This window comes from Pan troglodytes, chromosome 19, assembly GCF_028858775.2.
Source record: "Pan troglodytes isolate AG18354 chromosome 19, NHGRI_mPanTro3-v2.0_pri, whole genome shotgun sequence".
Classification (NCBI taxonomy): Eukaryota; Metazoa; Chordata; class Mammalia; order Primates; family Hominidae; genus Pan; species Pan troglodytes.
The window spans coordinates 26,716,612-26,834,770 of NC_072417.2; the positions used below are offsets into that span (position 1 = coordinate 26,716,612).

Here is a 118,159-nt window from a genome sequence, read left to right on the forward strand (position 1 = left end):
ACTAATGATCAGGGAAATGCAAATCGAAATCACAATGCGATACGACCTTGCTCCTGCAAGAATGGCCATAATCAAAAAAATAAAAAAAACAATAGATGTTGGAGTGGATGTGGTGATCAGGGGACACTTCTACACGGCTGGTGGGAACGTAAACTAGTACAGCCACTATGGAAAACAGTGTGGAGATTCCTTAAAGAACTAAAAGTAGAACTATCATTTGATCCAACAATCCCACTACTGGGTATCTACTCAGAGGAAAAGAAGTCATTATGCTAAAAAGATACTTGCACACACACATTTGTAGCAGCACAATTCACAATTGCAAAATCACAGAACCAACCCAAATGCCCATCCATCAGTGAGTGGATAAAGAAACTGTGGGCTGGGCACAGTGGCTCACACCTGTAATCCCAGCACTTTGGGAGGCCAAGGCGGGTGGATCACCTGAGGTCAGGAGTTCAAGACCAGCCTGGCCAACATGGCAAAACACCTTCTTTACTAAAAATACAAAAATTAGCCGGGCATGGTGGTGGCACCTGTAATCCCAGCTACTCGGGAAGCTGAGGCAGGAGAATCTCTTGAACCTGGGAGGTGGAGGTTGCAGTGAGCCGAGATGGTGCCACTGCACTCCAGCCTGGGTTACAAGAGTGAAGCTCTATCTCAAAAAAAAAAAAAAAAAAAAAAAGAAACTGTGGTACATATATATGATGAAATACTACTCAGCCATAAAAAGGATGAATTAATGGCACTTGTAGTGACCTGGATGAGATTGGAGACTATTATTCTAAGTGAAGTAACTCAGGAATGGAAAACCAAACATCATATATTGTCACTGATATGTGGGAGCTAAGCTATGAGGATGCAAAGGCATAAGAATGATACAATGGACTTTGGGGACTTCGGGGGAAGGGAGCGGGTGAGGGATAAAAGACTACAAATAGGATGCAGTGTATACTGCTTGGCTGATGGGTGCACCAAAATCTCACAAATCACCACCAAATAACTTACTCACGTAACCCACCTGTGCCCCAATACTTATGGAAAAAAACCCCACCACTTATGGAAAAAATACCACCTGTACCCCAATAACTTACGGAAAAAAAACCTAAACTTTTTTTTTATAAGTAACATCACAGATGCTTACATCTTCACATGCTTTTAAGTATTATTTGTACTCAGTGTAAGGCTATTATCATTTTTCATACATAAAGTTTTTTTTAGCTGCATAACAATGCAATTTGTAATCCATTCAAGTAAATTCAGCCCCAAAGTTGTCGCTTCCCAGCATTAAGTCCTGCGCCCACCCCTCTTCTAAGATTTTCTAAAACTTGTATTTCAGGGGAAAAAAGTGTAGCTGAAGGGAATGCATATTTGATGCATATTTGGCTACACGATTTCTGTTTATTGCATTTTGCTTCCTATTTTATGTCTAAATCCTATTATTTTCATTTAAAATCTTAATAATGGCTCATTTCCAGTATGTCAATTTCAAAGACTTAAGGTTTTGCTACTAGTATCAGCCATTTGTTTTCCCACTAATTGGGATTTTTTTTTTTTTTTAAAGAGGTTATTTATACTCTTTTAGAGCTTGTCCCATGGTCCTTCTGGTTTCCCTCTACCACTTGGGAGGGATGACTCCTGGCCACACCCTCATTGGTTGACTTGTTTTCCAGCTCTACTGGAAATCTCTGGGATTTGGGATATACAGTCAGAATGTTTCTGTCAACGACAGACCACATATACGGGCGGTGGTCCCACAAGATTATAATGATGCTGAAAATTCCTATTCTCTAGTGATGTGGAAGTGGTTATAATGTCGTAGTGCAATGCATTACCTTTTCTATGTTTAGATACACAAATATTATCGTGTTAATAATAGTTGCCTATGATACTCAGTACAGCAACATGCTGTACAGGTTTGTAGCCAAGTGCTATAGGCTGTGCTATACAGTCTAGGTGTGTAGTAGGCTCTACCATCTAGGTTTGTGTGAGTTCACCCTATAATGTTTCCACAGTGAAGAAATCTCTTAACGACGCATTTCTCAGGACGCACCCTGTCTTAAATGATGCATATGTTACAAACTAGCGTAACTATTTTTTTCTTTTTTGAGACAAAGTGTCACTCTTGTTGCTCAGGCTGGAGTGCAATGGTGCAATCTTGGCTCACGGAAACCTCCGCCTCCCGGGTTCAAGCAATTCTCCTGCCTCAGCCTCCTGAGTAGCTGGGATTACAGGCATATGCCACCATGCCCAGCTAATTTTATATTTTTAGTAGAGACCGGGTTTCTCCATGTTGTTCATGCTGGTCTCGAACTCCTGACCTCAGGTGATCCGCCTGCCTTGGCCTCCCAAAGTACAGGGATTACAGGCGTGAGCCACTGCACCCGGCCTAGTTTAACTTTTTAAAGTGCATTTTCTTGTCGTCACTGCCATAGTATTTAAATCTTTTCCTTTGCTGGAACACAAAGACCTTCAGTAATTTTCTTTTCACCACAATTTCTCATCCAGTAACTAAGCCCCTTCTTGCCCTCTCCTTAGGCCTAGCACTGACGGGGCAATGACACCATTGTTCTCACCGGGGGCCATGATGAAGTGAAAAGAGAATGGGCCTAGCAGACATGAGACTGAATCGAGCCTTTGCCAGTTCACTAACTGTCAATCAGAAAATGTACAAATGTACTTCACTCTAGTTTTCTCATCTGTACATTGAGGCAATGAGTAACCACCTCATAAGTGGTAAGGGTTAGATAGGAAAGAACACAGTAGAATGCCTAGCACACCTAAGTACTCAATCAATGTTAGTTCTGGACCTTTCATTTGAATACTGCTTGAGCTCTGTGCCCAATCTCCCTTTCCTGGATCCAATAAGATTTTTCTTTGTTAGTGGTTTCTTTCTAGATACTTCCTTGGCCAGAACTATAGATCCCCTGTCTTTCACTAACTCTTGTTGATCTATGGTTCTCATTCAAGTTTGTGTAGAACACCCAGAGATTTCAGAGGCATTGTTTACTCCTGATGAACAGGGAACATTGCGTGTCCAGGAACCAGCACACTGCCTGAGTTATGGGGGATATTCAGAAAGCATGCTGAACCAATAAATGAATGAACAAATGAATGAATAGCTGATTCTGACTAGTCAACCAAAACTTAATTAGTGCCATTGCTTCCGGATGTTATTGCTTCTCAAGGGAGTATGCAATGTGAAAGAAGAAAGAAAAAAAGGCGCCTCTCAATCGTCAAATATCAGTAGATGCATTGGTTTTATTAACTGATATTTTCTCTTCAAAGGAAAGGCTGATTGAGTCTTGCACAGGCGAAAGATCCACTGGGTCCCATTGGTTCTCTGTGTCTCCTGCTACACAAATTACTGACGGAAAGATTTGAGCCTTCATTGTGACCACATCCACAGAGACCATAGTCCAGAGAGAGCAACTGGGGCCTGAATCAACTGCTGGTGTTTGTTGAGCAGAAACAATGAGTCTCTGACTTCCCACCAACAGCTAACCTGATATCAAAGAGCCAAGAGGCATCTCAGATTTGTCAACATTGCTTTAATGAGCTGAGGAACTTCTCATGGTAAACTCAGCAGCTGAGTAACAGGATGATGGCACCACAACAGGTAGATAATCAAGGCAGGAGGTCAAAGCACTGGAGCCAACACCCACCCAGGATGGGGTATAAAAGGGTTGGGAGGAGAGGCGGCTTCAGTCTCAGTGGCTCAGCCTTCCCAGCTGATCTGAAACTCCTGTGCAGCCTCAGCCCTACACCATGACCTCCTTCTACAGCACCTCCTCATGCCCTCTGGGTTGCACCATGGCTCCTGGAGCAAGAAATGTCTCTGTCTCTCCTATCGATGTTGGGTGCCAGCCCGGGGCAGAGGCCAATGCTGCCTCCATGTGCCTCTTGGCCAACGTGGCACACGCCAACAGAGTCCGTGTGGGGTCGACTCCCCTGGGCCGCCCCAGCCTCTGTCTGCCCCCAACCTGTCACACTGCTTGTCCCTTGCCAGGGACCTGTCACATTCCCGGCAACATCGGAATCTGTGGGGCCTACGGCAAAAACACCCTGAATGGCCATGAGAAGGAGACCATGCAGTTCCTGAATGACCGCCTGGCCAACTACCTGGAGAAGGTGCGCCAGCTGGAGCAGGAGAATGCAGAGCTGGAGACCACACTCCTCGAGAGGAGCAAGTGCCACGAGTCCACCGTGTGCCCTGACTACCAGTCCTACTTCCGTACAATCGAGGAGCTCCAGCAGAAGGTGAGGTGTGGGATCGCCTGGGCATGCTGGGTCTGAGAAGGCAGAAGCCTTCGCAGGAGGAATCTGCATAAGGTCCAGAGAACTTTGGGTTCTTGGTTTCTCTTGGACATGAGCGTAAATACCACATGTGGAGTGGGAGCTTAGAGTATGGTGCTTTGTGTGTGAACCGTCTTTCCATTTTCCTCAGATCTTGTGCAGCAAGGCTGAGAATGCCAGGCTGATTGTACAAATTGACAACGCGAAGCTGGCTGCCGATGACTTTAGGATCAAGTAAGTCAGGATGAGGAGGGTCAGTGTGACTTCTCTCCTGCTGTATTTCCAAGGGCCCGCCCCATTACTCAGTCTTATATTGTAGGTGTTCAAAAACAGTTTTTGACTAGAAGAATATTTCTCTCCACACCTTAAATTAGCCTGTTGCTAGAAATGGTCATTATATAGGAGGAAAGAGAATATAAGCATTGAAAGAAAAAGAAGGGCTGTAGTCTAGATTGGTTAGAACCTATGTCACTTTCTCCCATATCTAGAAGATAAGAGGATTTTGCTTTTCAATCAGAAGTAAAATTGAGTCATCACAAAAATAAACTGTCAATGCATAGGTTGTTGCTAGACTCACTGACTCTTGGCCAAATCCATCAGCTGGAGGAATTGTCATTGAAGCTCCTTGGTAGCTAGAGTTGTGCTTGAATGAAGGGGAAAAGCAAGAAAACAATGAGAAATAATGAATCCAAGAGGAAAAGCAGCAAACTGAAGGTCCAGAGGCTTATTTTTAGCCATTCTTTTTCCTGGCCAAATGATTCCTATTATGGCAGAATAAATGCTGCATCTGAAGTCAGAACACTTAGGATGAGTCCATGCATTTACTATTAACTGGGCATGGAATTCTGAACAACTCGTGTTTTGTTTCTGAGCCTCAGTCTTCCATCTGGTCAATGGGCATAATGTCCTGACTACAAACTGTGTCGCTGCACGGTTGAGAATAGTGTATACTGCCCACGTGAACAAATGAGGATCCAAGGTGGTGTGGGAGGTAGGAAGCCAGGGCAGCTGAGAGGGGCTCTTGGGGCATTCTTTTTGACCCTGTACCTCCTGTGACGGAAGGCTGGAGAGTGAGCGCTCCCTGCGCCAGCTGGTGGAGGCGGACAAGTGCGGGACGCAGAAGCTCCTGGATGACGCGACCCTGGCCAAGGCCGACCTGGAGGCCCAGCAGGAGTCCCTGAAGGAGGAGCACCTCTCCCTCAAGAGCAACCACGAGCAGGTGTGGCCCTGGCTGCTCAGACTCCTGGAGAGGGCGCTGGGCAGACAGGGGAGCTCCCCGGCCCTGGGGCTCTCAGAGCATTGCCTGGGCTCAGCTGGCCTAAGGATGCAGGGCTGAGGTGGGTCTGAGGGTCCAGAGGGCCTCTGCGGAAAGTGCAGACTTGCCTTGGGCATGAGGAAGGTGTCCAGGTGGGCTCTCCCAAATGCACTCTGGGCAAGACTTTCCCATTTGCTTATGTGTGGGACTCCCCTCCTACTGCTTGCCAGGGACGGAGTCCTGGTGCTGTCTGCTCCATCAAAGGCCGTTTCCTCACGCAGGCTGTCTATCGCTTCCTCATTTCTGCAGGAAGTAAAGATTCTGAGGAGTCAGCTGGGGGAGAAGTTCCGGATCGAGCTGGACATTGAGCCCACCATTGACCTGAACAGGGTGTTGGGGGAGATGCGGGCTCAGTACGAGGCCATGGTGGAGACCAACCGCCAGGATGTGGAACAGTGGTTCCAAGCCCAGGTGAGCGGCGGTTACAGAGCCAGGGAGTACCTGGCCTCCATCTAGGCAGGGAGGTGACTGTGTTTCTCTGTGCTCCAGTCTGAAGGCATCAGCCTGCAGGCCATGTCCTGCTCCGAGGAGCTGCAGTGCTGCCAGTCGGAGATCCTGGAGCTGAGATGCACGGTGAATGCCCTGGAGGTGGAGCGCCAAGCTCAGCACACCTTGGTACGTGTCCTTCACCCTCACTGCACTGCAAATGCCCCGTGCCATGTCCTGGTAGTAGCATCTCTTAAAGTCTCACAAATCAGTTACTTCAACATTAAGTCAAGATCTGGGGTCCTCTATACCCGATGGAGACGTCTTGCTGTCAAGTTCAGTGTGACCCAGGGAAATGGTTTCTTCAGAAAATCAGGTCCACTTCCTTTACAACACAGTGCGGAAGTTCAGGCACTCACTCCACAAGATTTTACGAGGTGCCTGCTTTTTGTCAAGCACTGGGGATACAGGGATGAACACGACAGTTCCTTAAGTTAGATTTGTGTGTATGAGAGAGAAGTCATGGTCATGTTGACAGTTATTTCTCCAGAGCTCTGAGAATGTCCTATGACATTTTGGAATTTGCCCTATGTGTGATGAGTTTGGTCATGATTTTCACTGCTGAGTTTTGGGGCACCTGGATCTCTTACCCCATTATTTCCCATTACAGAAGGATTGTCTGCAGAACTCCCTGTGTGAAGCCGAGGACCGCTATGGCACAGAGCTGGCCCAGATGCAGAGCCTCATTAGCAACTTGGAAGAGCAGTTGTCCGAGATCCGGGCCGACCTGGAGCGGCAGAACCAGGAGTATCAGGTGCTGCTGGACGTGAAGGCCCGGTTGGAGAACGAGATTGCCACATACCGGAACCTTCTGGAGAGCGAGGACTGCAAGTACGTGTGATTTGGGCAATTCCTAAGCCACACACATGACTGTCAGGCAATTCCTCAGAGGTAATGGAAGTGCTTGCAGAAGATATCATCCTAACAAACAAGCCTTCCTGTGCTCTCTTGCTCAGTGACTCATTAACCTCTCCTGGTCTGTGCAGACTGGATTATTGAGAAAATGTTCTCTAAATGATAGCCAGGTCCCTAAGCCAAGTCTTCCCCAAGGATTCCTGGATGTAGAAAGACACAGATGAGAGAACTGTTGGTATAGATTCTCTGGTCTGTGTGCCTTGTTTGTGGCAGGCCCAGCCTTCACCCTGATCTTACCCTTGTCCATCAATCACTGAGACATCTTTTTAATGTAACTTTTCTTTCTCTCCCTGCAGACTCCCCTGCAATCCCTGTTCCACGCCTGCCTCCTGTACTTCTTGTCCAAGCTGTGGCCCTGTCACTGGTGGGTCTCCCTCTGGCTATGGAGCCAGCACGGGGAGATGATTCTGAAGGCCCGAGTTAGGAGATTGAGGCTGGTTGCACTGGGGTCAGGAGTGCCCTCACCTTGCTCAGTCTTCCTTCAAGACCAGACTCACTGAGGCATTTTCCCTAAATCAACCGGTAGCAGATACTTCCAAGGAGTGGCTCCCTGCCTATGCCTCTAAGCTGTATTTTTTGTTGTTGCTAAAATGTTGTAATTATCTTCCATGAAAGCAATTATTTTTCCCGGTGTCTCTTCTTGGTTCTTTTGGTTCTATTCTAGTGTTTCAGAATCTCCAAAAATGTAACTGGGTTCCCTGCATTAAGTGGTCAATAAACCTCCTTCCTGCACCAAGTGCTGTCCCCCCGGTGTTGGTTGTATGTGAGATGTCGGAGAGTCCTGGTCGTCAGGTCCTGTGTCCTCACTGGCTCTGACATCTTGCTTCCAGGAGCTCCCTGGGGTGCTCTGGGGCCTCTGGATGAAGGTCCCTTCCTGATGTTGGATGTGTATTCACCTTTCCCAGGGATCCCTATAGACTGGTGGAAGGAAGTGATGCCAGTTGCCAAGTTTGAATTCTTTCAGAACAGCTCAGAGCTAACATGTCCCTACCTTGTTTCTGGCATCTTCAGCCTCTTGTTATTTTGTCCAAGAGCAAAATCACATCACTTAGCATTCTAATCTCGTCAAAGGAAGGTCGTGTTGAGAATTGCCTGAGCCAAGTTGCCAAGTTTTTCCTCTCACTCCAGTTGGCCCCTTTCATGGAGCCATGAAATTCTCGCCCACTCTCCCAAATGCAGAGGCCCAGATTGGGCACTGGAGACTGGGGTCTTGGTCCTGGGGCACTTCTAGGCTTTAGTTTTCTCTAGAGAGATGCTGCCACTGATGTTTCTGTTGTCTATTCTGCTGCTGTCTTGGAGGTGCTGGCCATGAGGGTTGCCGCTGCATCAGAGCACTCCAAGTCCCTGCCTGCCTCTCGGATGTGGCTTTGGCACTGGCCAAGGTGGTTCACAGCCAGATGCAGTTATAAGCAGGTGGAGGAGCAGCCCAGAGAGGCTGCTGCCTCCCACGCCATGCTAGTCAGTTTACGGCAAGCACCAAGTGTGTCCAGAAGAATGAAACTCTTGGGTCTCAGCTTGTCCATGTGCCCTGGTGCAAAGAGCAATGAAAAACTGGTCCTTCTTCATGGTGGCATAGTGTGGTGGAGGTGGATCTTCTCTAGGGTCAGGGAAACTTGGGTTCAAATCCCACCTTGGTGACTCTGAAGTGGGATTTGAACCCACCTTGCTGAGTGAAGTTGGCCAGGTCACTGCATTTTCTTGAGACCTATTCCTTGTTTGTGGAAGTAGGATAGTTGTATTTCCCTGTCACTGTGGTTGAGGGGTAATGCATCTAACGTTCCTGGCATCTAGAAGGTGTTCAGTGGATATTGGTTTATTGGGGCTCTCTAGGAACCAGCAGGTACAATCTCTTCCTCCCAGAGAGAAAAAGGAGCTGAAGAGATAGTAGCAGAACCCACTCTCAGCATCGGGGCCCTAGATTCTACGTTGGTGGCTGGAAAGTTTGGCCATATTCCTTGTTCGTGTACATGCAATAATAAAAGCCATATTCTGTTGTCATTAGGCCTGTTTCTCACTCCAGGTAGCCTAACTGAATCCAAAAAAGCATTCGTTGGGCTGTCAGAGGACAAGACTGTTTGGTGGGCTCTTCTAATGAGGAACCCACAAGAGTCATGTTTTAAGAAGTGGCCATGACCCTCCCTGACCCTCAGTGTGATGGGGTTGTGGAGATCCGACCTGTCCCCACCTTTCTTGGCCAGGTCACACCCTTAACAAGCTCTACCTATGAGGTCCCATGGCTAGGTGTGACAGGAGGTGCCACTCAGGTACATAGAAAATGAAGGCTAGAGGCTGGCAGGTGGGTAACCAGTGCAGTCAGGACACCTGGACCCTGGGGTTTTACTTACATTCGTTATCCTAGCCTGAGAGCTTAGGGCTCCCTCTGGTACCAAATCCCAGACATCTTTTCTTGCAAGTGATTCTCCCGCCTGGACATTCTGTGCCTGTCCCTGGCCTCTCTGCCTCACATACTCTCACCGACTGGATGGATATAGCCCTGAATGTGGCACAATAGGCTTTGCTTTGGCCACAATAATTGCAACCAGGTGTCTCTTATTTTCCTTCTCCTGAGGCTTCTGCTCCCTTGGCTGGTGGCCACATCTGGTTCTGAGCCACCTAGTGCTTAGCCCGTCCCTCTTCAGTTCACCAATCCTGCACTGCCTGTGGGCTGATGTGTGATATTTCTTCCCAGCCTTCACGTGGTAACATCAGTTGCGGCTCATGAGGCCCATGCACTTATGTATTTTTTGACACCAAATGCCATTTCTCACAAATTCCAGCAAAGTGGAAAGGAGAAAGGGTAAACAGCTACAGGCTGCTGGGGTGGACACTGCAGTCACAGAGAGAGCTCTGGGGAAGGACCCACTCCTGCTCCCACCACTGTCTACACTGGGAAGCCAAGAAGATTGAAGTGAATTTCTGGACTTTCCTGAACAGGAGCATTTTTTATTTGGATAGTTTTTTTGTAGACGATGATATGTGATACCTAAGGCTGATGGTGTGTGCCCCACCCTCCCTTCCTTCCCCCCAGCATCTTCTCTTTGTCTTCCTGACCAAGAACAAAATCAATTTCATCTGTTCTCATGGCCACTTATAATCTTCATGAGCTCAGCTTGAAGCTCATGAAGTTCTCAGCCTGTTTAAATTAAACCATTTTTAATGTATCTTTTTTCTACCTAATTCAGTGTTTCATAACCATGCCTTCCCACTTAATGAATATAAAGATATCTTGCCTTCTCACTTAATGTTTTAACTTTCAAAAATGTAAATACCAAACTCGTATCATGACTAAAAGACAGCTCATTTCAAATACAGGTTATGCTTGTTTTCAAATGACACTTCCTCTAACTAAAATAGCTTCCCTACCATCTGTTTTAGATATTCCAAACATCACCTCCCCACTGGGGCTAGGGGGTGATACACAGACTCTCCCAGTTAGAATCACTGTTCCTATTCAAGTATGAGCCCCTGGGCTAAGCTTACCTGCTTTACCTGCCTGCCAGGTGTAATACGTTTTAGCTTCTGAGGAGGAGGGTTTCTCAGTGACCCAGGCTGCTCTGCCCTGGCCCCAGGCCTTTGCCTGTGACCCCCTAGTGGCCAGTCCCAGGTAGCTATATTTCACACTTATCCTCTCCAAACTTGAATGCAGCTTCTCCCGCTCTAGCCAGCTCTTTCCTTTGACTTCTCAGCTCCCTTGAAGCACACAATTGTCCTAGGAACTTGGGGGTGACCTTGGGGCCACTTTCGGTTTCTCTTCCTCCTTTGACCCCATATACAGTAATTCTCCCTGTCTTGTAGAGTCCTTCTGCAGCATCTATGTCCTCTGTGCCTTCCTTTACTTCAGCACTGCTGGTGGCTGGGTTTGGGTTCCATCACATCCTGCCTGGATTCTTGTAAGAGCCTCCTCCTGCTCTCTTCTGTGCCAGGTTTGTTCTGCACACACCACCAGCCCTTCACTCTTTTGTGTTCTATTTATTGAGTAAATATTATGTACAAGGCACTGTATTGCATGCTAGAGAGCATATGAAATGAAGATGGAGTGTTCCCACTCCAGGGTGCACACTGGGCAGTGGTAAAAGGAAAATGGGGCCGGGCGCAGTGGTTCACGCGTGTAATCCTAGCACTTTGGGAGGCCGAGGCAGGTGGATCATCTGAGGTCAGGAGTTTGAGACCAGCCTGACCAACATGGTGAAACCTCGTCTCTACTAAAAATACAAAATCAGCCAAGCATGGTGGCATGTGCCTGTAATCCCAACTACGCCAGAGGCGGAGGCAGGAGAATCACTTGAACCTGGGAGGCGGAGGTTGTAGTGAGCTGAGATCACGCCACTGCACTCCAGCCTGGGTGACAGAGCGAGACTCCGTCTAAAACAATAACAACAACAAAAACAAAACAAAAACAAACAAAAAAGAAAATGAAATGTCAGGGCTTTCTAAATTTATTATGCCGAAGTGAAAAATTAAGCCTTGGAAACTGGGTCATGCGATATAGCTGTTTTTCTTCTCTCCTGCAAAGACAGTTGCTTCCTGACTTGTGTGTTGACATGTTGCATAGTAACCAGACTCCCTTGTCTGTATTCAAACTTAGAGTAAATGACATTGGAGAAGGAGGCCCTTGTGACTGCTACCTTTTTACAATAGAATGTTAAGCAACCCCATGAGAGTGTAATCGATAGCAGTCAATCAGATCTTACATCTGTACACTAGCCTTTGTGTGGAAAATGTCGTAATTCTGTTCAGCACCTCTATTTTTGGCTATATAAGTGATCTTCATTTTCCCCCTGCACTGGGAGTACTGATTGCCATTCTTTGGTGTTCGTGTGTCCCCAGAAGATGGCTCTCACATGCCATGCTTGAAAAAACTCTTTTAACCAGATCCTGAGCCTTTTGATTATTTTGGGTTGACAGGCACTGGATTAATTTTCTAAAATTTCTCCTTTGATTCTCTCTTTCATCTGCTCAAAAACCTCCAGAGGACTCTGTTCTGTTTCTAGCTCTTCAGGCAAGTTGTGTGGCTCAGAGCAGGAACTTCATAGCTATTTGTTGAATAAATCCAGTTGGACAGCTGGCGTCTAGGAGTGTTGGCCTTGTGTTCAGTCTAGACTCCACTATCTGGCCCTTTCTGGGTCACTGGGCAGAGCAGAAAGAACTTGGGCTTCAGGGTCAGGCAGACCTGGGCTGACATTTCAAGGCCTATACTTTTCATTCCAACTTGGTGAGTTCAGACAACATCCCTAACTGCTCTGAGCTTTGTTTTCTTTACTCTACAGTGGGATACTTGTAACTGCTTTGTAGTGTGGTTATAAGGATGAAAAGACACAACTATATGGGAAGCATATGGTATAATACTTGGTGGCACATAGTAGGTGGTCAAATAATAACACAGTAGGCGGCACATAGTAGATGTCTATCTAATTTGCGTATATAGATTTGTGAATGTGTGAGAGAGAATTAAGTAAAATATTGTATACCAAGTGCCAAGCTTGGTTCCCTTCACATAATAGATGTCAATAGATATTACTTCATGTGACTTTTATCTGTCCTTTACGAACATTGTTTTTCGCGTGGACTGGCCTCTTCCCCACAGGCATAAGCAACACAGTGTGCATATTTTCCTTTTTGTCTCTCCTCTGTCCTTCATCCTAGATATCCTCCTAAAACAAACCTCAGCAAAGAAGAGCGAACTAGGAAAACAAACAGAACTTGCTTATTACATTGGAGAAAACTGCATGCTAACTGATTTGAAGTACAGTAATCCAAACACTGGCTCCTCTTGAATTCATCAAATCCTGTTTTGTGACCTGGTGCTTCATTCACCTAGGATGAAGTCACCACAAAACTTGTCTATTGCTATGGAGCAGTGATTCCGTCTTCCAAGGGTGGTCCCCAGACCAGCAGCATCAGTGTCATGTGGGAACTTGTTAGAAATGCAGACTCCCTGGCCTGACCCCAGACTGCTTGAATCAGAAACTGTGGTGTGGGGCCTGAAAACCTGCATTTTTTTTGCAAGCCCTCTGGGTGATTCTGATGCTGGTTAAAGTTTGACAACCACTGGTGGAGATGTTATGAAAATAGAAGCAGACAATATTTTTAGCATAGAGGAGTACAAACTTCACTCTTACAGGCTTTAGAAATGCAATTTGGCTCTTTGGGTTGACATTTTGTGTCATTCAAACTCATTTCTTTGGGGGTCCAGTACTTGGGACAGGCCTGTTGTTGGCTGTTGCATTTCTGAAGTTGTACCCAGTTCTCTTGAGCCCACTTCTGCTTCTGAGTGTTTTCTTGTGTTCATCCTCTTTTTTTTTGTCACCCAGGCTGGAGCACAGTGGCTCGATCTCGGCTCACTGCAACCTCCACCGCCCAGGTTCAAGCAATTCTCCTGCCTCAACCTCCCGAGTATCTGGGACTACAGGCGTGTGCCACCACACCCAGCTAATTTTTGTATTTTTAGTAGAGATGGGGTTTCACCATGTTGGCCAGGATAGTCTCGATCCTTGATCTCGTGATCCGCTTGCCTCGGCTTCCCAAAGTGCTAGGATTACAGGCGCGAGCCACTGCGTCTGGCCTGTTCATCCTCTTTTTCTGGAAAACTGTCTCCCATCTTTCCTGCCCATCCAAGTCTTCCCAATCTTAAGTTCCAGACAAAGTGTCTTTGATGGCCCCTCTATATCTCTGAGCCCCAGTCACTTCTCCCTCCACTGAGTTACGTGACCTCTTTTTCTGCTCTCAGCTTTTTGAGGGTGGAAATTTCTCCTTTTCATCTCTGCATCCCCCATCCCCTTGAGAAGGGCTTTGGTATAACAGGAGTTCAGGAATATCAGACATTTAGAGTAAGTCACCAGGACAAGGCAAACCATGCCTTGGAGAATATCACCCACATCTGTATAGAGTTACAGAGAAGGGTCCCCATGCGTCTCATTGACTGTATATGGGACCAACTGGTGGCTGGCTGGTTGTCATGGCTGAATAGCCAGTGGCTCCAGCATGGTTTACACAAAAGTCCTGGGCAAGAAGGTTTTCTGGCCATCTACTGGCAGCCTTTCAATCTAAACTAATCAGAAATCCCACTGTACAGCCCGCACTTAAGAGTGATAGTAACTGTTACATCATGGAGCATGTCCAGGGAAACATTCCTGGGATGGCAAGGGGACATTGAACCATGCTGAATGCAGAACCAGGAGTAAGAAATCTCACATCTGCCACAAAGAGCTGAGAATATGGCAGAATGATTAGATTTATCCTGTATGGGACACCATGGGGGAGAACTGGAGAGTAAATGAACTAAAGGGCCAACTCTCTGATTTACTTGCCAATGTATTACTAGCCTCCAGCTCAGCCCCTGGTTGGCACAGAGTAGGTACTTCATAGCTATTTGTTGAATGAATGAATGAATGACCCAATAAAAGCTATAGGGAGAGGTAACACGAAGGTAGATTTGTGAAGACTTTCTAAAAATTCTCTATAATGTGAGTGCCTTAAGGCTGAGCTAGCTGCTGTTAATTTTCTGGATACCAGTGTCTTGCACAAAGCCTGGGAAGCTGTTTGTAAGCCACAGGAACTGATGGTGTGAGCTCTCCTGGAAAATGGTGGACTAGATGACTAGTTGGAGGAAGGTCATCAAAGGGATTTAATGCAAATGGGTACTAGACTAGAGGACCCTGAAGTCCCTTTCGTCCTGCAGATGCTATGTTGTAGTGCCAGCTGAAACACACTTGCTGCTTCAAGGGCCCTCGTGGTGAATTCATTCATCTTAGGAATGCGGTCAAATTAGCATCTTTGTTAGCATAGACTGGAAGCTGGCTAGCTGCCCTTTTCCAGGGTGTATTGAACAAATGGCCACTGGCTTATTTGTTTTAGAAATAGGGGAGGCCATAAAGCTTCTGATGCTCTGAGTGTGTCTGAAGATTAAGGAAATTTAAATTTTGTTCTAGAGTCTCCCAAGCAATGGATAATCAAGGTAGATGCATTTCAAAGAAATGCAAAAATATTTCAAAAGATGAAAGATCAAAGTTCTTGAGTACGTATCTTCTGTAAACAAGGGTGATGAGGGACTCAGTCTGGTGAAAGGGTCAATAGAAAGGAAAGATGCCTGGGAAGGTGGGTGAGGCCCTGAGAACAGACACCATAAAGTGTTAATCACTGCCTGCCTTAATTAGCCTGTAGACTCCAGTACACAGAAGCATAATTTTATTTTCTGAAAATTGCAAACCATCAGTTTTATTATGAGCCGTTTTTTTCTCACTCCCAAAACGCTTATCTGTTTCACGTATGCACAGGGAAAGTCTTAATTGCCAACATCTGTTTTATAGGTTGTGTATTGATTTTAATTCAGTTCAAAATACTTAAAAAATTTTAAATTAGATTTCTTATTTAACCCAAGGAGTATTAAAAACTGTGTTAGTTTTCAAACACCAAGATTAATTTTGAACTTAGGTTTCATTTTCAGTTTTCTAATAATTTGTGTAAAGGAGCTTTCCACCTTTTTTCTGCTACTTTCCTTCAAAAGGAAGCTGGCTATTTATTTTTCCTTATACTTGAAAGTCGTCTTCCAGGGCAGATCCCTACCTTTCACTCACCTTTGCCTCAAGACCATGGTCCTGGTATTTAAGACTTTTCACAACCTGGACTCAATGCAACTTTCCGGGGCTTGGGGATAATGTCTCCATTATAAATACCAACACAACTAGACTATTTTCCATTTTCCAAATGTTTGATTGTGTTTATTTTGTTCTCTATGAGAGAAGCTCATTCCCCAACCCTTTATAAAAAATATCATTCAAAACATATTTGGAAAATCCCCTACTCCATGAAGTCTTTTTCCGGTCTCTCAGTGAGCTCTCTTCCACCTCGAAATCTTTGCAGCTCTCTTTTTTAAAAAAAATACTTCCTTTTACTGTCTTCATAATATCAAGATCATTTACTTTCTTATCTTTCTTATTAAAATCTAAAATCTCCTTCTTACAAGACAGCCTAGATGTGCGTTTGTTCCGCACTGGGCACTCTACAAATATCTATCAAAACAAACAAATCATGATTTTTCCCTTTCTTCAATGTGCCTGATTGACTAATATTTTAGGTTTTGCTGCATTGGGAACATTCAGAGGTAGGAAAAGAATGTGGGAGTGAGAGAGACTTGCAGGACATTTTAGGAGCCTTTAGTTCTTGATTATTTCATAGACATAAGCTGACAGAAGGGGAAAGATTTCACAGCCACAGAAAGTGGGCTGCTTGAAGAAGACCTTGTTTTCTCTGTTTTCCAGGACCCTGCAGTGATGGGAAGAAAGAGGTTAGGGCCTCTTTCATGAGCTCATTAACTCTTTATAGGAAACAAAAACCACTGACTAATAGAGTGATTGTATAACAATTGACATAAATATTAATGAGGAAAATGCCAGTTTTCTTGCACCAACACCCACTAAGGCTTATATAAGGTCTACAGGAGAAGGAAGATTTTGGTGTCAAGCAGATCCAACTGTGGGCAAAGCAGGATCTTGCCTTTTAGCACCATGACTTCTGACCATTGCAGTTCCCTCCTCAGCGGGCAGGTTTCAGAGGCCAACGCTGCCTCTCTGTGCCTCTTGGCTAATGTGGCACATGCCAATCGAGTCCGTGTGGGGTCGACTCCCCTGGGCCGCCTCAGCCTCTGTCTGCCCCCAACCTGCCACACCACTTGTCCCTTGCCAGGGACCTGCCACATTCCTGGCAACATCGGAATCTGTGGGGCCTACCGCGAAAACACCCTGAACGGCCACGAGAAGGAGACCATGCAGTTCCTAAACGACCGCCTGGCCAACTACCTGGAGAAGGTGCGCCAGCTGGAGTGGGACAATGCAGAACTGGAGACCAAACTCCATGAGAGGAGCAAGTGCCACGAGTCCAGCGTGTGCCCAAACTACCAGTCCTACTTCTGCACCATCCAGGAGCTCCAGCAGAAGGTGAGGTTTGCGGTGCACCAGATCAGGGGTCAGGAATCTGCTTACTGCCTGTCGGCCAAATCCGGCCCACCACCTGCTTTTGCAAATAAAGTTTTATTGGTTCATGGCCATGCTCATGCATTTGTATGTTGTCTGCAGCTGCTTTTGTACTACAGTGGCAGAGTTCAGTCATTGTAATGGAGACTGTAGGGTCTGCAAAGCCTAAAGTATTTACTATCTGACCCTTTACAAAAAAAGATTACTGACCCTGGGGCAGCAGTGGATTTTTTTTTTCTTTTAATGTGGGAAGAGAATCTCTTGAGTGAAGGTGAATGGGAATTTGTAAAGGATGAGATGTAGAATTTATCACTCTAGGATTCTGAGTTCATGCTTACTTAACTTCAGCACATAAAATTCCTAAATCGTAGTCACAAAAATCATGCTATTTTCATGAAAACCATGCAAAAACCGTGCTGAGTTTATGAAAGTTGCAGTATACTGAAACTTCTGGTGCAGTAAACAGGGCAAAAGGAATATTTCCTAACATCCTTGCCAAGGCAGTGTCTATCCACACAACAGCATCAACCTCTTATGCATATCTATTGTCACCTTTGATTATCCAGTTAAAGCTTCTGAAGAGCCTACATCTTAGTTTTGGAGACAAGAAGACAAGGAATGTCAAAATAGGGGTTACAGAAACCTGGCTAGATTCAGAGAAGACCTGTGGGGAGGTTGGACAACCAGAGGAAAGATCTTCTTTAGAACAGATCCTACTTTATCTAAAACATTCATAGCCAGTCCTCTGTTCTGTGGCCTAGATTTTTTTTTTTTTTTTTTGAGACAAAGTCTCGCTCTGTCACCCAGGCTGGAGTGCAGTGGTGCAATCTCAGCTCACTGCAAACTCTGCCTCCCAGGTTCAAGTGATTCTCATGTCTCAGCTTCCTGAGTAGCTGGGATTACAAGTGTGCGCCACCACTCCTAGCTAACTTTTATATTTTTAGTAGAGACGGTGTTTCACCATGTTGCCCAGGCTGGTCTTGAACTCCTGACCTCAGGTGATCCATCTGCCTTGGTCTCCCAAAGTGCTGGGATTACAGGCATGAGCCACTGCGTCCGGCCAGATCTTCTTATTTATATTGGGCTAAGCATCATATCTGGCAAAATGAAAGCAAGTCTTTGTTATATGTTCAGTTTGCTACTGTCTTCCATCTCCTGGTTCCTTTGACTCTATGTCTTCATCCTTTTCCAAGAAGTCTCTTGCACATCTTCCTTCCCACACCACAAAAGCATCTGTTGCATGTTTGGGAGTTTGTGTTGTCCAGGTGGATGCTGTAGGTTCAACTTCAGCCAATAAAACTTCCTCTCACCTGAGGCTATAGGTGTCTCTGGGATCAGTAAGACACTTACTGAGCCTACTTTCTTACCCCAGATTCTGTGCACCAAATCGGAGAACAATAGGCTGGTTGTGCAAATAGACAATGCCAAATTGGCTGCAGATGACTTCAGGACCAAGTGAGTTGGGGTTGGACAGGGATGGGAAGGAGCCAAGTGAGAGTTGGGGTTGGATGGGGATGGGACAATGCCAAGTTGGCTGCTTCTGTCTCATGTGGCATCGGATGTCATTGACCCAGACCCCAACCCAGTATTTATAGCAGAAGAGAACAAAGGGCATTAAGCTCAAGATCCTGAAAAACTATCCGCTCTCCAGTGGTTTAGCATTAACAGTTTACAACATGTGCTAGAATGCATCATCCACCTGGTAAGCAACTTGTGAAGCAGGCGGGCAGGGATAGAATCTCCTCCACAGGTGGGGACCCTGAGGCTTGGGGTGCTGGTGTGACTTGCCAGAAGCCATGTGGGTACTGAGTGGCAGAGCTGGGACTTGGCCTTAAATTTTGTACCAAATTTTCCTTTCTTGAAGCAATTTCCTGTGAAACTGTTGCCTTAATAAGGATATGTTTCTGTGCTGCAGCTTGATTAATTTGTGAGTGCTGATAATTCATAGCAGAAATCATGCTCCATAGCCTAAGATGAAAACATGTGGAAGTCAAAGGGTTGACACCACCTGAGGAGGGTCTACCCTGGGTGCTGGAAGGGACATTGTGTTTTATCATCTTTCTTCAGGGCACTGTGCAAGTCTCACTCTTCTAGAGCTAAAGAAAGCCATTTCCTTCCTCTCATGCTGGCAATGTGGCTTTTACTCTAATAGGGAATCCAGGGTCCCTTTGGGTATGGGGCTTGTAGAGAGGGGCCTGCAGTGATTGCACTGTGTTGCAAATGCCTGGTTACTTTGCCACCTCCCTTTTGGGCCATTGTGTGTAAAGGCAGGTGCTGGCTGTGTGTCCATCACAGTATCCTCAGTACCAGCTGCTCCCCTTGGTTCATCTCAGGTGCTTAGTATTGACTGAGTGGGGAACATCCTGTTGCTTCCTGGGCTTTGAGCACACTACACAGGATAAGCCAACTCACAATTAGATGGCAAAGGGCAGGCCAGTGGACTTACAGCTGCGAGCTGGGAGTCATGTCCTGGTGCCCCTTCCTGCCCTCTAACTGTCACTCCTGCACTTTCCCTGTTACAGGTACGAGACAGAGCGCTCGCTGCACCAGCTGGTGGAGGCTGACATCTGTGGCCTGCGCAGGGTGCTGGACAACCTCACCCTCACCAAGTGTGACCTGGAGGCCCAGCTGGAGTCCCTGAAGGAGGAGCTGCTTTGCCTCAAGAAGAACCATGAGCAGGTGTGTGACCCTTGGTGTGATGCATTGAGACTTTCTGGAGGTGAATTCAGGCTCATCTGGGGGGAAAAAACGGAGGCTTCCTTCTGCTTGGGATTGAAGCTTTGCAGGTGAGCTCTGGCTTTTGGTGGGAGATTCCTTCTCATCCACAGCTTCTGGAAGCTGCTAGGCTGGTGCAGGCAGCGGTTTATCTTCAGAGGAGCACAGGGAAATTACTGGGGAGGATGGAAAGTGGGAGTTGAGAGTTTGGGTGAAGGGCAGTTGGGGGCCCTGCAGGCGGGTCATACTCCTCTGATGCCTACAGGAAGCCCACACTCTAAGGGGTCAGCTGGGAGACAAGCTTCGGATAGAGCTGGACATTGAGCCCACCACTGATGTGAGTAGGGTTCTGGGGGAGACGCGAGGCCAGTACGAGGCCATGGTGGAGACCAATCGCCAGGATGTGGAGCAGTGGTTCCAAGCCCAGGTGAGGGGGACTGCTAAGCAGCGGGGATTGGCCTCCATCTGGGCAGGTAGGTGACCATGTTTCTCTATGCTCCAGTCTGAAGGCATCAGCCTGCAGGCCATGTCCTGCTCTGAGGAGCTGCAGTGCTGCCAGTCAGAGATCCTGGAGTTGAGACGCTCGGTGAACGCCCTGGAGGTGGAGCTTCAGGCTCAGCACACACTGGTGAGTCCCTCTGCACGCATGGGAGACCCAGCTTGGCTCCCACTACCCATGAGTAGCTCTCTGGGGTCAGTACAGGCCTCGAATACCAACCACGGACTCAGCTTAAACCTTGGTTTCAACTCTTTTGGAAGCACTTCCCTGTAGATGTGGATGCTGAGTGAATCAACATTAACTCAGGTCAGAGGGCTCTGATCTTAAAGGTCTACCATGAAGTGTGTTAGTTATTCTGGCTGAAGACAGCTAAAGGGAGTTAGATTGCTCTCTGGACCTGGCAATGTCTTGGGGTGTCACAATCTTAAGAGGTTGGAGATCCATGATTTTTAACTTGCTTCCTCCTTTCTTTGATATTATAGAAGGACTGTCTACAGAACTCCCTGTGTGAAGCCGAGGACCGCTACGGCACAGAGCTGGCCCAGATGCAGAGCCTCATCAACAATGTGGAGGAACAGCTGTCTGAGATCCGGGCTGACCTGGAGCGGCAGAACCAGGAGTACGAGGTGCTGCTGGATGTGAAGGCACGGCTGGAGAATGAGATTGTCACATACCGGAACCTTCTGGAGAGTGAGGACTGCAAGTACGTACCCTGTTGTTGTCTATGTCAACACCGTGTGCAAAAACAGATAACTTCTCTTGGGAATGACCTAAAAGGAGCTCTGGAGGCCAGGTGGGGGTGGCATTGCAGATCCCATCTTTGGAGCCAAACTTGCTACCACTAGGCCTGGTGAGCTAATGCCTGCCTAGGCGTAGGTGAGGGTGTACAGGAGTTTTCAGGTCATGGCATTTGTTTTCTGACCACGTTGTGCTCCCAGTTGCTGGCTACTCCCATAGAGGGCTAAAATACTGAATGCCCAGCACATTCAGGTTTTGCTAAATTCTCTCCAGAAGAAATATTCCAGTAATGAGTATTCTTTGTGCTCATAGCATTTAAAGTATTGCTAAGGGCATGTGCACTGACTCATTTTAGTTCCACAATAGCCCTGTGAAAAGGGTCAGAGGGCTGATATACCCCTTTAAGCACTAAGGAACACTATGAGGGGCTGTGTTTAAATGGAATCAGTGGCTGACATCTGGGCCATTCTTGTTCCTCTGGCCTTTCTGCCTTTCTCTCTGCTGTGTTCCTTCCATATGGGACGTGACCCTGGCCTGGCACACAGGTACACTGAGTTCTGGCCCCAGCTCCACTGTGGACTATGGGCACGTCATTGCCCCTTTCAGGCTTAGAGGGACCTCTAAGGTCTAAGGTCCTTTTTTGCACTTTAATTCTAAAGTGTCTATAATATACTTTTGTCTTTCACATACTTCTCATGCCAATGTTTCAAACACCCTTTTTCTCTATGCAGATTTCCCTGCAACCCGTGTGCAACCCCAGCCTTCAGCACTCCTAGTCCAGTCCCTGCAGCCTGCGCCCCCTGCTCCCGGGCCACCCATGGGCCCTGCTCGTCAACTGGATACTGACACACTCCTCAGCCCGAGGTGCTGGGAAAGGGGAGGTGTCTTCAGCTTGTTAGGCTTTGCTCTGCAGGCCTGCTACCTGGGCCTTGCCTCCCTGGCCAGCCAGGCAGGAGACTGAAGAGAGACAGTGCCACTCTGTGGATAGGTGTTTGAGTCCAGCAGCTCAGCCCCTATGGCTGGATTTGTTTCTTCCCCTCAAGGTGTCCCAAGTGCTCCATTTTCTCTCTTCTGTTGCCTCCTGATCTCTCTGAGATGGGGCAGGCACTTTTGTTTTTATTTTGCTATTAAACTTCGCTTCTGCAGCAGAATGAGCCCAGTGCAGTCCGGCCTCAGCATCTCCATCCCATGCTGAGAGCCTTGCTGGGAACTCCTTGAGCCACATGCTTCTGTAGACGGGGGTTGTGGCTGGCTCACCAGAGTGGTTCTGGGAGATGGCAAAGCCAGTGAAGGCTAGAGTTAAAAATGGGACTGTGGCAAAGTGGCACAGAGGAGAGATACCCAACCTTGGACCTCACCAAGTGTATTTGGAGACAGATTTACAGATAGAGCTTTTAAAATATAGACGCTAAGTAAAATTTCCCTTTCATCTGGATAAGCCACCTGGTCCTTGTGTAAAGGAAGAGCTCAAATCTGCGGCATCACAGACTGTTGCAAAACTCTGAAAATATTAACTGATGGTAATTGCTATCAGTCTAGAAAGGCCCAAACAACCTGACCCGTCCAAGCTCCCCAGTAAGCTCCACTGGTAAGTCCTGGCAGCTGTCTGGCTTGGAATTTGTAGACAGTAGAACATGAATCAGAAGCCCCAGAACAGGTAACTTAAATTGAGCTTTTAGGATGACATGCCCATTATGAGCAAGGCACTGGCTGGGGCTTCGCCGACCTTGTGTCACAGGGCACCACATCAGCCCTGCAAAGAAGAAGCAGCTGTTATTATTCTCAGTTGGTGACTGAGTCAAGACTTGAAACCTAGTCTCTTTGAACCAGATCCAAAGCCCGTTCTTTGGAAGCTTTGAGGGGGAAACAAATTAAACATGAGAAGGTCTAGGACAGTGGTTCTTAAAAGCGTGGTCCGCCAGCTGGTAGCACTGGCATTACCTGAGAACTTGCTAGACATGCACATTCTTGAGCACCACCCCTGACTTACTGAACCAGCATTCTGCTTTAGCATGACTTGCAGGTGATTCTGATGTTGGTTCAAGTTTGAGAAACACTGGGTTAGGAGGTTTATTTGAGGAATGAGCCCTTGACTAGCTAGACCCTCTACAGAAAGGGCTGGCCTTGCCGTCCTGATATGTCCTCCAGTGAGGAATCCCTCATACCATCAGATCAGGATAGAGCCTTTCTCTTTTACATTGCAAAACTCTGAAAATGTTACATGATAGTTATTTCTATCAGTCTAGAAAGGCCCAAACAAGCTGACCCATCCAACCTCCCCAGTAACCCCCATTGGTGAGTCCTTATGGCAACTGTCTGGCTTGGAATTTGCAGATGGTAGAACATGAATCAAAAGCTCCATATTTTGATAGCCGTGGCTGAGAATCAGCACATCCCTAGAATTCAGCATCACAGCTGGCCAGAGAAGAGAAGCAGTGAGTTCCCTATCCTTGGAGACAAGCAGAGGCTTCAGAATCACTGATGGGGATGTTGAGGGGAACACTTAGGGAACTGATGGGTCTGGTTGAGATGGCTGTAGCCCCCCTAACTCTGTGCGTCCCTGCTTTCTACGTCTTATTGATCAGTGAAACCACAGGCATTGAAGTGGAACCACCAAATCTACTTTAGGAGCTAGTTTTGGTCTTCCCTTTCCCTCTGTGAATTCTCTGAATCACTGTAGTTTGCTGAAAAATTTACAAGTACAGCTGGTTCTGGTTTAATCCAGGTCTTCCTGATACAGCGGTGTGGTGCTTGAGTGACCACAGTCCCGAGCCCCAAGGCTGGAGGGAGCTTAAGTGAGAATCTTGTTGCTCTGCCTCCAACTGCTCTCAAGCCCAGCGTCCTACTTGTTGGTCATTGCTCATGTACATAGGACTGATCTGCTTGAGAGACACTGGGATTTCCAGCATAGGAAGCCCAAGAAGGGTCAGAGGCTGCCACGCCCTCCCCTCCTCTGTTCTTTTTCTCAAGTGGTAAAACTGTTTTGGCACACGTGACACACCCCTTGGGCACCTACCCAAGAGAAGCTCTCAATAATGAAGAGCCATCTCGATTAGTCTTAATTTAGTACCTGACCCAGCTGCCCTCATCTCCTTTGTACTTAAATAGCTCCTTTCATCCAACAAGTTCAAAGCTGTCTAACAAAATAAACCCACTTATTCTTGCACCATGACGGCGTAGGCAAGCATTGTCCTTCCCATTTAAGGGAGAGAGAGAGAAGGTGAGTCATTCAGTGGTTAAGGGATTCTGCTGGTGACATAAAGTGAGTCAGTGGGGCCCCAGGGTGATTGACCTGTGTTTCTTAAGTTCACATCCAGTGCTCTCTCATTTCTAATTAAAAGATTAGCTTTGATGAGACAGTATGTGTGTGTGTGCACGCGCATCTGTGTGTTTGTCATGTGTGAAGAGTTTCCCTGGAAACCACACAGGTCATCATTACCATCACCATCACCAGAATCATCATCATCATCATCAAATCATATAGCTTCACCATCATCATCATTGTCATAGAACCATATATCCATCAAGCTCTTACTATGAGCCAGGCGCTGGTCTAAATTATAGCTACAGTCATATGGGTAAACTCATTTAATCATTACAACAATCCTAGAAAGCCAATGCTATTGTTTTCTCATTTTGCAGACAAGGAGCCAAGACTCAGAGAGGTTAAGTAACATGCCCAAGGTCACACAGCTATTAGGTGGTGAAGCCAGGATTCAGATCCAAGCAGCCTGCCTCCAGCAACTGTGCTCTTAACCACTGTGCTTTACAGAGGCCAAGTCTCAGATTTTGTCAACAGGATGATAGAATCATAATGACCCCATTGTTTTGATTCCTTTCCTTGAAGGAAATGAGTATGTTTATGTTAGAAGAAACGTTTCTGAGAATTTATGCCACAAAGGGTGGTACAAGGAATAAAAGTTCTTTAGTATCTCACAGGATCTTGAAGCTTGAGGACTCTGGCAATTTTAATAAACTAGGAGTTGCCAAAGAAGCTCAACTCACTTCCTGCCATTGTAAAACCACCTTGTCTATTGAGAAAGAGGAGGAGGGAAACAGAATCCCTATAGATGTTCATTGTTTCACCATTTACAAAATACTTGTTAAAGTACTTTGTGTTGTATCCAAATGGAGGCCCCAAACAACCTTGAGAGAGGGGAACAGACATCACAATCCCCATCGTGCAGTGGGAGAAGTACAGGTGTAGGGAGGTGAAATGCCCCCTCTGCACCTCACAGCAGGTGAGGGGCAGCTCCATGCACTCAACCCCAAGTCTTCTCATTTCTTTTTCCCTGCTCTTTCCCTGTTCCCAACTGTGAGGGCCTTGCTGGAGGTACATGTGGATAAAACTTCACGTTCAGACCACTCTGAAATCCTGGATGGATTTTACGGGAAAGGTATCCTAGGGTCTGGGATCTTCCTAGGGGTGACCTTCTCGGTGCTGTCCCCCATCAGCATTTTAGACTCAGCTTCTGGCCTTTGGCCATTGCCTGGAGGCTCCCCCGTTTGATGCTGGTTATTGCATCCAAACCTCCCTTTCCCTTCCTTCCTCCCTGGTTCTTGGATATCCTATACAACCTGCCTCAGTCATTCACATTGGTCTCCAATGCCCTCTGCCCTCAGGAGGTTTCTCTGGTCTCAAGGGGGCACAACTGTGTCCACTCACCAGCAGGACTGCGTGCTCCCTCCGTTTCCCTCCACCAGCCTTATTCCCCTTTCTATTTCCTCTGTCAATTTGCTTGATTTACTGTAGGTGCTTTTCTTTTTCTGCCCACACCACATCCCTGGAATGATTTCCTATGCTGCACCTGGCGAAAGCCTCTTTCATTTGCTTTGAAACTTACCTTGATGCCCATGGATCCTGTGGGGATGCCACAGGGCTGAAGCGATGGGCCATCACCACCGCCTCTCCTGTGGTCTCCAAAGCAACAAGAACCAGATGCCAAAACAATTCATTACCCTGCCTGGCTGAAGACTAGATTATTAAAGGGAACAAGATTCTAATGAGAACAGTTCTCTGAATTCTGCTTATGAGTCACTTAGAGAGCGAAGCACAAACAACTCTTTGGGATCAAGTGCATAACCTGAAATGGCTTCATCCCCTCGCCGTGTGGCTGAAAATCATGAGCTGGATTGGAATGCCCTGAATGCGGTTTGGGTCAGGGGTGGGTGTAGGAAGAAATGGAGTGGGTAGGGGAAGGAGATATTTTTGGGTGAAGGCCCAATCACATTACATTATGCTAGCTGTGGACCTGTCTGCTCAGCAGGACTCAGAGTTCCTGGGTGCAGGGACATGACATACCCCCCCTCCCCACCATGTCCCCTGCCCCTGGGACTGTGCCAAGCACACAGTAGATGTTCAACAAGTGACTAATGCCCATAATGTCACATGAACAGTTTTCTTTTTATTTATTTTTAATTTTTAGATGGGGTCTTGCTGTCGCCCAGGCTGGAGTGCCGAGGTGTGATCATGGCTCACTGTAACCTCAAATTCCTGGGCTCAAGCAATCATCCTGCCTCAGCCTCCAGAGCATCTGGAACTAAAGTGTGCTCCACCAAGCCTGGCTCATTTTTAAATTTTATTTTATTTTTATTTTTTTAGATGGAGTTTCGCTTTTGTTGCCCAGGCTGGAGTGCAATGGCGTGATCTCTACTCACCGCAACCTCCGCCTCCCGGGTTCAAGAGATTTTCCTGCCTCAGCCTCCCAAGTGGCTGGGATTACAGGCATGTGCCACCAGGTCCGGCTCATTTTGAAACTCATTTTTAATTTTTTTTGTAGACATGGGGTCTTGCTATATTGCCCAGGCTAGTCTTGAACTCGTGGGCTCAAGTGATTCTCCCACCTCAGCCTCCCAAAGTGCTGAGATTACAGATGCAAGCCACTGCACCCAGTACCCGTTTTCTATTTACATTGAATACTAACATATTTCTAAATGCCCATCTTACACCTTTTAAATATCTCCTTTCCTTAACTTCTGGCTATTTCTCATACATATTGAGGACCCATCTTGGCCGGAATTGTTCATAAAAAGATATTTTTTTCACCAGAACTATGATTCTTCTGTTTTAGTTTAGTCATATGCTCAGCATAGAGAAGCTCTCTAATCAATGTGTTCTGAATTAAATTGAACTGGATAATGACTGTGCATTTGATAGCCCATTGACTGCTCAATTTCTCCTTGAATAAAAAAAATTTGCAAATATTCCAACTAGGAAACCAAGAGAATACATGAATTCTACCCCTCGCCTGTGTGAGGTCATGGGGATCTTACAACCCTTGGGTCTCATTTTCCCCACTAATTCAAGGAGCAAATTCACTCAAGCCCATTGAGATCTTGAAAACACTGCAAGAAAGAGGCTAGATTCACAAGAGATGGCAGCATTGTGTTTACTCACCACCTAGTCTGTCTGTGGTCCCCATCCTGAATTCTTGTGCCATTTCACATTCTGCAGGGCAACCAGCAGGGAGAAAAAGGAATATCTAGGAGTAACCAGAAGATAACAGGGGTTTCTTGTTCTCTCCTACATCTTCTGTGTGGCTCCCGACTGGTCATGACCTGCAGCCAGTGCAGGACTGACACTTCCTGCTGCATTTCTCCTTTCTTCTCTTCCCACTCCTTATTCCTTCAGGAACAGGCAGTGTCGCTCCTTTTAGACTTTACACTGCCTGTGTGTAGATGGCAGTATATTTCTCAGCCACAAACAAATCTCAAGCTGGATCACAGAGGTGACGCTTTGGTCTGGACACCTTGGAACAATGTCACTTCTTTCAGAGGCCTCAGAAGCTGTAGTCCTGTGTCCATAGATCTTTTATGAGTCAACTCCATTTACGCCTTGCAGGACACTCAGCACGGTGGGCCACTCCTCAGTCTATTGGCTTATTTTGTCTTGGCTTCTTCTCAGCTTTGCATTTTCCAGGTTAGCCCCTTGGAAGCTGGGCTAACTTTGTCTGATTTGCTGCATGATTCTGAGGATTCCTCCCAACTTTTTTCCTTGTCTCTTCTTTTTCTTGTTATCTCTCCTTGTCTCCATCTCTTTCCATTTCTCTGATCTCTCTGCATTGTACAAAAATTCTATGTTTGCTTTCTTGTCAATACAATCCTTGAATCTTCTCATACTTAGAGCCTAAACACTCTTCTTTGACTACAGTCTCCATGAGGCTATGCCAGCCAATCAGTAGATAGGAACCAAGAGCTTGGAGAATACTGCTGGCATTTAGTTTGGGCTTAGGTTAAAGCCTGCCTGACTGGGGAAGAAGAAAGGGCTGAGGAAATAGCTGCTTGCTGGAAAGCCAGCGCTTGGAGCAGGCTGACAAGAGTTAGGAAGCAGAAGGCCTGTGCTGTCATCTACAAGCTAGTGCTCATCAATCAGATGCACGAGCCTTTCCATTCATCCCAAGCCCAGATGAAATGAGACAGAAGCTCCCCACAGACAGCTGCCACCTAGCCTTGCGTTCTTCCTCTGGAGAGTCTCAGGAGTAACAGTCTGTAGACCCACCTATTTCTCCCCCTTTAATTGTCTTGCAAGGAAACAAAAGTATTGATTTTATTATAAGTCTAGATCTTCTTTGTAGTGCTGTGGGGCTTTTCATCTGAATGGCATTATAATAAGCAATGATAATGGTCTTGGAGTGTAGATGAAGGACCTTTTATCTGAGACTCAAGCAGAGTGCAACATGAATACCATCATGAAAGCTCAATGGGAGAAGCACTCCAATAAATTGTCAATAAAACGGCAGCTCTGGCTGGCAGCCAAAGCCACAGTGGAGATGGGGGTGCTGCCTCCTGAGATGCAGGTGGTACCTGACGGTGCCTATAATTATGCAACTTTTATATATTCAGAACTTTGGCTACCTCTTCCTCAGATCTTCTAGTGCCTTCCTTCACCTCCCAAAGCAACCCCAAATGACTCCAGCTTGCCTTGCAAAACCCCCTTGCTCATGCCGTGCTCAGCATTTTCTTTCCTGGTGCCCAGGTCCTTGGATTTAATTTCACAGCCACAGAGACCTCCTTTGGTACCTTTAGACCTTTGGTTCTTAAAGCAGGTGGCATCTCCAGTCAGGCTGGAGATGGGAAGCCCAGGACAGAATATGGTACATCTTCCTGATGTATCCATTTCTCTTATAGATTTAGGCAAAGTATTTGAAAGTTTAACTGGAAATTTAAAAGGGGCTTTTTAAAAACATTAAAGCCGGCTGGGCGCGGTGGCTCATGCCTGTAATCCCAGCACTTTGGGAGGCCGAGGCGGGTGGATCACAAGGTCAGGAGATTGAGACCATCCTTGCTAACACGGTGAAACTCCATCTCTACTAAAAATACAAAAAATTAGCCGGGCGTGGTGGTGGGCACCTGTAGTCCTAGCTACTCAGGAGGCTGAGGCAGGAGAATGGCATGAATCTGGGAGGTGGAGCTTGCAGTGAGCCGAGATCACTCCACTGCACTCCAGCCTGGGCGACAGAGCGAGACTCCATCTCAAAAAAAAAAAAAAAAAAAAAAAAAATATATATATATATATATATATATAAAGATTAAAGCCAACATGGATATATTATGGAATATAGGGTCAATTCATATGAAGTTTAAAGATCAACTACAAGTGATTTCAGGCCGAGGAGGCCTCTTTGGGCTATCTCCTGACTTTCCTAACATATCCATCTACTCTGTTCGGATACTATGGATAACCTTAGGAAATGTTTGACAAAGACCTCCTTATTCCTTTCTCTCTGCCCCTGAATATCTTTCCTAGATTATTTAAATGCGTTTTTTTGTTTTGTTTTGTTTTTTGAGATGGAATCTTGCTCTGTCACCAGGCTGGAGTGCAGTGGCACCATCTCGGCTTACTGCAACCTTCACCTCCCAGGTTCAAGTGATTCTCCTGCCTCAGCCTCCCGAGTAGCTGGGACTACAGGTGGGTGCCACCATGCCCAGCTATTTTTTTTGTATTTTTAGTAGAGATGGGTTTCACTATGTTGGCCAGGATGCTCTCTATCTCTAGACCTCGTGATCTGCCAGCCTCGGCCTCCCAAAGTATTGAGATTACAGGCGTGAGCCATTGTGCCCAGCCTTAAATGTGTTTTTTATGGCTCTCTCGGTTTGCACTTTTCAGCCTCTTTCAAAACGATCTCTTACCCCAGAAACTTATTGTTCTCCAACTAGTTATCAAAGCCTCTACCTTTAAAATTCTCTCCTCTACAATTTTCTTAAGTAATATGTGGTGGTGGGGGGGAAGTATTACACGGACCCGTAAAACACAAATCGCTGTCTAATCTTTTCAGTCATGTCCTCCATTGATTCTAATCATCCACCTTAAGGCTTCCAAGGCACAGAATGCTCCATCATTTGAAGATTCTTCTCTAAATGCAGAGGGAAAGACAGTCCACTGTGGCCTCTTAATGCAACTTCTTCCTCAAACCAATCCGTGTTTCTCCCTAGAAACGGCAGGTGGACCAGGACATGAGTATGTTTATGGGCCTGCAGGATTATGTGACACAAAAGAATGTCATCGGATGGATCAACACCTCAATTAATGAGGGCAGATACTTGGGCTGGACTGTGTAGCCTCTTTGAAGGCCTACCACAGAACTCTGATTTCATGGGTGGACTGTCTGCGGAGGAGTCCTGACTTAGCAAGAAGCCCAAGTAAAGAATTTTATGGGAGAAGGGACTCTTCAGAGGAAGGCAAATAACAGACTGAAGGAAAGGGCGTTTGAAAAGAAGTGAAGAAATAAAAAGAAAAAAGACATTACATACTGTGTCCACACCCTCTGCAGTGGGATATAAATGCTCCCTAGAGGAAGGAGACCCACAGCTCTGTGGCTTGGAGAATTTAGACTCTGTCTTCAGCCAGGCACTCACTCCCTCCCTCCCAGCACTATGCCCTACAACTTCTGCCTGCCCAGCCTGAGCTGCCGCACCAGCTGCTCCTCCCGGCCCTGCGTGCCCCCCAGCTGCCACAGCTGCACCCTGCCTGGGGCCTGCAACATCCCCGCCAATGTGAGCAACTGCAACTGGTTCTGCGAGGGCTCCTTCAATGGCAGCGAGAAGGAGACCATGCAGTTCCTGAACGACCGCCTGGCCAGCTACCTGGAGAAGGTGCGTCAGCTGGAGCGGGACAACGCGGAGCTGGAGAACCTCATCCGGGAGCGGTCCCAGCAGCAGGAGCCCTTGCTGTGCCCCAGTTACCAGTCCTATTTCAAGACCATTGAGGAGCTCCAGCAGAAGGTGAGCGGCATTGCTGTCATCTCCAAGCAAGAGAGTTTGCTGTGATTCTGTCTGTGATAGAGAAGTGTGTTTCTTGCTTCCGTGCTGTCATAATTCTTGCTTCCTCTTTTATTTCAAAATGGCTTAAGTCATTTTTAAAAAGTTGATGATTTCATATTTATTTTCAGTCCTCACTAAGCCACCTCTCACTCCCCAGATCCTGTGTACCAAGTCTGAGAATGCCAGGCTTGTGGTGCAGATCGACAACGCCAAGCTGGCTGCGGATGATTTCAGAACCAAGTGAGTTGTTTGGAATTTGCACTAGTGTCCATTGCTTCTGTTTAATCTTTAAAGAAAAGGGATTTCCATCTGAAAACAGATCTACCCACCTGTTGTGAAGGATTCTGCAGAGGACTGGGGAGAACCAAGCAAAGAAATGCAAAAATGGATGAGGACTCAAATCAATCTGTTTATTTTGGGATGAATATTGGGTATTGATGGAGCCTCCAGAAACCTCTGTCTCCTGGGCCTATTCATTACAGAAAGTGGAAAGATAAGGCACATGAGGTTATCAAAAATCATTCCTGTGAGTCTTGAAGACCTACCAGATAGTACTCTGACCCTGTCCTTGCACAGGTACCAGACCGAGCTGTCCCTGCGGCAGCTAGTGGAGTCGGACATCAACGGTCTGCGCAGGATCCTGGATGAGCTGACCCTGTGCAAGTCCGACCTAGAGGCCCAGGTGGAGTCCCTGAAGGAGGAGCTGCTCTGCCTCAAGAGCAACCATGAGCAGGTGAGACTAGAAATGAGAAATGCACAAACCTGTCTCAGCCTCTGGCTCAGGGTAGCTTTAGTGATTTGGGGCAGCAGAATGCAGAGTATGAGTACAAGACTGAGGGTTTCCTTTGAAAACATCATGGCAAGAGAAAAATTGGAGAGAGATAAGACCTGTTCATGTTCCCAGACAGGAAACATCTTTCACTTTAAACTAGCACATTATTTGAGTTGCCCAGAGCAGCTCCATGTGCTTGCAGTTGATCAACAGTTGTAGAATGAGTCCTAGCATTGCAGTGTTATTGCTTTGTGAAGTCTTTTTTTTGGCAAAGGCCAAGAAAAAAAAATATCAAACCTTATAAATGTGAGTCTCTACTCTTTCAAAGTATTGGTGAAGAGTGTTTGTGAGATTCTTCCTCTCTCTTGGGAGGGGCCATGACATGCTCTTACCTCTTACTTGACAGCAAGAGTTTTTTGATATATGGTCTGAAATTGCACAGCCTATTTTTTTTTGGCATTCTGAGGTCCTCACAGCCAACTGTAAACTGGGAAAGTTGAATATCAATTAGTTCATCCTTCAGTGGCATCCAAGCAAACTTTTGGGATTTTTTTCTGAAGCCAAGTGCCATGGCACAGCAGATGGTGGGGAGGGGGCTATGCCACATGGAGTGCCTTGAGCTGTCACAAACTGCTCCACTCAAAGTTTCTTTTCCGAGAAAATAGACTAACAGGGTTTCAACAAGCAATGCCATTCCTTAGAGTCCACTCTTTGCTGAGCATAGTAACTCTTGTATTTTCTGCATCCATAGGAGGTCAATACCCTGCGCTGCCAGCTTGGAGACCGCCTCAATGTGGAAGTGGATGCTGCTCCCACTGTGGACCTGAACCGGGTGCTGAACGAGACCAGGAGTCAGTATGAGGCCCTGGTGGAAACCAACCGCAGAGAAGTGGAGCAATGGTTCACCACGCAGGTGGGCATCTAAGCACGTGGCCCCTCAGGATCCAAGGCCCCCCAGGGCCCCAGAGGCAGGGTCTGATCCTTTCTCCCCTTGGGTGTTTCAGACCGAGGAGCTGAACAAGCAGGTGGTATCCAGCTCAGAGCAGCTGCAGTCCTATCAGGCAGAGATCATCGAGCTGAGACGCACAGTCAACGCCCTGGAGATCGAGCTGCAGGCCCAACACAACCTGGTGTGTATTGTTCAGACCTGCTGGTGAGCGATGGGAACTTGGGAGGCAGAGTCCCGGGGATGTGCTTGGGGCCACACACTCTCCTTAGCTCTTGGAGCTTGTGACTTCCTCGGAATCCTATGAAGAAACCCTTTGAAGGAGCAGCTCTCTGACATTCCCAATCTTCCCCACCACAGCGAGACTCTCTGGAAAACACACTGACAGAGAGTGAGGCCCGCTACAGCTCCCAGCTGTCCCAGGTGCAGAGCCTGATCACCAACGTGGAGTCCCAGCTGGCGGAGATCCGCAGTGACCTGGAGCGGCAGAACCAGGAGTACCAGGTGCTGCTGGATGTGCGTGCCCGGCTGGAGTGTGAGATCAACACATACCGGAGCCTGCTGGAGAGCGAGGACTGCAAGTGAGTACATGGGCAGACGTGTTTGATGAAGTGATGCACGTGTGAGTGTAACAGTTAGACACCATGCAAATATTGCATACCTTGGAAAGGAAATTATGCCTTCACACTAGACATGCTCAAACAGAACTCAGACAACATAATATGGCCATCATTTAAAACATAAATGGTTTGGTAGCAAGAGTTGTTTGATGTACAAACTGAAATTGCACTGCCAAGTCTTTGCATTCTACTATGATAATATGCATGACTGCATGATATGTGATCAATGCCTTACTTTTTACAATACTGTATTGTCTAGTGGGTACATTCCCATAGGCTACCTGATTTGATCTTATAATTACCACCAGGTGGGCTGGATCAGTATTCCCTCCATTCTATAGGAAAGTAAACTGGGGCTTGGAGAAGGTAAATGACTCACCCCATGTCATCAGTTTGGCATGAATGGATTTGAGAGTAGACATCAGAGTTTCAGAGTTTCTGTCAACCTTGGTGCTCTATGGCAGGGAGACCATTAACAATTTGAGTTATCTTTGTAGCAGGGGAGTCTGTGCCTTTTCTGTTCTAGGCCAGGTCAAGTCCTTTGACCCAGGCATTCTTACCCTTGGGGATATCTCTGGCATATGATTTTAAAATTGCCCTTAACTCACTTTTCCACATCATTCTTTTGTCTCCAGTCTGCCCAGCAATCCCTGTGCCACGACCAACGCGTGCAGCAAGCCCATCGGACCCTGTCTCTCCAATCCCTGTACCCCTTGTGTCCCTCCTGCCCCCTGCACACCCTGTGCCCCACGCCCCCGCTGTGGGCCCTGCAATTCCTTCGTGCGCTAGAACCTAGGGAATGCCGGAGGAGCAAGGATGCAGGGCCCAGGACTCCAGAGCTGTGACCTGGCTCTGGTTCAACAAAAGGGGCCTGAAAACATCATTTGCATGGCTGGAGTTGCCCGAGTAAGGCAGCCAAGAAACTCACCCAAAGCCTGCAGCCTCCCCAACTACTCCAGACTGTCCTGCTCACCCTTTCCTTCCTGGGGGTCTGTTCCTTCCTATGCTCACCCAGAGAACTCTCTGATGTGCCAGTGGCCCTCCCTTTTAACCTCCTAATAAATATCATTTCCTTGGCAAAGCAGATGCCTTTTTCATTTGTATTCATTTGTTTCAACGTGCTCATCACCTGAGTACGCTATAAAAAGCCACTTGAAAGACAGGCCATATAATGCCCTGACTCTTGGATACCAGAGCAGTTTCATGCCTCAGGGGCAGATGGTGAATCTGGTGCCCTGGACCCAGGAGCGAGGCAGGCAGGCCAGTGGGAAGGAGGGTGGAGGTGCTGAGTGCTGCAGTCCCTATCTCCCCTTAGCTATTCTTGGATTTCCCTTCTAACTTGGACATCTCCCAGAGCTGCTTGTATCCAAATCTGAATGGAGGAGGCATGAGCTGCGGGCTGGAAAGAAGCTCTGGAAAACTCATGTTCTTTCAGCAGGAGTTTCGGGTTCAGTGCTGTATTATTCTGGGTTATTGGTGGTCCAGGCATTTCCCAGCAAAGAAACCCTCTGACCTGCCCTGCTATGCCCAGGAATTCCTCCTTTCCCTTGTGTGGGTCGATCATTATCAGCCTGGGCTTCCAGCTTCTGTCCTCCCTCCTCGACTCCAGGTCTTAGAGACCCCGTCAACTCTTTATTTGATCCTTTGGCCTTTCTCAATTCAATCCAACCAGTACCTGTTGAATACCTACTCTGTGCAGACGCTGGGTGGTGGGATGGGGAGAGACACATGAAGAAACACACAGTTCCTGACTGCAACTTACTGACAATTTGTTAAAAAACTAGTCCCCAAGTAGTGCTGTTATAAGGCCCAGTCCCCTGGCACTGTGAACAGCCGGTGGGTGCTAGAAGGAACTCTGAGTACTGAAAGGGACAATGCTGGTACCCAATGGCATCGGTGTTTATCAAGAAAGGGCATCTCTCTTTGACTCTCATGAAGACCCATGGAAGTGTTTAAGCATAGACCTCCCGAAACCATAGAGGGCCATTTTGATCTGAAGGGATCAGAGGTCTCTGACTTTTCCCACCACACCAGGCTTTCCCAGCGGGTATCAGACTCCACCTGGGTGAAACATAGTCCTGTGTCCTAAAATGATCAAGTGAATCGGAATTTTGTATGTATATATATATAAATATATATATAAAAATATATAAAAAATATATTTTTGTTTGTTTTCCTAAAGCGATGATTCTCTCCACCATAATTTCTCCCTTGATTCTTCTTTTTAAAACTCAAGTTCCAGGATGGATTTGGATTTGTGCTTTGCTGCTTGGCTTGTGAGAAGCCTCTGACCTGGAACTCTGTCTCTACTATGATTCACCCTGTGTCTGTGATTTCCTCCAAACCCAAGGTCAAGCTCAGTCCAGAGGCTCTCTCTCATGTTGCTTGTTTCTTTATTCCACATCCTGCTTATGTATATTATTTTACAATAATACAAAAGTACTGCTAATAGCTCCTGTGGTAGAAAGAATAATTGTCCCCTCCATCCGTCATCAAAATGTTCATGTTCTAATTCCTGGAACCTGGGAATATGTTAGATTACATAAAAAAGGAAATCGAAGTTGCAGACGGAATTAAAGTTGCTAATCAGCTGACTTTACGATAGGGAGATTATCTCGGATTATCAGGTGGACTCAGGGTTCTTAAAAGTGGAAGAGGGAGGCAGAAGAGTGAGAAGGTGATGAAACTATGGACCCAGGTCAGAGTGATGTGATGTGAGAAGAACCTGCCTTGTCCTTGCAGGATTTGAAGATGGAGGAAGTGGGTCATGAGCCAAAGAATGCAGGTCATCTCTAGACCTTGGAAAAAGCAAGCATTCTCCTCTAGACCCTTTAAAGAGAAACACAACCCTGCCAGCCCTCTGATTTTATTTTTATTGTGGTAAAATATGTACAACATAAAATTTACCATTTTAGCCATTTTTAATGTACAATTCAGGGGCATTAAGTACATTCACATTGTTGAACCCTATGCACAGATTCCCACTAATTTTTGGCAAGTCTCTTCAGGAACTGCCTTTAGATTCAATTATGAGTCACAATCCTATGGAGGTGGTTTTAAAAATGATCCAAATTGATTGTCTACGTCACTCACAAGGTTTCTCTTTGAACAGCTTCAAAAAAGTCAAACCTATCCTCAAAGGACAAAGGTTTGTTATCAGCAAACTGGATATTAAAAAGATACAGACATTAACAAAACAGAAATTTCTAAACATGCTTTGACTAGAGATGGCATCCTGGAATAAAGAAAAATTCTGGCTGGAGGCAAAATTTATAGGATCTGTAAATTCTGCCATGTTTTTTAAACCATAAAAATCTCAATCGTTGTAGCTATACCTCCCCTTAAACATTTCCATGTGGCTTTCAAATTATTTCCAGGTGCTCTGTCATCATCATCAGACACACGGCAGGACAGTGGTTCTCAACCTTGGCTGTGTTTGAAATCACCCAGGGAACTTAAACAATTTTTTGAGGCTTGAGTCTGCCCTCAGGGAGTCTGATTTAATTGATCCGGGATTCAGCCTGGTCACTGGGAGTTTTAGAAGCTTTACAGGTGATGAGCCTCCAATGAGCTAGGTTGAGACTCACTTACCAGAACCTGGATTCTAGCTCTGACATTTATGACCTTAATAGCTCTGTGTCTTTGGATAAGTCATGTGGCTTCTCCTAGCTTTAGTTGCCCCAAAGGTAGAGTGGAGATAACCATGTCTTCTCTACTTACTTTATAAACTTGCCAAAGGAAGCATGGAAAAGTGTTTATGGAAACACTTTGTAGACCACGTATTTTTATTAGGATTATTGACAATTTTTATTATTGCTGGTATAGCTAAGTTTCTTAAGGTTAAAAAAGTATCATCATTTTCTTTTTCTTTTTGGATTTAGGTTCAACAGCAGGATTTGCATATTGTCGTATGGTCTTTCACACCATAAATTCTTTCTTCTTTAAACCCAGCTGTGCACCAGAAGTGTATGGTCTGCTCCGCGTATTTGATACTTTTTGGCCCCAGGCTCCTCTTGTGATAGGTGGGCGGGCAGCTCCTTTTTCAGTTGTCTGGGCTATTTGGCATGTCTGATGCTCCTTGGTGACCTGTTTTATTGCCTCCTGAGCTGTCTTGGTCTAAACTCTTAGCCGGCAGGATCTACCACTCTCCGACCTTTGACTTTTCCCTAGGCTTATCTCCTGGATACTTTTGCTGTTTCTTTTCCTTTCTGTTTCCCTGCAAATTTTATGTTTACTTTGGGATGGAGCTAAGGCACTTTTTTTTTCCATCCTTACATCTAGAGTTAAAGCCATCATTTGAGTTTTTTGAGGCCTGAGGCTGCTGCCAGGATCTGCAGGAAGAACAGCAGGCTGTCCAGGAGTGCTCAGCATTTTCCTCTATATAAGCATATCCTGTTACTTCCAGGAGCCAAGCCATGCCATGATAAGCTTGTGGGATTTGTTACTTTTTTTTTTTGGAGATGGAGTCTCGCTCTGTCACCAGGTTGGAGTACAGTGGCGCCATCTCAGCTCACTGCAACCTCTGCGTCCCAGGTTCAAGCAATTCTCTTCCCTCAGCCTCCCAGGTAGCAGGGACTACAGGTGCCCACCACCACACCCAGCTAATTTTTTATATTTTAGTAGAGATGGGGTTTCACCATGTTGGCCAGGATGGTCTCCATCTCTTGACCTCGTGATCTGCCTGCCTCGGCCTCCCAAAGTGCTGGGATTACAGGCGTGAGCCACTGCGCCCAGATGGGATTTGTTACTTTTTAAACTCCCAGTTTGCTGAGGAGTAAAGCAATGTGCAGGAAGCCTAGGTGTGTCTTGTCTGGTGCTCATAGCTGGTATTGGAATCCAGGATCTCTCTTCTGCATTTTCTCCCAGCTGTTATGTTTTGTCACAGCCTGGCCTAGGTCAGTGTCTCATCTCTCTAACTCACAATAAATATGATGGGTCAGGCCGACTGAAGCCTGCTTACTTGTGTCATTTTGAATGAGTTAAATTTCCTCCCGACATTTCAGATTCTTCATCTCTGCTACATGATGACAAAAATGGAACCTGAACACTCAGGTTCTGGGGTGAGGATGAAATACTATATGCAAAGGTACCTAGTAGACTATCTGACTAGAAAGTGATTGATTGATATTCATTTCAGTACTACCTTACTGTCTGGGCACTAGTTTTCTCCTCCATAAATTCAGGTCCTTCTAGCTTTAGAGTTCTTTGATTCTAGGAAACTGAATTTACTTCTGAGATGAACTTTTACAGGGTTAAAACTCATGGTTAGAAGGGTAGTCTTTCTTCTAAGTTCTAAATCACTTAGGTCATGTGATTATGCATTTTAATTTGCTTAGATGTTCAGAAAAGACAATCTAGTTTCCAGTTTGGATCAATTATGCAAAAGGACGATTATTTCCCTGTGGAGAAAAATAAATGAGTAAGACTTGGCCTTAGTTCAGGAAGGTACCATAGAGATTAGCTGGGTGCCCAAAGGCTTGGGCAGAGAGGCCTTTGGAGGAATGATGGAGTATGAAGGGGTGGGGAACAGGGCCCTAGAGGGGACCAGAAGGAAAGACTATGAAGTAAGAGGCAATGGGAAGCAATGAATATTTCCCTCACAAACCAGAGAAACCTCTGTGCCAAATATAAAGGTTTTGTGCTGTGTTTAGGTGTTCATGATCAGGAGTCATAGACCTGAATTGTTCAAATCCCTGCTCCACCATTTATTGCCTGTATCTAGGGCAAATTTGGAGCCTTTTCCAGTTTATTTCTTTATCTGTAACATGGGAATAATAGGCCAACCTTATACAGTTGTTGGGAGAATCAAATGAGAAATGTGCCAAAGTGCTTAGTGCCTTGTTTGGCATCTAATAAGCCTTGATGAAATGGCAGAATCATCATCAACAACAACACTGCCATTATTATCATTATTACAAATGCTTGCACAGAGCTATAAGTCTAGAAGATTCCAAGAGGATAACAAAAGCACATTTCAATCCCAGTACCAGAAAAGAGGCTTTGGTGATATTACAATTTCATGTGGAGAACTTGTCCTCCTCAAGAACTACCCCAAATAAGATAACCAAACCCACAAGATCAGGAACTTAGCAGAGAAGATAGAGGTAATGGTTATCTGCCAACTTCCTATTTCAACCACTAAGTTAATGTTAACATTTGCATTTTGATGGTTAATTTATGAATAGAGTTCTGTGCCCCTTGTACTTACAAGGTAAGTGGGTGAAGTTTGAGCACCACTGGGTTGGGATGGGCAATGGGCAATTTGTCTGCTTAACAAAGTAGAATTTTCACAAAATTCTTCATCTGAGCCACCTGGGTCAACAATAGGAACAATGAAGTTTATGGAAATAAACATCATCACCCCCTCCCCCAAACATGTTCACACACAATACCTTACCTTTTGCAAAACAAAAACAAAAACAAAAACAAACAAACAAAAAAACAAAACTATGAGGTAGGCAGCATTATTATTATTTCAATTCAAGAGATGAGATAAACAAGACTCAAAAAAGGGAATGAACTTCTCTGAGCTCATATCATAGGTAAGGATGTAAATCCAGGTCATTTAATTTCAAATTCGTGTTTTTTGGAGAGTGACATCAGCAAGATGAGGGAATAAGCAGCCCTGGACCCTCCTCACCCTCATGGACACACTAATTCAATAATAAAACTCAGATAAATTTTATTTGTGAGAAATCTAGTAACAATTTGAGAGGCTCTTGCACCCTGGATGAGTGTAAAACCAGCCAAATCAAAGTTGGTAGAAAGATTTTAAGATACTCTATCACAATAATCCCTGCTTTCTCAGCTTAGTGTCATATAGTTAGGAGGAAATCCCCAGCTCCCAGCTTCTTTGCAGGGAGAGGAGGAAATAACTGGACCATACATCCAACATTCAGATTTTTCTGTGGGCTGCCAACGCACTAGCTTCTGTCTTGCCTGTCTTAGAATGCGGATGGAATCCAGCATACTCCAGACATCTAGGAGCCATTGAGAACAAAGAGGGTAATTTTAACAAGCACATGAATATTCACCACAGCCCTCTCCCCCGGCCAAGTTCAGAGCGAGCCAGTGAAAAACCCTGGGTCCCAGGCTCTCCCTGGAGAGAGAAAGAGTTAGACCTGTGTCCAATATTCTGACTTTTCTGTGGACAGTATCAGGGATGGGCTTCTGTCTCACCTGTGCCAGAGTGCTGATGGAAACTAGCCATACTCAAGATGCCTGGAGGCTGCAAAGATGGTGGTTTGGACTAGCACAAAAATTTGAGAGGTCCCCAGTATCTCTGGCTGGGCTGATTGGTGAAGTTCTTCTCCAGTACAAGGCCAGTCCATGAAGATTGGGAGAGGTGGCTGTTTTGTCTAATGCACAGACACCAGCACAAAGATCCAAGGATAATGAAGAAACAGGGAAATATGTCCTAAACAAAGGTACAAGATAAATCTCCTGAAGTTGACCCCAATGAAAGAGATATACAATTTACCTGAAAGAGAATTTGAAATAACCATATATTCAAAATAGAGAATTCAAAATAACCATATAATCATAGGCTGGGCATAATGGCTCATGCTTGTAATCCCAGCACTTTGGGAGGCCAAGGTGGGTAGATCACTTGAGGTCAGGAGTTTGAGACCAGCCTGGCCAACAGAGCAAAACCCCATCTCTACTAAAAATATAAAAATTGGCTGGGCACAGTGGTGCGCAACTGTAATCCCAGCTACTCAGGAGGCTGAGGTATGAGAAATGCTTGAATCCAGGAGGTGGAGGTTGCAGTGAGCCGAAATCATGCCACTGCACTCCATCCTGGGCAACACAGTGAGAATCTGTCTCAACAAAACAAAACAAAACAAAACAAAACAAAATAAAAACAAAATAACCATAATTAAAGATGCTCTGCAAGGCCAGAAGAACAATACACAAAGTGAGAATTTTCAACAAAAAGGCAGAAAATACAAAAAGTACCAAACAGAAATCATGCTGCTGAAAAATACAATAACTGAATTGAAAAATTCAATAGAGGGATTCAATAGCACACGAAATCAAGCAGGAGATAGGATCAGTGAACTCAAAGTCAGGCCATTGGAAATTATCCAGAGGAACAAAAAGAAAAAAGAATAAAAAAGAGTAAAGAAAGCTTAAGAGATGTATGGGACATCATCAAGCAGACCAACATTCACATTAGGAAGATCCAGAAGGAGAAGAGAGAGAGAAAGTTTAGAAAACTTATTAAAAAAAATAATGGCTCAAAACTCCTGAAACCTGAGAAAGAACATTGACATCCAGATCCAGGAAGCCCAGTGTATCCCAAATAAGATGTTCAAATAAATCAAAGTGATACACATTATAATTGAATTGTCAGAAGTCAAAGACAAAGAGGGAATTTTGAAAGCAACAAGAGAAAAGTGACATCATGTACAAGGGAACCTCCATAAGGTAATTAATAAATTTCTTAGCAGAAACTTTGCAGGCCAGAAGGACATGGGATAATATATTTAAAGTGCTGAAAACAAACAAACCAACAAACAAACAAACAAACTGCCAACCAAGAATATCATTCCCAGCACAATTATCCTTCAAAACTGAAGGAGAGATACAGACTTTTATAGATAAACAAAAGCTGAGGTAGTTCATCATCACTGGACCTGCCTTACAAAAAATGTTAAAGGAAGTTCTTTAAGTTGGAACAAAAGGATGTTAAACAGTAATATAAATGCATGTGAAAGTATAAAACTTGCTGGTAAACGTAAATACATTGATAAATATAGACTACTGTAATACTATAATGGTGGTAGGTAAATCACTCTTTTAATTCTACTATAAAATTTATTTATTTATTTATTTATTTATTTTGAGACAGAGTTTCACTCTTGTCACCCAGGCTGGTATGCAGTGGTGTGATCTCGGCTCACTGCAACCTCCGCCTCCTGGGTTCAAGCGATTCTCCTGTCTCAGCCTCCTGAGTAGCTGGGATTATAGGCGCCTGCCACCACGCCCAGCTAATATTTATATTTTTAGTACAGACGGGGTTTCTCCATGTTGGCCAGGATGGTCTCGAACTCCTGACCTCAGGTGATCTGCCCTCCTCAGCCTCCAAAAGTGCTGGGATTATAGGTGTGAGCCACCACACTTGGCCCTCTACTATAAAATTTAAAAGATAAAAGTATTAAAAATAACTATAACTATAAAAATAGGTTAATGCATGCGCAATATAACAAGATGTAAATAATGACATCAATACATAAAAGATGTGTGTGGGAGAAGCAAAAGAGTAGTTTTTGTACGCAGTGAAAGTTATCAGCTAAAAACAGACAGTTATAAGTTGTTTCATATAAGCCCTATGATGATCACAAAAAAATACCTATAGAAGATACACAAAAGAAAAAGAAAAAAGAATAAAAACATATCAATACAAAAATCCATGAAACACAAAGGAAGACAGCAAGATAGGAAAAGAGAGACAAAAGAACTCTGAGAAAGACAAAAGAATTAACAAAATGGCAATATTAGTCTTTCCCTATCAATAATTTATTGAAATGTAAATGAATTAAACTCTCCAATCAAAAGACATGGAGTAGCTGAATGGATTTTCAAAAAACCAACAAGTTCTATCTACATACTATCTAGAAGAGACTGATTTTAGATTTAAAGACAATGTATAGGCTGAAAGTGAAGGAATGGGAAAAAAAATATTCCGTACAAATGGTAACCAAAAGACAGCTGGATGGCTGTACTTATATATCAGACAAAATAGTCTTTAAGTCAAAAATTGTCACAAAAGGCAAAGAAGAACATTATATAATAATGAAAAAATTCACCAGGAAGATATAACAATTGCACACATATATGAACCCAACATCAGAGCACCTAATATATATATAACAAACATTGACAGAACCAAAGGGAGAAATAGACAATGCAATAATAGAAGAATTCAGTAACTCACTTTTGATAATGAATAGAACATTCAGATAGAAAATCAACAAGGAAACAACAGATTTGAGCAATACTATAGAACAAATGGACCTAACAAATAACACGTTCTATCCAATGGTAGCAGAATGCATATTCTCCAGTGCATGCGGAACATTCTCCAGGATAGATCACATGTTGGGTCACAAAACAAGTCTTAACGAATTTAAGAGGATTGAAATCATACTAAGTATCTTTTCCTACCACAATGGAATGAAACTAGAAAACTAGAACGGAAATAGGAAAAAAACTGAAAAATACACAAATATGTAGAAATTAAAAAACATTTAAATAATCAATGGGTCAAAGAAGAAATCAAAAAGGAAATTAGAAAATATCTTGAGACAAATGAAAATGAGAACACAACGTATCAAAATTTATGGGATGCAGCAAAAGTAGTACTAAGAGGAAAGTTTTATATATGTATATACATAAACCTATATCTAAACATACACACACGCCTACCATGTACCTACAAAAATTAAAAAATTAAAAAAGATAAAGAACAAACTAAGCTCAAAGTTAGCAGCAGGAAGGATATAATAACACTTTTTGCTCTAAATTTTATTATGACACGATAAAACTTAGAGCAGAAATAAATAAAAATAGAGACTAGAAAAACAATAGCAAAGAATCAATGAAACAGAGTTTTTTTGAAAGACACAGAAAATTTACAAACCTCTAGATAGACTAAGAAAAAAAGAGGAAACACTCAAATAAATAAAATCGAAGATGTGCTTTTCTGCTCCTCTCATGCTGCCTTTGAAATTCAGATGCAGCCTTCTTTAAATGATTTGTATTGTGTTCCACAAATAATCTTTTGGGACTTCTTTCTGAAACATGACTTTGTTTCTCTGCAGAACAAAGGCAAGGTAGAGTGACAGGGAAAAGAAGTGAGGTAGGGAAGGCTATTCTGTGAAGAGTGATTATTGGGCAATAGAGAGGCTCCCTAGGTTATGCAAGAGTCAAAGGGTAACTGGATCCCAGAGGTGATAGAAGCACACTTATCAGAGACAGTGTCTACTTGTAGGGACAACAGAGTAAATCTGCATTCTCATGGGCACTGTGGCTTGTCCTGGAAGCATCTCAGGCTGGCATAGTCATACCTCTAGGAGAGTTAATACTCTAGAAAGAGGAACAAGTCTAGAAATAAGATGATAGAAATTTCCAGAGAATTTGAGAAAAAGCCACCATGGATACAAAGATACCTCTGAGCACCCTTGCTCCAATTTTCATTTCTTGGTGAGTCTGCAATATTATGCTTCATATTCATGCTTCAGTGCTGCCATCTGAACTCTCACTGCTCCAGACTGTTTCCAGCATATTTTTTCTTCTAGATATTTCTACTCTTGCTCATCTTTAGAGAGGCTGTTGCTTTAGTACAAGTTGGCAAATTTTTTAATTTTAGAGCTTTGTGGACACTATAGTCTCTGTCACAACTACACAACTCTGCCACTGTAGCACAAAAGCAGCCATATACAATAGCTAAACAAATGGGCATGGCTGTGTTCCATTAAAACTTTATTTACTGCCGGGCGCATTGGCTCACGCCTGTAATCCCAGCACTTTGGGAGGCCGAGGCGGGCGGATCACGAGGTCAGGAGTTCAAGAGCAGCCTGGCCAACATGGTGAAACCCCATTTCTGCTAAAAACACAAAAATTAGCCGGGTGTGGTGGCGGGCACCTGTAATCCCAGCTACTCGGGGGGCTGAGGCAGATAATTGCTTGAACCCGGGAGGTGGAGGTTGCAGTGAGCCGAGATCGTGCCACTGCACTCCAGCCTGGGCGACAGAGTGAGACTCTGTCTCAAAAAAAAAAAAAACAGAAAACAAACAAACAAAAACTTTATTTACAAAAATTCAGCAGGGTAAACTTGACGTGTGGGCTGCCGTTTGCAGATGCCCTCTTTTAGGTATATTCCCATCCATTCCATTGGTTTCCATTTTACTTTCTCATTTCTCAACCATGAACATGCCATTGTTTTCAGTTGCTCCATGTGTTGGCAAGTTCCCTAAACCCCAACCAATAGTAAGGCTCAGGATCATTTCGGCGAATACAGGTTGAGTTTCTGCTATAAAAACAAATTGAATGCTGAAACATGGATGAATGTGGGAGGAAAGAGTTACTTGGAAGAGTAACTCTCAAAGCTCTCTCTCAGAGCTCTCTCTCTGGGGAGAAAGAACAGTGGCGGAAACTCCTGGGTGAGGAATCCCTGATTCCCAAACAACTCCACCCCATGTCCCTGGCTGTCCTCCCCTCTGAGTAATGCAGACAGCCTTTTGGGGCTGTGATGATTCTATCTCCTATGAAGCCATCTGATGAAACTCTGATTTCACCAACCACTAGCACCCAGGAAGAGCCTGGTATGACATAAGCTGAATGGAATAATTTTATGGGTTGAGGGGGGACTCTTTAGAAGCATCTAACTGGCATATTTTGGAGAAAAATTAGCTGAAGCATTAGGAAAGGAAACTATGCTGTATGCCAAGCCCCCACCCACAATTAATGGTATAAAAGGACTGCAGAGGAAGGAGAGACTCAATCCTGCCCACATCCACCTCCAGCAGCTTACCTGCTTTTCCATTACCTGTTCCAGCACCATGTCTTACAGTTGTTGCCTGCCCAGCCTGGGCTGCCGCACCAGCTGCTCCTCCCGGCCCTGCGTGCCCCCCAGCTGCCACGGCTACACCCTGCCTGGGGCCTGCAACATCCCCGCCAATGTGAGCAACTGCAACTGGTTCTGCGAGGGCTCCTTCAATGGCAGCGAGAAGGAGACCATGCAGTTCCTGAACGACCGCCTGGCCAGCTACCTGGAGAAGGTGCGTCAGCTGGAGCGGGACAACGCGGAGCTGGAGAAACTCATCCAGGAGCGGTCCCAGCAGCAGGAGCCCTTGCTGTGCCCCAGCTACCAGTCCTACTTCAAGACCATTGAGGAGCTCCAGCAGAAGGTGAGGGGGTTGGCCATATGGGGGGCCAGCAGCAGCTGGCTCTCTTTGAACAGTAAGACATTTTCAAGTTCAAGTGTACCTCATGAGAGAAATTTCTTTTCAGATTCTGTGTGCCAAGGCTGAGAATGCCAGGCTGGTGGTGAACATTGACAATGCCAAGCTGGCCTCTGACGACTTCAGAAGCAAGTATGTTGAACTTCAAGGTCCCTATGGTTCTTTCATGGCCCTAGGGACCTACTATTGCCTGGAAGAGAGGAGAAAGCCATTTCTCCCTATTTCTCCTCCTAGGGCTGGTTATGTAAAATTAGTTTCAAATAGGGAACTAGACTCATGTGCTGCCTGCTCTTTGGTCTATACTGGTTTTTTTGGAAGTGTTTCTTAAACCACAAAATTCAGAGGTTGAAATGAATTGTTCTTTGGGAATTGATTTGGTGGTATATTAGCTAACAAAACCGAGAACACAGTGAGAGACTTCATCTCATGTGTGCCTGTGGGCTCCTCGTGGTGTTAGGTGAGTCAGGGAACCTCTTCAGCCTATCCATGGACAGCTTGACTGAAGCATATGGAAGAGAAGAGGCAGAAAACTGTGTAAGTTCAAGAAGATTCAGGCCAATTCTACCCAAACAACACATGAGAGGGGAAGGTGGTTTTCTTTCCTGACTTATCCTCCCACTCCGACGCGTGCAGGTACCAGACGGAGCAGTCCCTGAGGCTGTTGGTGGAGTCGGACATCAACAGCATACGCAGGATCCTGGATGAGCTGACCCTCTGCAAGTCTGACCTGGAGTCCCAGGTGGAGTCCCTGAGGGAGGAGCTGATCTGTTTGAAGAAGAACCATGAGGAGGTATGAAAAAAATTCACAAAAGCAGGCCTCAGAACTAAGCTACTAGCACTGGGAATCAGGAGAGGATTACTGTCTGGATCCCTGGTCTGGGATCCTTCTCTGAGGAACTCAAGATGTTCTCAGAGAGTGATGGTGCTACATCCATATCAAGGAGTGGAGTGAGCTGCTCATTCTTCAGCGGCTGGGTGAGGGTTAGGCAGGTGTTGGAATTACTGAGGAGGGACATCATTCATTGAGCCCTGCTCTCTGCTGATCACTGCTAGGTCCTGAATTTGGTGGTGGAGATGGAGGGACAAAAAAGAAGTAAGACATGGCCCTTTTCTTAAAAGAGCTCACAGTCTAGTATAGAAAGACAGTCATATAAACACAGTGATATAAACAAGACAGAGTGAAACAAGTACCATATGAGATGTACAAGCAGTAAGCTCTAGAAATAATCCAGGCTGCCCAAGAGGAGATAGGGAACTCTTCTCAGATGCAAAGAGGAGGATTCCAGTACTTGGGTGTTTCAGTCTGAGGGAAGAGGTTGAACAAAGACACAGAAGTGGCAGGGCAGGGTGTATCTGGGTATGGCTGGGCATGCAGTACCTCCAAGGGTGTGATGAAAGTGAAGATGTGATGGGAAGCGAGGAAGGACTTGCATATGCCAAGGAGTTTAGACTTAGTCTTGTAGAAGGTGTGAGGTTGTTTCAGTTTCTATGGGACAACAATTGACTCCCTGTTGGAGTTTATTGCTATAAAATGTGTGTCACTCTTTGGGAATGATCAGAATCTTCCTTTTAGTGCTTTTTTTTTTTTTGACGGAGTCATGCTCTGTCACCAGGCTGGAGTGCAGTGGCGTGATCTAGGCTCACTGTAACATCCGACTCCCTGGTTCAAGTGATTCACTTGCCTCAGCCTCCTGAGTAGCTGGGATTACAGGCACGTGCCACCACGCCCAGCTAATTTTTGTATTTTTAGTAGAGACGGGGTTTCACCATGTTGGCTAGGATGGTTTCGATCTCCTGACTTCGTGATCCACCTGCCTCCGCCTCCCAAAGTGCTGGGATTACAGGCTTGAGCCACTGTGCCCGGCCCCTTTTAGTGCTTTCTGGGCAGCATCAAGCTCATTTTCCCAGAGCAGGAAGATGGCACATCTTCCATGGGACAGCAATTGATGTGATCCCTGTTGGAGTTTATTGCTATAAAATGTGTGTGTCACTCTTTGGGAATGATCAGAATATTCCTTTTAGTGCTTTTTGGGCAGTATTGTGCTCATTTCCCTGGAGCAGGAAAATGGCAGATCCATTGCCGTAGGTTCATTGTTTCCCTTTTCTCCAACAGGAGGTTAACACCCTGCGCTCCCAGCTTGGAGACCGCCTCAACGTGGAGGTGGACACTGCCCCCACTGTGGACCTGAACCAGGTCCTGAACGAGACCAGGAGTCAGTATGAGGCTCTGGTGGAAACTAACCGCAGGGAAGTGGAGCAATGGTTCGCCACGCAGGTGGGCATCTAAGCACATGGCCACTCAGGACCCGAGGTGACCCAGGGCCCTGGAGACAGGGTCTGATCCTTTCCCCACTTGGGTGTTTCAGACCGAGGAGCTGAACAAGCAGGTGGTATCCAGCTCAGAGCAGCTGCAGTCCTACCAGGCGGAGATCATCGAGCTGAGACGCACGGTCAATGCCCTGGAGATCGAGCTGCAGGCCCAGCACAACCTGGTGTGTATTGTTCAGACCTGCTGGTGAGCGATGGGAACTTGGGAGGCAGAGTCCCGGGGATGTGCTTGGGGCCACACACTCTCCTTAGCTCTTGGAGCTTGTGACTTCCTTGTAATCCTGTGAAGAAACCCTTTGAAGGAGCAGCTCTCTGACATTCCTGATCTTCCCCACCACAGCGAGACTCTCTGGAAAACACGCTGACGGAGAGCGAGGCCCGCTACAGCTCCCAGCTGTCCCAGGTGCAGAGACTGATCACCAACGTGGAGTCCCAGCTGGCGGAGATCCGCAGTGACCTGGAGCGGCAGAACCAGGAGTACCAGGTGCTGCTGGATGTGCGTGCCCGGCTGGAGTGTGAGATTAACACGTACCGGAGCCTCCTGGAGAGTGAGGACTGCAAGTGAGTATGGGGCAAATAATGCCTGGGAAGAATGTGTACAGTGGGATATTGTAGGCACACAAATGGTGGCCATGTTTTCAGCTAGTCAGGCAACACACATTAACTGTGTAGCATGTGTCCAGTGATCTGTGATAGCTAAGCAGAGGGAGGCCAAAGGTAAGGGAACAGCCCTGTCTCAGGGGGCTAACAATGGAGGAGTGGTGGCAGGAGCTGGCCAGTCGTAGGAATAACATTTGTGTAAGGCACATTAAGTTCCAGGAGACCTCAAGAGTATGAGATAATATTTTTGAAAAGCACAATTTTTCCACCTCTGCACATGGCATTCTGGGAGAGAGAGAAGGGTTTGGTAGTAATCAGAACTTGGTTCTGGCTGGGTGCAATGGCTCATGCCTATAATCCACTTTGGGAGGTTGAGGTGGGTGGATCACTTGAGGTCAGGAGTTCAAGACCAGCCTGGCCAACATGGTGAAACCCCATCGCTACCAAAAATACAAAAAATTAGCCAGGCATGGTGACGCATGCCTGTGATCCTAACTACTTGGGAAGCTGAGGCAGGAGAATTGCTTGAACCTGGGAGGCATAGTGAGCCTTGGCTCCCACTTGCAGTGAGCCAAGATCACACCACTGCACTCCAGCCTAGGCAACAGAGCAAGACCCTGTCTCAAAAACAAAACAAAACAAAACAAAAAGAACTTGATTCCAACTAACTCCAGCCACTGAGAATTCACAGGTTGTGTCATTAAGCCCAAGGTATTATGTGCATTAAAACCTCCTCCTAAAGCCATTCTAAACCTCCTTGTCCTCCTAGGCTCCCCTGCAACCCATGCGCCACCACCAATGCTAGTGGCAACTCCTGTGGACCCTGTGGCACCTCTCAAAAGGGTTGCTGTAATTGAAAAGCTTGTATCCTCTTTGAAGACATCTACAAAGCCATTTAGATCAACCACAGGAAGGATCCTCCAGTCCTGACTTTTCTGGAGCTCAGCTGACATCAAGAAACCTCATCTTGCCTCTATGTTATTTCTAGAATGCTGAAAAGCTTTCCTGACCCAAGCAAAGACACACATCATCAACTTCCAATGTCTGGACAACTCCTTCCTGTTGAGGGTCGAGCCTCTTTGTTTCTAAAGATGTTCAGCTCCCTGTAATCTGAGCTCCAGTTACTACTTAGGGTGTTTCCTGAACATACTACTGCATTTCCTGTTTTCCTTTTTTCTTTGGCATTCTCTGGAATGCAAGGAGGAGAGTTCATTTACTTCCCAATAAACTTCATTTCTCTGGCATAATAAATGTTTCTCATTCATATTCATGCATTGTAAATTACTCATCATGGCTGTTTCATAAAAATACCCCTTCATTAGGAGAATAAAATGAAGTAAATGACTGAGCCAAGCCTTTATGCTTCACCAGAAACACTGATGTAGACAGGGAAGGACGTCCTTCTGGGAGACTCCCACCCAGGGTAGGCCATGCAGGAAACCTGGCCTTCAATACCCATGCTTGCCTTGCCTTGACTACAGGGCCCTTGGCAATTTTGCAAAGCCTCCCCAGACTTCACTGTTATCTCCAGCTCTCACCCTCATCAGAATAGAATGTTCTGCTTCCCTTTCTCCTAAACTGCCTGAAGAAACTACAGAAACTGCTTCTACAGAAACTGTTCAAAGAGCAGTGTTTCTCTCCTCTCAACCTCTCTGCTGCTCCTGCCTTGCTGATATAGATACCTACTCCTCCCTTAAAATACATCTTCATTGATTTCCATAACCCTGCACACTCTGGGTCTTCTTGTAATATCTCTAATTACCTGTTCTCTGTTGTCTTGTTAGCTGTCTTCCCCTTTTTGTCCCAAATGAAGGAAACACCTATATTCTCAGCCCTCTGTCTTTCTCTTTCTACGTCCCTGTTCATGTAGATCTAGCTCCTCTATGCTGCTGACTGCCACATCTCCCTCTCATCTCAGCTCAGTTTCCAGGTTTTCTGTTGCGCATATGACAGCTTCACTTGGTATCAGGTCATTACATCATGTTTAATTGGACTAAAACGTATTTTTCCCAAACTGGTTCATCTTGCTGCCCACTTGTTATGCCTGGCATGTTGTCCTCCAGATAGACCCTTTAAATGCAGTCCTTACCTTTCCCCTCTTCAAGTTTATTCTTTCCCCTAAATCTTTGGTCTTATCCATAATGTTCTTCCATAGCCTCTTTATCATTTCATTTTCTATAATTCCAAGAAAGGCCAATGTTCATTAAACATCTCCCCCAAAACATTAATCTTACCCCACACCCCACTTGCTTCATCCCTGAATTTTTAAAGCTTTCAATTTTATAGGCCAGTCTCAATTATCCATTTAATTTAATCCTATCTGATTGACACAACTGCAATCAATCATCTATAGTGTGTGCTGGGTACTGTGGGCGGTACTGAGAAACACAAATAAGTGAATCCCAGTCTCGGCCCACAGCATGTTTTACAGTTTAGAGTGGATGAGACAAAGCTACAGTCATCATAGACAAATATCAGTGTGGCTCAAGAAAGGTGTAGATAAAGAATTACGAATTTCAGATGTGTGAGAGAATGAAAAGAAGAGGCTCCAAGAAGGAGGGAGCACTCAATCAAAGCCTTGAAAACCCAAATGTTCTGTTGATATAAATTTTGTGTGCCTGTCTTGTTGACTGCAGGCCCTTCAGTAGAGGCAATATCATCACTTAATTAAAGACAATGTAAACCATGGAATACTGTAAGTGGAATAAATAAGGAAGAGTAACACTAATGAAAATTCATGAGAAGGTTATTAAAACTTTATATACTTCCCATAGTTTCAACTTCAATCAATGATTACTGTATGATATTAGCATAATTCTGAAATAAAGTTTGCTGGGAAATGTCTGGTCAGGTGAGTGTGTGTAGGCCATAGAAGAGGGAAAGCTTTGGCCAGGCGCAGTGGCTCACGCCTGTAATCCCAGCACTTTGGGAGGCTGAGGCAGGTGGATCATGAGGTCAGGAGATTGAGACCATCCTGGCTAACACGGTGAAACCCCATCTGTACTGAAAATACAAAAAAAAAAAAAAAAAATTAGCCAGGCATATTGGCACACACCTGTAGTCCCAGCTACTCAGGAGGCTGAGGCAGGGGAATAGCTTGAACCCAAGAGGCGGAGGTTGCAGTGAGCCAAGATCGTGCCACTGCACTCCAGCCTGGATGATAGAGTGAGACTTTGTCTCAAAAAAAAAAGAAGAGGGAAAGTTTTCCTGAGCATGAACTTTGCCTGGAGGAGTTATGAGGTGTGTTTAGAAATTGACAACCCAATCCCTAGCCTAGAACAGAGGGTAAGTGTGGTAATAGGAGATGAAACTGCAAGGTAGTTAGGTACGGCCATATTTGGAAGTGCTCCGAATGATTATACATGAGATTTTCTTGTAAGGGAGTTTGCCATATGATATATCTGGCAGCTGTGTACAGGTTGGGTTGTGAGGAGTCCTAGAAGCTGGATGAAATAGAAGGAAGATCAATTAAGAGGTGAGAGACAATAAGGACTGAGATAAGTGGAGGAGAGTGAGGCCAAAGAGGGGTAGGTTTTAGAGGCATGGCTTAAATATGGAAGCTGAGTAAAGATAGAGGAACAATGGAAAGAAAAGGAAGGAAACTAGTACTGATCACACACTGTATTAGGGTTATCCAGAAAAACAGAAACAGTAGGCTATGTATAGATACATAGAAAGAGATTTATTATGAGGAATTAGCTTATATGATTATGGAGGCTGAGAAGTTTCATAATCTGCTGTCTTCAAGGTGGAGGCCCAGGAAAGCCAGTGGTATAATTCCAATCCAAACCCAAAGGACTGAGAATCAGGAAGGCTGGTGGTGTAAGTCCTGGTTTGAGACTGAAGGCTCAAGAACTGGGAGCATTGATGTTAGAGGGCAGGAGAAGATGGATGTCCCAGTTCAACTCTATTCCCATTGGGAGTGTAGGACTGAGTGTAAGAGAAACAATGATGGCTCTGGAGAGGGTTTGTGGAACTAGATCCCGAGTTCCGTTTTGAGGTGTCTGTGTCTGTCTTTGCTCAGCATAGCTTACTACTGACCTGGCCTATTCTCCAGACCCTCTCCTGCTTCTCCCTTACCGGTCAATGAGAGAAATAATTTGCCTTTCTTCTACCTTTTGGTTCTATTTGACTACCCACATTGGAGGACACTTGCCCACATTAGTGAGGGTGATCTTTACTCACTCTCCTGATTCAAATGCTGATCTCTTTTAGAAACACCTTTACACACATACCCAGAAATAATGTTTTACCAGCTATCTGGGCATCCCTTGGCCCAGTCAAGTTGATACATTAAATTAACCATCACAAACACCTACTATGGGTCTGAAGATTTTCAGCCTGAGAAAACGAAACAACAATGAGTCTCCATTGGAGAGACCTGGAGAAGAATAACTAGATTTGAGGGAGATGTCGGAGAGCTGGGTAAATAAAGATGATAATTAGAGCTATAGGAATTGTTAAGACTGTCCAATGGAGGCTAGCAGGGAATAGAAGAACCTTGAGGACCACTGATAGAAACCACAGAGTTCAGCTGGGGCTCTCCAAAGTCCCTGATGTGAGGTTCAGCCTTGGTTTTGCCAGATCTTGAGGACAGAGATGACATCTGGTTGCAAGCAGTTTGAGAGGGAAGTGGAGAAGCACCTTAAAGGACACAGAAATCAAAAGAAGTTGGAGCTCTAATGAAAGAGTTGTCAACAGCATCCAGGGCAAGGATGGTGAGAATCAGACAAATCTACTGGTTAAAGCAATGGGGAGACTCCTGGTGATTATAAAGAGAACAGAGTCTGTGGGAGGCTGAGGGAAGAAGCTGTATTTCCATGGTTTTTTCATGTCTGTCTCAAATCACCAACGTGATAGTGAGTGTAATGCAAAAGTTCAACACAACACATTTGTACTCAGCTGACTTTGCTTTATCTTCTGTGTACTGTCAAAAGGTTTTAGCATCTGCCCTCTCCCTTGATCTGCAGAGCAGGACACATATATAGGTTTTCATTCCATCTCTGAGTGGGCCCTGGATCCAGATTTTTCAGGAAGAATAGCACCATTAAATTACATCGTCCTGGACTGTGCCATGCTCTTGTCTATTCTAGACTGAATTGATAGTCTAGAGTAGTCAAAAACATAGCATAGATCTCGTGGGAGCTGAATGATGAGAACACGTGGACATATAGAGGGGAACAACACACACTGGAGCCTTCTGGAGGGTAGAGGGTGGGAGGAGGGAGAGGATCAGGAAAAATAACTAATGGGTACTAGGCTTAATACCTGGGTGATGAAATAATCTGTAAAACAAACTCCCATGACACAAGTTTATCTATGTAACAAACCTGCACTTGTATCCCTCAACTTAAAATAAAAGTTAAAAAAAAACACATAACATAGATGAACTTTGTATTTTTCTGACTTGGCTTGGTCCCTGAAGACTCCAAGACTCCATTCCCATTGGGAGTCCAAGACTGAGTGTAAGAGAAACATGGTGGCTCTGGAGAGGATTTGTAGAACTAGCTCCTGAGTTCCATTTTGAGGTGTTTGTATCTGTTTTTGCTCAGCCTAGCTTAATGCTGACCTGGCTCATTCTTCAGCCCCTCTCCTGCTTGTCCCTTATCAGAAGCCCCATTGAACAGGGCCAAACTTGTTGGCTTATTTCCTGAATTACCCCTTCAATTTCTCCTCTCAATGTCCTGAGGCTGGAGGATTGATAAATTGACAACAGTTGCCTTTATGGAACAGTTTGTGGAAGCCCTATCTTCTGCTCTTCTAGGAAGCTCTAACAGACTGGCCCAAAACCATGGGCTGGGGTTGTAATTGGACAGTCTTTCTGCTTTTCTAATTCCCTCTGGGATCCCTCTTTGGCAAAAAGTCCATCTTCTTGCTCTGTGTGCATGTAGTGATACTGCTCCTGGCCTCTCCTTCTCATTTGTACATATTAAAATATAATTAATTTTCAAGTAGCCCAATGTAACTTCGTATTTCTAAAAGAATAAATTTTACATTTCTCATGGTGACAATTTCAAGCACCAGAGCCTGGACATTGGAGAAGATGGCTTTGGGAAGAAGGAGGGAGGCCTCCTAATGCCTTTGAAGTCCCACAATGAGGAAGGTGGCCTCAGCAGAAGACCCATCCTATGTCCACTCCGTGGTTAAGCATCACTGGTGGGTTGGCATGTGATCTCTTCTATGGAAATAGCCCGGGCTTCCATAATAAATAGCATCCTTAAACCTCAACTGCAATTTGCTCACATCTTAAGACCAGAAGCCTCAACCATAGCATCTGCCGCTATTACATGGGCATGTATAAAACCTTTCGGTTTGTTAGGATTTGACTTACTCGTCATGTTTAATGAAGGGCCATTGAACAGAGACAATAGCATCACCCATGTAAAGATAAGAATTCACAGTACACAGCAAGTGGAGTAAGTAAAAAGCAATTGCCTTCCAGACTTTGTGAGAAGCTAATTGAAACTTGGCTCTTTTCTCCATAGACCCAAGTTCTTCCAACTATTAGTATATAATGGCCAAGTAGCTGTGCAGAAATTATAGTTACTTCTACTCAAGATGTGGGAATAGTTGTGTTTTCTAAACTCTGACCTCCACTTTTAAAGACACAAGGATACTTATCTCTGGATTATTCCACTGTGACTGAGGTAGAAGCTACAGCAATGGTTATAGGGATCCCTGTGGACATATTTACCAGTCTGTGACACACTATTCCTTTCCTTTTCTTTAAAAAGTGCCATTGTCAGATTTTTCCTTTTGAAGCTTGGGACGTAGAAGAAGGAGAGAAGAACACAAGGTAATTAGAGAAAAGCTAATGAATTCAGCTATTTGCTTTATGTTATTTGATCTCATCCAATAGGACTTTAATGGTTTGGTACTGATTTTAAACCAGTATGCCCATGCCACATCTCACTGATGGTGGAATCATTTTAAAGGTAGAGATTCAGACCGGGTGCGGTGGCTCACTCCTGTAATCCCAGCACTTTGGGAGGCTGAGGCGGGTGGATCACCTGACGTCAGGAGATCGAGACCAGCCTGCCCAACATAGTGAAACCCCGTCTCTACTAAAAATACAAAAATTAGCCAGGCACATTACAGGTGGTGCACGCCTGTAATCCCAGCTACTAGGGAGGGTGAGACAGGAGAATAGCTTGAACCTGGGAGGCGGAGGTTGCAGTGAGCTGAGATTGCACCACTGCACTCTAGCCTGGGCAATAGAGCAATAGAGTGAGACTCTGTCTCAAAAAAAAAAAAAAAAAATTAGAGATTCAGGCAGGAGGGGCAGAAAGTTGTGGATTGTGATTGTAGGGGAGGATATCAGTACCTTCAATGCATTCACCCTGGAAGACCACATGTTTGCCCCAAAGCTGCTGTCCTTTATAAAAGCATATTTGAAGCTTCTCCTTGGAAATGACTTCCAGAGTCACCCAAGAAAACACACATTATTATTTTGTAGTCACAACCTGTTTCTGACCCATTAAAGATGCTATGCAGTTTGGTTATTCACCCTATGCACTAGGTGTGGTTTCAAATGACTTCTGGCTGGTTCCAAAAATAAACACACCCATAGAAGATGAAGATTGGCCTTCAATGAGGATAACCAAAAGAATGTGTCCCAAGCTGTGAGGGCAAGTTTGAAGGAAGGGTGATCTGAGGAATGGCAGGTCACCTGTAGGAAAAGAATTCTTGTATGGCAAGACTTAATATGTAGCTTCCAAAAGGAACAACTTGGAGGAGTATCTTTCAGAATTTGAGCACTGATAGATTAAACATAAAATCCTCATATTTTATAGCTCCATCTGGAATGCATGAGAGTAGAGCATCTGCTTGCCAAAATGTGCCAATGGTCATAAAATGCCACTTCATGCACATGACATAGTGGTGGATTTTCAGGGTCATATCCTTTGGAGAGCTAGGCTTGGGTATTTCTCCCTCAGATCAACCAAGGGTTTCCTTTTTTTTTTTTTTTCAAGCTTCTAGTGGGTATAATGCATTTTCACTTAGTAAACTTCCTTCCTTCAGCATAGAAGTGACTTTTGGTTCTTTAATAAGTAAAAAACAGGCTTGTTATTTTTTGGCCCATTCTAATTTAGGATATTGTCAGCACTGATTGAGCTGAATGGAGCTCAATCTGTATTTTTTGCATTATTGCATCTCAGTACTGAAAAGATTGGAAGAGAGAGACATGTAATATGACAGAGTGTGGACACTGGAATTAGAGAGATCTGTATTTGAACCCTGGCTCCATCATGTAGAAGCTCTGTGACCTTGGGAGACCTCTCAGAGGCTTAGGGTCCTTATCTACAAACCCTTGCAGCATTTTGAGAGGACTGAAGGAGCTGGTGCATATGAGGTGCCTGGCACTGTGCCTGGTGCACAGTGGAGGCTCAGCAAGCAGGACCCATCACCAATGACAGAGTCACGCTGTGCACAGGCATGGAGCACAGTGCTTCATGCAGAGTAGGTGCTCCCAAAATTTAGGTTTCTTAATGTTCTGTGAACACTGAATACTAGTAGAAACGGAGGTGGGTGGCTTCCTGCAGCCCCATATGAAGAGGGTAGAGTTGCCTCCATCTGCCTGGATGGAACTGCAAACGGGCCCTGAACCAATGGCCTTGTAAGTCCTTTCTCATTTCAGCTTCCAGGATTCCCTATCACATAGTCTAGTTTCTAGACGGGTTTCCTTACATGGCTTTTCTCACAGAGTCTTAATTGAATATGAACTGGATGAGACACAAGCCTTTCCTCATTTAGGAGAAAGAGGCACGTATGTGCCCCCTACTCTGGGGACAGGGCCCAGCTGTCACTCTAGCTCAATGTCCCATGGATAAGCACTGCTACAGGCAAGGTTGGTCACTTTGAAGCCAAACCATGAAGCTCTTACTTAACCAATCAGCATGTTTTGTGAGGAGTCCTGACTTAGCAAGAAGCCAGAGTAAAACATTTAATGAGGTATAGGACTCAGGTGAAGTGGCTAAATAACAAATGGAAAAATCAGCAAATGAGGTAAAAAGGAGGAATACTTGACATGGTTGCCACACCCACTGCTAACAGAATATAAAGCCCTGGAAAGGACCAAGGCTTATCCCAGGGAAAAGGAATCAGGTTTTCAAACTGACTTCCAGAGCTCCACTGCCTCCCTGCACCATGCCCTACAACTTCTGCCTGCCCAGCCTGAGCTGCCGCACCAGCTGCTCCTCCCGGCCCTGCGTGCCCCCCAGCTGCCACGGCTACACCCTGCCCGGGGCCTGCAACATCCCCGCCAATGTGAGCAACTGCAACTGGTTCTGCGAGGGCTCCTTCAATGGCAGCGAGAAGGAGACCATGCAGTTCCTGAACGACCGCCTGGCCAGCTACCTGGAGAAGGTGCATCAGCTGGAGCGGGACAACGCGGAGCTGGAGAACCTCATCCGGGAGCGGTCTCAGCAGCAGGAGCCCTTGCTGTGCCCCAGCTACCAGTCCTACTTCAAGACCATTGAGGAGCTCCAGCAGAAGGTGAGGAGGTGGGCACCACACTGCCAGCTTAATGAACTACTTATCTATACATGACATACTAAACTGTGAATGGATCTAAGTCTGTTCACAGTAATGCTGAGAATGATGAAGACATAGATTCACTGGCTTAGGTATGACATCAAGTAGTCTTAGAAAATCTGTTGTAGAGCCACAAAGGAAGGATGCAGGCTGGTGTTAGAGTGAAGCATTAGACCAAAATCAGTCATAGCAATCTTACATGGCGTCTTACTCCAAACCAGAATATCTGATTTTTTGGTTTGATTATGATACCCTGGTTTTGTTTTCAGAGCATTACCGCATTTTCAGAAAGTATGCACCTGAATTATTTTCTATGCTAAGAATTTCCTAAGTAAATCTTCAAATATTTAAAGCCTTTCAAAGCTGTAGCAAAATATAGCATTTATGGCAACACAAGAGAGCTGTTGACTCCAGCAATATCTACAGACACGTGGACCATCCTCTAGAGCAGCCATGTGTACACATGACAATATGGGGCCATCCATTCTGGAAGAGAAGTAGATATAAGTAAAGAGTCCACAGAGAATTGGGACTGAATACCTGGTGTAGGTTTGGGAGGGATCCCAGAAGAGGCAATGTCTGAGTGGGGTTTGAAGGATGAGTGGGAGTTTATATCCAATTGTACAAGCCCTTGATTCTGGGAGGGAATTGACTGTCCACTGTTCTGTAGATCTGGAAAATTAGATGCCAGAAAGGGGTTGTGCTATTTGAATATCACTCATTTATTTACCCAGAGTTGGAGAGTGTTAGGCACAGTGCTGGAGTGGGGGATAATGTACTGAGTAAGATGGTCTCCTTCCTTCAGGAGCTCACAGTCTAACAGGGGAGATAGATGTGGAAACAAAATGATCACACAAAAGTCATAAGAAGTGTTATTGATTAAGTATGTGGGTTACACAAGGGGTCTTGCTAGTGGGTGAGGGCATTCTGGGTAGAGCAAGAAGCTTTTTGCAAAGACATGAACAAGGGCAATATGAGGGGAGAGTGGAGAGAAGTTAGCAGGTGGAACAAGGGTGGTATGAGTGTTGGATAACCAAGTTGTTCTGGCTTGCCTGGGATTTTTCCCATTTTAGCATCCCAGGAACCCCTCAGTCCTAAGTAAACTGTGATGGTTGGTCACCCAACCAAAGGGTTGGATACCCAGTAACCTCAATTATTGCAGGAAGCCAGAAGCAGATAAGAATAGAATTCATGATGAATTCACATTGGTTGTCCGGTTTTGAAATGGTCAGTTTTATGATCAAATCCTCCTTTTATCTCAGAGCTGAAAATCTGCAAGGACTCAAAGCTATTTGGGAGGAATGTGGCTGAAAGAAAATAGCATTTCACTTTAAGGCACAAGGCATTTCTTAGAATAACCCATTTCACGATTAATCCTATCCCCAGATCCTGTGCAGCAAGTCTGAGAATGCCAGGCTGGTGGTGCAGATCGACAATGCCAAGCTGGCTGCAGATGACTTCAGAACCAAGTAAGATTTTCCTAACCATCAGAGCAGTCTAGTAATGGACAGGCTGAATTACAAAGTGATGAGCTCCCTATCCTGGAATGTGGAAGCAGAAGTTTCTATTGGGAAGATTCTTGCATTGGGTTAGGATTAGGTTAAATGTCAAAGCCTCTTCAATAGGTGCTCAGATTCTGTGTTTTAAGTTTTTTTTTTTAAATTTTTTTATTTTGAGATGGAGTCTCCCTCTCTCATCCAGGCTGGAGTGCTGTGATGCAATCTTGGCTCACTGCAACCTCCGCCTCCCGGATTCAAGTGATTTTCCTGCCTCAGCCTTCCTCGTAGCTGGAATTATAGGCATGCGCCAGCAGGCCCAGCTAATTTTTATATTTTTAGTGGAGACGGGGTTTTACCATGTTGGTCAGGCTGGTCTTGAACTCCTGACCTCAAGCGATCCACCCGCCTCAGCCTCCCAAACTGCTGGGATTACAGGCATGAGCCACTGCGCGCAGCCCTGTGCTTTAAGTTTGATTGTAAGACACCATCCATTCTTACTCCTTTTCAACCCAACGTCTGGAGTAAGTTTAAAAGTGATTTTCACATTGGTCTCTTTGTATACATTAGTCACTGTCAACCCCCCAAAAAGAAGTTATTAAACCACAAAAACAGGAGGCAAAATCCATTGCCTTTCAGAGAATCAATCAATACTTTTAGGTATGACCATTATTACAATCATGAGAATCCTTTGCATTTTCCTGGGATCTTACATTTTACAATATAATTTTACATATATCGTCTTCAGTCCAACCCTATGAGGTGTTAGTTTTGTCTTCATTTTACAGTTGAGGAAATCAAGCCTCAGAGAGATAAAGGTATCTATCTACAGTCATTTAATGAGAAGACTGGCTCTAACTCTGAATTCAGTGTTTCTTCCACAACACTAGATTGCTTCTTGGCAAGGCTGGAAAGAATGGCAGGACAACCCGGAGCAGGCTTACGAAGGGCACTGATTCACTTGAGATGGCAAAAGCAGCAGGGCTTAGTTGATAGCAACTTGTAAACGAGAGTCTTAGAACAAACTTAGTTCGTGTTAGACTAAACTATCCACAGGCATTCCACCAATACCTTTTCTGTGTGTCTCAGTGACAAAATAGGCCTCACTAAGTACAGGGGTATTTTCTCCCTTAATTTTTAAAATTCGAAATATTTCAAAATATAATAAAATTGACTAAGTCAGCCAAGTAAAGGCCAGGAAATGAAGACTTTTTTTTTTTTTTGGACCTCTTTTGACCTCCGGCTGTGTGTGCAGGTACCAGACGGAGCAGTCCCTGCGGCAGCTGGTGGAGTCCGACATCAACAGCCTGCGCAGGATTCTGGATGAGCTGACCCTGTGCAGGTCTGACCTGGAGGCCCAGATGGAGTCCCTGAAGGAGGAGCTGCTGTCCCTCAAGCAGAACCATGAGCAGGTAAGAGTCCCAGCCCCCAATATCCCAATACTGAGAGCTCTGTGATCCCCCTGAATAGGATAAGGTAGGATTTGATTTGCTAAGCACCCTAGACCTAACAACATTTTGCTGGTTGCTCAAAACATACTTTGGGGCTTGTTGGGAAATGAGTGACAGCTTACCTTTTTTACATAAAGGAGTGTGGTAAGCTGACCTATTTCCCCTTGGGACCAGACATGTATGGCTGAAAGGTCACACAAATATCTTTAAACTACTGTCTACTGTTTGATGCTATCTATTAGCTTCTGAAGAGGTGCCAGGTAGGTTAACGACCAAGATTGGAAGGAGATAGAAAACATTCTTACACTCTGTTTCACCTAGGTAACTAGAACTCAAGCTAGATAAATGGATGGATGGATGAATGGATGGATGGATGAACTGATGGATGGGAAAACCAGGAGAAATGAAATAACTCAAATAATGGTTGATTCAGATCTCATGGCTGAATGCAATACTACGAAATCAGATGCATTTCTCAAACATTAGACGTTTTCATGATGAAAACATGTGTCATACTCTAGTAGTATCCCATGAAATAAATAGGAGGAATGAAACCTGGTTTCTCTATATTTAAGTAGCAACAATTGTAAGCCAATTATCATGCCAGACTTATCACTGAGCAAAGAGGAAATAAGAAAGAAATGATAGAATCTTGGACTGGGTAGAAATATTAGCAATCATTTAATGAAGCAGCCGTATCATACAGATGAGGGAAGGGATTCAGAGAAGCGGCCAGAATTTCTAGAGGTGACAGCTGGGCTTCAACTCATGTTTCCTAAGCTGCAATGCAATCCTCTTCCCATTATATTGAACTGCCTCAAAGAAGTTATTGATAGACTTCTTTCTGTGGGTTTATTTCTTCCCTTTTCTCCATTAGGAAGTCAACACCTTGCGCTGCCAGCTTGGAGACCGCCTCAACGTGGAGGTGGACGCTGCTCCCGCTGTGGACCTGAACCAGGTCCTGAACGAGACCAGGAGTCAGTATGAGGCCCTGGTGGAAACCAACCGCAGAGAAGTGGAGCAATGGTTCGCCACGCAGGTGGGCATTTAAGCACGTGTCCACTCAGGACCCGAGGCCCCCCAGGGGCCCGGAGGCAGGGTCTGATCCTTTCTCCCCTTGGGTGTTTCAGACCGAGGAGCTGAACAAGCAGGTGGTATCCAGCTCGGAGCAGCTGCAGTCCTACCAGGCGGAGATCATCGAGCTGAGACGCACGGTCAATGCCCTGGAGATTGAGTTGCAGGCCCAGCACAACCTGGTGTGTATTGTTCAGACCTGCTGGTGAGCGATGGGAACTTGGGAGGCAGAGTCTTGGGGATGCCCTTGGGGCCACACACTCTCCTTAGCTCTTGGAGCTTGTGAGTTCTTTGGAACCCCATGGAGGAACCCTATAAGGAGCAGCTCTCTGACATTCCTGATCTTCCCCACCACAGCGAGACTCTCTGGAAAACACGCTGACGGAGAGCGAGGCCCGCTACAGCTCCCAGCTGTCCCAGGTGCAGAGACTGATCACCAACGTGGAGTCCCAGCTGGCGGAGATCCGCAGTGACCTGGAGCGGCAGAACCAGGAGTATCAGGTGCTGCTGGACGTGCGGGCGCGGCTGGAGTGCGAGATCAACACGTACCGGAGCCTGCTGGAGAGCGAGGACTGCAAGTGAGTACCTGACGGGCGGCACCCCTGCAAGGGACAGGCACTGTTCTACTGTAGGACAAAATAGGGACTTTGAAAATCAAGTTTCAGGTGCCAAACTGTCTGTAGAGGCCAGAGTTTTATATTACAGCCGTGGGAAGTATAGGATATTTGTTGCTAACATTTTCTGGGCTAAAGATACTTTCTTTTACAAAAGATAGTCATGGGACTTGACTCCTTCCTCCAGTAGAGATTTTTTGGATGTTGATGGCCAAATAAATCTTTCTGTCTTCAGGACTGTCTTGTCACCACAAAAAGGAAAATGAAACTGTAACAATGATCACTTTTTCTGATTTAAACAGAACTTTCAAATCCACCGTTTCATTAATTCTTGTTAGAATCATCTGAGGCAGGCAGAGTGGGAATCATTATCACCTTCTTATAGATGAGCATTTGAGTGTCAATAGGGATGATGATCAATAACTAACAGTACAGCAGTTGCCAGCGAACATAATATTTTTATGAACACAATCTTGTGGAATTTTCATAATCCTGTGTGGTTGGTACTACCAGTCCTACCTTACAGGTGGGAAAGCTGAGGCTTAGAAGGAGGAAGTGACTTTCTTGTGTGTCTAGGGTCACACAAGGAAGGCTGGGATTCCACCTTACATATTCTTTGCTCATTTCTGCCACTGTATCAGAACTCTGTAGAAGGAGTGATCCAAACAAGGCATGGCTTCCTAGGACATCAGAGAACGGGTTCTGCTTGTTTCTGTGTCTCTTTGGATTGAGTCTCTCTTGTTTGAATCACCCTTCTCATGCTGACAGTCTAATGCTTCTGCATCCCAGGCTGCCCTCCAACCCCTGCGCCACCACCAATGCATGTGAAAAGCCCATTGGATCCTGTGTCACCAATCCTTGTGGTCCTCGTTCCTGCTGTGGGCCTTGCAACACCTTTGGGTACTAGATACCCTGGGGCCAGCAGAAGTATAGCATGAAGACAGAACTACCATCGGTGGGCCAGTTCTGCCTCTCTGACAACCATCAGCCACCGGACCCCACCCCGAGGCATCACCACAAATCATGGTCTGGAAGGAGAACAAATGCCCAGCGTTTGGGTCTGACTCTGAGCCTAGGGCTACTTGATCCTCCTCACCCCAGGTCCCTCACCTGTAGTCAGTCTGAGTTCTGATGGTCAGAGGTTGGAGCTGTGACAGTGGCATACGAGGTGTTTTGTTCTCTCTGCTGCTTCTACCTTTATTGCAGTTCCCCAAATCGCCTAATAAACTTTCCTCTTGCAAAGCAGACATGATTCTCATTTGTATTCATTCTTTTCAAAGTGTTGACTCTCTGTGTGCTTCTTATAAAGCCACTTGAAAGCAGAAGGAGGACTTTATAGGTTAATCATCTCCTAAAAGGTCTTCATCACCTTCATTAACATTCATTAAGCACAGTGAGTCCCAGCATCCACTTAGGCCAGCATAAAACAAGTAGGATCACTAGGACAAGAGGCCTCATCTGAATATGGTAAACATATTTCTCATGGGACCTTACTCAGTAAAATGCAACGGTGAGCATCTCTAGACAGTTCCACTCATTCTTTTAAGTCCCTAGCAGGGATGACAGAAGTTAATATTTATTGAACACCTACCAAATGCCAGGAATTGTGCTACTAATTTTTTCTCTTCCTCACAGTGAGGAAGGATCAATGGCAGGACTGAACCCAGAGTTCACTCTCTGCTTGTCAGTTACACATGAGGTGTGGTTATGAGAGGACAAAATTGATTTCAAACAAGCACCCAGAGCTTATACATCCTCCTGGGGAGACACAATGCTGTTAGTGCTCAAAACATCTCTGAAACTCTCCTTTGTGAAATACTGAATAACTCAATACTAAAAAGCACCACCTTGCCTTCTTCCATATTTGAGCAATACCCAACCTATTTTGAAAGTGTTTCTTTTCTCACTTGAATTGTTTAACCATGGGAACTACATATGAATTTCGGGACCCTCCCCCTCAAAGTTATTTAGAATCAAATTAGGATATTACAAGTCAGGTGTTTGCAAATGCTAACAGTGACCACGGTACTGGTGCCTGGCCCCTACTGGTGCCTGCTGATGTCTAGCCAAGGTTAATGGCTCCCATCACTGTGCGTGCTGTGGTTTGTGCCAAGGCCACTCCCTCAGTCTGCAGATTGTTCCCAGATTAACCAATCTGCTAATTATGTCTTCTCTCCTTGAGATGAAGCTGATACTATCTCCCCTGCTGTGATGATGCCGGTTCCATCATCACATGTCAGTCTTAAATTCTTAAATTGTTTTTTTTTTTTTGGAGACAGAGTCTCACTCTGTCACCCCAGCTGGAGTGCAGCAGCATGATCACGGCTCACTGCAGCCTTGAACTTCCCAGGCTCAGGCTATCCTCCCACTTTAGCCTCTTGAGTACATGGGACTACAGGCATGCACCACCATGCATGGCCAATTTTTGTATTATTTGTAGAGAGGGGTTTCGCTGGGTTATCCACGCTGGTCTTGAACTCCTGGGCTGAAGTGATCTGCCTACTTCAGCCTCCCAAATTGCTGGGATTACAAGTGTGAGCCACTGCGCCTGGCCAGTCTTAAATTCTTGTGCTCTCATATTCTAGTTCACTTAATATCTACTCCTTTGTAGTTGATGTTGCTGCAGCTTAGACAGGAGACCTTGGAAGACCATCTGAGTGATACTCCATGCTCTGCTCAGAATGTCTTAGACCCAGTTTGTGGACTCTATTCTCTCTTTCCTCAGGGAGAGTTCATTCCCTGGAGCTACCTGCATGCCTCATGCAAACCGCCCTTGTTTAATTTATCCCGGCAGTTCTCCACACATGCTGGGATGACTGCCCACTGATAGTTACCTCTCAGCTACCTTCACCAGGAACAGTGCCTCCCAAATACCCAGTTGCACGTTTTGTGAGTGAGAGGTCAAAGTTCTCAACACAGTAAATACACTTTGTTTTTAGTGTTCAATTTATAAAATATTAAGCAAAACTTGTTTCTATGTTTGATGTTGTGTCAGTGGAAAACATGGGTCTAGGGAAAACAGTCCTTAGTTCTTATCTCTGCCATGGTGCTTTCCTTGGAGGATAAAAGAAAGGAGTGTCAGGGAGATCACTTTTTCTCAGGACAAAGCCAAATTGCTCTTCTGAAGTATCTGGGAAGGGTCAGTGTTACCACTGAGAAATAAAACTAAAATCCTAAGTCCCCCAGCTGACTGAACGGACTCTGTCTTGGCCAAGGGGACCGAAGAGAAACCTTAAAAACAGAGTCACATGTATGTTTATTGCAGCAATGTTCACAATAGCAAAGGCCTGGAATCAACCCAAATGCCCAATAATGATAGACTGGATAAAGAAAATGTGGCACATATATACCATGGGATACTATGCAGCCATAAAAAAGGATGTGTTCATGTCCTTTGCAGGGACAAGGATGAAGCTGGAAACCATCATTCTCAGCAAACTAACACAGGAACAGAAAACCAAACACTGCATGTTCTCACTCATAAGTGGGAGTTGAACAATGAGAACACGTGGACACAGGGAGGGGATCATCACACACTGGGGCCTTTTGGGGGGTGGCGGGCTAGGGGAGGGATAGCCTTAGGAGAAATACCTAATGTAGATGATGGGCTGATGGGTGGAGCAAACCACCAGGGCACATGTACACCTATGTAACAAACCTGCACGTTCTGCACATATATTCCAGAACTGAAAGTATAATAAGAAAAAAGAAAAAAGAAGGAAAGAAAGAAAAAAACAGAGTCCCTGACCATGACAGGATGGGAGGTCAGACATGCCTCAGTATGCCCCCTCCTTATTAACTTTTAACCAGAATTCTTTCCTAAGGAGTAAGCAGAAACCAGCTCTGGAAAATAAGAAACAGATGAATCATTCCTTTATCACCTTGAGCCCATCATCTGAAGCTGTGACTGGATTCCTTCCTCCCGCCTTCTGCAGTTTCAACACAGCAACCGACTGGCATTCCTTCCTGATAAGAGACCACCAACCATGGAGTGGTCTGGCCAGTCTACAGAGGATGTGCGGTGAGGGTTTTCACATCCTCTGCCTCACCTTTCAACATCAGAGGGCCAAAAACTCCATCCTTGGATCATGCTAATGCCACCATTTGTGAACATGCGACCCATGAAGAGGCATGAAGCTCAATTGCACATGCTTACATTTGTCTTTTCATAAATATTAATGACTCCTCCTGTAGCTTATTAAATAGTGCATTTGGCCACCTCACTCAGCATACATTCCTTTCTCACATTTCCCTCCCTCAAAATGCTTACTCTTGGCTTCTGCCAGAGGCTATGCTTCCCAGCTTGCAGGATGGTCAGCCTGGAGGCTGCAGCCTTTTATGAGAAATAAAGCTCTCCTTTCCAACTTTATTAATCTTGTGATTTTTCAGCTGGCACTACTTAGCTTACTGACTTGGCAAGATACGCTGGCTGTAAAATTCACCATGACATGATGACCTGCAATTGGCCATCTAGTGTGACAAGGCAATGTTGCCAATGAAATGTGGGTATAATCTAGCTTGTCTCACTTCATAATTTTAAAGTTTCTAGTGAAATTAAATATTTAAAAAATATTTTTATTGGTCATTCATGTGTCTTCTCTATAAATCAATTCAATTCAATGTATAATCATTGAATGCTTACGATGGTGCCTGTTGGGCAGAGCACTGAACAAAACAAAGACCTGCTCTAAGAAGCCTACTTTCAAGTGGAAGAAGACAGACAATAAAAAGAGGCAAACAAGCATGACTGTGTCAAGCAATAAGTGCTGAGAGGAAAAATAAAGCAAGGAAAGGGAATAGGAAGTGGAAACTTTTGGATAAGGTGGTCAGGGCACTCTATGTCTGATGAGGAGAAATAGGGTTTAATCTATTTACATGTAATTTTATTACTGACTTTTTGGACTTATTTTTAAAATCTTACTTTGTCCTTTCCATTAAGGATGATTTTTTTTGTTGCTTATTGTTTCCTCAGTTCCTGACACCTGTGGATTGATCTTGTTTTCTTTGTTCCCCCTTTTAATATGTGTTCTTAATTTTTAAATGTGCACACTTGACTTAGCACTATCTAATTTAATCTCTTTCTTCTTGCATAAAAACAAGATCCATAGAAGATGTTTTTGTTTTTTGTTTTTAAGAGACAGGATCTAACTCTGTTACCCAGGCTGGAGTGCAGTGGTGTAATCATAGCCGATACAGTTTGGATGTTGTCCTTGCCCAAGTCTCATGTTGAATTGTGGTTCCAAATGTTGGAGGTGGGGCCTGGTGGGAGGTGATTGAATCATGGGGGCAGTTTCTCGTGAATGGTTTAATACCATCCCCCTTGGTACTGTTGTCACAACGGTGAGTGAGTTCTCACAACACCTCCCCCACTCCCTTGCTTCTTCTCCCACCATGTGAGGAACCTCGCTGCGCCTTTGCCTTCCACCATGATTGGAAGCTACCTGAGGCTTCCCTAGAAGCAGAAGCCTCTATGCTTCCTATATAGCCTGCAGAACTGTGAGGTAATTAAACTTCTTTTCTTTGTAAATTACCTAGTCTCAGGTATTTCTTTATAGCTGTGTGAGAATGGATTAATACAATGGCCCACTGCAGCCTTAACCTCCCAGATCCTGAGGATCCTAACCTCAAGTGACCCTCCTGCCTCAGTCTCCAAAGTAGCTGGGACCACACATGCATGCCACCATGTCTGGCTAATTTTTTACTTTTTATTTTTGTAGAGACAAGGTCTCTCTATGTTGCTTAGGCTGGTCTTAAAATCCTGGGCTCAAGGGATTCTCTGTGTTGGCCTCCCAAAGTGTAGGGATTACAGGTGTGAGCCACTTTCCCTGTCAGAAATTTTTGTTTATGTTCTTTACTTTACTTTTTTATCTTGGTTTATTTTATTATTTATTTATTTGTTGACAGGATCTTGATCTGTTGCCCAGGCTGGAGTGCAGTGGCATGATCATAGCTCACTGCAGCTTCACCTTCCTTGTCTCAACCTATCTGCCTGTCACAGCCTCCCAAGTAATGGGACTATAGGCATATGCCACCATGTGTAGCTAATTAATTTTTTTTTTTTTTGTAGAGACGAATTTTTTTTTTTTTCTATGATGCCCAGGCTGGTCGTGAACTCCTGGGCTCAAGCGATTCTCCCACCTTGGCCTCTGAAAGTGCTAGGATTGTAGATGTGAGTCGCCATGTTCAATCTTACCTTATTTTTATGCTCCAAAATTTGGTCATTATTATTATTATTTAGAATTATCTACATGGTTACCAGTTTATTTGTTTGCAGTGTTTCTTGGACTTTATTCCTCCTTTCTGGTTTTAACTTTTTATTTTCTGAAATACATTCTTTGGTAGTTTTTATAGCATTTGCTATGGTTTGAATGACACCTCCAACCATTCACTACTACTTAAACCATTCACTACTACTTAATGGTCAAGTAGTGATAAGGCCATGAGAACACTGCCTTCATCAATGGATTAATGTCATTTTATCATGGGAGGGGGGTAGTTATCATGAGAGTGGGCTTGTTATAAAATGAGTTTGGCCTCCTTTTGCTCTCTGGCTGTCATGCTCTCTTGCATTTACACCTTCTACCATGGGACAATGCAGCATGAAGGCCCCCATCAGATACCAGCATCTTGATATTGGTCTTCCCAGTCTCTAGAACTGGATAAATAAATTTATTTTCTTTATAAATTATCCAGTGTGTGGAATTCTGCTGTAGCAACACACAGCAGACTAAGAATCTATAAGTGATAACTTCTCTGTTATTTTCTGAAAATGTCTTTTCTTAGTGGTCACTCTTACATGATGGTTTAGTTTGTATAAAATTCTAGGTTGGCAGCTCTTTTCCTTCAGCGTGTTGGAAATATTATACCATTATCTTCTGGATTCTGTTGTTGATGCTGAAAAGCCTATTGCTAACCTGTATTTCCATTGTTGGTAGTTCTTCTATTTTTTTCTCTGTGACTGTTTCTAAGAGCATCGGTTTGTCTTTAGTGTTGTGCAGTTTCACTATGTTATTTCTACGGATGGCTTTGGTTTAGTTTTCCTACTTAGGACTTATGTGCTTCTTGATTGATTCATGTATTTCAATACCCGTGGAAAATTCTCAGCCATTACATTTTTTTAATATTACTTATATCTTATACTCCATTTTCTCCTTCTGAATTCCTTTTTTTAAAAAATAGCTTCACTGAAGTATAATGTATCATATATAATTCATATACTATAAAATTTAGAAATCTAAAGTATAAAATCAAATGGTTTTTAGTATAATGAGAGTTATAACTACTACTACCATTTTAGAACATTTTATTACCTCTAATAGAAACCTTGTACCCATTAGTAGTCACTCTCTGTTCCCTGCAACCCTCCAGGCCCAGGAAATCATTGCTGTCTCTTTAGATTTGCCTGTTCTGGACATTTTATATAATGAAGTCATAGAATATGTGTTTTTTTGACTAGCTTCATTTACATAGTATGTTTCAAGGTCCATGCATGTTGTAACATATAACATGTATTATGGAGGAATAAGTGCATGATCCTAACCTAGGATCATGAAGATTTACTTCTACATTTTTTTCCTAAGTTTTCTAGTTTTAGCTGTTACATTTAGGCTGTGCTCCATTTTGAGTCATTTTTTTTGTCTGTGGTATAAGAAAGGGGTCAAACATTTTATTCTTTTGCATGTGGATGTCTAGTTGTCCCAGCATTATTTACTGAAAAGACTATTTTCCCCATTAATTATATTGGGACCTATGTTGAATATTAATGGACTATAAATGTGAGGGTTTATTTCTAGACTCTCAATTTTATTCTGTTGGTCCATATGTCTATCTTTATGCCAATAGAATACTGTCTGTGTTACTGTAGCTTTGTAGTAAGTTTTGAAATCATGAAATGTTAATCCCCCTACTTTGTTCTTCTTTTTCAAGATCGTTTTGGCTATTATGGTCTTATGCATTTCCACATGAATAAAAGGAACAACACGTCAAGTTCTATAAAACAGCTCTCTGGGATTTTGGTAGGTGTTGTTGAAAGTTTAGATCAACTTGGGTGATACTGCCATCTTAACTGTGGAGCCCAATGGAACATCTCTCCTGTAACACAGAGGTGTGTAGGAAAGAAGGACTGCACTCTTCAAGCCACCCTGCCTGGATCCTCCCTATGTAGAGGGAACTGGGATTAGAAATGGGTGAGCTATGAAAAATGGGATCTGCTGATGTGTATTGGCTGCTGGGAGGATTGGGAACTGCCACTCAGCTGCCCAGCCCATGGTGCTTCTGGAAGGCAGAGCCATGAGAAATAATGGAGTCCCTCATTTAAACATCATAGCCCCCAGTGTTCTTATCAAGTTTCCATTTTTTTTTGTGTGGTTGTTGAGTAAATGCTTCTCAATTTGTTGTAAGCCCTTTAATGAATGCCTAGAGCCTTTGACTGATGTCTTTGTTAATTTTGAGTGGCTTAATAGATGTCTTTCTAGGGGAGAGACTTCCCCAAGCTCTTCATACCACCATTTCTGTGCTTCTTCAAACAGATTTTGGACCTTCACATTCTAGCTTGTCTGTCATCTCTTTCATATTTTCAATCTCTAAATATTTCTGTGTTATATTCTGGTAAATTTCCTTAGAGATCTTCTCCAGTTGACTTATTCTCTTTTCATCTTTGTCTAATTTAATGTTTAACCTATCAATCGAGTTTGAAAATTTGTTGTATTTTACTTTTGTAGAAAAGAAAGGCTCTTTTATTATTAATTTGTTTAGAATTGGCTTTAATAAATGCAATTCTAACAGAGATGACAATACTTTATTTGGCTTTGTAAGAAAGGGATATTTCAGCTATTAAAGCTAACAACAATTTGATACATAAAAAATGATTGAATAAAGGGAATAATAAGGCAGAAATGCATATTTTATATCTTAACAGAAATGAATAAATGCAACATTCCATGTAAAAACTAACAAAATTACATCAATTCCCAGACAAAATCTATTAGGAGTCAACTTAATTTTATAAAAATGAATTTGTCATTTAATGAAAAAAGTAAAAGAAAAACAATTAAATTTATTGACTCCTAGAACTCTGTTAAAATATTTCTGTGAAGCTCTGTGGAACAATTATTAATAAAATTAAGCTGACAGAACAAATGCAACAATTAAACAATTGCTGTGACTTAATAGGAGAAGTATAAAATATCTAAAAATGTCCAATAGAATTATGAGAGCTAAAACTTTGTTTTTAATTAAAATTTCATTAGTTCAGTAGGAGATGAGTGAAAATTTAGCACCCTGAATAATATTATTGATATCAAAAGAAAATTTTGACTTTTTGAAGCCACAAAAGACCTAGTGATGAAATTTTACACTTAAAATTTGCACTTTAAATTATACTCTTCACTTTTAGAAGTTGTTTGACATTTTTTTTTTAAACATGCCTATATTTTTGCATAGTGGCTACCATTTTCTTTTAGGGATTTGATTCCTTATTTTGTCGTATAAGCTCTTTAAACATAGTTATTTAATATACTTGGCTTTAACCTTCTGTTTCTTGTATCTTCTCCTCCTTGCTAATTGTGAGTTATTTCCTTGGGTGTTTTGTTAATTTATCAGCATGAAGGTTCTTGCATTGATTCAACCCCCAAACCTTAATGATAAATAGGTCACTAGTTTAACAATCTCAAAGGAGATTTTTACTATTTACTTTTTTTTTTACTATTTTACTATTTACTATTATTTACTATTATAATTTTAAAATTAGAGCCCACTAAGAGATAGTTCAGCTTTTTAAAGTTTTCCTTTAACAATAAGCACCCTTTATTTTTCTAGTTCACCTTTTTACTAAGGGTTTAGTGTTTAGAGAGACTTGCATCGTTTGGTGGTCTCCGCCTGAACTCTCTCATAAAGACTAAAAGCCTTATCCTATTTCTTTAGTCTAATTTATCCTCTTTCAATTTAGACTCTTTCACAAGCTCTCTGCAAGTTTGGGCAAGTCACTTCCCCTTTTGGGTCAAAGTTATTCCATTTTTAAAATGAAAGAGTTGAGTGAAATGACCAGTTAGGTCCTTGGTAACTCCAGCATGCTAAGCCTGTAGGCTTTATCTGACTTAGATAGTATTTCCAGAAAAGAAATTTAATTATCCTTTATGTGTATGTGGGAAGTATAGTCTATGGATGCGGGTCAATATGAGGTGGTTCTAGCAGCCAATCTTGGACCACGGGCTAGCAGTCAATGGCAGATGTTTCTCCAAGGGTTATTCCTCCTTGTCTTCTCCTTCACCCAAAGCTCAGACCTCATGCCAGTCAATTCATGAGCTATAGGTAGCTTGATTTCCCTTCATTCCTTCTTAGTAGCTCACCTTTGGAATGGGCAAAGTCAGCAGATGTCACAAGGGCATGAATGCCGATCAAAACAAAGGCTTTATTTCTAGAACAGGCTCAAGTGTAATGTAGTAATTATATTGGAACAGGAGCCTCCTAGGCTTTTTTTTTTTTAATAACTCATTGTTCCTCTAGAAGATTTGCAAGAATTTCCTTCCGAAATTTTAAACGTAAATATTATTCTGTTTATTGTGGAGAAGTAACACAAATATTTTCAAAGAATTTGGAGAGAAGAAAAAAAGCTTTCATAATCCTGTCATTTAATAGCATCCAGTGTCATTGTGGTGTGTTTTCTTTAATCTCTCAATTGTCCTCATTTTAATAATAGTTTAATTTTGTTGTGACTATCTTTTGTGTACCTTACTCTGGATAAGCATATTGCTGTCGAGTAGGGTCACCATTGTTTGACCAATTGTTCTAAGTTGCTCCAAACAGATGGGATATAATCTATATCTGAAGGGATATAATTATGTTTAAATTACTCCAAATTGTTGGTATATAATTGTATCATCAACTTAGAAATAATTGAAATCAGAGAGGTAACAAGAAACTGTACTATTGCTGAATTCTATCTTTATTTACACATTGATTCATAATTCTTCTTCAACACAGCATGTCTATGGTTAACAAGATGTTTTTCTCACTGCCCTTGATTTCTGTCCTTAGGTAATAGCAGATCAGATTGTTTGTGAAATTCTTCAACATTTCAGTAGAATGGTGATGGGGCTGATAATGCAGTGGGAATCAGAAGATCTGGGTCCTAGCTAGATGATACTAAGCAAGCCATTTCTCCATTCTGAGCCTCAGTTTCCCCTTCGTAAAACGAACGGTTTGGATGAGTTGACTATTAGGATCCCCAATATCTTGTTCCAAGATTTTCCCTCTCTCTTTTAACCATTTTCATATTTAGGATCTATGTTAGGAGGCAAGAGGGAGGAAGAGAAGAACCAAATGCAAAGCCATCTGGTTTTTGGTCTGTAGCTGTAGCTGGGAGGCTTGGAAGCTGCTTGGATTGGTAGCTGTAGCTAGGAGGCTTGGAATCTGTGGTCTGCTTTATCCTCTGCTAGCAAGGACATAGGAAGCCCCTCCTCTTTCTGGCCAATGTATGCCTCCTCAGGCCCATACTTGAATTTTTTCGTCATTGCCTCTTCAGGATATCAAATAAGGCTCATCTTACGTCTTGTGACAAAACAGAAGTGGTGTCATATGCACGGTCAGTTCAGATTACTCATGCTTCTTGGATAATTGTTCCTAAATAATAAACTATTACGAATCATCAAGTTCAAACAAGTCTGGCATCTGCTTAAAGCCCACTCCAATTATTGTATAAAAGTCTGTATTGGTAAGATCAAAGCTCCAAGCTTAATAATCAGATATATAAATGTATTGCAGCAGAACTTCTCTAAGTAATGAACATCTCAATTCTGTGTGTTTGAAGTCTTGGTTTACCGAAGTTCACTGTGGGCATTACTTTAAGAATGTGCACAGGCGCTGCGTACAGCAGGCATACCTGTGTGACCCTGGAAAGGTCCTGGTAACTTTCCGGTGAAGGTAGCCAATACCCTCTCCATGGTCCTGATCATGTGCGGCCCCTTTGCTGCACTTGGCCCTTCTAACATCACCTCCTCTTGGAAGCACCCTCCTTCCTGCCCTTCTGGGATGCCATGAACTTGTTTTTATCGTTTTTTTCTCACCATTTCTCCATTTATCACAGATTCTTTTTCCTTCTCCTGATCTCTGATTGGGAAATTCTCCAAAGTTTGGTCCTCAGCTCCTTGTTGCTCTTCTCTTTGTACTCTCCCTTGGCCCATTTCTCTAACTCTCTCACTTGTACTAAACCTTATCTGTATCATCATCCCTGCCATAGATTCTAATCTTGCATGGACTGTTGTAATAGCCTCTTTGCTGAACTATTTGCCTCCAATCTTTCCTTCATTTTTCAAAAACAGAAAAATATTTGCTAAAACATTTCCTAAAACACCTTTTGTCACACCACACTTAGGTTCAAAATCTTATACTGGCTCTACAGCTTCTGGGGAAGTCCAAGCTGCTCCACTTCACCATCGAGACCCCCTACCATAGGGTCCCCATACAATCCCCCATAAAGCTTTAATTTCTAGCACTTCCCTTCACAACTCTCCCCTTCCTGCTGCCTAGACTTACCCTGGTCCTTCAACCATGCCTTGGGCTTTCCCACCCCATTCCTGTGTGCACATTATTCTCCTCACCTGCACTTCCTACTTTTCTCCCCTCTGCTTCTTAGAAGCCTCCCCATCCCAGCATAAATCCATTCATCCATTCCTAAGAGCCTCCAATCCTGGAGCTGCTCACCCTCCCCAGTGTGGAAACCACTCAGTTATCACTTGTCAACTTCTGCCTCAGATTATTATTTCCTGTTCATCCCTTCATTACTCTACCCACACCCATTCAACAGTGCCTACCAGGTGCCTAGAGCTGGGGATTCAAAGACAAACTAGACCCTGCCCTTGCCTTCAGGGACCTCAAATAGAGACAGAGAGACAAGCACATAAGTCATGACAGTGTCATGCTCAAGGTAAAAAGAGAGCTTGGAGAGGAGAAAGGGACGACTTGTCTGAAAAAGGGAAGGAAGTAAGCCATTGATATTTAAGCCACGTGTTGTGATGAAAAGAAAAGTGATCTGCTTTGGAATCCTAGCTCCACAACTTATTATCCTCACCCTCTATGCCTTGGTGTTCTCATCTATAAAATGGGAATTATACAGTTTACCTTTAAGAGTTCTGGTGAGGAATAATGGACATCTAAGTTCTGCATGTTTGAGGATCATGTTTGTAAAAAGGATCTAGTTTGTGAAAAGTGTCCACACTACCTTGGGCTTGTGCAGGTTCTTAACAAGTAAGAACTTCTTCTGACCATAGCATTGAGTCCTATCTTCCACCCCTCCCAGTGTCTATTACATCGCCCTGGATGAAATTGTCATAGTGGATATCTATTATTTGGTTGATTGACCTCATCATGGACATGAAAAAAGCCCATCATATCAGGAAACATGGCCATCAGGAACTGTCCCAGAAAGGATCTATTCCTCTTTCTGAGAACCATGAATTTGGAATTTGGCACTTGGAAATGTGACCTAGCAAAAGACGCATGGGCAAGAGCTATGCTTTTCCATTTCACCAAGGAGAGCCAGAGCTTGCCAAAGAGTTGGGGGCCTCAAGCCACGAAGCAGAACAGCAATACTGTCTCTTGACCTGCTGCACCCCACTGAAGAAGGCCAGGGCTTTCATGAGTCCAGGTCTTTGAAGTCACACCATGAAGCTCTTACATCATGACACACAGCATGGAAGAGGAGTCCTGACTTAGCGAGAAGCCCAAGTAAAGTATTTTATGAGGGGAGAGACTCTTCTGAAGAAACACAACAAATGGAGGGAAGGGCTTTTGACAATCACCAAATGAGCAAAAAAAAAAAAAAAAAAAAAAAAGGGGTTGTCTTACGTGTCCACACCCTCCATGGACGAGGTATAAATGCTCCCTGGAGGAAGGAGACCCACCGCTCTACAACTTGGAGATTTTGGACTCTGTCTTCAGCTGGACACTCCCTCCCTGCACCATGTCTTACAGTTGTGGCCTGCCCAACCTGAGCTGCCGCACCAGCTGCTCCTCCCGGCCCTGCGTGCCCCCCAGCTGCCACGGCTGCACCCTGCCCGGGGCCTGCAACATCCCTGCCAATGTGAGCAACTGCAACTGGTTCTGTGAGGGCTCCTTCAATGGCAGTGAGAAGGAGACCATGCAGTTCCTGAACGACCGCCTGGCCAGCTACCTGGAGAAGGTGCGTCAGCTGGAGCGGGACAACGCAGAGCTGGAGAACCTCATCCGGGAGCGGTCACAGCAGCAGGAGCCCTTGGTGTGTGCCAGCTACCAGTCCTACTTCAAGACCATTGAGGAGCTCCAGCAGAAGGTGAGGAGTGGGCTACACAGTGCCTCCAGTAGGAAGTTGTCGGGAGAGAATCCGAGCTGTGATTGAGAAACAACGTGAGCTCTTGATGTGAATGAAAAGCTGAAAACTGGCCTTTCCATTTTGTTTTTTGAGGGCCCATCTAATACTAGACTTGGGACTGTTAGGTCTAAATATTTGCATAGTGTTAGTCTATGTGGAGGTAGCAGCACTTTGCATAAATGAGCTGTAATTAAAAACTACCTCTGAATGCTTCCATGCACCTGCCAAGCTCCAGAATTATTACCCTGAGGTGAGAGAAAAGGACTGAGTCCAAAGGAAGCTGAGGAAACGGAATCTTTTGTAAAGACTGGGACATTTTCTTTCTCCCTCATCTGAGCTTTTTGCCCCTTGGACTGCTGGCTGCCTCTCTCTTCTAGGTTCCTACTTATCCCGATTTCATTGTCCTCACCTTCATGCCTCTGGGCTTCTCCTGGTGCACAGTGTCCAGTGAGAGCCTAAAATGTTTGGCCAAAATTGGGAAGATTGGAAATTACCTAGGACAAAGTAGTCCCAGTTGTCTGGGACATCTGGGAACATGTGGCTTCTTCCCTGATCCAGTCCCCTGCAATTTCTAGTTTACCTATTTGTCTTTTCTGCTTGATTGAAAGTTTCTTGAGGGCAGGATCAAGCGCTTACCAATTTTTGTATCCTCAGCTCCTAGTATCATGCCAGAAACATAGTAGGTGTTTTTCATAAATGTCAACTATTATGATCAGCTTCTCAGTATTGCTCATTAGGATAGAAAAAAGATTATCTACTTATACTGTTTGCATATTTTGGTGTTCTTTTTTTGAATATAATTTTGGAAATATTCATTGAGTACCTGCTGTATATAGAAAGCATTTAATAAGATAGACATCCTGATCCTTCCAAGGAAGTGAATTAGGAAGGACTGCCATTGGTGAAAAATTACCAAGTCCTTGCTCATTCTTGAATGTTTTGGGCCTTCTAGATCCTGTGCAGCAAGTCTGAGAATGCCAGGCTTGTGGTGCAGATCGACAATGCCAAGCTGGCCTCAGATGACTTCAGGACCAAGTGAGTGGGCAAGCGGGGTGTTGCTGTTTATTTCTCTTCTCTGGCAGCCCTCCTTTCCTTTAGCCTGTTGTCAACACAAGTTAAACAAACAGTGACTGAGCTATGTTCTAGCTGCTTTCTCCAAGATTCACAGAGCCACCACACACCATAGCTCAGAGATCCTTTCCCCAGGCCTTAGACTTCCTTTCCTCCTTCTTCTCCTCTGTGAAGTGACACCCCTAGTTGTACTGTGAGTTAGTGTAGACGTGTTGGCCCCTGATGTTCTCCTATGCACAGAACCCATTCATGAGAATGGCGAATGTGGAAGTGTATTATTTTGGAAATCTTACAGTTTGTCGGCTTTTATCCTAAATCCACTGGCTTTCTTTTTTCTTTTTTTTAGAGACAGGGCCTTGCTCTGTCACCCAGGCTGGAGGGTAGTGGTGCAATCATAGCTCAGTGTAACCTCAGATCCTCAGATTCCTGGGCTCAAGCAATCCTCCCCCTTAGCCTCCTGAGTAGCTAGGAATATAGAAGTCTATCCACTGGATCTTTAAACATAAAATTACCAGTGCATTTTCTTCCAGCTCGATGCTGAAAACCTAAACAAAAGAGATGGCTATAAAAACTACAAACCCTAATTCCTAGTTGCCTGACTAACAAAACCAAAGCAGAGTCAAGGCCAGGCCTATTCCTGCCCAGCCTGTTCCTGACCCTCCTGTGATCACAGATATGAGACCGAGCTGTCCCTGCGGCAGCTGGTGGAGTCGGACATCAATGGCCTGCGCAGGATCCTGGATGAGCTGACCCTGTGCAGGTCTGACCTGGAGGCCCAGGTGGAGTCCCTGAAGGAGGAGCTGCTGTGCCTCAAGCAGAACCATGAGCAGGTGAGTTCCCTGAAGAGTAATGGGCTCAGACTAGCCAGGACCTGTTTCACAACCGCCACAGGGTCCAGGACAGGCTGTCAGTAGAGGCTCAATTAGCTGAGGAAGTAATTCTGCATACAAAAATGGATATGTAGAGAATGAGTAATCTAAAAACCTGTGATATGAGATTAGGATTTTTCTGCCAGAGGCGGGAATGAGAGTGAGGAAGTTGGCAAGCCCAGTAGTGAGGAAAGCTGGGTAATGAGGCAGCAGCCACAGCCTCTCCTGTGCCCAGGTTAGAGTGCACACAGCAGAAATCTTCTATTCCAATTCTCCATTTGTAGCTGGAGAAGCCAGGATGGCCTAGGCCCATCAGGCAGAGAGGGCTGAGCTGGAACAAAATGCAATTCTCTTCGTTCCTGTCCAGAGCTCTTTCTGCTTGCTGTTCAGTGTTGCTTGGAAACAGCCTCGAGCAAAATGCTCACCATTATGGCTAAGTCAGTTGGGCAAAAAAGAAGACATGTATTTTATGCAACCTGAAATCCAAGAACAATGTAAATGGCGACAGTTAATATTAATCAAGTGCTTAGTATGTGCCAAACATTGTGCTAAGTGCTTTAACTCCGGAGGCAGTTCTCATTTTAAGATGAAGAAATCGAGGCTTCAAGAAGCTTCTAGAAACAATGTATTAAGTGGTAGAGATGAGGTTGAATACAAATTTGTCTGAAATCCGCCTAAGCCCAAGTACCAAGCTATGCTTAGCAGGGAAGTAAACAGATACTTATTGCCTTCAGCAAAATCTATGCTGGTGGAATCAACAAATCACCCTTTAAGTCTCTTCTATGCCAGGATGGCAGATTTTGAAGTAAGCATTCTGTATTTCCTCTTTAGCTAGACTCTGTTCTTTTTGTTATCCATGCTTAAGAGTCAAACATATGAGGCTATATGGTATACTAGCAAAAACACTGAACTGGGCATTTGGGGACCAGAGTTTAAATAATGGCCCACCATGTATCAGCTTTGAGCCCAAATCACTGAATCTCTCTAAATGAGGAGTGATACATTTAATACAAAGAGCAGAGGGAAGTCATGGGCTTGAAAGTTGTTTGTAAAAAGTGGAGTATACAAATTAGTTATTGAATATAGATCCTGGTTAGTGACAGGATCAGAGGGAACAAAGTTTCTTGAAAGCTTAAGAATGATCAGAAGTTGAATTGCATTCTCTTAAGGAGAGCACCAAGATCCTTTGTGAAATTTAAAATTTTGCCCTTTCTCCATCAGGAGGTTAACACTCTGCGCTGCCAGCTTGGAGACCGCCTCAACGTGGAGGTGGACGCTGCTCCCGCTGTGGACCTGAACCAGGTCCTGAATGAGACCAGGAGTCAGTATGAGGCCCTGGTGGAAACCAACCGCAGGGAAGTGGAGCAATGGTTCGCCACGCAGGTGGGCATCTAAGCACGTGTCCACTCAGGACCCGAGGCCCCCCAGGGGCCCGGAGGCAGGGTCTGATCCTTTCTCCCCTTGGGTGTTTCAGACCGAGGAGCTGAACAAGCAGGTGGTATCCAGCTCGGAGCAGCTGCAGTCCTACCAGGTGGAGATCATCGAGCTGAGACGCACGGTCAATGCCCTGGAGATCGAGCTGCAGGCCCAGCACAACCTGGTGTGTATTGTTCAGACCTGCTGGTGAGCGATGGGAACTTGGGAGGCAGAGTCTTGGGGATGCCCTTGGGGCCACACACTCTCCTTAGCTCTTGGAGCTTGTGAGTTCTTTGGAACCCCATGGAGGAACCTTATAAGGAGCAGCTCTCTGACATTCCTGATCTTCCCCACCACAGCGAGACTCTCTGGAAAACACGCTGACGGAGAGCGAGGCCCGCTACAGCTCCCAGCTGTCCCAGGTGCAGAGACTGATCACCAACGTGGAGTCCCAGCTGGCGGAGATCCGCAGTGACCTGGAGCGGCAGAACCAGGAGTATCAGGTGCTGCTGGACGTGCGGGCGCGGCTGGAGTGCGAGATCAACACGTACCGGAGCCTGCTGGAGAGCGAGGACTGCAAGTCAGTATGGGGGTAGTAATCTTCTCCTTGGGGCATGTTAGGTTGCTGTGGAGATGAATAGTCTTCTTGATGGAAATGAATTTATAATTTCAAGCTTTTGTTTGGAGGAAGTCCAAGGAGGAACAATATTCTTACACAAAGCCCTTTTAGTATTTTCCAATCTCTTCAGCTCATTTTACTCTAACTTGCTCCAATGATTTTCTGCCCACAGGCTCCCCTCCAACCCCTGCGCCACAACCAATGCATGTGACAAGTCCACTGGGCCCTGTATCTCTAATCCCTGTGGCCCACGTGCTCGGTGCGGGCCTTGCAACACATTTGGGTACTAGAGGCCCCACGACCAGGAGGAGAAGAAAGGCATCAGTCACACCTCAACTCTACTTCATCCCAACATCTCCAACAGTGACCACACTTTGGAAAGAGGCAGAAACCTTTCTATCAACCCTGGCTTCCAGGGGTCAGCTCTAGCCTTCCACTGTATTCCCTGGCTTGATTCTTCAGCATAAGGCTGCAAAATCTGTCTTCTGAGTCACATAGAGAGACCTACAGCAGGATCAAGATCAAGCAATATCTATCATCATAAAGACACATTTGCATAACATGTTATACTTGGATAAAACTTAAATAATGCAATTTAGAGAAAATTCCATTAAGTGTGATAGAGCTGATGGGCATGCTGTGAAACAGAACATAATTGGAGCAAATCTTCCTTGTCACTCTTGGTCTTTGGAGATGCAATAGAAATCCTTTGTTAACCTCCTAATAAACTGTTATTCAAAAGTTATAATTGTCTGTTTCACTCATTAATTCCAAAATTGGCTGTCTTGTATAAATTAAAAAAATAACCAGGGTTTTTCCATCAGATGAAGAGGTTATTCACCCCATATATGGTCTATGATTTCCTTCAATGGAAAAGCCTCCATGAAAGACTATTAACCTGGATTTAGTGTTTGGGAAGAAGGTGGTGGGAAACAGAATGGCAAATTCATATGAAGGTGTCTTTAGAGACACAGGAACTATTTATTCTGAAACATTAAGTGGAGGGATCTGAAAACATTTTGAGTAAAAAAAAACCTGTACTGAGGTAATATAAATCTATCACCTTAACATATGGTATATAATCTCATATACACATATACATAACCACATACCATATAAGCATATGTACACCACACACACATGTACACACACAACCATGCTGTGCTGAAATGTTTAGGTAGAAAGTAGGAAGGAGCAGCAAAGGGTAGAGGGATATAGTGGCCAGGAGGAGTGTGGGATCTGCTAGGCTGGATGGTGGGGAGGTGCCTTTGGTTCACCTTCCGCTCTTTGTTCCTGCCTCGGCACTCAAGGACTCCTTGTGACTTTCTGTAGTTCTATGATGTGGGCCTGGAACTCTATGCTGGAGTTCTCTGCTCAGTTGCCTGGGGTCTGCGTCAGATGATGGAGAACTGTGAGTGGGTTATTTGACGGAAAAGTCTCTTTTGTCCTAGTGAGCCTTGAGCTTTGGCCCCACCTGTTTTTATTTATATGCCATTGGGACCATCATTCTGTCACATTACTGCCTTCAGTGGCATCCAGATTTGGCAATGTTTAAAAAAACAAAAACAGCAATCAAGTAAGGAAACCCAAGGCCCAGCCCACAAATGAGATTGAGTCTCATTTTTCACTTCTCTACTCCTACTTTTCTAAATCAATGATTGAAATGAAGAGATATTGAGAATGGGAACTCTTAATAGAGATTAGAATATCATCAACCTATGAGAACAGGTAGGGAGGGGCAGGAGGTAGAGTGGGGGTTGGAAATTCTCTCCAAAACTTGCAGACCATATATTTAGGTGTGGTAGAGATGTCCAGGGAAAAATACCCAAAACCTTCCATTCAGGGCTGTGGATACCAGAGGACAGCTAAGGAGACCAGCCCTCAACAGTTGCTCGTGGCCACCTTCTTCCCTTAGGTGTGGACCAGTCCTCTCTTTTGTGTTAGGGCTAACATAGAGAGAATGCTGAGTGTCAAAGATTGGTCACTCGCTACTCCATTTGTCTTCAGCAGCACAGTTCTATAGAATGGAGAACAGATGTCCCTGAGGATCTGAGAGTCTGGGCTCCTTTTTAGTGGAAGATCATGTATATAAAACATTTCTTTATTTGAGTTTGGAAGAGAAGAATCAGTAGAAAAGGTCTTTATAAACTTTAAAAATAACCTGGATAGGATACAGATTTCAATTAAATCAATGTAGAAAGTCACCTCATCATTCATCATGAATGTCTGCTGCTTGCTTGGAAGGAGGAGATAAATAATGGGTTCAGAACGCTTTCTTTCTCTCTTGTATATTTCAGTAACAATGCAGAGGCAGGAAAAAAAAAGCAAGAATTCTTAAAGGCAAGGTTCTGTTATTCAACCCTGGGCTTTCCCAGATGCAAACTTAATTTCTCCTTTCCACAGGTTCCCAGGTCTGCAGTCGCTGAGGTCATCAGCTCCTCGAGCCAGGCCTTCTCAGAAAACAGTGCTCTGAGGGAAGAGGCCCATAGCAAGGAAGCAAGGAAATCAGACCCCAGGAAATGTCTCCTAATCCCTGCCCCGCCTCTCCCTGTGAAATAAACCATGATGGCGCTGGGCTATGAGTCTTACCCACTAGGAGATGGTGTGGGATGCTGTGACGAGAAGAAGAATTATGGCTTGTTTTGGAGGCAACATTTTTTGGTCCTGGTTTTGGATATATTGTTGACTCCCCTGACCATCAGAGTCCTCCTTTTGAGAGACCTGGCCTGGCAGCATTGTGGGGTTGTGAAGATCCCCTGTGTATGGAAGTGCTTTATAAATGGTGCAGCATGGTACCTATGTAAGACTCAGTATTCTTGTTGTTGACACTTTGACCTTGAATACGAATTCCTGGGCTCTTGGGATCTACTTTTGATATTGTCTAGTCCCAGCAAAACATTCTACTCAGCCTCCTAACAGCCTGTTTGCTCCTATTTTTGACAGATGTGAACCAAGCTCCTATTGTCTCAGTTTGGAGAGCTTGCCTTAGAGGTGACATTTGCATTGAGACCTCAAGACAGAGAAGAAACAGAGCAGAGGGAAAGAGCTTTCCAGAGAGAGGGACAGAAAGTCAAGGAAGGGAGGGAGTAAGGCAGATGCCTTTGAAGAAGGGAGCAAGGCCAGGGCATCGGGAGTGATGAGTAGGGGAGGAACAATCAGCCTGTATGTGTGGGCAGTGGCCAGGGTACATGGGGGCTCGCCAGTTCTGTGGAGGATCCGATTTCATTTCAAGGGAAGAGGAAAGCCTTGGGAGAGTTAAAAGGATGAATTTGATTGACACTTTTATTAAAAGGAGTGCATTGGCAGCTGAATGGAAAATAGGTTTGCTGAACACTAACATTTAAAGTTTCGGGGTAGTGGATGACAATTACAAGTCAGGTATGTCTTCTTTTATGTTTCAAAGAAGAATCACTGACATCTAACAACAACTGCTCACATTTCTCATCAAAAACAGGAGAGTCTGGCAGCAGGCACCAAAAGTCCCAAGAATGGCTCCAACTATAAAAGGATATGAGGATGACATGATCTGTCCCTTGTTATTGCAAAATGCACACTGACAACTTGATGAAGTTATGTGCCAGGCAGGTGGGCCCCGGCCCCACCAGGCTCCTCGCTGAGCCTGCTGCAGGTGTGCAGAGGTAGCGTTCCCTCACTCTCACTTTTTTTTTTAAACTTGTAGGGACAAGCACAGGACTGAAATGTAAAGTGTAGGGAGAGCCCTTGAAACTATTGCTATGGAATAAAAGATGAAATGCTCCTGATTATTGTAAATACAAAGTTGCATGCGGGATTGTGTAAAGACAATGCCAGGCTGGACTACCAGAATAAGCCAACAGCACGTGATGTGCTTCCCCCTGCAGAGAGTCTATGAACGGAAGTGCAGGCAGGGATGTTTCACATCACCAAGATTCCTATCCCAGAAAAGCAGATGTTCATAACTCTGAGAACGGAATGCGACCCTTCTGGAGAGCCTATAAACGGACGCATGAGGGGTGCATGTTCATATGGATAAGATAGGGCTATAAATGCCCTCATCTTGCCACAGCTCTTCTAGGCCTCTTTAGGGTTAAGGCATACTCCCTTCTGAGAATTTCTGGTCTAACCTGTTGTCTAGCTTCACATCCTGTTTTTATGGATTGTTTGTAACCAGCTTTTGCTGCAACTCTTACTGCTGATTAATATCTTGGTAATCATAGGTTATGGAAAGACTGTGTTTCTGTTTTAAGGCTCTGTTAGAAATTACTGATGCACATACTATATTGTAAATTCTTATCTCTGTATATTGTACTTCTCCATACAGATGTTATGTTAAAGAATTGCTTCATCCCCATGTGACCATCTCACCTCATAATCAAATGACCCGAAATCCCTCACTAACCTACCCCCACACTAAACTTAATAATAAATGCTATATTTATATCCAGTGCATGGTGGCATCACAGGACCAGAAGGCGGTGACCCCCCGGACCCAGCTTTCACTATCTTGTGTGTGTCTATTCTTTCTCAACCTGCCAATCCTCCTGGGAACAAAGAGCCCCGTTGCATTGCAGATTGCTGGCCAGATCCTGCAATAGTAAAGCCTAGGGAGGATTTACAGCCTCCCCAGTCAAAGATGTATTTACAAAAAATTCAAACATGTGCTCAGCTGCGGCCTGGATGTGATGGCATCTACACAAGATGACTTCCTGCAGCGGCACAAATGAAGCTGTGGGGGATCCCGACGAGCTAAAGCTTGGGTGTGGCACATGGGAGTGCATGTGTTTAAAGTTTTAAAAGTGGTTAAAAGGTGAAAAAAGAAAGGCTAGAAACCAAACCCCAGAAAAATCATGCGTTTGAAAGTGGCTGCTTTAGTTTTCAATCTGGTTTCAGTCTTGTAACCTCTATCTGTATCTCAGCCTGCATTGTGTTACTATGCTTTTTAAGCCACGGTTTCTTAAACTGAAAATGGGAGACTAATAACCACCTCACTTTTTTTTAAATAAGGGTAGAATCAGATTATGTTGCAAAGATGCTCAACCCAACCAGATACATCATAAGTGTCCAGTAAATGGAGTTCCTATTCACTTCCTTAGCAGCCCTGCATTCTGACCCCTTTCCTATTGCTCATTACAGGGTCTCCACAGACTTGAGAATCAAAGGTTTTGCTCATTTGAGTCCTTCAGTAACCAGGTGAGAATCTAGTTTCAGGTTCTCTCAAATTGAGGGTTGTAGAAGACAGGCCAGATGGGACAAGAAACTGAAAAATCTGAGCTTGAGGGCTGAGAATCAGAGAGAAATGAATTCAGATGTGCCTGCATGCATCTGTGTGGGTCTGTGCACCTATGCTTGTGTGTGTGAATGCAGGTGTGTGTGCGTGCTGTGGTAGGAGGAAGATGGCTAATTATGATTATGAAACTGGTGGTATTTTTGCTGATTATAACAATCAAAATTTTCAAATGGAAAGATAAAAGTAGAGCACAGAGCTGGTGGTGTCAAAGTCATAGGAATTTCAGTCACTTTATGGGAACTGGTTTCCACTTATGCCTATTTTCTACACAGGAAACCAACAATTAAGTGTATCATTAAAGGCCTGGGTAAAATTTAACGTGTTTGTATTTCCTGTTAATAATTATTTCAGACCTGCACATGCTGACTTCATCTTGGTTGGTTGTGGAGGCTGACTGACTGCTGGCTGCTGTGAAACATGAGGGTTACCAAGATCCTGAGAGCAGAGGGTGTGTGGTCCATTGTCAAAGAGCCAGGGGGACATGTGGGAGGGTCACTGCGGGAAGTGACTGCAGGCCATGCATGGTAATGCACAGGTATGACCAGCACAGAGGGACGTGCCTCTAAGAAGGGTGCACTCTGGGGGCAGGGAAAGGACATAGATGAGAGAGTTTGAATGCTTTCTTGATAAGTGCTTAATTAGATTGGTTCCCCACGGCAGCATTTTATGAACTGAAGTGCATAGACACTTCAAGGGGCTATGAGAGGGAAAATATTCCATGGGTGAGAGATGGAGAGAGGAGCATCTAGAATTTTGCAACTGAGATTTAGTGAGCTCTGTTTCACATTTGGATGTCAAGGATTTTAGAAAAGCAGATGTCTGCCTCACTGCTGTCCGTTTAACTGAAGGTTTACACTTGTGCTCTGAGATTGTTACTAAAACAGAAAGAGGAAGGAGAAGAAGAGGAGGACGAGGGGGAAGGAGGGAGAATGAGTGAGGAAGGAAGGAAGAAAGGCAGGGAGGAAGAAAGGAGGAGAAGAAGAAAAAAACAAACTGTCTATTGCAGTTGTCTTAGGCATTTAGTGAATTGTCAGTTTTTTTGCTTGGTCATTGTTTGTGACCCTGTTTCTGTCACTACCTTGCCTTTGTCTCCATTTCTAACCCCATGTTCACCCCTTCGATTTAATGGTAGATCCAGCTTTTCTGGTTCTGGCCTTGGGTGCCTCCAGGGCATTATTTGCCCCTATTCTCTCTAGCTTTTCCTAATTCTGGCCTTTGATGCCTCCTGATATATGCCCCCATTCTCTCTAGCTTTCTCTGCTCCTGGCCTCTCAGCCAGGTCTGCAATAACCCCTGTGCACCATTAATGGTTTAGAGAAAGGCTCTCTCTCTGGGTGGATGCAGCCTGTAGGTGCCTGGTTTGGCAAGCAGCACATAAGCTGGTCTCCATCCCACCCTGCAGCTGGGTGCTCTTGTGCCTGGCACAGCTCATACCTGCATATTGCTGCCTTGGAACAACCCATGCAGCCAGCTCAAAACTTCATCCCTGGACTCCATCTGGCCATTGTCCCTGCTAGATTAGAGCTTGAGTCAGACAGTTTAAATAATTTTGAGAAATTCTCTCATTTTTAAACTGATCCTTGTGGTACTTTTATGGCAGACACAAAGTAGGCACACAATAGGTGCTCAACAAATAATTAATAATCTGCCTGCCTGAAATGCATAACCTATTTAGGGCAGATGAGGAAATGAGGCATAGAGGGGTTGCTTGAGCAATACTATGCAGCAAAAAATATTTTTGTTTATCAACAGAAGACGCACTTAGGCAACTGAGAAGAGCAGGAAACATGTGGGTACATGATTGTCTTTTTTCTAATGAGAAGGGAGTAATTCTTCCTTTTCTCAAACTTGATGCTGTTCTTTGAAGGCAGTATGTTATTCTTAGATTAACAACCATGACATTCATAGGATTAGACGTGAAACTTCATGGTGAAAGAACTTTGGTGGCAAGAACAGGGGTACACAATGCAACATTTGAACGAAGCCCAACAGTAAACAGAAACTAAGAACTAAAGTGGTTTGCCCACACAAAGATTGAATTTGTGCCAAGGGTTTTTCCAGTTCTCAGAGATGCTTAAGTGTAAACCCAGAAAGTTGCCTGACATGCTCACATCCCTGTGGCTCTGTGATATGCTGAGACTGCAAAGTTTCGGTCTGGTCTGCTCCCCTTTTTTTCCATAGAGCTCTGGGCATCTCTTGCTAGACATAAACTCAGGGCCTGTTGAATCAAAGGTGGTCAAATGTAACAATGTGAGGCATCCATTCTAGAAAGTTTTGAATTCTAATTGAGAGAGTCAGGATGTTTCTAAATTTTTTCTTTTTCTTTTCCCTTTAGTGATCATTAGGTTAAGCTGTGACTGATCACAAGTAAAGACCTGGTGAAAAAGTGAACTTCTTGTTTGGACTAACAAGTTCTCTCAAATTCACACTAATTGTACATCCAATTAGAGGAGTTGATTGAAAAATACCAGTTCATGTTTATGTTTATATTTTTAAAGAACTTAGACTTGTAATACATTTACAAAACCATAAAATGCTAGAAGGACATACATATCAAATGTATAATTGTGTTTGTCTCTGGGAAGAAGAGATTGGAATGAGAATGGATATAAAAGTCAAGGAAGTTCTCAATGCTGTATTTCTTAATTTTAAACCCACTTAGAGCAAATATGAAAAAATATTAACAGCCACAGATTCTGGGTAGGAAAGCACAAGTTGTAAAATATATTTTCTCTGTTCTTTTTTTTTTTGACTAGATGTTTGTTTTAAAGTATTTTATTGCTATTAAAAGAAAACAAAATACAAAAGAATTGGATGGAAAAGCAAAGGCTAATCTCTTTATTTCAGTCACTAATAATTGTGGTAATCCTGGGTGTTAATCCTTGAAGTCTTCATGGCATTGCTGTTTATCTGGTGGAAACTTATGACGGTTAGAATAGGCTGAGTAACCTGTAATATCTTGTGTTTGACCCAGGACACCACAGTCTCAGGCACAAAGTGGTTAATTTTTTTCTTTTTTCCCATTAATGATCATGAGGTTAAGCTGTGACTGATAACAAGTGAAGACCTAGTAAAATAGTGAACTTCTTTGGTTGGACCAACGAGTTCTATCAAACTCACACAAATTGTATATCCAATTAAAGAAGTTGATTGAAAAATGCCAGTTCATGTTTATGTTTGTATTTAAAAAAATCTTAGACTTGTATATACATTTACAAAACCATAAAATGCTAGAAGGACATACATATGAAATGTATGCATTAATGTATATTAAATGTGTGTCCTTCTGGCATTTTATGGTTTTGTAAATGTATACACAAATCTAAGTGATGGCAATGACATTTGTTCAGACCCCTCCAATAAGGTATTTGTATAAAGGTATTGTAATTTTCATACTTACTATGATAAGGGTAAGGTTAAGCGAGTCAAAGGTCACTTTATAAAAAATCTAGCTGCTTTTTTACAATAATTTAAAGCTGTCCTGGAAACACTATACAAGGTTTAAACAATGAGTATTTAAACAATGAGCCCCTCTATGATGGACTGGGAAGCACCATGTGCAAGAGGAGCATGGCAATGCTATTAACCATAGAAGCATCAATAAAATATGTGTATGTTGCCAATGAGGACCACATTTGGGTTGGTTCGTTTCTCTAAGATATCTGTCTAGCTGATTCATTGTCTCAGGACATTTTGTTGCCCAGGATGCAGTTTCCTCTTTCAAATACACATCCCTGATTTTTACTGAGAATATCTTCCAATGATATTTTCTTTGTCAGAAATTTTGCAAATAAAAGTAGAAAGAAAAAAGGGATTTGTGGAGAGAGAGTCCCAAGATGGCAGGTGATGCAGTTTATGGTGGCATGTGTGCCCCAAACAAAATGCAGGCCTGGGAAGGGCCTGGACAGCTTTTCCTGGAAATAGGAGACTGGGAATGGGAGGGAGTGTGGATTAAACATGGACCATCTTTTCCAGTCCTTACATCACTCTGACGTTAGTAACTCTAAAGCATTGCATACGTTTGCCTTCAGGGCTAGCTGAGGGGGCTTCTTTCCTCTCTCCTTCAAGAAAGGAGAGAGGGAAGAGGGTCTCTTGCTTCTCTCCTCCTAGCTTCTTGCTGATGGGAAACTTCAGAGTTTCCCATGAGAATCTAATGCCTTATGATCTGTCACTGTCTCCCATCACCCCCAGATGGGATCATGTAGTTGCAGGAAAACAAACTCAAGGCTCCCACTGATCCTACATTATGGTTAGTTGTATAATTTTTTCATTGTATATTACAATATATTAATAGTAGAAATAAAGTGCACAATAAATGTAATGGGCTTGAATCAGCCCCAAATCATCCCTTTCCCTCTCCTCAACCCATGGGAAAGTTGTTTTCCATGAAACTGGTCTCTGGTACCAAAAAGGTTGGGGACCACTGGTGTAAATGCTTCTAAGAATAGATAAGCAACTTAAGGTTTACAGGGTACTAAAAATATGGGTTTAAATGCTAATAAAACTGGATGCACATGAAAACACTCTCTTGCTGTGGTCCAGTGAATCTTGACCATTCTATCACAGAGACTTGCAGCTTTGAGTTGGAGCTGACCCCTGGACCTCCTGTCCACAGCACACCCCTGCAACACACACACACATGCACATACATACATACATGTGCACATACCTGCACACACACACACACATGCTGTGCTTCATGCCCTCACTAAGGTGGCATGGGAGGGAATGAGTGTTTTTAAGAGAAATGAAGACAACTCAGGCTCCTTGTTCTCCTGGTGTTTGCACAAGTGCCTTCTCTGCAGACCATGCTTCAATCTCTTTCTTGGTTTTCCCTGTTAGTGAAAGAGAGAAGCAGAGCCCCAGCATGTATCCGACTGCTTAGGGTCCAACCCAAGTTCACAAGCTTCCTGGGGAGCCTAGTGAGATGAAGGCACTGCAGAGCCTCCCAAAAAGAGGCATCAGCTTTTGGTGGAGACTTGAGCCTGGGAAGGTGGGACATCATGGTTCATCAAAGACACAACCAAAATCCAGTGAGGAATGGCAGCCATCAAAAGTTTTATTCTTCAAGAGAAGGAGTTCTCAGGGGCTGTGGGCAGCAGGCACAGAGCTCTTTAGTGCATGTGTGGGCAGGTGATGGTGACCTACAGTTTGCACTGGGAACTAAGATCAAGAGTGACCTGACCTCTGCTCATGTGCATCTCTCCCTGTCTCTCTACCTTTTATATCTCTCTCCTTATCTCTCTCCCCACACTCCCTCTCAGCCTCCTCTGTCTCTCTCCCCATCTCTCTTTCTCTCTCTCACTCCTTTCTTCCCATGTCTCTTTCTCTCTCCTTCTTCTCCACTTCTCTCTCCCTCCTTCTCTCCCTCTCTGCCACTGTTCAGGCTCCTGCCCACCCCTCCCTGGCGTGCAGAGAGGCACACGCAGGACTCCTAGGCTACCTTCCAGGGCACACGCACAGGGCTGCCGGGCCTTGGTCCCAGTACAGTGCCCCCACCTCCCAGTGCCCTCAAGGTCAAGGGTGTGGGGTGTGCTTGTGCTCTCCTGGGTGGGCACCCCACTCTCCAGGAAGCAGAAGCTGCAGGTCACTGCTGGCTTGAGTGGCACGCCTATTGGACTGCTGGCTTCCATCCTGTGATCTGCCGAGGCCAAAATAGAGGACACCTGCCAAGGCCCCACCCTGCACCAGGGTTGGGGTAGAGGTAGGGGTAGTGGTGGGGATGAGAGCAGCCACTGCAATCTGGTCCCTGCCCAGCATCCTGCCCTGCACCCTGCCATGCAAGGCCTCCTCTGCCACCCTTTCCCTGCCCCTCACCATCTTCACCCCTAGAAAGCCCCAGGCACAGGCTCCAGAAATCTCCCTGGATCCAGGAACTAAGAGCAACCACTGGGCTCCACAGCCCCTAGGCCAGGTGTCAGCCACACCCACTGCATGCTGACAAATCTTGGCTCTCACTTATGCTCCCCCCAAAGCCAGCCACACTCTGCCCCCTCTCCCCCCACTTCCTGACTTTAGCCCTGACTGACAGTGCTGCCTCCTGGTAACCTTTCCCCCTCCCCACAAGGTCCAGGCAAGCCCAAATGCCAGCACCCGCCACCCACCCTTCCTGGGTGCCACTCTATTGTCTGCTTGCCTAGATGTCTTAATCTCATTTTACCAAGCTAGAACAAATAACAGGGATGAGCCCCCAGCCTCTCCCAGGAAGATTTGGCAAAATGCTCTCCTTTTAGAAGCAGGAGCAGTGACAGGACCTAGGGACGACCCGAGGCTTGTCACCCAAGCAACAAGAAGGGCAAGGAGCCCAGTTTTATGACCTCACCTTGGGAGGACATGGCCAGGGCTCCACAAGGCCCTGTGGGGGGCTGGCAGGAGAACAGATCCACCCTCCTTTTGAGGAAGCAGGCCCCAACCCCAGGAAACAGCAGATGGGGGCACACAGGCAGAGCTTCCGCAAGCTGTAGATCAGGGTCAGCAGATCTGCATTCAGCTTCAGCCCCGGGGGAGCCGCAAGACGTGAGACACTGATAGGTTTGGCTCTGTGTCCCCACCCAAATCTCATTTTGAGCTGTAATCCCCATGTGTCAAGGGAGGAACCTCATGGGAGGTGATTGTATTATAGGGGGCTGGGTTCCCCCATGCTGTTCCCCTGATAGTGAGTGAGTTCTCAGGAGAGCAGATGGTTTTAAAGCATGGCACTTCCTCGTTTTCTCACTCACTCCTGCTGCCTTGTGAAGAAGATGCCCGCTTCCCCTTCGCCTTCCACCATGATTGCAAGTTTTCTGAACTGTGAGTCAATTCAACCTCTTTCCTTGATAAATTACCCAGTCTCAGGTATTTCTTCATAGCAGTGTGAAAACAAAACAAACTAAGACAGACCCCTTCTCTGAGGTGCCTTCTTCTGAGGCCACCAGCTGCCCCCATGCTCCTCCTCTGCCCCCTGGTCTTTCTTTTCCCCTCATGAGGCCCAAGTGATCTGCATGGCCAGCCCCAGCCCCATCCTACTGCAGGCCTGTCTAGCTGGTGGAGAGGCTGAGCTCCTTTCCTGACCCTCAGGCTGGCTGATATGCTCTCTGGTTCCTGGAGGAAACTGATTGTCTCTCCTCATACTGGTAGCAACTTCTTCCAAGACCACAAAGCTGGAAAACTGGTCTTTTTGTTGTCTCCGCTTGCTAGGGCTGTAGTTGGGACAGTACTAGAGGTGGGCCAATGGATGAATGGATGGATGAGTGGGACAGTAGTCCAGGGAGGATGTCCCTGTCTGTCCAGTTTGCATCGGCTCCTGTGCAGTCACATAGCTCCCTGCTAGCTGAGTTGAAATTAAAACCCATTCAGTCTGGTTCCTATATGGCTCATGGGGCCTGTGGACTGGTCTCTCCTTTTCCCTCCAGACCCCATCCCCATTAAGTCCATGAGCAAATCATGTAGGTGACATCCTCACAATGATCCTGAGGTGACTCTACTCACCACCTGCCTTCTCCCACCTAGTTTGAGCACCCTTCATTACTTACCTGGACCAGCCAGCTGGCCCCCCTCTCCTCCCTGCTGGTGTGGTGTGGCCTGTTAACACCTGAGCCACAGCTGAACCCACTTCTGGCTAGGACCCTCTGCTGGCTCCCTGGCTGCTCTGAGTGACAGCTAGAGCCTTGCAACAGCCTCAGCCATTGAACCTGGGACTTCTGTCCCTGAGCTCTCTGCTGCTTGCCTCTGCTCACACCAGGACAGATGCAGGCTTCCCCTCTGGGCCTCAGGCATGCCGGTCATGCTCCTGCCTCAGGGCCTTTGCATGAGCCATTCCCACTGCCTGGAATGCTCTCTGCCAAGATATCTGCTTGGGTGACCCACCACCTCCTGCAAACATTCCTCGAACCTTGCCTTGTCAATGAGGACTACAACCCCGGCCACGCATCTAGAAGGCATCCAGCACAGAGTATGTGCTCAATACACAGACAAAGCAGGACAATACATGAGAAAACTGTCCCTCTCCCAGGCCCCTGGGAAATGCTGAGGAATAGGGCCCAGTGTCTTGATTCTCATTCCAGTGCTCTTCCTGTTCACAGGAGTGGCAGGGCTGCACATTTGGAGCAAAACTGAGATGAGTTTCAAGGGCCGCTGAGCATCTTCCCCACCCACAGCCTTTCCCAGTGTTCTGGGAGATAAACAGCTGTCTCCTATATTGTCCTGGATCCCTGGAGGATGGGCCAGGCTTGGAGGTGGAAGAAGAGCTCAGTGGGGAGGGGGCGGAGAAGGGGCTGCCCAGAGGTGACACATCTGGAGTCCCCAAATCTGCATCAGGGCAGATGAGTAGAGCTGCACTCTCCCAATCTGCTCATGTTGGCCTTTTGTGATCTTTGATTTTGCCCCATCCGCGTTGCCCTTAGGTATTCATTGCTGCCTGTTATCACTGGAATAAAAATGGCCATGGGCATTCTGCCCTTCCTCCACCTCCCTCTTCTCCATCCCTTCTTTCTTCATCTGTGTATTGAGCACATACCCTGTGCTGGGCCCCTTCTAGATGCATGGCCAGGGTTGTCCTCATTGATGAAGCAAGGTTTGAGCAAGGTTTGTAGGAGGTGATGGGTCAGCCAAGCAGTTTTCTAGGCAGAGAGCATTCCAGGCAGCGGGAATGGCTTGTGCAAAGGCCCTGAGGCAGGAGCATGATTGGCATGCCTGAGGCCCAGAGGGGAAGCCTGCATCTGGCCTGGTGTGAGCTAGGGGAGAGCAGGAGATAGCTCAGGGAGAGAAGGCCCAGGTTCAATGACCTGAGGCCACTGCAAGGCTTTAGCTCTCCCTTGGAGCAGCTAGGGAGCCATTGAGCAGTGCAAGAGCCAAACCGAAAGGGTTCCAATTTCAGCTTAGCTATCAGGGAGCTATGTGACTGCACCAGGTCCAGGCGGACCCACCTGTACATGAGTGACAGCACCCCACAGGGTCCAGAGCTCACATGTCCATGGGTCCAGCTCAGTGCCTGGCATGCCGAGAGTACTTGGGAAATGCCAACTAAGGACTCTCACCTCAGGAGGGTCTCTTCTCATTTCCAAAGCTGTCTCTTGCTTTGGAATGCACTCAGACACTGGGCAAGTATATATGGAGCTTTTAATCTCTGCCTGACACCAGAGACACATCCACAGACTGACCGAGTTTCCTGCCCTTGTGCTGCACTCCCCTTGAGGAGACAGACGACGGTGAAATGCAAGGAGCTAAGATGTCAGGACACTGAGCTGTGAAGGAGGCAAGCAGGGGCTGAGGGATGGAGGCGACAGGGTGGTGGCAGGTGGGGGTGGCCGGGATGGCTGGAGCCTGGGACCAAGGTAGGTTCCTGTGCTGCTCTGCGTGGGGACCTAGCTGGGCTCTGAGTCATGAGGGCAGACAGTGGCCAGGGTGAGGGTGGCACAGTGCATCCCTTCCCCACTGCTGAAGATGCTGCCTAGGGTGGGCTCACAGTCTTTGGGGATTTAAGAACCATCCTGATCCTAGAGAAGGTTATTTCTGGAAGCAAAAATCCAGGGTTTATGCTCCTGGGACAGGGGATCCCTGGAGCCTCTCATCCTCCCCATAGCCTTTGCATTGGGCAGTGAAGGCGTTTTCCTGTTGAGTCTGAGGAAGGGAGAAGTGGTGTCACTTGGGGTGTCAGCTTTCATCTCACTTAGTCCTCATGGGGGCCCTGCAAAGTAAGGGTCACCATCGGCCCAATTTACAGATGAGGACACTGAGGTTCAGAGAAGTTACACGATTTGCCCAAAGTGACACAGCTACTAAGTGGCTGAATGGGATTGAATCCAGGTCTTTCTGAGACAGCCCAAGCTGTTGATGGAGCCCTCTGGCTCACGGATGAGCAGGTAAAGTGAAACAAACACTTTAGAAAGCTTACCTGAGGGTGAGGGGGCAGGCAATTGAGCCTTCTGTGGGGTCTGAAATGTTTACAGTTGTCCCTCTGCGTACGTCGGGAATCAGTTTCACCACCTCCCACAAATACCAAAATCCACAGATGCTCCAGTCTTGATATAAAATGGTACAGTATTTGCATATAACCTAAGCACATCTTCCCATATGCTTTAAATCATCTCTAGATTACTTACCTATGCAATCATGTGTCAGATAGTAATATTTCAGTCCGTGCCAGAATGCATATAGAATGGTGGTCCCATAAGGTTATAATGGAGCTGCCCTATACAGGTGTACCATCTCTAAAAATTGATATCTAAAAAGAGATGGGGTCTTTTTATGTTGCCCAGACTAGTCTAGAACTTCTGGGCTCAAATGATCCTCCCGGCATGGTCTCCCAAAGTGCTGGGATTATAGGCACGAACCACTACTCCTGGCCAGGTGTACCAATTTTTTTTTTTAATCATTTATACTGTATTTTTATCATCCTTTTCTGTGTTTAGATACACAAATAGCCACCGTTGTGTTACCACTACCTATGGTACTCAGTATGGTAACATGCTGCAGAGGTTTGGAGCCCAGGAGCAATCAGCTCTACCATTCAGCCAAGGTGTGTGTTTGGTTGTAGCCTCTGAAGGAAGCTAAGGAGGAATGACCTAAAGACAGAAGGTGAGTCCGAGGTGGGATCCTGGGACAGGTACTAGAAGTTAAGCAAAAACAGGTGAAATCTGAATGAATTTCACCATATTAATATAGTGACAGCATTAATAACCTTAAATAATAGTTAACATTATTATTCAGTTAACAGGATTGCACCCATGTTAAATTCCTTAATTTTTTTTTTTAAGAGATAAAGTCTCATTCTGTCGCCCAGGCTGGAATGCAGTGGTGCGATCATAGCTCACTGCTTCCTGGATCTCTTGGGCTCAAGCGATCCTCCTGCTTCAGCCTCCTGATTAGGTGGGACTATAGGCACACGCCACCATGCCTGGCTCCTTTTTTTTTTTTTTAACTTTTCTCCAGGGATAGGGTCTACCTATGTTGCCCAGGCTGGTCTCAAACTCCAGGACTCAAATGAACCTTAACCTCCTGCCTCGGCCTCTCAAATTGCTGGGATTACAGGTGTGAGCCACCACACCTGGCCTAAATTTCTTAATTTGGACAAATGTGCCATGGTAATGCAAAATGTCATTATTAGGGGCAGCTGGACGGAAGGTGTCGGAGTACACTATAATGCCTTTTCAGTTTTTCTGTATATCTAAAATCATTTCAAAAGTAAACATTTATTTTAAAACATGGAGGTGGTTATCCTTCCATGAGTGTAAAGTACAAAAGGCAGGCTCATGGTGTTGTCAGAAGTCAGAACACTGGTTGCAGGGCTGGGGGCGCAGAGGCTGGGTTGGCTTTGTGATCTGGGGGCTGATGTGTTCCATCTGTTAATGTCTTTAGAGCTGTGCACTTTCTTCATAAATTTTCATAAGTTTAACAAAAAAGTAAAACGAGGATGGGAAGCTTGTTTGGGTTGTGGGGCCTCGGGAGTGTACTGCTGCTTGTCCCTAGCTGTGAATGGGGTGCCCTGGTCGGAAGCAGTGCTGTGTGCACTGCAGGGCCGGCAAGTGCATGTCCACATTGTGGCTCAGTGCAGTGAAAGCCAATCTCAGCCCCTTCCGCAGTGTGGTCAGCCTGCCAGTAGGTGGCCAGCTGGTCCTTCTGGGAAATGGTGCCATCCCAGGGGTTGGGTGTGAGTCTGTTTTCCACAGACAAGGTGCTCAGCAGTGGTGTCAGCCTGGTGAGCCTTGGTAAGGGCATGTGCAGGATGCTGAGCCTCTCCCGTCCCCATGCCCGTCTCATGGCCACTTGCTCTGCGGGCCCATCCAGCAAGCATGGTGGCTGGGAAAGAAGCCGGCTCCATCCACAGGGCATGCTACTTTGCCCACCTCAGGACCAAGAGTATTCTCTGTAGTAATTCTCTTTGGTGGGAGCACTGGGAACATGAACAACAGATACCTTCAGAGTCTGAGCTGCTGAGGTGAGGGCTGCAGGGTGCCCTGCTGTCAGGAGAGCCTGCACTGGCAGCTGGAAGGCACGTGGTGGTGGCGCCTGCTGTGGCTGCAGCAGTGGCTGCAAGGCTTCGAGATCTCTCTCCGGTTCTGTAAGGTGAATTGTGACAATGCAGAGCTCTGCAGTGCCAGGGTCCCCTGCATGGTCATGCTGACTGCAGCTGGGAGCCCACCACAGCCCTGGTACCCCTCTCTTCCCAGGGCTGGGGTCTAGGCCAGGCCACTCTTGGCCTGGGTATTGTGCCCCAGGTCCATACTGCTGGCTGTCCGGGGCTGCAGGGATGCCGTGCTCACGTCTCTCTCTTGTGGCCTTGATGGGACCAGCTTCCCCATTGAATGGGATCTTCCAAGGTATCTGGGGCTGCGGGGAAGCTGGTGGGTGCCACCCTGGTTCCTTCCAGATACAGGTGCCCATGGTGCAGTGGGGGTATCTCCTGATCTCCTTCTTAGTCCTGATGGGCCTGGGCAGGGCCTGGTGTTGAGGTCCCCATGGGCTTCCTGGGCTAGGTCTGTCCCATGGTCCCAGGGCTGTCCAGGACACATTTGGAGGGGACACGGGCCCAACAGCCCTGTTCAAAATCATAATGGGGAAACCAAGGGCTCACCACATCCGAGTCCATTGGGAGCTGAGGCAGGGAGTTCCACTGCAGGTACCTCCAGGAAACCCGAGGTCCTCCCTGAGCTGGGGCCAGGCTGGGCACACCCTGGGATAGCCCCACCAAGACAGGACAGGGTGTGAAAGGAAGAGGCACCCATGGCAGGGAAGCTGACCAAATGCACTGCTGGAAGTGGGCTTGCGGGCCTGGAGGAGCCTGCCTACTCCCCTTGCAGAGGGTCTTCCTGCCACACGGTGAAGCCAGCTCAGGCCTGGGTGCTGAGGACCCTTGCTTAGGTTTGGCTGAAAGGAAAACAGATATGGTCAGCATCTCCAGTGAGCCCATGCAGATCTTTCCGGGTCAGGCCCCACCTGCCTGGGTCTCTAGAGTCCTCGGGGTCTCTGTGTGGCCCCCGTGGCCTGACAGGACACGCCTGTAGGCTGCTGATCCCAGAAGGAGGGAGTGTGTGCCGCCTGGGGTGGGGAAGCTGTATGGGCACGGCAGGTGGCTCCTGGGACTGCCTTCTGGGACTGCCTCCCAGGGTTCAGGCTGGCTGGGGGCTTCCTGCCTTACCACCCTCATCCCAGGGCTGCTGGGCCTGGGATACAGTCCCTAGTCAGAACTCAGGTGGGAGGGGCCTTGGTTGTCACCCAGCCCCCTTGTCACCTCACATGGGGACCTATTTCCACAGTGGGTGAGAGGACCCGGACACGGGGCCCTTTCTGCCCTCCTGGGCTGCCCAGTCCATGCCGGGACTGACTGTTCCCACATCTGGCTGAACTCTTGGCTCTGGCTCTGGGCCAGGGGTCCCACCCGTGCCCTCTCCCTGAATGCTCTGAGAGTCAGGGACACCAATTCCCTTGTCTCCCTGGCTCGAGACTTGTTTTCCTGGCACCCTTGGAAGGGTGTGCCGGAGTGAGGGTCCTCTGCCGCTCTCTGAGTCTGTCAGTGCTTGCAGGGAGGGGCGGGGGCTCCCCCAAATAGGCCTGGCTCTTCCAATGCCCTTGAGGGCCATTTGAGGGGGAGGGTGGGACAATGGAAAGTGGGAGGGGGCTTGTTGGAGGGTCTTGCCCACATCCCCCTCCTGCGTGCACAGCACTGAGTACCAGTACACACGCACTGAGCGCCTGCCCTGAGGACCGGTGGGCCTCCTGCACTTACTTAGCGTCCAGGAGGAAGAGGAGGAAGAAAAGATGTAAGAGGAAGGCCCAGGTTTGGGGTCACAGGCACTCCCCCACTATTGACTGCCCCAGAAGGTGACTCAGTGGGGGGACTGGGTATTGGAGCCTTCCTGGGGGTGGCAGGTCCCCATGCTTCCTGGTAGTTTCCTTACAGAGCACAGAGGCCTGAAGATGCCTAAGAACTGCATCACTGTCCAGGGCCCAGGTTTGGGGGAACTGGTCCTGAAAACGCGCCCACAGGCCAGACCTGAAAGCCTTCATGAGGTGCTCTAGGGACAGGGTGAGGATCAGGCCAGGAAAGTTCCCTGGGAGGCGTCAGAGCCGACACCCCATTGCCACCTCTGTCGTCTCCCACTGGGTGGTGCCGGATCGTTTTGTGGCCACCACAGGGGTGCAGATGTGCACAGGAGGCTGTGGTTTGGGGGAGGCCTGGGCAGGGAAGTGCTCGCCACACTCCCGACTTTCATCTGGGTCACGTGCGGGATGGGCTCGGCATCACTGTGCCCTGCCCTGCTCACCAGGCCAGACCTTCTTCTGGGCTGGAGCAGAGAAACATGGGGACAGTGTGAGGAAGCTGCCCTTGGGCCAGGCGGGGTCTGACCCCAGAGCTTCCCAGGCCCCACTGGGCACACGTGGACTTACTCCTCTGAACCTTAAAGGCAGTGCGTGCCATTGGCATCAACACCTGTTCCTCTCTACCAAATACACCCTCCACAGGCTTAGGGTGAGCCCGAGAGAGATCTGTGGGGACAGCAGGTGTGGGAGGCCCTGGCTCTTCCAGGCTGGAGGCTGGTGGCTGGATCTGGGCCCACTGGGGCTTCAGTCCCCCAGAGTCAGTGACCCTCCCCATGAGGGTCATCTGACCCCTCCAGGAGGCTGGATCTGGCTTCCCTGAGCCCTCCCAGGTTAGGTCCTGGGTCAGTCTGTCCATGAGGCTGGGCCTGAGCCCTGGCCTCTGCTGGGGGATGACCCCTCTTGGGCAGAGGGCCTTGCTTGTGTGTCCTACAGGGACCTGCCTGAGCCTCCTGTGGGCTGGGGGTGAGCCAGACCCCTGGGCTGGGGAAGTAGGGCACTGCAGGGCAAGGAGGGTCCCTGAGCCACGGTCTCCCTGTGCCTCCTTATCCCATTGATCACCCTCTGTAGAAGCCTAGCTAATGAGGAACCTTGAGCACATAGCCCCTCCGTGTCCCGACAGGAGGAACAGAGGTGCTCAGGGCCCCCTGGCCTGCCCTAAAAACCTCCCTCTTCTAGGGCCCTCTGAAGACCCTTCCCCAAGTGCAGAGTACTGGGTGGTGTCCAGGGCTCCCCACAACACCTTCCCCCTTCCTGCATTCCCAGTGGACACACTGCCCTCCGCCCTGCTCTGCAGGAGCTGGGCCCCTGTCCCTGTGCCTCTGTCTCCTCCAGGGCAGGAAAGGAAACCCAACTCCCAGTGCATGGAGAACCCCACGTCCCAGGTCAGGCCCTGGCTGGGACTCAGCCTCTCACCAGCCCCACGAGGGGCTCCAGCACCCCCGACTCCTCTGGCCCCATGGGATGCTGGGCCTCTAGGGAAGAGTCGAGGGGACCATAAACTCACCAAGTGCCTCATGGTCTTGGGGTGTGGCGTGGGTACCACATGCTCCTGGTGGTCTTGGAGCCCCTGGACCCCTGTGCCATTTGGGCTGTGGAATCCTGAGAAGCCCCCAGCCCATCATCAAATCAGAGCCTGTTCCCAAGATGTGGAACTGTCGGCTGGAATTGCTGGGCAGCTGCAGAGGCCCATGAACACCGGGCCTCCCACCCTCCCACCTGGTGACCCCACCATGCGGCCTTGGCCCTGGGGAAGAGGGATGGGAACATCCTCTGGAGCCTGGCCGGAGGTGCTCCTGGAGGCCTCCTGGGCCAGGGTGCTAGGAGGGCAAGGCTGACTTTGAGGCCATGACAGAGGGCGGGAAGAACTGGGTGGGTGCTGGGTTTTGTGGTCGTCTCCTGGAAGTGGGGTCGGGCCAGGGGACATGGGAAGGGGAAATGCTGCCATCTGGGCTTCATCGACCCATCTGTGGGCACCAAGGGCAGCTGGAGCCTGGCCAGCAGGAGGGCAGGAGGACTCTCACGGAGGGGACAGTCAGTTGCACAGAATCAGAGCCAGAGGGTGTGGCTCCAGGACACAGAGGGCAGCCACAGGGGGATAAGATGCCCTCTGTTTATGGAGATAAAAGGCGTCTCATTTGGGGCCTGGGGGTACCTGTGTAGCCCTGGGGGTATCCGTTCAGTCCTGGGCTTCTGTGGGGCCCTCAGCAGAAACATTCTAAAGGCTCCAGATAAGTTGGTGACACAGGAAGGTGCCTTAACTAAAAGTGGAGGTCACCTGGCCAGGGTGGCTGAGAAAAATCAGCCCGAGACGGGACAGGTGCCACCCAGGGTGGGTAGCCGGGCCCTGACAGGAGTCCCTCAGGGAGTGACCACATCACCCTGCTGAGGTTTAGGGACCCTGGCCTGAGACTTGCCTGGTGAACCCAGGGTGCGTCCAGGGCCCATCCCACCCGACATTCCCAAGCCCTCACAGGGTCTGACCTCCCGGCATCCACCTGCCTCTCCCTGCACTCCAGCCACCCACCCTGCTTGTTCCCCAATTTCTGCCATCCTGTCCAACCCAGAGACGGTGAATGTTTCCCCAGCCACCCTGGCCCTTCTTTGATCCTTGTCCTGTCAGAACCCCCGAGTGATACTCCCCAGATCTGTTCACATGCCTGCCTTGTCTGCTCTCTCATTGGGCTGCCGACGGCTGCTGGGGAGATGCCAAGGGTGACATGGGTGACCGAGGACCCCACAGATGGCCAGGATGGCTTCCCTGCCCCACCTCCAGCCTCACCTGGCTCTTGGAGCCCTTGGCTGTCAGCCCTCAGCCTCCTCCCAGACACTGCAGCAGCTGGGATTGGGGCGCCTGACTGTCCTCTCCCACTGTCCCGCCTGCCTTAAATCAGTCTCCCCCATCACTTTCTGCACACCGTGCTGTCCAAGCCAACTGGAAGCAGAGTCTCTGGAAAGCCACGCAGAGCCTTGGGGACTGACCGGCTCCCTCTGCTGGGACTCTGCTGACGAGTCCCAGGTGAGTTGGTGTTTTTGGCTCCACCCCTTCTGTCATCCTCACCAGACCATTGGCTCCTTTGGGGTGCATTTCAGAAGTGGCACAGCCCATAAGCTCACTCCCACCCCACCTCCCCTGGGATCCTCTGTTTCTCTATCCTATGACCCCCGAGGGATCAGCTCCAGGCTGGGCTCCTACCTGGCCCCAGATTCCTTCCCAGCACCAGATCCAGGGCCTTTAGCCACAAGCTCTGCTGCCTCCCTGGTCTCACCGTGAGACGCCCAGAACATGGCCCTACCCATCTTCTCCCCCATTCCCCCAGGGCCACAGCCCTCATTCTCCCCATGCCCTTCCCCATGGGGAATGGGGAAGAAGACAGGCAGGTGGGCCCTCAGAGACCTGCCGGACAACTGCCCCCAGGCTGGGCCAAGCATCCCCTCACCCTGTGGCCACAACCCTTGGATCTCAGAAAGTGGACAGGGCCAGACCCTCAGGCTGCCCCCCTCCTCTTGTGCTAACTTGGAGACAGAACTGCTGAGAGCCCAGGGGCCTGACCTAGCCCTCTCTCCATTCCCACCCGCTCCCTAGATGAGCCACGCTCCCTAGATGGGCCACGCACCTCTGGCCTAACAACGACCATGGGCTGGACCTGCAGGGGTGCCAGGGAGGAGTTCTGGCCCTGAAAAGGAGGTTGGCTGGAGCCAGGTAGACACATCTTGCCTCAGAAAGGCCTTTCTAAGCGCAAAACCCATCCCTGAGCTGAGATTGGTGCTTTAAGGGATGAGGACTCACTGCAGAATCCCAAGGCGATCAGTGCCTTTGTAGATGTCAGCATACTCAGGCCCCATGTCCGCTGGCAGTCCAGCTCGCCATCCCTGCAACTCAGAGGGAGCCAGGGTGAGGGGTCCAAGATAAAGGGTGCATGTGTTGCTTCTCTGGCCAGATCCGGCTGCCCTACTCATGTGTGCAGCCAGTTCCTCATCACTCTCACTCCTGGGTCCCAGGGCCAGCATCAGAGCCTCTGTGGGTGCTCCCTAACTTCAGCCCTCCCCACCCAGCATGGTGGAGTGGAGAGGCAAAAAGTTGAGGGTTGAAGGCAGAGGACAGAGGGCAGTGAATGGTTAACGCCTGAGCCACAGCTGAGCCTTCCTCTACCCAGGACCCTCTGCTGGCTCTCCATCTCCTCTGAGTGACAGCTAGAGCCTTGCAACGGCCTCAGGTCATTGAACCTGGGCCTTCTTCTTCCCCTGAGCTGTCTGCCGCTCTCCCCTGCTCACACCAGACCAGACCAGATGCAGACTTCCCCTCTGGGCCTCAAGCATGCCAATCACGCTCCTGCCTCAGGGCCTTTGCAATTTTCTGTGGTTCTCTCAGAAAGCCAGACATAGAGGAGGGAAGATGGGCTTCAGAAACAGACAGATCTGGGTTCAAATCCAAGCTCTGCATTGTCTGGGTAAAGTAATTGATCACCATGAGCTCCAGTTTCTTCATGTACAAAATAAGGATATTAATACTTGTGTTGAGCTATCTTGAGCATTAACCAAGAAAACACGTATAAAGTGCTCACAGCAGGGCCTGGCATGAGGGAGGGACGGTAATGTGCCTCCTTTGCTAAGAGATCGTTAATTGGATGCATGGTTTAAATTAGTTCCATGTAAATATAATAAGCTTCTCTCATCAAACCAAATTTTTGTTGACTTGCTTCTGGTGAATCTAGTGTCAGAGCCTGTCTTGTGAGTGCTTCTAAAGGAAACACTAGAAGCTGCTTGTGTAATATCATGAGATGAACACTAGAGGCTGCCAGAACAGACGACATGATTGCGTTTTTGATCTCTACATTCTGTTCTTTCTTGTACAGAAACTATTTTTTTTATTTATTAGAGATAGGGTCTCGCTCCATTGCCCAGGCTGGAATGTAGTGGCTTGATCATGGCTCCTTGAGCTCAGTCACTGCAGCCTTGAGCTCTTAGGCTCAAGCCATCCTCCTGCCTCAGCCTTCTGAGTAGCTGGGACTACAGGCATGCACCACCACACCCAGCTAATTTTTTATTTTTTAATTTTTTGTAGAGGCAGGATCTTGTCAGCAAACTTCATTTAATAGGCAGTCAAGTTCCCCAATTAGGAAAACTAGGATTTTTTTTTTTTTTTTTGTAAAGCAGTATCTGCCACACACCAAAGTAAATTCCTGATGGATAGCAGCATTAAGTATAAAAAATACAACCATAAAATAGATGAAAATAAAGCAAATAGTTGTCTGATTTGGGGATGGAGGAGAACTTTTGAAACATAAAACACTAGGAAAAAAAGATTTCCCTACACAGAAAGAAATTTCTGTGCGTAAAAATATAGACACAACTAAAAGAAAGTGATACACCCTGGGACAAATTTTGCAACATGTGTGAGTGACACAACGAAAAGTTAATATACCTGGCATAATAAAATAAGTTCATATAAGTAAGGTGGGAAAGATGGGTAGCTAATTAGAATGAGCAGATAATTTCTAAAAAGGAAATAACAGTGGCCTATAAAAATATGCAATGATAATTACTAAGTACAAATAAATACTATAATGAGACTTCATAATTGGCCTACCCAATTGACAAAGAGATTTTAAAAATAACAACTAATATTGGCGAAGGCACTGTGAAGTGAATACAAATGAGGACAATTTTTCTGGAGAGTAATTAAAAAAATAATTTCAACTTTTCTTTTGGATTCAGGGGATATATGTGTAGGTTTGCTACCTGGGTATACATGCTGAGGTTTGTGGTACAATTGATCTCATCATCCAGGTAGTGAGCATAGTAACCAATAGTTAGTTTTTCTACCCTTGCTCCCCTCCTTCCCTTTCCCCTCTCATAGTCCCCAGTGTCTATTGTTGCCATATTTACGTCCATGTGAATTCACTGTTTAGCTCCCACTTGTAAGTGAGAACACATGGTATTTAGCTTTCTGTTCTTGTATTAATTCACTTAGGATAATGGCCTCCAGCTGCATCCATGTTGCTGCAAATGACATGATTTTTTTTTTATGGCCAGGTAGTATTCCATGGTGTATGTGTGCCACATTTTCTTTATATAGTCCACTGCTGATGGGCATTTAGGCTGATTCTATGTCTTTGCTATTGTGAATAGTGCTGCAATGAACATATAAGTGGATGTGTGTTTTTTTGGTAGAACGATTTATTTTCTTTTGGATGTATACCCAGTGATATGATTTGGATCTGTGTTCCTGCCCAAATCTCATGTTCAGTTGTTAATTCCCAGCGTTGCAGGTGGGTCCTGGTGGGAGGTGATTGGATCACAGGGGTGATTTCTGATGAATGGTTTAGCACTAGCCCCCTTGGTTGTGATAGTGAGTGAGTTCTTGTGAGATCTGGTCATTTAAAAGTGTGTAGCATCTCCCCACTCTCTCTCTTCCTCCTGCCCTGGCCATGTGAAGTGCAAGCTACCCTTTGCCTGCTGCCATGATTGTAAGTTTTCTGAGGCCTCCCCAGAACCTGAGAAGATGCCTGCATCATGCTTCCTGTATAGCTTATGAAACTGTGAGCCAATTAATCCTCTTTTCTTTCTAAATTACCCAGTCTCAGGCATTTCTTCATAGTAGTGCAAGAACAGACTAATACACCCAGTAATGGGATTGCTGGGTTGAATGGTAGTTCTATTTGAAGTTCTTTGAGAAATCTCTAAACTGCGTTCCACAGTGGCTGAACTAATTTACATTCCCACCAACAGTGTATAAGCGGTCCCTTTTCTCTACACCCTCACCAACATCTGTTGTTTTTTGACTTTTTAATAATTGCCATTCTGACTGGTGTGAGATGGTATCTTACTGTGGTTTTGATTTGCATTTCTCTGATGATTAATGATGTGGAGCATTTTTTCACATGTTTGTTGACCACTCGCATGTCTTCTTTTGAGAAGTGTCTGTTCATGTCTTTTGCCCACTTTTTAACAGGGTTATTTGTTTTTTCCTTGTTGAATTGTTTAAGTTTTTCATAGATTCTGGATATTAGATCTTTTTTGGATGCATAGTTTGTGGATATTTTCTTCCATTCTATAGGTTATCTGTTTACTCTGTTGATAGTTTCTTTTACTGTGCTGAAGCTCTTTCATTTAAATAGATCCCACTTGTCAATTTTTATTTTTGTTGCATTTGTTTTTGAGAACTTAGTAATGCATTTTTTCCCAAGACTAGTGTTCAGAATGATGTTTCCTAGTTTTTCTTCTAGGATTCTTATAGTTTGAGGCCTTACATTTAAATCTTTAATCCATCTTGAGTTAATTTTTCTATATGGTGAAATACAGAGGTTGTTTAATTCTTCTGCATATGGCTAGCCAGTTATCCCAGCACCATTTATTGAATCGGGAGTCCTTTCCCCAATGCTTATTTTTGTTAACTTTGTCAAAGATCAGGTGGCTGTAGGTGAGCAGCTTTATTTCCGGATTCTCTATTCTGTTCCATTGTATATGTCTGTTTTTGTACCAGTACCATGCTGTTTTGGTTACTGTAGCCTTACACTATAGTTTGAAATTGGGTAATGTGATACCTTCCACTTTGTTCTTTCTGCTTAGGATTGCATTGGCTCTTTGGGATCTTTTCTGGTTCCATATGAAATTTAGAATAGTTTTTTCAAATTCTGTTAAAAATGATGTTGGTAGTTTGATAGTGTTGATTCTGGAGCCATGTTGCAACAGATACTGTATACTTACATCATTTTATATATATATATTGATATATCCCTGTCGTAAACTCTTAGAATATAAATTATTGGATCAATTAGTTTTTGCATTGGTAATTTTGATGGATATTGCCATAAAGGTTGTACCAATTTACACTCCCATCAGCAATGTGTGAGACTATCTGTCTCTTCACTCCTTATTACACAATGTGTTATCAAAATATATGACCTTGCAAATCTGGTAACAGATAGGATTTTGGAATTGTTTTAATCTGCTTTTCTGTTATTGTGAATGCAACTAAGCAATATTTCATATGCTCAAATGCTATTCATATTCCCTCTTCCATGAATTATCTTTTCATCTCCATTGTCAATTTTTCTACTGGGTTGCTGGTCTTTCTCTTTGATTGATGGAAATCCTTTGTTAAATAGAAAATGAAAGCAAGCTTTGTCTATGAGTTACTTGTATTGTTCCCAGGTTTTCATTTGCCTTTGACACTGTATTCAAATAATAATAATAATAAAATGTTTACATTATAAATTTCATACCTACACACTGCAAATTTCTAAAAAATACAAAAAAGAGAAGAAAATAAAAATCATTTATCATGCCACAATAAATACATTTACTGCTAATATTTTAGTTTTCCTTTTAGTGTTTTTTCAAATATCTGCATGTAAATATTTATATTAATGTAGATAAGTATCCATAAAGATATATACATATATAAATATATAATAACATATATTAGTTACAAATTTCAAAATTCATGTTCTAAGATATGTTAAAAATATATAACTTTATTTTCCTCTGAGACTGTTTAAACTTATTTCAAACCCTCATTCCACCTTATGGGGGAAAAAAATAAAAGTCAGTTCTATGTAAACACAGAAATCATTCAGGATTTCTCCCTCCCAACCTTCATCTGGAGGAGGTGTCTGAGCTTTGAGGGGTGTTATGTTTGAATCAAATGGAAATTTCATAGCCTTCAAGAGGCTGGCAACAGGTTCATGGTGGGCATTTGCTGAAATATACATGGTTCTCTCTTACTCTTGGCCCTATCATCCCTCTCATGGCATCAACTAAGATATTAGAGTTCTTTTAGTCCACAAAAGAACTACATCCTCTACATCTACATCCTCTCATTACCCCATCCAGGAGGCTAGATGGACCTGGTCATCTGACCACCCACTCTCCTGCATTGCAAAAGTCTACTTTGAATTGTATAAGCTAAGCATTGACCTAAGTCATTCTCTCTGCATTTCTACAGTAATAACCCTACCCTGGGGGCAGTAAATATAAAAAGTCCCTACTACTGCCCAATTTGTGTGGAAAGACCAACAGTGAAAGAAATTGCAGAAGAAAAATAACACCACCATGAGGACTTCAAGTCCTCATCATGACATGTACATTTACACAATTGAAATCATAGTGTATAATTTGAGTTGCACACTGAATGTTGTACTTAATCTGAGTAAATGCTCATGAGTATATGAATTGTTAAATATAAAAGTGTGATAATTTATACTTTCAAGTTGTTCAAACAACCAAGTGTTCAATATGTATACATTTATATTTACTCATTTAATCAAAACAGCTCTCTGACACTGCCACTATTATTATCCTAATTTCTGTTTTATAGATGAAGAAATTCAGGTACAGAGGGGTTAAGTAATTATGGGAGCAGCGAGGGGGTGGGTGAGAGGCAGGAGAACTGAATGGTGAGACATTGGAAGATGAGGAAGACTTTCTACTCTTTTGTACCTTTTATCCTGGGAATGCTTGACCTCTTATTAAAATAAATAAATATGTAAAAGGATGTGTCGGCCGGGTGCAGTGGCTCACGCCTGTAATCCCAGCACTTCGGGGAGGCCGAGGCGGGCAGATCGCTTGAGGTCAGGAGATCCAGACCAGCCTGTGCGACATGGCGAAATCCTGTCTCTACTAAAAATACAGCAATTAGCTGGGCTTGTTGGTGCGTGCCTGTAATCCCAGGTACTCGGGAGGCTAAGTCAGGAGCATCGTTTGAGCCCAGGGGGCGGAAGTTGCCATGAGCCAAGATCAAGCTACTGCGCTCCAGCCTGGGCAACAGAGTGAGACTCCATCTCAAAAAAAAAAAGGACACGTCTGCCATAGACATTGCTGTATTATGCTCACTCAGAGGTGCCCATCTGTGGATGTGGTATGGTGGAAGAAACAGTGGACCAGGAGGGAGAACATCTGGGCCATGGGTCCAATCTACCACGGATGTGTCATCTCTGGGCCTTGGTATCATCTTCTGTAAAACACAAGTGCTTGGCAGTGATGGTCATGAGAGGATTAGATTATATCAGTGTTTCCTAATATAACCCAAGTTACCTGAGAAAGTTTAAAATACATAGCTTCTCAAGCTCTCATAAGCACACATTCTGATTTATCATAAGGACTGGAATACAGTTTGGGAATCTGTATTTTTCAAAAGGCCCCCTTTTAGGCAATTCTGATATAAAACCCTGGACCAGATGATGTTTCAGGGGTTCCTCCCAGCTCTAAAATTCCATATCTTGTGAAGTATTGAGTATCATATCAGATCCAAGTAACTCATTCATCATTTACCCTCCCGACTCCCACCCTGTCCTTAGTTCTTCTAGCCCTTCTTAGAGGCTGTCTTACTTCTAGCCCATCTTACAAAGAAAGGGAAATGAAAAGGGAAGGACTAGATCCCTTGATCCAGATCCTTACTCCCATCCCTCCTTCCATTCCCACCCCACCCCTATCTTCTGTCCTCTACCCCTACTAGATGTTGTATTCCAGCTCCAGGGCTGCCATGGGCACTCCAAGAGGAGAACAAGGTACCAAAGCCCAAGAAAGAGACAGAAATTTTGAACCATCTCAAAATTTACACATGGACCTGAACCATCTGTAGATTTTAGACTCCTTGCAAAGGCATTTTATTCCTTGGGATGACACTCTGGGTATTTTGTATTCTAATTTCTCCTTCTGCCAGATGGTCTATAAGGTTCGAACTCTTTTAAAAAAAGTGCGCTACATTCCTATTTTAATGTAGCATTTTGGATATTTACTGATCTCCTTCCTGCTTTCTTCTTTCTTTTCTTCTTTCCTTTCTTCCTCCCCTTCTCCTCTTCTTCCTCCTCCTGCATCTCTTCCTTCCCCGGTCAAGGAAAGGCCTGGGGCTGGAGTGGGGGTGGGTAGCGGGTTCTGATCTCAGTTCTTCCCACCTATTTAGACAGAAGTGCGAATATTCAGCTCACCTTGCCGCCGAGACAGACCATGCCTTACCAGCTTCTTGCAGCTTTACGATGAGTCTCTCTCCGTTTCACAGGGCAGTTATTACTCATGACTGATGCTCACCGGCCAAGCTTAAACGTGTGGCACACTCCCCATACCACACACAGACACAAACATTTGCCTGGCTCACATGAACCGGGATGAGGATGCCATTTCCACCTGGGAGGAGCCACGTGACCAGGCGTTCTCAGTAGCCTCCACTGGTGTCAGGGGGAACAGAGCATTCGGCTGTTGCCGGTCTGCCTTTCCAGGACTAGCATCCATGGAAGATGGGGTCCATCGCCAACCTGCGAAGATGTGGAAGGCAAGCCCCTCATTCCAGAGCCAGAGGCTGTGGCCGGCTTCCCCTTCCCATCTCCAACCTGGGCTAATGACAGCTGGCAGATGCTTGGCCATGATGACAGGTCTTTTCGAAGATGTATTTTTACCCTCTGGATAAACAGTAGTTGGCAGGAGTGGGGCGTTTTTATGAGTTGAGGTACTCAGGACTGGAAAATAAACAGCCAGTTAATGAGCCGGTCTTATGGAAACTTGCATAAATAATAACAAAGAAAACATGCCGTCCCTCATGCCTGGGTGAGGGGATATAAAAGCTGCCATCCAGCTGGCTGGCCACGGTCAGTCGTGGGGAACTCCGGCTGCGTTACTGACCTGCGAGCTGACGGGCCCGGACCATGGGGTGCTGCCCGGGGGACTGCTTCACCTGCTGCACCCAGGAACAAAACTGCTGTGAAGAGTGCTGCTGTCAGCCGGGCTGCTGTGGCTGCTGCGGCTCCTGCTGTGGCTGTGGGGGCTCTGGCTGTGGGGGCTCTGGCTGCGGGGGCAGCTGCTGCGGATCGTCTTGCTGTGGATCTGGCTGCGGAGGCTGTGGAGGCTGCGGAGGCTGCGGGGGTGGCTGCTGTGGATCCAGTTGCTGTGGGTCCAGTTGCTGCGGCTCCGGGTGCTGTGGGCCTGTGTGCTGCCAGCCCACACCTATATGCGACACAAAATGAAGACCTTTCCCTCCACCACTGATGCAGTCCCACCAAAAGCCTCCATCTGCTCCAGGGGGACAGCCCCTCGTGTCCAGAACCTTCCATACCCCCAAGACAGTGTCTTGTCTTTCTGTGATTTGTAGAGGAGGGCTTGTTCTCCAACACCTTCTCTGGTATTTCAAGGCACTGAGAACAAGAGCCATACTCTGATGAAACATTAAAACTCGGTCACAACTAAGTGATACCAAGCTCAAGGGTGAATCCCCAATACTTTACTTATTCACATGAAGTTCAATGTCTTGTACTATAAGACATCCTCTTCTTCAAGGTGTCTTTGGGACTGATCCTCCGCCCTGGCTTTCTGCTGCTTTGAGATGCAAAAAACGTCCATCTTCTTTGTGAGCCTCTTAATAAATTTGAGCATGCTGGCATAACCTAATTAGTTCTCTTGCCTCTTCCTTGACCTCCCTGCTGAGGACTGGGTTAGAAAAATTCACTCTGTCATCTGCCTTAGGGTTTTTGAATTGTGGTTTTTGGATCACCTGCGTCGGAATCACCTGAGAGCTTGTTAAAACTGGAGACTCTGAGGCCCTCCCTAAGACATACAGAATCAGAATCCACCAAAGTGTGGCCTGGGAATCTATGTTTTTAACAAGAACCTTAGATAATTCTTATGCACTGAAGTTTGAGAACCACAGATCTAGACGGAAGCTTCTGTGTGCTGCATGAGATTCACTTGAAAAGCTTTTAAAAATATAGATCATTGGGTTTTATCACTGGAGATTTTACCCGTTAGCTCTAGGGCCTAGAGTCCCTAGGGACCTGCATTTTTAAAAGCTCCTGGGTGAATGCTGATGCTGGCCACATTTAATGGTGATTGAGGGGCATGGCTTTCTTCTGCACTACAGCTCTCCTAGGATGGTTCTGCAGGAGGGCTTCAGGCTTGATCAGAACTTTCTGGCAAAGTCGGAGAGGAGGCTTTGGTAAAACAAGATTGGTTCTGAATGGAAAGGATTTCTAATGGCAAAGCTAGTGAATTCACAGTTTCTGAGGATGTTCTGCGCAGTACAGTTCCTTCTTCCAGCCTCATGCTTGGTCCAGTCTCACTTTTCTGTGCTAGGTTGTCTTACCTGGAACCAGCTACGTTTCTTCTGCCTGAGTTCTAAGGAGGAGGGAGTGAGTATACTTCTGCTAGGTAGGGCCCAGCCAAGGTGTGTGGGTCCACCTGGGAGGTTAAAACTCAAAAGACAGTTGATCAACCTCTTGTTGAAAGTGACCTTAGCTGTGTGTGTAATAAAACTAATTTTGCTCTTGCCCTGGAAAAATAGTATTTATTTTTATGCCTACAAAGCGATGTTTCATTTGACAAAGAAAAATTTTTTTCTGATTATAAGCATAGCAATGAACTCTAAAAAATGAAAAAATACAGAAACATATAAAGAATATAGCATTCTGAAGGCTCACCACTCAGAGTCTATTACTGATAAGCTTTCCAGACTCTTTTCTAAGCATAGTTATGAATAAAACTGGGATTATGTTGCTTTTACCTTTTTCTTTAAAAAATATTTTTGTTTCATTTTTTATGGTCAACTTTATTGAAATATAATTTACATATAATAAAAAGTTCCCATTTTTAGTGAACAGTATGATGTGATCTGACATTCGTGTATACTTATGTAACCACCACTGCACTCAAGATCTTTATGGAACTTTCCATCACCCCCAAAATTCCCAGTTTGTCTTTGCAGTCAGTTCTTCCCCCACCCCCAGACCCTGGCAACCATCAACCTGTTCTTTATGTTACTACAGATTTCACCATGTCTAGAATTTCATATAAAAGAAATCATGCAGTATGCACTATTTTTCATTTTGCCTATCATGTTTTGTATCTATTCATCGTTGCAGGTATCAATAATTCATTTTTTTTTCTACTGAATGGCATCCCATTATATAGATAAACTACATTAAAAATATATTCACCTACTTATGGGCATTTGGATTCTTTTGCATTTCTGGCTATTATGAATAAAGCTGCTATGAGCATTCTCGTACAATTTTTTTTTTTGGTGAACATATGCTTTGTTTTGGATAAATACTTAGCAATTGGATGGCTGTTTAAATGGTAAGTGAATGCTTAACCTTATGTGAAACTGCCGAGTTGTTTTGCAAAGTGGCCACAGCATTTTGTATTCCAACCAGCAATGTCTGAGAGTTCCAGTGTCTATGTCCTTGGTAACACTTAATATTATCAGTCTTTTTATTTCTAGCCATTCCAACAGGTGTATAGTGGTAGCTCATTGTGTTTTCATTTTTTTCTTTCATTTATGAACCCAGCAGTATTATTAATGTCTTCTTTTGGAGAGAACCTGAGATTTGACTCTGCCTTGGTTCAGTTTCAGACTCTACTATTTGAGCCATTTTCACTCTGGCTGGAACTGGCTTCCTAGGAACTGGCTCTTTAACCCCCAAGACAAAGCCACCGCCAAAGCAGGAGCTGCCAATGGGACACACTTGTCCAGAGACCAGTGAATCTGCACTGAGTAGTTGTGATTCAGAGCACCTGATTATTCTATTTCTCATGGTCATGCCTCCTGGATGCATGTGTGGAGGTAGTGATTTTTGAATTACTGATACAGGCTTGCCCTTCTTAGCTATCCACAGAGGTTCTCATTTATTCACTCAATAAATGCTAATCGTGTGCCTCCAATGTATCAGCTGCTGCTCTGGGTGCTGGGTATGCATCTGTGAATAGACAAGGTCCTTGCCCTCATGGTGCTTATATGAGGTCAAGGGGTGATAAGAGCCATAAAGAAGAATAAAGTAGAAATGGGCTACATAGTTGAATGACCTGCCTTTTCATTTAGCAGGGAAGGATTCTTCGAAGAGATGACATTCCAGCACAATGGATGAGTTTCTTGGCTGAGAGAGTTTATGAGAAATTTGTTTGTGGGGCGGACTTCCATTCACTGCTGGTTTAGCTGAGGAAGAGAAGTGAATGGAAAAGAGAAGGGTCTCAGCAGCTCCTCTGTGTTTCCCTCTGCAGGCCTGTCCAAAAGTCCTCTTTGCCCACTGCTTGAGAGCCACATTTAAAAGAATGGCACTCCCTGTTCCTAATCTTCCATTTTCAACTACCATGATCCGTCTCTCAGGTCTCTGAACCTGCCTAGTTCAGGTTGTTGCCATGAAACTTCTAAGTGATTGCCACAGACCCCTAGTGGTCTCCCTGCCTTCAGACTTGCCCTCACCCTCCCTTCTCCACATCCAGAGAGAGGGGACACATCCTTCTGAAAGGGCAACCCTGATCAAGTTACTCTCCTGCTTAAACCCTCATTATCATTAAAAAAATACAACTTCTTAATCATGGTCCACAAGACCTTTCATGATTGGGTGCCTAGTAACCCCTCTAGCCCCACTGCTTTTCCCTCCTATCCCCTCTGCTTTTCATCCTGGATATGTTGAACCATTTGCTGCTTCCCAAATGTTATGTGCTCTATGTCTTTGATTTCCACATCTTATCCTTTTCCTGCCTTTATGATCCCCTTTTTGTCCACTCTCTTTGAGCCTTCATATTACTTGAAAAGGCTTCTCTAATTCCCCAAAAACCATGTCCTTTTAAAAATTTTCCTTGGGACAGAGTCTCGCTCTGTCGCCCATAGTGCCATCTTGGCTCACTGCAACCTCTGCCTCCCGGGTTCAAGCAATTCTCCTGCCTCAGCCTCCCAAGTGCAGCTGGAATTACAGGCACATGTCAGCATGCCCAGCTAATTTTTGTATTTTTAGTAGGGACAGGGTTTCTCCATGTTGGCCAGGCTTGTCTCGAACTCCTGACCTGAAGTGATACACTCACTTCAGCCTCTCAAAGTGTTGGGATTACAGGTGTGAGCCACCATGCCCAGCCTCCAAAAACCATGTCAATATCTCTCCTGGGTGCCTCCAAAGTGAGGGCCTCGGGGAGCTGTCACAGTCAGGCAGTGACCTCTCAGCACTCACAGGAAGCATGGCCACCTCTACCATGTCTGGCAGATGCTGTTCTAGGAAATGCCTCTCCATACCAGCTATCTCTCTCTGCTGCATCCACCACCTGCATCCCTCTTTCACAACACTTGCATTCTGTACCATACTTGCTTATAGATGTGTCTATCTCTCTTCTAAACTTGGGCTCCTTGTGGCCAGAATTGCAACTCACTCTTTTTGTATCTATCATACAGAACCCAGTGTTGGCTGAGTTGAGTGCATAAATAAAAGAGAAACTGAGTCAATGATTGCATGAATTAATAAATGAAGGGAGGGATGAATGGATGGCACAATGGATGGCAGAATGGCTCAGCTTTTCCAAGCGAGAGCCTGCCTTTTGTGTTGATGAAAACACATGGTGGAGGCAAACTAGGCCCTTCACTGAGCAAGATGTTAAGTCCTGGAATTCAGAAACCTAGGATTCATTTCTCCCTTCATCTGTCTCAAGAGTAGCAAAGACGAGTCTTTTGTTCACAAAGTCTTTGAGAGACACACCTGAGAAGTCTCTTGTTTTTACTATTTACCCTTTGGGTCTTGGAGATTTTTTTTTTTTAAAGGAACTGTCAAAATCATTAAAAGCAAGGAAGACCCTGGAGGTCTAATGAATGCTTGAGGAAGAGCAGAAAGGCTGAGTCACATGATTTCCAGGAACAGGTCAAGCCAATATTCTATGTTCATGGGATAGCATGGAGGATGGCGGTGGGCTAAGCTGGCGATATGTGACTTTGATGAAGTCTTCTGAGAAAGGTAGGTCTAGACAGGTTGGTGAGAAGGAGGGACAGCCGCCTTAGATCAGGGACAGGTTGTGTGTGATCTTTAGCAAGTGACTGAAACTTTCTGACCCTCTGCCCCCATTTCTTCATTTCTTTCCCTTTCTTTCTTTCTTTCTTTCTTTCTTTCTTTCTTTCTTTCTTTCTTTCTTTCTTTCTTTCTTCTTTCTTTCTTCTTTTCTTTCTTATTTCTTTCTTTTCTTTCTTTATTTCCTTCTTCCTTCCTTCCTTCCTTCTTTCCTTCCTTCATTCCTTCCTTCCTTCTTTCCTTCCTTCCTTCCTTTTTTTTCTTTTTCTTTTTTTGACAGAGTCTTCCTCTGTCACCCAGGCAGGAGTGCAGTGGCTTGATCTTGGCTCACTGCAACCTCCACCTCCCAGGTTCAAGTGATTCTCCTGCCTTAGCCTCCCAAGCATTTGGGATTACAGGTGTGTGCCACCATGCCTGGCTATTTTTTGTAT

At 45.4% G+C, this 118,159-nt stretch overlaps 7 protein-coding genes, 1 long non-coding RNA gene and 1 pseudogene across 9 annotated transcripts; 7 read left to right on the forward strand and 2 right to left on the reverse strand.

Annotated features, from left to right (window-relative positions):
- Nucleotides 1-3,768: 3,768 nt before the first annotated feature.
- KRT37 (keratin 37) lies at nt 3,769-7,417 on the forward strand. Its single transcript, XM_016931832.3, has 7 exons — nt 3,769-4,260; nt 4,448-4,530; nt 5,359-5,515; nt 5,861-6,022; nt 6,101-6,226; nt 6,708-6,928; nt 7,309-7,417. The coding sequence occupies exons 1-7, from the start codon at nt 3,769-3,771 to the stop codon at nt 7,415-7,417; spliced, it is 1,350 nt and encodes a 449-aa protein (XP_016787321.2).
- An 8,288-nt stretch (nt 7,418-15,705) lies between these two features.
- On the reverse strand, nt 15,706-25,931 carry LOC104002832 (uncharacterized). The gene is made up of 3 exons (XR_675250.2): nt 25,777-25,931; nt 17,974-19,871; nt 15,706-15,875 (listed from the first exon to the last, which is right to left on the reverse strand). It is a non-coding gene; the product is annotated as an uncharacterized LOC104002832 (long non-coding RNA).
- KRT41 (keratin 41) lies at nt 16,481-22,018 on the forward strand. Its single transcript, NM_001009079.1, is given in 7 exon segments — nt 16,481-16,944; nt 18,353-18,435; nt 19,503-19,659; nt 19,961-20,122; nt 20,198-20,323; nt 20,677-20,897; nt 21,664-22,018. Coding segments are annotated over 7 exon segments (1,293 nt in total). The 5' UTR covers nt 16,481-16,515; the 3' UTR covers nt 21,779-22,018.
- Nucleotides 25,932-30,738: 4,807 nt separating the features above from the next.
- Nucleotides 30,739-34,611, forward strand: KRT31 (keratin 31). The gene is made up of 7 exons (NM_001098551.1): nt 30,739-31,153; nt 31,350-31,432; nt 31,769-31,925; nt 32,716-32,877; nt 32,969-33,094; nt 33,271-33,491; nt 34,166-34,611. Exons 1-7 carry the CDS (start codon nt 30,806-30,808, stop codon nt 34,317-34,319), a joined length of 1,251 nt encoding a protein of 416 aa, NP_001092021.1. The 5' UTR covers nt 30,739-30,805; the 3' UTR covers nt 34,320-34,611.
- Nucleotides 34,612-44,498: 9,887 nt separating this feature from the next.
- On the forward strand, nt 44,499-50,673 carry KRT34 (keratin 34). The gene is given in 8 exon segments (NM_001328291.1): nt 44,499-44,738; nt 46,093-46,444; nt 46,548-46,630; nt 47,132-47,288; nt 48,612-48,773; nt 48,865-48,990; nt 49,167-49,387; nt 50,196-50,673. Coding segments are annotated over 7 exon segments (1,185 nt in total). The 5' UTR covers nt 44,499-44,738; nt 46,093-46,096; the 3' UTR covers nt 50,284-50,673.
- Nucleotides 50,674-58,489: 7,816 nt separating this feature from the next.
- KRT33B (keratin 33B) lies at nt 58,490-64,840 on the forward strand. Of its 2 annotated transcripts, none has more exons than XM_001168093.5 (7): nt 58,490-58,921; nt 60,347-60,429; nt 61,712-61,868; nt 62,785-62,946; nt 63,038-63,163; nt 63,339-63,559; nt 64,385-64,840. In XM_001168093.5, the coding sequence occupies exons 1-7, from the start codon at nt 58,574-58,576 to the stop codon at nt 64,500-64,502; spliced, it is 1,215 nt and encodes a 404-aa protein (XP_001168093.4). In that variant the 5' UTR covers nt 58,490-58,573; the 3' UTR covers nt 64,503-64,840. The 2 variants fall into 2 exon arrangements, with proteins under 2 accessions (XP_001168093.4, XP_054526880.1); XM_054670905.1 differs by having other exon boundaries at nt 58,574-58,921; nt 63,038-63,167; nt 63,343-63,559; nt 64,385-64,801.
- Nucleotides 64,841-77,491: 12,651 nt separating this feature from the next.
- On the forward strand, nt 77,492-82,659 carry KRT33A (keratin 33A). Its single transcript, NM_001110820.1, is given in 7 exon segments — nt 77,492-77,900; nt 78,892-78,974; nt 79,684-79,840; nt 81,101-81,262; nt 81,354-81,479; nt 81,655-81,875; nt 82,087-82,659. Coding segments are annotated over 7 exon segments (1,215 nt in total). The 5' UTR covers nt 77,492-77,552; the 3' UTR covers nt 82,205-82,659.
- Nucleotides 82,660-96,690: 14,031 nt separating this feature from the next.
- On the reverse strand, nt 96,691-112,618 carry LOC112206068 (TBC1 domain family member 3B-like; annotated as a pseudogene).
- Nucleotides 112,554-113,355, forward strand: KRTAP17-1 (keratin associated protein 17-1). Its single transcript, XM_001145354.6, has one exon. It carries the CDS (start codon nt 112,617-112,619, stop codon nt 112,932-112,934), a length of 318 nt encoding a protein of 105 aa, XP_001145354.2. The 5' UTR covers nt 112,554-112,616; the 3' UTR covers nt 112,935-113,355.
- The last annotated feature ends 4,804 nt before the right edge of the window (nt 113,356-118,159 follow it).

What these genes read in the sequence shown, in the direction of transcription:
- KRT37 (XM_016931832.3), top strand. Translation starts at nt 3,769, where the DNA reads ATGACCTCCTTCTACAGCACCTCCTCATGCCCTCTGGGTTGCACCATG. An exon ending in TCGAGGAGCTCCAGCAGAAG is followed by an intron (nt 4,261 to 4,447) that starts GTGAGGTGTGGG and finishes CATTTTCCTCAG; the next exon opens with ATCTTGTGCAGCAAGGCTGA. An exon ending in GCCGATGACTTTAGGATCAA is followed by an intron (nt 4,531 to 5,358) that starts GTAAGTCAGGAT and finishes CTGTGACGGAAG; the next exon opens with GCTGGAGAGTGAGCGCTCCC.
- KRT33B (XM_001168093.5), top strand. Translation starts at nt 58,574, where the DNA reads ATGCCCTACAACTTCTGCCTGCCCAGCCTGAGCTGCCGCACCAGCTGC. An exon ending in TCAAGCAGAACCATGAGCAG is followed by an intron (nt 61,869 to 62,784) that starts GTAAGAGTCCCA and finishes TTTCTCCATTAG; the next exon opens with GAAGTCAACACCTTGCGCTG. An exon ending in TGCAGGCCCAGCACAACCTG is followed by an intron (nt 63,164 to 63,338) that starts GTGTGTATTGTT and finishes TCCCCACCACAG; the next exon opens with CGAGACTCTCTGGAAAACAC.
- KRT31 (NM_001098551.1), top strand. Translation starts at nt 30,806, where the DNA reads ATGCCCTACAACTTCTGCCTGCCCAGCCTGAGCTGCCGCACCAGCTGC. An exon ending in TGCAGGCCCAACACAACCTG is followed by an intron (nt 33,095 to 33,270) that starts GTGTGTATTGTT and finishes TCCCCACCACAG; the next exon opens with CGAGACTCTCTGGAAAACAC. An exon ending in CTGGAGAGCGAGGACTGCAA is followed by an intron (nt 33,492 to 34,165) that starts GTGAGTACATGG and finishes TTTTGTCTCCAG; the next exon opens with TCTGCCCAGCAATCCCTGTG.
- KRTAP17-1 (XM_001145354.6), top strand. Translation starts at nt 112,617, where the DNA reads ATGGGGTGCTGCCCGGGGGACTGCTTCACCTGCTGCACCCAGGAACAA.